The following is a 141929-nucleotide window of genomic DNA, read 5'->3' on the forward strand; positions in this document are numbered from 1 at the left end:
CAGAGATGGACAAATGGACAGGGCAGAGAGGGGAGCTGAAGAAGTCAGCAGATGGCAGAGTTGTTTTAGCATCTGCTCTCTACTGTGTCTCTTGCAGGCTCACAGGGGTTTTATGATGGATTTGTTAACAAGACGATGCCCCAAAGCTAGGGCCATTGCAGTCTGGCGTTTGCAAGAGATTCGAGATCGGTTTTGCTGCCTCTGACTGTGTGTGCATCGTCTTGGTTGGGCTCGCAGACCGGGCGTTACTGGAGAGTGTGGCTGCCTGTGGATTTACACTCGAGCACAGATCCCTGCTGCCCGTAGGAGCTGCCTTCTCCATGGGGATGGTTACTCCCAGGTGGGGGCTGAGGCTTTTCTCCCGAAAGCCCTCAGGGCAGAGCAGTGCTCCTTGTCTGCCTCTCACCCTTTTGGTGGCTCACCCTTGCTGGCTGATCTCTTGCCATTGCCAGCAGCATCACTCTCTTGTGCTCACCTTGGGGCTGTGCATGACCCCAGGGGGATCTCAGTGATAGAATCATAGAATTACAGAATCATTTTGGTTGGAAGAGGCCCTCAAGATCATTGAGTCAAACCATGAACCTAACTCTAGCACTAAACCATGTCCCTAAGAATCTCATCTGTGTGTCTTTTAAACCCCTCCAGCGAGGGTGACTCCACCACTGCCCTGGGCAGCCTGTTCCAATGCCTGACAACCCTGTGTGGGAAGAATTTTTTCCCAATATCTAATCTGCACCTCCACTGGCACAAACTGAGGCCATTTCTTCTTATCCTATCACTTGTTACTTGGGAGAAGAAACCAACAATCATGATGAATGGGCACAGCATCCCAGGGGTTTCAAAGGTCAGCAGAGGGAGAGGGGAGAAATGATAGTGAAGGCTGAAAAGGGATGCAGTGAAGAGCCACAGAGGTGATTCTGTTGAAGAAAGACCTACAGTGACAGCCTTATGGACCTTGCTGTGTGTAAGATCTTGAAACAGATGAGTAACTTGCATTAATATTGCCTTGGTAGGGGGAGTGTGGTTTATTACAGGAGAGAAAGGCAGAAGGTTAAAGTGTTGGCTGCAAAATCAACCCTAGGAGATTGCTCGTCTCTTGATAATTTCCAAACAGGATCCAGATGATTTGTCATAAGATGTGTCAGTTCTGTGCAGCCCCTCAGGGATAACCAGGCACGGCCAGCCTGGGGCTCAGCCAGTGCGAGGGGTCACCACAAACCTTTGGTTATGGAGGTAAAGGCTCTGCAGAACAGCACCTGATCCAGGTTGCATCTCACCCACCTCTCACAACAGAATCTGCCCAAAATCCTTGAGGTTCCACCCATCCCAGCACTGCATGTAGCATCACTTCCTGAACTTTGGCCAAGAGCTGTGAAACCCTCCTTAGAGCACTATGCAAACCCTGACCTCTGGGCATTTCCCACCCATGCAGCCGGGGACCCTGGTGGGTTGGTGGGAGTCGAGGGGTGGGTGGCCCTGCCACAGCAAGGCTGGGTTTGGCCCCGTGCATCCCCGCAGGGTGGGGAGGCATGGCAGTGCCCCCCTTCTCCTCCTGAGGCTTTTGTTTTGTTTATGAGCCCTATGTAGATGCAGAAGATGTGGTCCCAGCTGCCTTTCCGTCCTGCTCCAATGAGGCGGACGGGGGAGGAAGGGAGGATGCAAAGGTGATGCTGGGACCCTCCCCACCCACCCCATTGTACCATGCCGTGGGAGGCAGCCGCTGGCATTGGCAGCCCTGCAGCCTCCCGCGGGTTTTGCTTTTCCCCACTCCTACCCTCTTCTTCCGCAACATGAAAGGGCAGAGTTTCTCTGGGGCATTTAACTGCATCTTTGATGATCACAGGCCCCTGCACCCGGTGTCGGGCAGAGCTGCTTTCAGCACCCAGCCGAGCGCGGGTGGATGCATGGGATGCTACCGCTCCCTTCTGCTGTGACTCAGGCAACAGGGGCTTGTTTGGTAGGACTGGGGCTGTGGGAATCCCTGCACCAAGCTCTATTTTTAGGAAGCTGGGAGAGGTGCAGCCGTCACAGCAAGAAGTTTCTAGTGCAATTTGTGGTTTCACAGCTTCGGCAAGGCTTAGCATCAGCAGTTTAGAGGCTGGGTGCTCTCTGTGGCTCAGCACAGCAAGGCTGGTATTGCTGCCCAGATGTGCAGCCCAGATGTGGCATGAGAGCCACATGCCCCTTGGGGTCTTTCATCCTCTGCAGGGTCACTGGGACTTGTTTCTCTGCCTTTCCCTGCTCTCTACTCACCTCAGTCCCCTTGGGAATTACCAGCTCAGGGTTCATCTGTGGTTGGGGCAGTGAGGATGGATGGAGGCAAGGTGACACAGGGGATGGTGGCCTTTGGAGAAGGGTGGCTCAGAGGGACAGCAGCACCTCAATGCTGTCTCCTGTAGCTCTTTCCCATTGCTCATTGCTGCTCTGCAGGGTGGCAGAGAAGGGACAGTTGTCCACTCACATCTCTGGGGAAAATGCAGCACAGATGAGACTCTAGACCCTGTTCTGATCTACCTGCTGGGAGCCTGGGACAGCTCGTGTTTGCATCTGCTGGAACTTGGAACTTTTGCTGAACGCTGCATGGGTGTCTCCATGGCTGAGGACCACAGTGAGTGTGGGTCTGCAGCCTGCCAGTACCACCATAATGACTACAACCACCTTCTTCTGCACTTTTCATCCACAGAGAGACATGACCACCACAGGTATTGACACCGTCTTTTCCTGAGTCTGCTTCTTGCTACTCTGGACTCCAAGAGCTTTCTCTCATTCATGCCAAGGTAAAAAATTGAATGGAAACTGCAACGCAACCTTTCCTACTCCGGATGCTGGTGATGTTTTCTGTGGTGTTCTGGCTATGTCTGTTCACTCTTCCTCTTTGGTGATGGGGTTGCCTGGAGACACAAGAGCTCAGAAGATGAAGGAGAGGGAAAACAATCCAAAGAAGTGACAAAGCAAATGATGGAAAAGATCAGATTTGCCTTCTGCCCATGGACCCGCGCTGAAGGGACTTAATTTAGTATTCTCTCATAGGTTCCCTTCCACATCCCTCCCACGGCATCAGAGGCAAACTCCTTTTGTGACTCAGAATACAATCTGCTTTTTAAATGTATTGTTCTCAGTACAGCACAGCACCCAGCTTTTGTTAATTGTGAAGAGCATGTGGGGTAAGCAGCACATTTTAAAGAGCTAGTCACAAAAACCGCAACAGACACCTACCCCCCAAAAAAAAATCACTCTCTTCTCATCAGCTTTCACCTTGCTGCGTTCAGAAATGCTCCCAGCCTTTGACAGATCACCCGAGCAGGCAACCGGATATTTTCTCGGTAAACAAAGCTCTGAGCACTGAGTACAAGTGGAGACAATTTGCTGATCAGTGGAAATACCACAACTAGGTCAATAGGAATACAAGCGATGGACCACATTTTCCCATCATCTCACCCGGGCGTTATCTGGCGGAGGAACTGTGCCAGTTTGGTTTCACAAGTAGATGGGTATGATTACGTTCAGAGGGTTTTAGGGGGTGAAAGAAAACGCGGTTGGTTTCTTGGTGATGGGTTCATCACCAGGTAAAGGTGTGACTTCACCTTCCCTGGGGCTATGTCATGCAAGCAGACTCTTCCCTCTGGTATTGGGTCCTCTCTGTTGTCCATCATCCTTCTGGACCAGGCCCCTCTTTCCCAAAGGCCATGTCCTCCTCTACTATGCTCCTCCATACAGCAGCCAAGCAGTCAAGGATGTTCCACCATGATTCTACCTGGCCCTAGCATGGGATAATGTGGGTTTTGAGTCTCCCCCCCATGCCTCCCACCCATGTGAAACAGTGATAGAGCATGTCCAAAGGGGCCAACAGCACCGCACACCCTGCAGCAGCTCTGTCATTCTGGGTTGCCTGCCTCTGAACAGCAACAGTGATGGGATGGCCCAATGGGGCTCTGACTTTTCCAGAGCTCGGTCAGCACCTCCTGGAAGATCTGGCACTACTGGCATCGACTCCCGGTTCAAGCCAGAGAAGCCACAGGACCTGGTGGTGCTGGGCGGAAGAGGCAGCTCCTGAGGCTTGCTCCTCACCAGCCAGGGCAGCAAGGGGTTGGATTGCCAATGTGGAGCAATGGTTTCCTGAAGAGGAACTGCCAGCCTGCCCTCCACGCTGACGAACCTCTGCCAGGATCCCCACTGTCATATTTTCCACACAGTTTCTCCTGTGAGGGTGCTGGTGACTAGTGACTCTCAGTTTCCTAGTTTGCTGCATAATATGTCCAACCGTCCGGTGATGTTTTGTGCTGGGTACCCAAAATCAGAGCCTTTTCCTCCTCGCTGAACCTGGCAGCCCATCCAAGGCTTCCACCAGCTCTGGTCTCCCCAGCAAGGTGCATGCAATGGGACTGGTGATGTGCTTGGGCTTTCTGGCATTTTACTTACAAATTCTTCTCATTTCAGTGAAATAGTGAGGGGTGGCTATCCAGAAACAGCTTTGAAAAGGTTTTGTCTGCCGAGGACAGCCAGGGCTCAGGAATAGCTGTGTAAAACCTCCCTTGTTGCTCTCTGCAATGCTCGTTGCTGTGGTTTCACACATTATCAGCTGCCTCTCAGTCCCGACACTCAGGATTCGGGGAAAGTATTATGTGATGTCTTCTCATGTCGTTTTGCTTCTCATGTAGAGACTTCCCCAAAATGTGAGCGTCAAATTCAGAGAAAACTCCGAAGAGCCCTGGAAAATGCTGGTGAGTGGTATGGGGCTGAGGCACGGGGTGAGGACTTTGGGGAGTGGATGCTGCTTCCTCCTGTGGCCTCATGGCCCTCAGCTGTGTGGGTTCTTCTTGGGCATGTCCACCATGGTATGACCTTTTAGCTGTGGTAAGCTCATAATGACAGGCATGGTGTGTAGGAGCTTGGTGTCAGACCAAAGCCCTGCAAGGGGGCCAGGGCCAGCCTTTTCAAAGATAAAGCAAATTTTAAGACAAAATGACTAAAAGCAGTGGCTTGGCAGTGCCCCCAGGCTGTGTGTGGGATTGGTCCCATGCATAACAGGTCTGAAAGCCCAAGGGATCAGGTCCAAAACCCAGCGATGCTAAGGGGCCCCCCTTTTGCCACCCAACTCCCTGCATCCCCAGCTGCTGCCAGGAGGATGCTCTTGTGGGTGCTGGGAAGCCCCCGTGAGCTGTAGTGCAAGGCAGCCCTTGGGACATGGGCACATAGGGGCAGGAACCCCAGGGACACTTGTTTCTCTAGAAAGCAAAGTGTCACTGGTGGGCTGCCTCTGGAACTGGAAGCCCCATCCTAAAGCTCCCTCAGCTAGGGAAGGTGACAGTTGCCACACGGCAAGGAATTATGTAACTCCAGAGCACCAGCCAGGGCCTTGGCCACAGGCTGTCGTCTGCCCAGCCACTGAATTGCTGCCCATGAAGACCCTGATGCCATCCCACACTTGTGATTTGGATGCTATATTTAGGAACGCAGTGACCTGATAAGGTCAAACGCTAATATGTTTGCAGAGATGCTTGTGCTTTGTTACCAGCTTTTGCATCTGCAGCTCAGAGCACCCTAACCACACAGGACAGGATGCGAGAGTGGTTAGATAGCAAAAGCGAAGGCTGGATTCCATCCTGCAAGGCTCTGAGCAACCCTGGCAAGATGCTGTGTGCCCTCCTCTCCTGGAGCTGCTGGCGAGCAGCGCCCTGCTCAGCAACCTGTGCTTTCAGCAGGATCCAACCCTATATCTGCTGCATGCACATCTGATAAGAGCATCGCCTTTAGAATGCTGCTTTCAAAACAACTTTACATGATGGCTTGGTGGCTGCCTTCAAACCAGTGTCCTGGCCCTCCTCACAGTACAGCCTCACAGCCCTCCTCCTCTGCACCCCAACAGAAACACAGATCTATCCTCTTTCCATGGAGAAAAGGAAGCCTGGCTGCTTGTAAGCAGTGAGGACCCCTCTGCATTTACCCTCAATTATTTTATCGGTGGTGCATGGCCACACAAATGTCAGATACCTGAAGAACTTGGGGGCAGGGCCTTGCCTCCCTGCTGCTGGCTTGAGAGGTGTGGGGGCATACAGGGGGCACGGGATGCCCAAAGTTGCATGAAGGTGATGTTGGGAGGTCAGCAGCTGGCAGGAGTGCCCAGCAACCCCAACAGCTCTTGTCATGCCCAAATATATAGATGTAGGTAACATGGCTAAGTTGGGGACAGGGTCTGAGATGACTTGTCCCCTTGGGTACAGGGTGAGTACCTCAGCAGAATACCAAGAAAGCTGCTTAAAACTTGTCTCTCCAAAGTGATGACCAAGCACCAAGACCAAAAATCCCACTGTCTGTTGAGGAGCGTGAAAGATGTGCCCACACTAGGGCTGCAGTGCCCACAGAGCTGGTCCTTTCTCCAGCGTCATCCAGCCTCCCCAGGCAGAGACCTTACTTATGGGGAGCACAAGGGAACGCCAGAAACCAGCATAGCCCACTTGCCTCAGCCAAGTATCTTCACTGCAAAATGATCCTTCTCGTGAAGGAAGCAGAGGGACCAAAAGCCTTTCTTCCCCTTTCAAGAAACAATCAACTTTCCGAGTGCTTCCTTGCCCCTGGCAGCCCACAGTGCTTTTCAGCATCTCTGTCTGTGTATTCGTGGTCTTCATTTCTTTGAAGACAATTTGCCATTGAAACTTTCATTCGCAGCAGGAAAAACCACCAGGGCATAGTTTGGAGTGTTTCAGGGGCAAATATGAATATATGGAATAAGAACCTTTCTCTGCTTCTGGTAGAACAGTAGGAAAAAGCATGGAAGTGCACTAGAGAAGAAAGTCTAAGCAACCTTTTTTTGTTGTGGGACATGGTAGTGAACAAACCTACCCACTACGAAGAGCTTTTTCCAGGAAGTGTAGGTTGCTGCAACCTGTATCCCTTGAGCAGCGGTTGCTCACACAACAGTTCTCATGCTACTTGCAAGCAGCGCATTTGGAGGAACCTCAGCAACGAGCACAGAGGATGAACGAAACTTACAGCCCTGCAACACCTCGACCCATCAGCGGCACCTCACCCGGCACCATGAAAATGTTCATGGGCTTCCTCGCTGTATTTATGGTGGCACAGACAATTGGGACTGTACTCTTCTGTTTGTATCTTCACATGAAGATGGATAAGGTAAGCGCAGAAATAGGGTTGTCTCTGCTGGATTGCTAAAGCGATTTACTTTCAGCCGTGATGAGATGTGCTCAGCAAAAGGATGAACATGATAGGTGATGCTGGCCACTGGATGGATGCGGGAGTGGCATTTATTAAACCCACATTCTAGTTTCTGCTTTAATTTGCCACTGAGATGTGTACTGAGGAAGAGATCTGTTCCTTTCATTAGCAAAATGAGAAAGGATCAATCAATAAGAGCTGCTAATGGCTGATGGCCAGTTTGGGAAGAAGATAGTGTGGCTTAAACACACAAACGGCTATTTTAGGCTTTTTGGTGGTTTTTCTGGTGCCATAACATTTGGCAGCGCTGCGACATTAATGGTGAGGACAAGGGGGTCTAGAAATGAAATTTTTTTTAGTGTTTGCATTATGAATTTTACCAACATCCCACTTCAGATGCTCTCTTTCTGTTTAGGGAAGAAAAGAGTGGATCTTAGTTCTTTGTCTTTTTTTCTGAAGCTACACAATATTGAAGTCCTGTCCCATAGACAGGACAATATTTACTAACAAAATCCAAAACCGAAAAGCTGGTTTTGAGGTTGCCATGACTGCAGTCTCACCGCTCGATGCTTAAAATCTCCGACCTAAAGTTACTTTCCTCCAAACTAGCAAAGACTACCAGCAAAAGAAATGAAATACATCTAAAACTCCAAATGACTTCTTATCAGATACAAAGATAAGATCATCGCTGATTTTTAAACGTGTTGTCTCAACTTAAATAGAAATGTAAGCGGGCGACTGCTGATCTTCAAGGGTTGGAGAGCAATCCTGAGCTAGAGGGGCTTAAAAGTCAGGGGGACAGAGAGGACTTCGCTGCATGGCGATTGCAGCCTGAGGCAAAGTGGAGAGTAGTGGATCCCCAGCACATCGAAACGTGACTGCACAGGGCTGTGGCAGATGGTACGGGGCAGCTGAAGCACAGTCATGGGTGGCAGAAGGATTTCAGCTGCCTCAGAGCTCACGAAAGGGCTTCAAACCCATCCCAGCGCTGCCTGCACCAAGCACTCTGCCAGGCTGTGTGTCCTCATGTCCGTCTGCACTTCTCTTTACTGTTTAGCTTTTTTTAAAAAAAAAAACCAGGTGCCATTTAAAAAATAAATCTGTATATATATGTGTGTATATGTATATATATAAATTATTCTTTTTTTCAACTTTCTAAATTCTTATCCCTCTCTTTTTTTTTAACCCGAAGCTCTTGGCAGAATTCAGCCCCAACTGACCAATCATTCTGATCTCTTGGCATCTCTTTTAGTCACTAAGCCAGCTGAAAAAACGCGAAAAGCCAGCCAGCATGGTCAGAGCATTGTGGGGCTGAGTGGGCATCCCAGCTGCCCGCTGGGGCCACTCGCTAAGATTTCTGCGCTGCTGTCTGTAAATGCAGACGGAGGGGATTTTTGCCACCTGCCTTCTGGGAAAAGTAGAGTGGGAAATTTAAATTCATTATCAAGGTGATAGAAAATAGGAATGGGATTAGGAGCAATCCTCCTCCCATCCAGCGCTGCCGACCAGGTTCAGCCTTGCGGATGCCGTTCCCGGCGGATGCAGGTGCAGATTCTGTGGGAGCACTGGGTACCCGGAGTGTGTCTGCTTGGCTCATCCTGATGCTGAGCAACCAACACTGAGTTTTCCAGGCTCCGATTTATTGCTGGCAGGGATAGAGCAGGGCTCTGGTACGGGCTGGTGCATGTTTCCCACTAACATCCCTTTCGTCCTCTCTTCTCTCCCCTGCCGGCAGATGGAAGAGGTGCTGAGCCTAAATGAAGATTACATCTTCCTGAGGAAAGTACAGAAATGTCAGACAGCAGAAGGTCAGAAGTCGACATTATTGGACTGTGAAAAGATTTTAAAGGGTTTCCAGGACCTCCAGTGCAAGGTACATCGCTGTTAGGCAGATAAAGACCCTGCTGAAGGTGGAGGGGGGCTCCCAAGCACACACGGAGCTTCACCTCAAGCTTTATTTTAAAACCATGGGTGCCCTTTATCTTGAGGCTGCCTAACATATGCCTCTTTTTACACTGTATTCTTTTTAGCACTATATATTTACATTATATTGACATCACTGGGAAATCTCATCCATTATTTTCTCTAAACGGCCTTGGTCAGAGCACATCCAGCTGCAGCATGCCAAGGGATGCTCAGGGCTTGTGGTGGGAAGGATGGAGCTGCACCCACCCTGGCTCTGGGTTCAATCTCAGTCTGAAAAATGCTGATTTTCTGCTGTCTGGTACTTTGCTCTGACCCCGCCCCAGGTGGCTGTGAGGACGCTTCTGGCTACCGGCTGCTGGGAGCACTTTCATGGCCACTTTTCCCAGGTGTCAATGATGGTGTAGGGTTTGGGCCAGGTGACAGGGCTCCCAGCAGCTGGAGCAGGAGGATGCTGTGCAGATGCCACCCCAGGGGCTCAAGAATGGCATCTCCAGACAATGCAGCAGCTCCTCATGTTTGGGTGCAAAGGAGCCAACCTGCACTGCAATGTCCTCCTGGAGTGGGTGAGGGCTGCCCAGCCAGGGACGAGGTATTCTCAGCCTGCTCAGCCCCTTGAATTTGCTGTTTAGGAGGGGCTGTGCTGGCCAGAGGGACCTTTCTGCCTTGCTGTCAGTGCCTGATGGCATCAAAATTCTCAGCTAAACCTTCAGGTTTCCGACAGTAGAAAATCGTATTTGTAATGGGCCCTGCTCAGCAGTCCTAAAAATCCCCCTCTTGTAGGGCCAGGGATGCGCCTACCTTACTGGGTGGCATCTACAGCATGGTGCCTTTGATACGGCTTTAAATTAAAAATAGGGGGGGCTTTGTTTGTGTCTTTTAATTTTTTTCAAATAACTTTCCCTATTACATCATTTTAATTACATAAAATTTAAGTTCATGAACCCTACAAACCACCTGCTGCATACAGCTGGTAAACCCATGGCCATATAGGATGCTGGGGAAAGTAATGGGGAGGGACTCTGTGGCTTTGGGTACCCCCTGCCAAGAGCTGGCAGGGGTGTTGGGGCCAAACAGCACCAACCTGAGCAGTGACCAGAGCATTCTTTACACAGACGCTTTCAAAATAATTGATTTGTACATGTTAAAACAAACAAACAAACAAACAAACCCATATATTTTTGCTATTGTTTCAGGACGGAGGGGCCAGCAAGGGGCCACCCAAGTTTGAAATGCAGAGAGGTGAGTCTCCTGGTGCCACCAGTGCACCTGTGGCTTGTTGGGGGCAGGAGGAGTAGGTTGGCCTGGGAAGGGGTTTCCTTCACCCTATACCAGACTGCTGATGCCCCAGGGCACGGCACAGGGACAGGGGATGGGATCAGGGTTTGAAACATGCCCATGGGGGTAGGACTGTGCATGGCATGCGGATGGCAGATGAGAGCACTGGGCATGGCTGTCTCACCAGGGCAGGTGGCTCTGGCTGCCACATTGCCTGACGGTGATGGAAATGAATCCAAAATTAAGTCTGTGGCCTTTTTGCATTGCAGGCCATGAGCACCGTGAGCATCCCCATCCAACGCAAAAGAATGTGACATCTGTGGCAGGTAAGGGACAGGCACATCCAAGTCCTGCTCCCACGGCAGGCAAGGTGGCACAGACTCCTCCACAGGCTTTATCTCTCAGAAGCTCCATCCTGAAGGCAACTGAGGATCTTTGCTGAGATCCTGCTTCACTCAAAGCTAGGGAAACTCTGGAGACTGTGTCTCCGAGCTGGATTTGGCCCATAGAAGGGGTGGGAGGCGCCGCGGTCCCTGCAGAGGAGCTGTGCCAGGGAGGGACAGCGGGTGCCAAGGCATCGATAACACTGGCCTTTCCAAATTACAGTGGAGAAGAGGCAGCCGATCGCAGCCCACTTGGCAATTCAGGAGAACAAGAAGACAGTCTCAGGTAAGACAGACCCCCTGGGCACTGCTTTGGCCAGGGAGCCAGTGTGCATCCCCCGGACGGACCGTGTAGTCCTGCCCCATGGCTCTGTAAGGACAGGGACACGACAATACAACTCCAGCATAAAAGCGTGTCCCCAAGGCACAGCAAACCTCCCAGTGGTCACGTCACCATGTGCACCTGTGCCACATGCTTCCCATGCTGGCCATCCTCAGTAGCCTTATACTTGCATTCCTGGATATGCATCACAATGGCTTCATCTTGAAAGTGTTTTTTGTGAGCAGAAAACTCTCTTCATATTTAAGGGAACCAACCTCTCACTTTTCTTTTGGATTCAAAGTGTAATGCTTTGGCTCTCCTGGGCATGTCTCGCTGGGGTGACTGCTGCAGTAGGGCTCTGGTGGAATATTCTGTCTGCTGATCTAATCATCTTCTCACCTGTAGTGGTTCTGGTAGCAATATGGGCTGACTGATGACTTTACAGTCACAACATAGATAGCTCCAAACCGATTTAGGCAAGCTGCACCTCTTCACAGCCGTGACCATGTTAGGTTTGAGAAACACACATGAGTCCATTTGCATTTGTGCATCCCTCTGCACAGGTGGTGATTGCTCTCTCAGCTCTGTCCCCCAGCACAGCCTTAGTTCAGGGACATCCTGCAAAAGCAATCCTGCTGAAACGAGTAAGAGCTTGCAAAGTGAATCTCTCAGTCTGTCAAGGATTTCACAATCTGACCACTTTTGATTTAATTCTGGAGTAACTGCCAGTAATCAGCAACTGCTCTTTCCATCTCTGACGCAGCATTTCACCCAGAGCTCAGTCTACTTGTGGAAAGCTTAGTGTTAGATAAGATCAAAGGAGTAAGAAACTCACTGCATTTTAAACCTCTTTCCTTAAGTGCTTGTTGAGCCTTTAGAGCAAGTTGAAATTGCCCAGAGAGGGGAAACTGCCTGGAGCTCAGCCCTGTGCCTTGGCAGTTGGGCACAGAGGAAATGTCCCCATGGGATGCATGGGCAGGGACCACAGGCTCCCGGGCGCCCCTAGGACCGCCTGTGCCACCCCATTATGGAAACTGGCACTCTAGGCTGGGACAGTCAAACCAGTTATTCCCCACGGAGTCGCATTGCTCACCCCGATGTTCTTGCAAATGTCTGTAGGCTGGGGAAGGCAGAGGTCCAAAATCCCTTCCAGAGGTCGTGGCTGAGCTCAGTTCCCACGACCATGGTGTCCTGGTGTTGTATTGACTTACCTGTGCTGGCTTCAGTGGGAGCGTGTGTTCATGAGCAACTCTGATGACACCAACAGTGTCCCAAAAGCCATGCCTAGGGCAGGTCTGCATGGGCAGAGGTCATGGTAGGGGGAGGCAGCACGTGCCATGCAAAACTCTTCCAACACTCGACCCTGCCAGGGACCAATACTCTGGGACAATGATTTTTGCGCTTTCTTGGCAAAGTCTCTCCTCTAGAAGCCAAGTGGAAGAGGCACTTTGGAGGAAATGCAGCGCCAAGTCTGGAAAAGCTGGGATGGGAGAGGAGCTGCAGTGTGATTTGGCAGTGCTCTGATGGCTCAGAAGGCCATGGAGATAGCAACCCTACAGGGGTGGACATGGGGGTGTCTGGCCTGTGGTGAAAATGGTGTGCATTCCTCCACCATTTCCACCTGCTTAGATGAAGGAAGCAAAATGCTCCTCCCCTCACATAATCAATTCAAGAGTGTCAAGGCCAGGGACCAGAAACATGGGTTAAACATGTCCTGGCCTCATGAAAGGGGACCCTGCTTCCCTGGGCTGGGGATGGTGCCCTGGGGTGGGTAGGACTCATTCCCGCACTCTGCAGCAGACAGAGGCTGTGACGCCACATGTCTGTGGGGTGTCCCCCCAAAATCAATCTGCCAAACTGCATGTCTTCTCCCAGCTCATCTGCCATGGTTTTCCCCTGCAGTGCTAGAATGGAAGACAACGATGTACGGCCCCATGAACAACAACTCGATATCCTATCAGGAGGGGAAACTGAAGGTGAAGGAAGCAGGGCTATATTACGTCTACTCCCAAGTCAGCTTCTGCACCAAGTCAGTGACTCCAGCACCCTTCACCCTCTATATTTATTTGTATCTCCCCATGGAAGAGGATCGGCTCTTGCTGAAGGGACTAGACACACACAGCACCTCCAAGGCTCACTGTGACCTCCAGTCCATCCGGGTAGGAGGCATCTTCGAGCTCCGGGAAGGCGACATGGTCTTTGTCAATGTGACAGACTCAACACGAGTGAACTACAACCATGGCGGCAACTACTTCGGCATCTTCAAGCTGTAGCGAGGAGGAGGCTGCCCCAAGCTGGGGATCCAGCCTGACTTTGTTGAGCAAAGTGGCTTTCCCTGTTTCCCGTATTTATGTTCCTCTGCCTCTTTGGCTTTCATGTTTCTTAATTTGTATATTTTGTTATTTATTAATGAAGGCCAAGGGGCCTTGAGAATACAAATGGAAAAAAGTTTGAAGCTATTGTTGTTTGCACTTTGCTTTTTTCTTTAATTGCCAACAGTTTGGTACATGCTGCTGTTGTGTGTCTGGGTCCGCCATGCCTGGCATGCCTGGCAGGGTGCATGTCCCCGTTATGTCACAGGAGCTTTATTTAGCAAACTGTATGTTCAACGTCTCTTTCCTAACAACGTAGGACGGCTCAGGATGCTCCAGCCAAGCTAGGTTCATACATATCTCCCATACCAATCTGCTTACAAAACACCAATGGAAAAACATTAAAAGGCTTAGGAACGTCTCCTCTAAACGAATCAATCAGCCAAGTGCTGACCTTACGTGCTAGCTGCTGGTGATGCATCATTGCCACCATAACTGTCTGTTTGATCTTGAGAACTCCCTTTTTTCCACCCATGCCTATCTACAAAGCTCAACCAGCCTTCTTGCTTAGGGTGACACGGCCTTGGCTGAGTTTCACACCCAGTTATGATCACCCTGCATCAGAGGGGCGATCAGTGGCTGAGGAGGGACTGCTGATTTCAAGCCAGAATACGGGTAAGTCATCAGCAGTGCTCCGCTCTTGGTGTTCCAAATCCTCTTGCTGGATTGTCCTCCTCCCACCACTGCAGGTGTACAAACCTCTGCCTGTGGACCATTTCACTCCTCTGTGGAAAGGGCACTGGCCACCACCACCAAGTCTGGACCTGCCTCCTCTCCTGAGACCACTCCTGCCCTGGGAGAAGGACCAGGAAAGCATGAGGGTGGTGGAACCAACTGCTTCTTCCCAAGCCCTCCAAGGTGCTTGTACAGAGCATCTTCTGGCTGTCCTCAATGAGGATGCACCCACAGCAGTACTTTTCCTGGAGCTCCAGGACAGCAGGCCTGTGCAGATGGGCAGGACCCCCTTTTGGGCATGACACTGCACACTGAGATCTCTCCAACCCTCTTCTGCAGCTTGGCCTGCAGTGGGGGTGAGCTGAGCAACAGCAGGGCACAAGGATGTTGATGCAGCATATTTTAAAAGCATCTAAAGATGCTGAAGGTGGCAAGCCTGGAGCATTTGCTTATATAGGTCACAGCTGTCAGAGTGCAAAAGTTTGGAAGCCAACAGGTTTGCAAGTGGAAGAGCTTTCAGATTTGCACAAATCCTTACAGCTTGCTTGGCTGGAGGCTGCAGGTCTGGTCCTAATACAGTGACCGAGTGGATGGACAGATCAGCCTTTGCACAGCTCATCGCAGTGCTGGGCGCCTGGAATGGCTCCCCTCGCAAACGCAGTAGAGGAGAGCTCAGAGCAAGTCTGGTTTTACTATAATTTAATATGTAATTGTTGGCTGTTCTCCAAGACAGCCTAACTTCGACCACTTTTGCCTGACACCATATATAAAAACAATTTATTTAACTAAAACCATCTTACATTTAAGAGAGGGGCTGCGTGCCAAGGGACTGTGCATGGCTGTAGCTGTGTTTTGCTACATATTTCAAAGTTCGTGGTTCCCCCTTCCTGGGTGTGAGGTTTAATCCACTGTCACTGTACAACTAATACAATTTATGAATTAAGAGGCATAACGCTTTGTAGGCTTTGAACGCTGCTCACTCTTTTCAGCCCTGGGTTGGGATTTCCCAGTGTCCCACTTGGGGTCCAGGTAGTGAGAGGGCAGTGGGGTGGCACTGGGGGACACAGTGGGTATAGCCAGTCTCAAAAGCCTCTGGGGGCAGCCATCCCACCCCACTCCTTGGGGCATGTTGGGGTGCCAGAGGCAGGCAGTGCTGGGGGCATTCTGGCTGGAAGAGGGAACAGAGCCACCCCCTGTCCTGGAAAGGCAGCAAGGCACCAGGGCTGGAGCACCCAGCGCAGCTGTGGAGCAGAGGGGTGGGGCTAATTTAAGGGGATTCAGGACAGCTGGCTGGGAGAGGACTATTCCTGACTGCCCTGAGGACATAGAACCTGCAGCGACATCTTGACTCTGGAGTAGAGGAATGGATACTGCACAAGGTAGGATCTTGTGACTGCTGTGGGTGGGGTGGTATGGGCTGGGTGGTTGCTACTTCCTGTGGGTCCCTGCAAAAACCCGACCAGACCCCATGGGCTGGGCTTGTGAAGGGAGAGCTGGTGTGGTGGGACAGCCCCAAACCTCTGCAGGGGACATGGGAGGTGCCTGGTAGAAGTGCAGGTGGGAGCCACAGAAGAAACTAAAGACTGTGCAAACCAGCATGGTCTGAGAAAACGGAAAAAGGTGCCTGGGAGTGTGCAGATAGAGAGGAGAGCATGTGGCCATTCTCAGGTGCCCCAAACCTTCAGGAGCAGAAATGCTGTTTGTCACAAGTGAAGGGAAATCACAACCAGTGCACAGTCTTGAAATGCCCTGCAGCCCCCTAGCTTTGGAGGCCAGGAGCTGGAGGGCTTGGGCTGGGCTGCAATCCCTGGCCCAAATCACTGAGAGAAGATCCAAGAGCTGCAAATCATATGGAGAGATAGATTTTCATGTGTGGTTGGGCAAAGTAATTAAAGAGAAAAAAAAAAAAAGGCGTAAACCAGCTTAATAATTTCTGCAGCAAGAGCAGCAGATGCCAACTGCTGCCTCGCCCAGTCCCTACCCGTGCTGCTGCCTTTCCTGGGGCTTTTGTTTCTTGCCTCTGTTTCTTTGCTTGCCAAAAATAGCCCGTGGGATTCAGATGTGAGGTGGTGTGTGGGAGGGGAGGAGATGTGGCTGCTATCATCCAGCTGTGGCCTTCTCCCGAGCGGCTTTGTTCTCCTCCCTGGCCCCTGCCCGCTGCCGTGGCGGGCGCAGGTTTCCTCTCCCCGTGGAAAGTTTGAAGGTCGTCAATACATTGATTTTTCCCTTGACGTGGGGCCTAGAGCTGTGGATTTTATGGTTTCTGAACCGATTTTTGTTGTTCTTTCTGAGTAGAGAAGGGAGAAGGGGACAACAGGGTTGCAAGTATGTAGGGAACACCGGCAGGACAGGTATGATGGGCAGCGGCAGGAGCAAGCAGCAGCATGGTCATCTGCATGACTCAAGGCACACTGAGCTCACTGAGAAATATATATATATATATATATTAATTATTATTTTGTTTTTTCCCCCTCAAAAATAATTGGGATACAAGTTTTCAAGTGGGATTTTTCCAGCTCATGCCACTGAGCTCAGTGCTGACGGGCAGCAGGGTCTGGAGGATGGCTGTCCGTGTGCTGCGTGGCTGTACACGGTGGCCACTCGGGTGACAAGCCTGTCCCGTGCACTACTTTCTTTTTATCATCCCCTTCCCAGTTAGGCACTGTGTGCCTTGGTGCCAGCCTCACCACAGCACCCCTTGCTTGGTGACAGCCCTTTCCCCTGGTCAGGGCAGGGCCTCCATCTGTTCTAGGAGGCTAAACCCATTGCACACACCCATCTGGGGGCCAGGGAGACTTCTCCCCTCATTTTGGTTTGGGGGTTCTCATGCTGTGGAGCGGTGTCACGCTGGAGTGGTTGGTGGGATCAGCCCACCATGAATGGGCACATCCAGGGCATCCCCAGCTGCAGCAATGGTTTGGGCTGCACAGGTTAAGCTGCTGGTTTAGTGTTCTGTTGGTTTTGCGATTTGTTTGTGTGGGGGTTTTGTTTGTTTGTCTCGTGTATGGTTTTTTTGGTGTGTGTGTGTTTGTGTTGGTTGGTTGTTTTTTTTCCCCATTGATACACATTGATGGTCATCTGTACCCAAACTCCATTGCTTGGAGGATGCTGGCGGTGCCTGCTTTGGAGTTGGGTCACACACAGGTGATTTGGGAGCTGGTGTAAGAGAGGGAGACAAAAAGACCCCATACTTGGCAGAAGAGCAGGATGGAGGGTCTGTGGTTAAGGTGTGGACCTGGGAGTGGAGATGGTCCCTCCAAAATGAGCCTGGGATGCCTCCTTCTTGCTCTTCTGCCCAGCGCAGGCTCTGGGTGCTCAAGCCTGGGTACAGCCCTTCAGTGTTTTTCCACAACGCACCCCAGGACAGTGTTTCTCTTTCACTTATTTTTTTCCCCACTCCAACTGCTGTGTTTGGGGAGGGAGAGCAGGGTCTGTCCCTCCTACCCTCGATCGTCCCACTGTGGCTGCATGGCGAGAGCGCAGTGTGTCTCTACCGAAGAGTTAAAAATACCAGCATGCAGGAGAGGTCTTGTCCAAGCGGTAGACCAAAGGAAATCCTGTCACCACACCTAATCTCCAGGAAAAAAAAGTAAAATAGAAAAAAAAAAAAAATTTAAGCTTGAAGTGACAGGAAGTCACTTATCTGCAGCAACCTGCCGGTGCAGGGGAGAGCAGCTTGTTCTCCATAAAGCACCCTTGTTACCAGAGTGCAAGTGGGGTTTGAGGGACAGAAATGCTTCTCTTTCCCTTGGGACCAGGTGCCCTTCCTTGCTGCAGGTCTGGGTGATGGTGGGAGCAACAACGCAAGTGCCAGCATCACCATTCACACCAGTATCCCTACCAGCATCCAGTACATCAGAGGGTGGACAAGGCAGCCACAGGCATTTTGAGCAAATGGGAGATGCCCAGTGCAGGCACTGGCTTTGCTTTTGTGGTGGTGGGAACAAAGGAAGCAGAACCGAGAGCTAAGAAACAATCTTTTTTTTTTTTTTTTAATCCTTCTTTATTTGTTGAAAATGTCAATTAAAAAACTGTCCAAAATAAAAACATGTTAGAAAAGTTGAACTTGCATAAGTAGTTACAGTAAATAAACCTACATGACAAAGATAAATTGGAAGGCAGCTGACACAACATCCATCTAAAGACAGACTCACTGGAACCTATTTACAAAGCACTGTAAACAAAGTAAATATGGAAACATTGCTGTCCATCCGGCATGGCTTCTTTTCCTTTTTATTTTATTTTCTTGTCTTTTTTTTGGCTTCTAGCTCTTGACAAATCCAAGAAGTCCCAGTGTGTCCTCCATCACACTACATCTTATGAACATGCATATGTACACAGCATGGGTTTCAACTAAACCAGAGGGACAGGGAGGAAACATTTCAGCCCCCTCCTTGGTGTGTAAATGGCCCTTGGTTTGCTTCCTTGCACTGGCTGCACGTTACTAGCCTGGTCCCCAGCCCAGCTTCAGGCAGGCAGCAGGACCAGACGGTGATGGGGTGTCTGGGCACAGTGTTCCCAGAACAGCAGCAAAGGTCGTTATCCTGGAAAACAATTAGCCAGCACAGTATGGCTTGACTCGTGCCCAAACTGCTCAGCTCTGTGCCTGGGTGGAGATGTGGAGAGCTGCTGTCTGGCTGGGATGCTCTGGGGATGGTAAACATAGCCGGAGCGAAAAAAAGACTTGCTTTGTCCTAGAAACAACTCAGATTTAAGGAAGGTTTCTTCTTAGACTCCTTGTGTTTGGGAGTCTAGCTCTCCCCAAACACCATTTGCTATGCTCTGGCTAAATTTTAATTGCAAGGAGAGAGTTGTAATTATTGCCTCTATGATGTCCTTCATGACCAACGTAATGGTGTGACTGTAACAAGCTGTGGTGTGTCTGCACACCCTGGGACCACGCTGCCCTGTGATATACGTCAGACTTATTTACTTTAACAGAAGGCTAGTTTTATAATGCTGCTAAGGAAGGAAGGAAAAAACATCAGTTCTAAACTAGGGTGTAACACCAAATAAGATGAAGATAGCCGATACATATGCATGTTGCCTGTGTGCTGTGGTCGAGGAGCTGTGCAGGGATCTGGAAGGGTGTTGCACATCCTTGCCCCAGGAACATTTCAGCTCTTGTCAAAGTTCCTTTCTCCTATCAGAAAGCCCCTTTGGGTGATAGGGGGAGAAGTGGCCATTGGCTACGTTCCCAGCCTTTGGGAAGGAGCAACAGAGACCCTAACATTGGTAGAAGGAGCAGGGAACCAGAACATTTGGGGGTTCTTTTGTTGTCAAGCAGCGTTTACATTTCATACAGAGAAACAGCATGTCCTGCAAGGGGAAGCACAGCAAAACTATAAACTCATAGGATATGTGGACAACTCAAGGTGAAAACAAAGCTGGGGTAGGAGTTATAGGTCATGCATAAGAAAAGGGATGGAGGGGCAGAGCAGTCACCTGTTGCACTAATCGTGAGCTGTACTGGGCTACAGACCTTCCCATGTGCTCTGACAGGTGCTCCGGATCTGATCTCACTTCCCCAAGGAGTTCAAATGTCTTCATGGTAATTGCACGTTTTAATCAGTATCAAGGCCACACGGGAACCACAGTATTGCTGGGCTCTAGTTCGCTACAGTCAACTAATGGGGTGGGGGGGGGAAAAGAAGGTAGATGGGAAAAGCTTCCCCAGTTGTGATTATCTGAAAAGAGGAGCATGGTGCTTTTTTTTGGTTTCTGCTCAATGCCACCTCAATAATGTTTTCATTCAATAAATAGGTACCGGTGCTTTTGAAAAGAATGAAAGCATTAAAAAGTGCTTAAGCTTCCTCTAGGAAACTGCTGCCAAACTCTTTGTGAGCGGCAATCATTAGCAGAGTTTGTATTTGCTCCCGGTAGCAGGTACGATGAGGTATTAGTTGCTGCAGATGAATTGTGAATCATGGACCGCTTGCTTACTGGTTTAGCTGTGATTGTTTCTGCTTTATTTCCTTATTGGATGGAAGAAAAACTATTTTTTTCTCTATGACCTTTTTTTTTTTTGGTAACAAAATCTCCAAAACCAACAAAACAAGGAGCAAGAAGAGGCAAAGGATCCAGTTCCGCTTCCCAAAAAAACACCTGAGGTCACACACCACCACCAGCAGCTTCTTCCCAAATTCAGGCAATCAGGGATGACTTGCGCCCTGTGTCCTCCCGGCCACACTCGTCTGTCTGCTTCAGCAGCCTTCTAACCAGCTTCTCCAAGTCCTTCCTAGATTTAAGCTCTTCCTCCAAACACTGTTTCATCCTTTTGTTCTCCTGCAAGGTGAAAAATAAAGGAATAAAGATGCAGTTAGTGCACTTTAGGCAATGCAGTACTTCTACCCACCTGGCTGCCTGCTGGCTCAGAGGTGATGAAATACCAGGGGGGCTGAACATGCCAGCTTGCAAGGATAAACATGGGTTACCTGTGGTCTGATCTGCTCAAGTAGACTCCTATTCCCTTACAAATCTCCATGAAAGTCCCAGTGACTTTGAGCAGGAAGAATCGTCCTCCTGGAAAACTGATTTTAGGGTTGGAGGACCCTGTTCTCCTGGGGTGGTCTCTCCCACCTCCAGGTTTGGGGCTGGCAGGAGGATGACCTATTTCCTCTGAGTCTACAAGAATTAGTATCCCCAGACCCCTATAAAATGAACAGTCAAGTTGAAAGAGCTTTTAGAGTAGAGGAAAAGTTTCATGCTACCACACAGACCAACTGCTCCTGTTGGCCCTGAAGCTCAAGGGACTGTGTGGTGAGCTGAGTCAGGGAGCTAAATCAGAAGAAAACTAACGCTGAGTCAGGGAGCTGCAGGATTGGACCAGCATCGGTGAGACTTCCTGTGCACTGACCAAAGACAACGACTCTGTACAGCCTGGCTCCCCCCAAAAACAATCCTACTTAAATTACCTGCTTCAGTTCTTTGACTTCATCTTTCAGTGCGTAAACCGTGTCAACAAGGCTCCTGCAAAAAGAAATGCAGAAAAATAAATTTAAAGAAAAGAGCTGGAGTGCAGCAGAACAGCAATAGCAGGGGAGCTCTTTTGACTGAGGCACTGATGGGGAAGGCGCTTCCAGCTTCTGCTTTGCAAGCATTGGGCTGCTGCTGTCACTGCTGGCTGTGAGGGACCTCTGGAAACACAGCCCAGGAGCATTTATAGGCCACTGGTCCAAGATTCAGGCGTCTTTTCTTAAAAACTCAAGAAAAACAATTGTTCTGCTATCATTAAGTTATCAAAGGTCTGTGGCTTTGGCTTCCTTGTTTATGGTACTGCAATAAATAACAATGACTTTAAAACTGGAAATGCCTGAGCATCTTTTGTAAAATGGCCTTGATTCCTTGCGGTTATGCTGAAAGAAACAAAAACCAAAAAAAAAAGAAAGAAACAAAAAACCAAGCATGAAAGGAATGTGCTGTCTGGGTTAGAAAAGGAGGAGTGGATCAATGTGGTCATCCAGACACTGAAGCTACGCAACAGGCTGGGAGCACTCACAGCCAGGGTGCCAGACAGGCTCCCAAGGGGTAACAGTGGCCCTGACCCCATTAGCTCCATCTGGGTAAGCTCTGGGACTCAAACTTGCTCTTAGGACCCAGCACACAGAGTCCCAGAGGGCTATGGCCACATCAGAGCAGCTGGGAAGGCAAATGTTCTTCAAAAGGGACAAAACAGCAACTGAAGTAGCCCAGTGGTTCTCACCAGGACTAAGGCAGCAGTCGGTGACACCAGCCTTGCTCCTCTGCAGAGGGAAAGTGCATTAATTTTTAATATCCTTCCAAAAAGCAACAAGGGAACCTGCAAGTGGGGAGCAGCCACACTTACTTTTCCTCCATGACGGTCTGGCCGTTGCTTCGTGTTTCCTCTATGATGATTTTCTCTTCCTCAGGAAGAAGGACTTGGGGGATGGAGTCTTTGCGGGAGCCTGTGTACAAGAATTACTCATCAGGAAGAAAAAGGGAAACTTTCTCTGATGCCTACGCTGCTCCAGAGACAGCAGCCCTCAATCTCCCTGCTCCTCCAGAGCCTGGGGCAGGCTGGGGACAAGAGGACTCCAGCAGCCACCAGCTCGCTGCCACAGCTACACGTGGCCTTATACGGACCACTGCCCTGGGGCTAAAGCGGCAAGTGGAAAGTTTTCAAGAGTGCTCATTGCACCTAAAGCTACATCATGACCTATAAACAAAATAATTTGATCAGGGTCAAGAGCTCTCAGAAGAAACATGCCCTCCATTTTTTAAGTGTACTATTATTTGATAGTTCAGTAATTTAATTTGACATCTCATGAGCAATGATAGTTATATTTTCAGAGTTGAAGATGTTAGATAGGTTCTTATGAAGCAGCTTGTTCTTAAACACGCAGCTGATTGAGAGATAATATTCATGCTTCCTTTCTAAAGCTACATGCAACCTGAGATTACCATCAGGTTTTCAGTGCTGACAGCCACAGGCACTGACAAGGTTTGCTTAATTCCTAACAAGTGCTGGTGAAGTAGCTGTGTCTCATCTGCCCTCCTACCTGCTTCATTCTCTGTGTTTAGAAGAAAAACAATGGCAACTAAACCACCGGGTAAATGAAGCTCCCTTATCTTGAAGACTGTACACCACACAGTTTCCTAGCATGAGTCTCATTGCTGTATGATGCAACCATCTGTTTTGTTTTTTCCCAGAGGGGTTATCAGCTTTGCAGGCAGAGTAAGAACTAAATAACCTGGTTGTGTGCCCACCTGAGCTGAGAGCTTGCTGGAAGCCTGCCCCGGTACAGTATGCCTCGATCACCTTCAGGATCTGAGCGTCTTCTTCCAGCGCAGCAGTACCTGTAAAACATTGCAGGCGAGGGCTATCATAAAAAGCAAAGTGCTCTGGCTTAAGCTCTCCCTACCTTTCCTCCCAAGTCCCCTAAGAGAAAAGCATGTTTTTTCCTCGACTGACGCCATCTCTGAGACTCTGCCTAATTCCTTTTTTGAGGTCCTTTATATTTTCTGGGCTTTGCAACATCCTTTGCCATTGCGCATTGTGTTTACACAATATGAAAACGCACTTCTAGCCGCTCATCTCAGCAAAACTCGGAGGGTCATGCCTGACTTTAGATGCAGGTATACCCAAGAGCTGGGTTGGCAAAGCAGCCCCTGGTACAGCCACATCAGAGCAGGACTTGCAAATGTGAAGGGTCCATTTCCAACCTTATCTCAGCGCTATCTTCTTGAGCGAGACAACCGACCTTCAGGCTGTACACAGCAGCAGCCTTTCTTATAAAACACCCAAGAAACGTCCCCCCCAAGAAACAGCTCCCCCACTTCAGGGAGCTGTCAGGACACTGCTCTTTGCAGGTAAACACTCCTGCAGGGACATGGACGTTTTGTTCCCTGGTACTGCCATAGAAACCATTCCAGAACCTGGTGGCACGGCCAGGTAAGGGTTTGTCCCACCTCTTAGCCACATTTTGATGACCATTGATAAGCAGTTTTAATGCAGCTTTTAAATACTTGGAAGTAGCTCCGTGGCTTCGTAACCAGAACAAGACCACTCACAACCCGTGATCTTGTGCTTGCCATCACAAGGAGGGTGGTGGCATTGCCGGCAGTCATAACTGGGAGGGGACACCTCAGAGGCTGGGGACCGCTGCGCCTCCAGAAGCCTCTTGTGCTCAGCACCATGTGCGCTTGCTGACAATGTGCATCCTGCACTGCAAGAAAGGCTGTTCTCAACGTGCCCTGGAGGTGACTGAGCGCACAGAAACCTCCGAAAATAAGAGAAAAATACACCACTTACTTTTCCGAATAACAAACTCTTCATCAGATGGCTTTCTCTCAGTTTTCCTTTTTGGAAGAAACTTCTTCATTGTTTTTGGACTTTTGCTGGAATCCTATAAAGAAACACACTCTTGTGTTTAACCAGAACCAAACGCAGTTCTAACAGCCGAGCAGCACAGCTGGACACAGCTATCCATGTCACACACAATACATTAAAGAACTACAAAGCAGACAATGACAAAGTTGGGAAAAATGATGCTTTTTGCCATTCCCATATGCTAGTTGTGGCCCAGTGCTCCCTGGAACAGCAGTGGGAATTGCACCTGCAGGTCTGGGCCAGGACAAGCTCCTTTAGCGAATTCAACTCTCAGCTAAAATCCTTTAGCCAAAGAATTCAAACACATTCACAGCACTTTTAGTACTGTTTAAAAAAAACCCCAAACTATAATGTTGTTTACTTCCTTTACTCAATTTCATTTCTAATATAAAACAGCAAATGACATTGTTTCCAAATGATTTAAGAGCATAAATTCTGCCCCCCCATACACAGAGAACAAACGCACACAAAGTTAGTGTTTGCTATAACGCCATAAGTGAGGAACACAAGCTTTAATCTCCTTCAGAGAGTCTCAAGTCTTGCTGATTTGTAAAGAATTAGTGTATTAGTAGGTTATATCCAATAAGGAATTTAAGCAGAAGAGGCATGCCAGGAAGTTCAAGTACCATAATACTAAATCCTTCTTGAGAGTTACCTCAGAATGTATTTGCCAGTTGCCATTTGCTCTCACGATAACTTACTGATAGAGCCAGGCAATTAGGGTCATGCAAGCACAAGAAGCATGAACGGAACAAGCATTATTTGCCACAGTAAGCCAAAGAGATGTATCTACCCTTACCTTTAAGATATAAGACATCCTCTACAATGAATATGCAAAGAAAGAGAAGATGATTGTGAGAGATTGATGATTTTATTGACCAAGTCCATTAAATCCACAATTCTAAAACACATTTAAATGTTAGTCTTGTGATTAATGTGGCATACCCTCTGTACTGGTTTTAGAGCACTACCAACATGCAAAGGAGCACAGTGTCATGCAAAACTGAAAAAATTACATGTGAAACGCATGGTAAGTGGGCATTAATACACTCTAAACGCATCAAAATAGAGAACATGCCTCCTCGGTTAGCAATAGGTTTCTGTAGATGTTGGTTGTCTAAGAGCAGCACCCCTTGGTGACAGCCAACGCTCCCGTCCGAGCCCCAGGGAGCAGCTCGCGGTCTGGCCCTGTGCCCAAAACTGGTCCTGTGCTCTTCAACCCGGCCCAGCCAGGATAATGGGAAGATGCTCTGCCCACCCTGGTGACAATCTCCCAGGACTGTGTCTTCTCAAAGGGGACCCTCCTGGAGGGGACCTGCCATCCTCACTGGAGACCTGATAGCGTCAGGCATCAGCATCTCCCTGCTCCACCAGCAAAACCCATGAGGTGTCTCACTTCGGTGATGCTCGGTACAGGGAGATGCACCGCTTAGGAGAAATCATATGTAAATCTTTTTCACTTTGGTAACCTGAATTTGGACACATCGCTTTACTCACAGCACCTGTTCTGTCATTTCAAATGATTACTGGAAACAGAACAGGAAAAATGACCCAATTTCAATGGAAATAACAAGAGTGCTGGGCGGTACGCAAGCAGGTTCTGGGGTTTCCTGAGCACGGCTGGGTATGAGGAAATGCACACGACTGTGCCATCCCGTCCTACACTACTCGGAGCCAGTTAAAGTAACCCTGGATGTCTGAAATTCTTTAATCTTTTAATCGAACTCCCCCACTCCTTTCCCTGCAAATAACCTTTGAAATGTGTATTTCTTCATTATATCTTGATTATAGGAAGGTGATTTGCACCAAGCTGTTAGCATAGTTTATTTTGTGCCCTACTTTAAATTTAAAAAATAAAAAAAAAAAATACAGTGAAATAGGAGTTCTGCTTAGTGACTGAGCACCCCGGAGGGAGGGACGAGGCAGATGCAGATCTGCTTGGGCCAACAACTGAACTTATTTCACTTTTGTCATCACAGGTTCATGTCCACGAGTCTTTGGGCTTCCACCAATGTGGGCAGCACAGCCCATTCCTGTGTGACCCACAGTTCTGGTTTTTGCGCACTCCCATCCCGCCCGCAGCAGCATCCCACCCCTCAGGGCTCCCTCATGCTCGGACTCTGTGACAAAAACCTCTCACCAGGTTTCTATGCAGAGTTTAACTCCTGATGTGTGCAGCAGGGGACAACCAAGAAACTGCAAAGGACTGTGGTGTTAATGACATCACTCAGCCTCTGGTTTTGGCCTGCCTTATAAACACATATCAGCCTTGCACTCTCATGCAGAAAAATCTCTCCTCTAATTCAAGCTTCTTTCTATATTTTAATTCACCACGCAAGTAAGAAACGGTTTAATCTGCGTTAGGGATTTGGACCACGCAAAGTTTAAGGGTTGTCTGCAGTCTGTTTGGCTGGGTTTTGAATAGTTTAATTCCCAAACTGAAATGCGTTGTTTGACAAATTTTAAGAAATAAAGGTAACAAAATACCATGAGGTTACCTAAAGTCTCTACCTGGAGTAGTGGATCCACAGCCCCCCTGCTGCCGTGTTCTCCATCCCTGAGTGCTGGGGGCCTGGGGGGCTGCGAGCCCCCTCGCTGTCCCTGTCCCTGCTGGGAGCCCGGGCAGTGATGCTCCCGGAGCTGCTGCATCAAAACCAGCAGCTGACTCAGAACCAGAGTGCTCACTCAGTGAGAGGAACGTTACCCAAGTTACTGGTGAGTAATCCCAAAAGTTTAACGTGAGGTAGGGAAGGAGAGCACTGTAGCCACAGCAGGGGGTGGGAATTGGAGCTGAGCTGTATTTTGGGTTTCCCCCACGCCACCTCCTACCCCCCAGGCTCGGGGTTTCTGTGGGGGAAGCGATTCCTTTGGGCTGCTGCATCCCAGCAGGGAACAGGTGTGTAAAACACTCAGGTGGGCAGTGAATGGGGGTCGAGCTCCACGGCTGCTGCAGGGAGCTCAGCTCCAGCCACCGGAACACAGGGCGGAAGACACGAGAAGTATCAATGGGCCTTTTTCTTCTTCCTCTTGGTGCAGCATCGCTGCTTCATCCTGCAATGAGCTGCTGCTGCGGCTCCTCTCAGAATAGAATCGCAGAATCATTCTGGTTGGAAGAGACCCTCAAGATCGAGTCCAACCATAACCCAACTCCAGCACTAAACCATGTCCCTGAGAACCTCATCTATGTGTCTTTTAAACTCCTCCAGGGACGGTGACTTCATCACTGCCCTGGGCAGCCTGTTCCAATGCCTGACAACCCCTTCTGGGAAGAAATTCTTCCTAATATCCAATCTGAACCTTCCCTGGCACAGCTTGAGACCATTTCCTCTTGCCCCATCACTTGCTACTTGGGAGAAGAGACCAACCCCCTCCATGCTACAACCTCCTTTCAGGTAGTTGTAGACAGTGATAAAGTCTCCCCTCTCCTCTCTGGGCAGCATATCCCAGGGGGCAGCCCAGCTCCCACCCACGGCTCAGACCAAGGCAGGAGGAGGAGGAGAGGCAGCTCCACTACAGCACTGATGGGACACGCAAGGCTGTGGGACATTGCACTGTAGGACCAGTGACATCCAGTAGCTGAGGGTGCTGGCTAGGGCAGCCAACAGCAAACATGGGGACTGGGGCTGAGCCTGCAAACACATGTGCTAGTGCTTCATCTGCAGCACAAAACCAGCCCGAGCCACAAGCATCCATCACAGGACTGGGGTGAAACTTTGCAGGAAGATGTGCCAGGGGAGGTTCAGGCTGGACATTAGGAAAAGGTTCTTCACCAGAGGGTGCTGGAGCACTGGAACAGGCTCCGCAGGGAGGTGTTACGGCCCCAAGCCTGACAGTGTTCAAGAAGCGAATGGACAACACCCTCAGACACATGGTGTGAATTTTGGGGTTGTACTGTGCACGGACAGGAGTTGGACTCAGTGATTCCCTTACGGCTCAGGACATTCTGTGATTCAGAGTAATTTCCTCTCAACATCCCCATTAACCCGAGCTTCTGTGCCCTCGCTATTAGGATAAGAAACCTGGACACAAGCACTAGGGATTGCCATGAAACCACACTCCTCTGCAGGCCCACAGGACAATTACCTCTTTGTAACTCAGTGCTGCTGACGGTCTGAGTGGAGGAGCAGGACGAAGGCAGCTCAGGCTCCAGGGCTTGAGGATTTTGGGAGGTTCCAGAGGCCCACGGATCTGTGTGGCTGAACTAAATGTCTGAGAGAATAGATGAGAAGCAAATACAGACTGTTAGCAAACAAACAAGAGAAGAAGAGAAGCAGCAGCAGAGGGGGATGGAGAAGAGTTCACTGTGACCTCCTTTGAGACATCTGCATCATGTAACAAAAACAGGGCAAGATACAGGTAAAATGGTACAAGGATGACACGGTTACAAGCAAAACTGCAGGATGTGTCTTCTAGCTGTACATGTTACCTCAGGATCAGGCTGTATTGCCTAAACAGAGAGCTCAGGCAGTGCTGCGGAACCCCAGGCAGCAGAGAGCCTGGGGAGGTGGGACACTCACCGAATGAGCACCCCAGGACTGCGTTTTGGACACGGTGTTGCACGTCCCCTTGGTCAGCCTTTGCAAGTGGTCCAGCCATTCATGCAAGTCCTGGCTGGTGCTGCAGGACACAGTGATCCGCTCCGTCATGTTCCCTGCGGGAGAGGGTTAAATAACCATCTTTAGCAAGCGGTAGAGACCCAAGAGGAAACACAGGGTGAGATCAGTTTGGCACAGCAGTAAACGGCTCCTCAGCTTGCCAAGTCCAGTGGCTGCAAAAGGCCAATGCAAAGATGTGACTGCCCATTGAGGTCTGGGCACCCATGGCCAGCCAGTGTGAGAGCAGTACAGAAATCTAAGGGAACTGGTGAGATGAATGTGTGAGGAATTATTTAATGGTAAAAGTAAGCAAACGCAACATTTCCATGTATAACAGGACCCTGAAACCAAATACCATCAGCACAAACAGCCGCACTGCAGCCAAGTCACTGAGCATGACAACCATGTATAGCTACAGGTAATGAGATAAATTGAAATGGAAAAGTTGGAGGAACATTCGGAAAGCTACCTGATGAGCAGGGCCACTATTCTGTGCTCACAGCTGTGTGGGATGGACCCCGGATCTAGACAGAGCAGGCGTTGCACAGAGAAGTGCTGCTGGGGCCACAAACAGCCCTGGCAGGAGATTTGTGCCATACAGAACACTACGGTCTCCAAAAGCAGCCAAAGACAGAGCTCAAGGGCACTGGATGAAGGTTGCCTCAACCAGGAGGGAGATGGTCAGGAACTCAGACAACACGTGGTCAAAAGGCAAAAAGAAGAGTGCGGTGCAATGGGTGGGGGGAGGAGGAGGACCAGTACCTCCAGCGGCAGGTGCTCTTTGGACTGGGAGGATGTCCCCAGGCAGGGGCCACACTGACCTGCAATTTCAAACATGTGCTCGTTCCCTTCTGCATCTTCCAGCTTTGTCAGCGTCATTCCCGTCAAAGGCAGCCTTCCCTAGGAGAATTGAGGAGGAGTCAGTCAATGTCTGCATCTGCTTCCCAGCAGGCGCTGCTCTGCCCGTTTCTGCTGATTCCTTTCTCTTTGGGAAACGTCATTAAAAACTAATTTGTGAAGGCTTCAGACTGCAGAAAGAGTCTCCTTTAATGTATGGATCTAGATTTCCCTGCACAAGTAGGTCAAACCCCTGAGAAGAGGCTCCCCTGACAACTGAGTCATCCCCGGCTCATTGCCGCCCTTTCCCTTCACTCGGTGCAAACCCTTTTTACAACCAACTCAGCAGGATGAACTTCCCCTGGTTTTTCTGAAAGGCTTCCCTGTCCCCATTTTGCAATCTGAACTGCCTGCTCACCTTAATCCTGCTGGTGGGTAAAATCTAAAAGCTGATCCAAATCCTTCCCAAATCTTTCCCATCTCCCCCATCGTGCATGTAGGACACATCAACAGGAGAATATCCGACTGCTTCGGGCAGCTGGAGAAAAGCCGAGCTCCCAGCAGCCTGATTGCAGCCATTCAAATGGTAAAACACAAGAAATACAGTGTTTTGAGGTGCCTCATAGAGTGGAAATTTTGGGCTCTTTACAGTGGGCTTTATAGTAGTGAAGTATTTTCCAGAGATGGCACAACCATGAGACTCAGCTGGCTGGTTGTGTGGGACAAAACCCTACAGTTGGGTCACGACACCTTACACACACACAGACAAAATTCCTCAGAACAGCATGTAGGACAACAGGCTACAGGTGTTTTTCAGATGCTTTTTTTTTTTCCTAATTTCGCAGCATTCACACTTACCAAATGCTGTTTAACCAGCTGGCAGGACAAAGACACTGTCCTGGCAGGCACAGTAAAACCAAGCCCTGGTTTCCAGCCTGGGGCACTTGCATCACAACAGAGAGGTTTAAGGAAACAGAGGACTTGAATTTGATAAGAGCTATCTGATTTCCTTTTTCACATCTAACGCCTTGCAACCTCAAATTAAGCATGCCTACCTGATAGATGAACCCACTCATCCGTGGGCTCGCAGACAGCATCAGCAAAACGTTTGAAAACAACAAGAAATATCGCTCTTCTTTCTCCTGTGGGGATAAGAATTTAGGTTAGTCCAGCTCGTGATGTATCACAAGCACTTTCCTCCAGCAAACCGAACCTGTTGCAGCTGGAATCACAGCCTGTGACAGATCACCCCCAAACCAATTATTTTGGCTTCTTTCCTTTACAGCATCTCTCCTCTGTACTAGTTTTTACCACACACATTTTGTCTGCATCCTACTAATCCTCTTCCAGTCATTTCAGAGTGCCTCGGAAGACCAAAACCTTATGTTCCCCAGCATCTCACATCCCAAACAAGACTGGGACTTGACTCTACAGAGCTTTGTTTTACAGGTCTTCCCTTCCCAAGGAAAAGTTGTTAGAGCAAGCAAGCAATTCAGTGATGACAAGAACTTTCTCACATCAAGAATGCAGTATGTGTGCCTTTAACGCCACTGGTGTGATGCTTTAGGACCAGTACCACAGGAATCCCTCCAGTTATTTCCAAAGCACAGTCAGCTCTGGAGTGGGACGTCACAGCATCTGCCGTGCTGTGCACAGGACGTGGCAAAATGGTTTTGCTAATGCACACTTTCAAGTCACTCTCATTTCTCACAGTAAGTCACAGGGGGGAAAAGAGGGAAATCAATGTGCTCTATGACACTGAGATACTTCTTTTGCTTGAAAAGTGTGTCACCAAAGACCTGAAGCCAAGCCCCCGGGGCGCCTGACTCCAAAGACCTGCAAAGTCCCATTGCACAGCGCCTCTCCAGGTAAAATGATTTATCAGCTTTATTTGTCAGCACATTGCTGGTCTGGAGTGGGAGAAGCTGCCACCTTGCGCCGCTGATCCCGTGAGCAAGGGGGTATTTGGACACGATGTCTTTAGGCAGCAGAATGACCACTGCACTCACCTCACTTCCCCCGCACTGCACCATAACCTGGGACATGTAGATGATGTTTCCCATCGTTTTGATGTCCTCTCCTTCCCAGCGCTGGATGGATTCGGAAAGGATCTGCAGTTCGAGTTGTTTCCTCTTCCTCAGCTCCTGGCATTGTGACTGGGAATCACAGTGGGGTGCTGCGTTAGCCCAAGGGCAGGCGCAAACACAAACCATCCCAATGCAGATGGTTTCACCAGCAAGGCTCCCACAGACACGTGGGCTCAGGGCTGGTCACATCAAGAGATCAGGAAAGCCTGCTTTGGCTCGATTACATAAAGTTGGTTAAAAAAGAAAATAAAAATCACACCCTAGCGATTTATGAAATAATGAATACGTTAAAATGTCAAATAAATTGCTAACTGTACTGAGCAAACTTTTCTTTCCAAACCAGTCCTACCGCTGAGAGTACAGGGTCATATTTTCCAAACCAAGATAGCGCAGAGTGAAATGCCTCTAATTCTGCTGATGCTCGGAGACATTCTGCCCGTTTTGCCCAAACAGCAGAGAGAGTTATACTTGCAGCAATGCAAAGCCCCCACAAATCAGATGGGTGGATATTTTCTAACCAAAACTTGCAAACCCAAAAGCAGGGCTTGGCGCAATATTTCAGTGGTGCAGTACAGTAGCACAAAAAGAAGCTGTTGAAGGTGCTGTAATTGAAAAGACTGCACTGATGCTCAGCAGGTGGGGACTGGTAGAGCCCCACAGAACAGCCAGTCTTTCAGCAGCTTTCAACAAGGACAATGCTGACTGAGCAATGACAGACCTGCGAGTCCAAGCAAAACTTGCCTTAACTGACCCCTCTGCCAACAGGGAAAATTGCTGCAAAGCCAGACCTGGGTTCGGTTTTCACCAACTGCTTGTTTTTTTCCAAACCCCTGTTTCTGACAGAGATTTTCCTCCTTTCCAACTCAGTTTCATACAAACTCTTTGACTATTTGGATCTTCAAAGAGAGAGGCTGTGCTGGGTTTAGTCTGAAAATGAACAATTTTGAACCACACTGTGGGTGCTTCCTTTGATTTTACAACTGTCTTGTGCTTTGACGGCTCCATGGGTGCCCAAATCCATCATTCCCAGGAATGCAAATCCCTATAAAACCCACAGCAATCCATCGTAGCCTGAGCAGATGCAATGTGGCTCTGTGATCCCTGTCCTGCTGTCGCTCAGGAGCATCCCTGGTCCCACCATGGAACAACATGTCTGTCACAAGGGGCATTTCTGCCTGTTTAACCTCAAATCCGCACTGAACCTTTGTAGTCATAACGTAATTAAATTAAATGCTCAGTGCCCAAGCACACATTTCAAGTAAATGTAACATGATCACCCTTTCCTGTTTTCTATGAACTTTCTCCTCCCCATCTTTTTATCTGCACTGCTGAGCACCGAAAACTTGCATCTGCTGTGCTAAGGAAGGAAGCTGGACCACATCTGGAGTGGTTCTAGTGAAAGGTATTCAGTGGCTACGAAACGAGAGAGACTAAAGCTCTTTTAATAATCGAAAAAAGCTTTGCCAGGTAAAACCTTTGTGCACGTGGATGGCTTTTCCCCCCTCTTTTTCGTATCTTCGCAGTAGGACTTAGAGGGTTGGAGGTAACACAGCTCACAGAAGTAGGATTGTTATCTCTGACTCATTCCCTGCTCTGTTCCCCGCTGGTGGCTACAGCACCACAAATTACCTGCAATTCAGTCAAAACCTCCTGATACCCAAGGAGCAAACCTCAACAAAACCAAGAGTCACTCAACATGCTCAGAGGGGTTGAGTCAGATGCCCTCATTCACCTTTCAGAGCTCATCTGAATGAGCAAGGGTGGGCTAGTTTCAGGTGGCAGGTGATCAGGGCATGGAGGCAAAAGGAAATGAAAGGAACCCTGTCACCACCACTACCCACACGTGGCTTTCTGCAGTGGAGGAGAAAGCTGGAGATCCTCCGTTTCTGCTGCTGGGACCACGGAGCCAGCATGTAACCGCTGAAACACATGGGCAGAGGGGCAGCTCTAGGCTCAAAACTTGAAATTAAGATTCTTCATAACCGATCTTTTCCATTCCAAAAGACCTTTTTTTCTAATGTCAGGCTTGACTCATTCTTCATGAAACACAGCCCTGAAACGGAGCACTCTATTTTAAGAATTGCCACCTACCACAAGGGACTTGAAGGATGTGATGGCTTTCAAAACATCTTCGTGATCTGCATGCGCCTCCTAGTGAAAAGAAAAAGTGAAAAGGCTCTAGCAGCCGCCCTGGGCAGCACCCACCACCCCAGCACAGCACCCAGGGCTGCAGAGCTCGCAGGGTGCTGGGGATGTGGGGCTCCAACAGCACGGGCTGCAGGAGGGGGACAAAATCCCCCAAGTATCTTCCTCACCACCCTGTTCAATGTGACATGGTTTAAAGCAACTATGCAATTCATTGATACCAATTTAATGAGTGCAAAGTGGCAAAAGCAGATAGGGTTTTACTTTGAGCAAACTCAGCTGGCAACAACAAAAAAAATCAATCAAAACAGGTGGAGATGCAAGGTGGATTTCTGGTTTCACCTTCGGGAAGGAAGCTTCCACTGGCATGCAAGGCTGTTCCAGCCATTTCCCGACCAAGGGTGCAGTTTCCAGGAGCATCACCTCTGGGTTTAAGAGAGGGCACATCTGCAGGGAGAGCTCTTGGGCCAGGGAGGGGAAAGCAGGATGCTGCCCCTTATCTCTGACTGCAGCTGCCTTCTGGTACTCTTCCGGCACCTCCTCCTGGGCATCTCAGGCCCTACATCATAAGCTCTTCACCATCCAGACCTCATGCCAAGCAAATCCAAAGGTGTTCAGGCTGTGATGGAGCCATTCCTGCAGCTGTGAGAGCCTGCCTTGGATGGCTCGCCTCCAAAGCTGGGACAAGGGCTGCCCTGGACAGACCTGCACAGTCTCCAGTTGTGCAGCAGTGCAGGGAATGCTGTGGTATACAGCCACAATGTATACATCTATATTGCCTACATCCATACACTTCCCACAGCTTCACAGCTTAAACCTCAGGTCTACTGATTCATGCAACCAAACCCCCACACTTGGCTTAGAAACTAAGAGAAACAGGTTAATGTGTGTGTCCCTAAATCCACTGCTGACCCCACCCAGCATCCTGGAAACAGCATGCGTGTCTCTGTAAGGGCATGGTGGCTGCAGCCAAGCTCAGCTCAGTCCCTGCAGCTCAGCTAAGCCAGGCGAGAGCATGATAGGCCAGGCCTGTAGTGTGCCCACAGTGCAGGCTTATGCCCTCTCCTGTGCAGAAAAAATCCTGCCTCAAGCACAGAGGTTTTAATCCTCTTGCTGGGATCTGGATTTGAATGATCATGGCTAAGCATGCTGAGTAATTAACTAGGAGTTAATATTGGAAGAGGGGGAAAAAGCAAACTGGGTTAAAAATAAACTGTTACTTTGGTATTCTTCACCCCCTTGTACCACCCCCAAGGTTTGCATCCCTGCAGCTGGAGTGCACGAGCAGGTGAATGAGTAGCAGAGCTCCAGTGGCAGAGGGATGGACATCTCTACAGCCTCCCAGAAGGGAGAAACATCCTAAAGTAGATCTGCCACCTGCCAAGGAAGTCTCTGTCCCCCTCACTGTTCCCCCTCCTCTCAGGCACTCGCTCCTCCAGCTCCACATCTACACCAGCTGCCAGCTGGATGTCTGTCTCCATGTCTGTCCCTGTGCCTCTGCCTCTACCCTAGAGCACCAGCTTTGGGCAAGAGGTAGGGATGTGCCTGTGAGCTGAAGGAGTGAGCAGCAAGGGATAGGAATCTCATCAAACGATAATAAAAACAGTGATTTATTACCCACTGTGAAAATAAATACCAGCTGTAGCCTGACCCTGAATTCTGCTTTTACTTGTGCTGGAAACAGCCCATCTTTGAGGAAGGGCTGGGGCAAAGAGCAGGCAATGCCTTCCCACAACTCTCCCCAGCCTCCTCCACCACTCCTAATCTGAAAGGTGTCACGCAGACGTGGAACATGTCCTTGGGGGATGGTAAGTACTTTTGTCAATGTGGTGGTCAAATACCAATGGGCAGAGGTACCTCTTGCAGCTTGTGGGGTGCAGCTCTTGTAGCACCAAGGGGCACAGCCTGCCCAGCAGCCCCACATCCCACCTACCTCCATGTGCCGCTCCAGCTCCTGCAGCAGCGTCACGTATTTATCCAGCCTTAGGAAGGGTTTGCTGAGGCTGGTGGTTAAGATGAGAATGCCTGGGTTGGCCGCACCCTGGCTCTCCATGAACTTCTCCAGCTCATCGCTATAAATAGAAACAACAACAAGGAGAAGGGCTCACTGAGGGCTGTGTTTTGCTGCCTCCCACGCTCTTCAGCTGGCCGGGGCTGTGCTCTGAGTTGTGCTGTTCTAAAAGCAGCCCAGCATCCCCTTTTGCAAACCCAGCAGGGTGGGCAGGGAGCTGCGAGCTTCCAGCTGCAGCCCAGAAGGTCAATCATATCTTGGGCTGCACCAAAAGCAGCGTGACCAACAGCTCAAGGGAGGTGATTCTGCCCCTCTGCTCTGCTCTGATGAGACCCCACCTGAAGTCCTGTGTCCAGCTCTGGTTCCTCAGCACAGGACAGAAATGGACCTGTTGGAGGGGGGCCAGAGGAGCCACAGGAACGATCCGAGGCTGGAACAGCTCTGCTGGGAGGACAGGCTGAGAGAGTTGGGGTGTTCAGCCTGGAGAACAGAAGGCTCCAGGGAGACCTTATTGTGGCCTTTCTGTACTTAAAAGGGGTCGGTAAGAAAGATGGGGACAGACTTTTTAGCTGTGCCTGTTGCGATAGGACAAGGAGTAATGGTTTTAAACTAAAGGAGAGGAGATTCAGGCTAGATATAAGGAAGAATTTTTTTACAATGAGGGTGGTGAAACACTGGCCCAGGTTGCCCAGAGAGATGGTGGATGCCCCATCCCTGGAGACATCCCAGGCCAGGCTGGACGGGGCTTTGAGCAACCTGAGATGGGTGAAGATGTCCCTGCTCATGGCAGGGGTTGGACTGGATGAGCTTTGAAGGTCCCTTCCAACCCAAACTATTCTGTGATTCTATGAAGACCCCGCTACCAGGGGATGCAGGGGAGGATGCATCTGACCCCCCGGCACAGCGAGGTGGCACAGGGCCAGGCGTCTGGTGGGCAGCGTGGGCTGCAGAGGCTGGTGCTGCGCTGGAAGATGCCACAGCAACACGCTGGATCCCTGCTGGGAGCCGTGACGCAGGTGTGAGCGCGTACATCACTCCAGAAAACGTGGCTTGAATGTGCCAGCGCATTTGCTAAAGCTGATTCTTTGACTGATTTAAGAAAAGGGGTCAGACTGAGGAACCACATGAATGAGTCATTTACAGGAGCCAGGCTTTTCATTAGGCTGAATTAAAGCTGGATTTCAGCAGAGAAGTAAATATATTGTGAATTGCCACTACAGAAAGGGAAGACTTAAACAGCATGGCCAGGCTCCTGGCTGTGCCATTACTGCAGACAGGACAGCTAAACTGCAGCAGGGATGACACAGTTGCAGCCCTTCGGCTTGGCATGCACTTTAGCATGATCTTACACAAATTCAGGTGTCTACTCAAATTAGACATGTTGAAGGAAGATGTTATTACTGGGATCTACCTACAAGCTGGCAAATTAACCATATGGTTGAAGAGCAGCTGAATTATTAAATTGGGTAACTCTGACTTGATGACCACCTTCCTTTTGCAACGGTGTGCCCCACACCATAGTGTCACAGGGGAAGATATTCCCACCTGCCGGTGTGTGAGCACCGGCAGCAGGTCTGAACCAAGCATCTTTCAGCAAGTAACAATCATGGGAGATGCTACAGCAAGGCCTGAAATTGACTGTTTCACCCAAGGGAAGAGTCCTGTGAGACCAGCTCAGAAGACAAGCAGCATGAGCTGTCGTCATGCTGGAGCTGAGAGGTTACGTTGAAGAGCTCAAAGCCCCAGCAGTTTTCCCAACAGCAGAATCTCTTTGCTCTATTGCCAAAATACAGGTCAAAAGCCACGCCAGGCCAAGTATTAATAATAAAAGTAACTTTTAAAAGGCGGGATTTCACTGCATCTCCTCTTCCATCACTCACCTGTGTTGTGTGAGGACGTTGACAGCAGATGGGTGGTTAGCACAGTACGTCAGGTACAGGGAGCGGAACTGAGGCATCAGGTTCATGAAACAGCCTCCCACGCGCTGCTGGTTCTCGGGGAGCCTACGGACACCAACACACCAGCCACAACATTAAGCTTCTTGATCTGCACCCTACAGCTATGGCACTCTCAGGGATCTGCCCAGGAACCACCTGCTGCGTGGGGACATTCCCAGGTCACCGTGTAACTGCAGCGCTGAGCTTGGGGAGGAGGATGAGGATCCTCAGATGGGACTGGGTATCACAACCTGTTACCAGCCTGGGACAAGGTGTGACCCAGCACGTCCTGTCCCACCAGCAGAGCTGCAGCTGGGATGCTGTAGCCCACTGTAGCTGATGAGGATGTGCTGGAAAGCACTAGGTGCTGTGGAGGTGGATGTTGCACCATCTGGGTTGCCCATGAATATGAGAGGAGATACAGCGAGAAAGGGAAGCCACGGACTGAATACATTTCCAATGTTCAATCTTTTCCCCATCTCTTTCTAGCCCTTCCAAAGGAGAGGCTGGGCTAAGGCTGAACACGTGTGCCAGCCTCCCCATGGGAAATCATTACCTCTAATAATTTGCTGTTTGCTCCCTGGCAATCTCCATCTTCATGCCTGCCAGACCTCCCACCCTGCATGTGTCTGCATCTTTGGTCTAGTGACACCTTCATGTCAGGTCTAGTGACACTCTCATTCAGCAGATGCCATAACAGTAGAAATGTCAGCTTCTTCTAACTTCCCTCCTGTCAAAGCACTACCTGCTACCTTTCCTTAATCCTGCTGTTTTCTTCTATATTTAACAAGTCTAAGACATCAGCCAGGAGGAACATTAATGAACGTGTCTTTCTATTATCTTTAGCTGGAGTTTAATAGCTTAACACCCTTGGCACTAGGGCGTGAGCTTACTTTGCAACTTCTTCCAAGGCTTGGTTCAGTGTTTGCTGAAATGCAGAAATTTCTTCCACGTTTCCCAGCAATGATGCGATGTCCACGGCACTGAGCCTAGAAGAGTCAAATCGCCAATTAGCATCAAAGAGATGTTGCTCTCAGGAGTTCCCCCATGGTATCTGTAAGCAGTCCTTCCAAAAAGACCCAAGAATTTCTCTTTCCCCAGATACACCATCAGACATGGGAAAACACAAAATCCACAATCTGTGAGCTGCATACCACAGCCTCCCAGAAAAGATGTCTGCTATCAAGGATTATCTTACTTGGATTTTAATCACTTAATCACACTCATCTTCTTAGATATTTAGCTGTCTAATAGCCATAGACAGACGGGATTTCAGCCAGGGGTGGGAAAGGAGGTGTGTGCACAGACAAAGCTTTGTCTTCAGGGATTCATGCTGTGGGCTTCCCTATGGGAAGAGGGTCCTACAGAGCAGCCCCTCAGGTAGGAGTTGCTTTGTTCCTTGAGCGAAGCTGGATTTTTCCCAGCCAAAACTAATGTGTCTGCTTCTGTCATTCTCAGAGCAACCCTCAGAGTCACTCTTGTCCCACCCTCATTTAAGCCATTTGCTTAATGCCAAGGCTGAGAACACAAGAAGATTTCACAGCTGAATATATCCCCCATGGAAACACAGGGAAGGAAGGAGAGATTTAAATACAAAAGGCCTTAAGACACTGCTCTCCCACCCCTCCAGACTGGACAATGTCTAAATATCTGCCCTTTGCTCATGATGCCCCAGGACTGCCCCATGTTCTTGTTGCCTGCTCAGGCAGAGGGACCCTGGCCCCAAACACAGCCGCGTGGATGGGGTGACTGAGCCGGCACCATTAGGAAGAGACGACTGCAAAGCTGAAGCAATAAGCAGGAGGTGAAGGTCTTTTCTGCAGGGTGAAATTATTGACAGCAATCCGCTGCGTACCAGTACACTCCCTGGGTAAGGACAGGACGGTGTGTGCTGCCCCTGCACCAAGGTGCCCAGCACGGATGGAAAACACACAGGTTCATTTCCTCAGGTAAAGCCCTGACGAAGTCCCCCAGTCACCCCGGTGTCGCTCAGGCCGCGAGGGATAGCAGCACAGAGGTTCTAACAGCCGATGGCTGCACAGATGGGGAGACAGGGGAGTCACTTCTCGCTCAGCAGCAGGTTGGATTCAGCAAGAGGCAATCTAACTGCAGAGAACATGTGTCGTCGCGCACGAAATGAAGAGATGACAAGGAAATGCCGCTTGGGGCTGAAAAGTCACAACAAGGCAAATCACAAGGGAAGAAGCCATGCAAGGCATGCCGCTGGGAAACACGCATGCCGGGACAGCCAGGCACCAGCTTGCAGATGGGGTGGAGCAGCCAGCCCTCTACCAGATGGAAATGCCCATTTCTAACACAGCCCAATGCCTGGGGAATAGGAAAGAGCAGAAGCCTGTACAATGTGGGGTTTTTTCCTGGTTCACAGAAGCTGCAAGGCTTTACAAGAAGAGCAGTAACAGTCCCTAACAAACATTCAAAAGCAGCAAAGTGATGAACTATGGTCAATGTTACAGGGTTCTCTCCACCTCAGATGCCCTTATATCTTACTTATCGTAAGACTGGAGGGGTCTTAAGTAAGTTCCCAGAAGTGACTGTAGTTCCTTCGCATAATCTCGTTCTGTTTCCAGAATATTTTGCAACACCTAGGGTGAGAGACAGAGCACTGAGAAGATCCTAGAACTAGTGACCAGTCAAAGGAACATGACATCAGCTTCCAAGGGTGGAAAAGCATGGAAGTGTATTTTAAGTCCATAAATTACATTTGTTAATGCAGAACCCAGAACACTCAGAAAAGTCACGAGGGTCCAGTTTTGGGATTTTACTTTGCAAACTGGGCGAGTCCTGGCAAGCAGGAGTTAAGGGCTGCTTCTTCTTCTCTGGTAAAGCATGAAGACAATGTCAGTTTGGACCTGAGTTTAGTATTTGACCCCTGGGAGGCTCATGCCTAACCCTGCATGCATAACCGGCTGCCAAGGTATGCAAGCGAATGGTTTGTGCATGCATCCTGGGAGCTGCGTTTGCAGGAGGGCAGGCGACAATTTAACTGCAACAGTGGCCAGACCAAGGGCGGCTCCTGCAGCAGCTCCAGCCAGGGTACAGCTCACTTGCCACTTCAAGGACATGCTGAGTTGGGTTTGGTCTTGCTAATCCATCTCAGCAGCCAATTTGTCTCCAGCAGCAGGGTGGGCAAACCTGCACGCTGCCAGTTAGCACTGAAGTTCCTCAGCATAGAAGAGCTTTGGAGAGAGTGGAGGTGGTTCCCAACTCTCTGGACGTATTGTTTCTGCTTTGCTTTACTTGAAATACATTTAGATATGCTGATGAGCACGTTTCACCTCTGGCCCTGAGAGCCAGGGATATTCGCGTGCAGAGATTTTAACTCTTACACCGCAGGGGTCCCTCGTGCCTTATTCCCTATCACTGATCTCAAAGCTGCTGCCTTTGCTATGTTATATCTCAGTTGCCTACTCTGAGTCTCTCCTTTTGACATCTTGCAGCAACTTCCATTTGCGGTTATTGCCTCGACAGCCCCGAATCAAGGAAATGGCAACAGCTGCATTTAAATACGGAGTCACATGCCCAATTGTTACAAATCGCTTCTATTGGTTTCTAAGGGAAAGAGCCGGTTCAGAAGATTAATAGTATGCTACTTATTAAAATGTATGATCAGCACTTTAAAACTTACCACAGGGTAATAATTCTTTGTCAGCTGAGTGCCTTCAAGTCCTTTTAATGCTTTGGGAGAGAGTGGTTTATCTGTAGGAAAAAAAATACATCAATAAATTACAGTGCACAGCTCTCATTTTTCCAGCAGGAAAAGCCACTGCGTCCAACAAACGTAACTTCACCTCTGCGAATACAACTTTGATTGCAGGGTTTGTCTGCCTGCTTCAGAAAGCACAGGAGCAAACCGAAGGCGCGCACAACACCAAAGGCAGCCGAGCAAGTCGCACCAGAAGCACCACACAGCCTCTGCCAAGTAACTTACAGGTTTGCCCCCAAAACCGTGGCAGCAGCCCAGTGTCTGGCACTGTTTGGAACTACAGTTTGGCTTCACCCGGCCCACAAAATTTGGGCTTTAAAACTGGGCATCTATCAGAAATGCAGGATACAGCGATATGTTCCAGGTGATTCACAAAGCACTTGAAGCCAACAACAACCAAGATGCTGAACCTCGAGCCCCGCAGTCATTTGTGATGCAAAATCCTTCTCCAAACTAAAGTAGATTTGAATGAAAAAATCTCACACGAACCTGGAAGTCAATTCCCATCTTCTTCTACCTTTGTTAATCCCTGTGGATGCCTCCAGCATCATGCACACGCACACATCTGCAAGTCTCCGCTCCGATTTCCCTTCCCTCCAGAAGCCCGTTCCCACCAGCACCCCGGCTTTGCCAGCTCTCCCGGCACGGCAGTGGCACCGTTGTCCCTCTGTACCCAAACACCGCGGTGCCCTGCGGAGCAGCCGCTGTCTCCTCGCTCCCCGCAATCACTCACAGAAGGCAATTCCTTCCACACCAGTAGCAGGGGAAAAGCTTCAAATTGATAAATTCAGCCCCTGGAAACCTCAGCTTGATGTATCATCTAATTATTGCCCTTGTCAACTTTCCTGTCACTTCCAGCCGGGAGCTCAGTGCCTCATTTAAAGGCTCAGAGGAGCTTTGCTCCACACAGCTAGATATTTCCATCCAAAGAGCACACTTAGGACACGGTAGAAGCACAGACACTGCTGAAAAACAAGTAACGCAATTTGGAGGGACACGTCTCGCACATTGGAGGTGATGGAAAGCGGCTTCTGCGGGTTTCCAGCCAGGGATCCCCCAGGCTGCAGCCCTGGCTGTGGTCCCTGCAGCCGTCATTTGCCACACGGCCACGTGTCCTCGGCAAGCAGGGGCTGGGGGAATGAACCCCCCTCCCAAGTGAAATGGGTGCTGGAGAGTGATCTAGACGGAAAATGTCTGTGGATTTTTTAAAAACAAAAAATCAGATGGGCTCCTACAGGAGCATCAATGAGACTTGCCCTTTGCTTCAGTGAGGTGTTGTTTTTTTCATGCAGCTCCCATCTGGTTTTCCCATGGGACTGAAGTTTGTTGTCCTTTTATCAAAAAAACCCAACGTTGCTCTTCTCCACTCGCTGACTTAATTAGCGATTGCGGGGTTGTGCCAGACAAGCCTTCAATCTCTGCTGCGATGTCCTGCTCCAGCTCAGACACCATTTCCCAGAGGAAGATAGTGGGAGATGAGATATCCTAACAACGATGTTTTCATTTAGAATTAAATAAAAGCTGGCCTGATTCTGAACTCACTAATTTTATTCTTCCTTCCTTTGCATTTGTTATTCTTCCCTCCTTTGCTTTTTCGTTTGCAAGTGTGGGATCAAGAATGTCTAACAGGGGCTGTGCACTCTGCAGACCTCTCACAGCATTTAAGGCCAGGGCTGATCCTGAGGCATAAAACCAGCACTGAACACACAACAGGTCTCTGTCTAAGTCAAGCCCCCAAGGTGCATTAAGGAATTAAAGCTGGATTTTGTAAGAAAAAAAACAAGTTTACTGTCACACAACGGCCTCGGAAGCACAACAGGGTGAGCTGATTGAATGGGTATGTAGCGGTACAGGGCAGTTAGCCAGGAGCATGCTTCACATCATCACCACCCCACATCTGGTTAAAATCACAGGGCAGAAAATGTTAAGGACACTCAAGACAAAGCTCAATAAAGGCAGCTGGATCATTCCCTCCCTCTTCCTTTCTCAATATCGCCTGTAGCTTTGCAGCAGAAGATGCATCTGGGGGAAAATGTACTGTGTGAAATCAGCCATCACTATGGACAAACCAGGGGACCGTTCCCTGCGGTCATACAGTTTTTGTTGGTTTCCTCGCTGAGACCATGAGCACCCACCACTGCCAGGATCAAATGCAAATTCAATGCCTGACTAAGATCTCTGACAAAAAGCCACAGAAACGCACGATGCTCTGGGGAAGAGGGCAAAGCAGCTCTCAAACAACTCATGTGAAAGACTAGGATTTATCCTTCTGGCCTCATTCATCCTTCCATTAGCCCTGCTGCTTTACGGACACAAATGGCCATTAATAAATAGCAGCAATTTCCCGAAGGCACAAGGAACTACACTGCATTATACCGCTGTCATTCAATCAGTCCTTGAAAGCAATTTGCTTACCGGTGGATTTGATTTCTCTGACGTAGTTACTTGGGAACCAGCCTGTTTTTCCATTCAAGGTCCCTTCCCACCAGCCCCCTTCTTCAACCCGGGTGACATAAATAATGTCTCCTTTGTTAACAGAGAGTTCATCTTCATTGGTCTGCTTAAAATTGAACCTGGCCTTTACCACCAGCTGATGACTGCCATTCTCGGTCATCTCCTAAGGAAAGAAACATGGGAAAACATCAGTAAATAGTCCAAAAAAGCAGAAGCCACTAGGACAAGCTATTGTTCTTCTTTGTTGTGACAGCTGTTTTTTCAGTATTGCTCTTTATAACAGCAATAACGTCTTGCTTTTGTGTAAGCACTCCTGCCAGAGGACTGTGAGGTCCCCAAGCATTAATTTAGTATCACAAGGCAACAGAGCGCAGATAAGAATCGCTCTTCTCATGTCACAGAGAGGAGCACTGCGAGTTGGAGAAGCCACCAGACTCTCTCCAGCCAGGGCAGCAAAGCTGTGATGGAGATCAGGGCAGGGCAAGCCCCTCTGGCATGCTCAACCCAGAGGTACCACTCATACCCCCCTACCCCCACCATCAAACCCTTGGTGACATGTTAAATAAAGGATACCACAGGCTTGGACTGCCTCCTCAACACCCTCGCTGACTGGGAAGCTGCACCGTTGGAGTCAGCGTGGGGACCTTCAGCCGCAGAGCTAAGAGACGATAGATGTGAACATGGCCCTTTTGACGGTTGATCTGGTGAGGCAAAAACAACGTCTGAGTTCTACCCAGCTGTCCCCCATCCCTCTGCATCACAGTAAAACAAAGGCTAAAGCCTGTAAAGTAAACAAGAGCGGCGCAAAACAGTTGAAGGAGCATCTCTCGGTGCAGAATAGCAAGTACACTGGATCTCCAGTGCGGGTACTCCCAGTCAACGATGAGGATGGTTTTGCTGGGCTCGGTCAATGCTAGACATGAGGAAGAAATTTTTTTACAATGAGGGTGGTGAAACACTGGCCCAGGTTGCCCAGAGAGGTGGTGGATGAACCATCCCTGGAGACATCCCAGGCCAGGCTGGATGGGGCTCTGAGCAACCTGAGCTGGTGAAGATGTCCCTGCTCATGGCAGGGGTGGCACTGGATGAGCTTTGAAGGTCCCTTCCAACCCAAACTATTCTATAATTCTATAAATGCTTCCATGATGGAAGAAGTTGAATTGCATCCCAATGCACTCTGAGGTTATGCCAGCTCTGCAGCCACACATCTGATCATAGTATGTTGGTGAAATCCCCCTTAAAACTGTAGAAAAATAGAATAACAGCCCAATGCCACCCAACTGGGAACGTTTCTGGGATCTGAGTAAGCACCACTGAAGGTGTTTCAAAGTTAAGCTCATATGTGAGTGCGCTTAGGTCACCTCTGCAGCTGCAGCGTGGGCTTCCATGCTGAGCGGAGAAGAACGCTGAACAGCTGGTCAACACAATTGCTCCTCTATTTAGATAAGTCCTTCTGGGTTCATTATACAGCTGCAAGAGGCTAGGCACATTTTGATCACTGTTTGTGGATTGTTGCCATCACCATATGATAGAGGGATTCAGCCCGCGCTGCGGAAGGACGGGAGTGTCACCCCAGGAGACTGGCAGCCCACGGAAAGGCTCAGACTGTCCCAGGAGCTCTGGGAGTTGCCTCCTTCACACGCTCCTGTCACCACCTGCCCGATGCTGGAAATAATGCTGCTGCTCTGACACATACCTATTTTTCATGATTAGTGATTTGTTTCTACATTGATACCAAAAAACCTGTCAGAAGGTAAAAGGTTTCCTGGTCACAACCGCCCTGTGCTGAGGCTGAGTCAGTGGCCTCATCACCAAGAGCAGTCCTGGCTCCTGCAGGACCGGGCAGCACCCAGCCCTGCTTGGACGCTGCAGAGAGGTAAAAACACGGGATTCAAGCCACCGGGTAATTCCCAGTTCGTCTCTGCTACTGCACCTCATACCACAGCGTGGGACAACGTGCAGATCACCTCCTTTCTATGTGCCATGGTGCTCAAATGAAGCACCATCAGACGTTATCATTTCAGAAAAATGTGAGGTACTTTTGAGATTTGCCTTGTAGTTTCTTTTTAGAGTTAAGGACATTTCTGTATCCCAGAGCTGTTGTTTTCCACCTGCACTGTGGACCCGGCATGCTCACAGACCAAGCTCAAAAGGAGGACAGAGAAGAACAGTCTGCAGGAATCTCTGTGCTGGGGATGTAAGTCCTCTGGAAAATGTCTGGAGGTCCTATTTGAAAACGCTGCAAGAGGAGAGGGTGATCAAGCCACCAAGCATCAGCAGGAATCAGAAAACACAAACTCTAAGACTGTTTTGCCCCCCTTCTCATCCAGTCTGAATGGCAAGACGGAAAAATCATTCCAAAGGGGAAGTTTGGTGGGAGTTACAGGAACTCAGCTGGGCTTTTATTCTCCCCGGAGGATTTTTGTTTCAATAGGAAAACAACCTCATCCTTAAATTGGATCTGGAGCAACGCAAACTGTGAGCTCTTGGAGAACGGACTTGCTTTGTCTTTCCCCAGCGCCACGTACAATGGGGACCAGCTCTGTGATTATGACTTCCAGGCGCTGCTGCCTTACAAGCCCCCGGCCACACACACCATCCTGCCTGGTCCACATCCCCGTTACATCTCGTGTGCTGTCAGGCACTTTTCCCTCTTGCCCTGGTCGTTACACAACTGCCGAACGACCGCACGGTGAATTCCAAGCTCCCTGGGCTGCAACAACAGCAAAACCCCTCCACATGGAAAACCCACTTTGCAACACAGAGTGGTTTTTGGCTATTTTTTCTTTCTCTGAAGCATCCTGATATTTGAGCAGGAGCAGTTTCGGCTGCTCCCGGCGACTCACGGGCCAGGAGGGGTGGCCGGCTGCCAGCGTGAGATGCTCTTCCTCTGATTCCTTCTAAAAAGGGAGGGCGTAAACTGCGAGTCCAGACTTCTTGGCTTATTCAAGCCACCAGCATCAGTCCCACGGAAATGACTCGGTTACTTTAGATTTTATGCTTCTCCTTGCCCCTCCCAGTCTTCCAAAGCTTTTATAAATATCTGCAGCAACCTAGAAACAAATGTAAAACTGACTTTGACAGTTTGGCAGGGAAGTGTATCATTTATATTGCATCATGACAGCGTCCTATTTTATGCCTGGTCCAGCATGTAACACTGCTGCCATATGTTGCTTAAACTACGGTTAAAATAGCTGGGTTTTCTGCTCACATTCCTACACTATTTTTGGCAGATGAGCTTTGCCTGATCCAGCACAGCTGGTTTTCCTCCCCTGCCCTCTCTTTCAGATGAAAGCATCAAGCTCTGTATTGCTGTTACTGCTGAGCTGCTGAACTCTGAGTTTATCCACTACACATGATGCCTCTAGTTTTTTTGCATAACAAGATCCATGAAGACACCGGGATTTGGACTTCAAATGGATGCTCAGGAACCACATTTCCACAGTGTTACTTGAGCTGTCACCTACATCCCTCTGCTCCGACAACAGTGTCAGGATGCGCAGGGATGCCAGAGCCCTGGCCATGGCAGGAACCGGTACCAGCCTTGTCCTGAGGCTCCACTGAGCCCTCAGCCTCTGGCGAGATGGACAAGCCGGGCCATCTGTGGTGGCGGTTTGTAGGACATAGGCTCCTGCTTCTCAGGAACTTGGCCAAGCCACCAAAAAGCAAATATTTTAGACATGTATTTATTTTACCCTGTACTTTTCCCAAGGGTGCTCTCTGCCTTGAGCAGTTAATTATATCGCAGGCATTGCGCTTTTTAACATTTAAACAGAGAAAGCATATGTTCAAACAGATGTTTACCACGAAACCAAGCTTCCCTATAGCCCTGTTGGTAAAGTGTGATAGAAACTATTCCCCAGCAAAGCTCGGTCGGTGATTGCACGGGTGAGCTGGGACATGGGTGGCTGCAAGAACGAGTTGGGGCTGTAAATAAGGGGATGCTGCGACAACGGCGCACACCCCATCACACCCCTCCAGCCCAGTAATGGGTTAGCACAGAGCCAGGAAAGTTTCCCACTCTTTTTGCTTTCAGAATAATGAAGGTAATGTCAATCATAATGACAGCATTTGCAAAGGCAACCTGCCTTTTATAACCCACATCATATTGAACTGCAAGAGCTTTCCACGTGGGGTCACCGGGTGCTGTCATTGAGTGGAACGGTGAGAGGCCGTAAGATGCGTGGATCCTGAATTACCATCACTGACTTCTAGGGAGCTGAGTGCTGGCTGCAGAAAGGCAGAGCAGCATTTATATACTATTATTGTTATACATTGTTATTATTGGTGTTGTTATTATTAAGTTCTAGATATTGTTTGCATAAGATATACATAACACAATATACAATAGTTTATATAATGTATCTATATTTCTATGATTTTATAAAGCCTTACATCAGAAGAGAGGAAACAGGCAGGGTCCAGTCCCAGCAATGAGGTTGTTTCACTGAACACCCGAGCAGCTTTTGTACTAGCGGAAGAGAACCCAAAAGCAAAAACTCAGTTGAAAGAGAAATAAAACAACTGAGAAAACCACCGCAAACTGAATCTAGGCAAAGCACAGTAAGTCAAAAGAAAAACCTTCCCATTAAAGGAAAATCATGTGGTTGCATTTTTATTTTTTCCCCCTTCTAATCGCCTAAAACGTGATCTGCAACAGGGAAATCAAACTCTCCTCCTGGTGCTGGACTTTGGTGGGTGTGCATGACCCCCTGTACAAATCCACTTGCATGACGGGGCAATAAACACTTTCCCCCCTGCAATCTCTTTCCAGCTCAGCACAGCCCTGCTCCTCAGCCCCTCTGCAAAGAGACCCTGGTTCTCTCACCCCTCCCCATTCCATAACCATCCTCCCCATGGAATTTCTCCTCTCACAGCCTATGTGACTGAACACCAGTTTAAAGCAGCCCGTAGGGAACACCTGTGTATGCGGGATGGAAACAAGAGGAGCTCATTTGCTCTGCTTCAGCAGCCGCTCCTGCGCCTGGGGAGGCAGCACAAGCCATCAGCTCGATTCCCAAATCCGGGAGCCTACGCCATGGACCCAGGGAAAGGAGGGAGAGACACATCAATACAATTGACTGAGCATCTGGCAACAACGTTTGTTTTGACATTCAGCAAAGATATTATGCAGATGGATCTGTTTTTCTCTTCGGCTTTAAAACACGCTCGTTAAAATCTGACATTTGCATTTTGGGAGGTGCATGCTCATTTACATCAAGGCGCCTTTGCAATGACCTAATTTGAGGTCCCTTAGTACTGTCACAACCAAGCCAAGGTTTCTTAGTGTAAAGCAATAACCAAGCGCTGCAAAGCGCATATAGCAACTCCAAAATGCCACAACTAAACCCAGAGTCAATAGAAGCATGAAACATCGATTCCACTGTCCAGCAGCAGGCATTGGCGCTGGCAGCACAATTTTCCAAGCATGCAGAAATCATCATAATCTAAGAATTACCAAAAAAACCCTGAACCCACTGCAGCACACTTGCGAGACAGTATTTTAAAAGATGACAGGAAAAAAGGATATATTTTTACTTACCTTCAGTAGCTTTATTTACAGCTGTTAATGTACTCAGGACCTTAGAGAACTGTTCCCCGGTGTACAAATCATGTGGATCAAACACCTGCGAAAGAGGATCTTGGTCAGCTGAGCCCAAAGCACCTCGCTCCGGCCATCCGAGCAGCCCATGGCACTGGAGGGGCACAGCAAGGACGAAGCAGCCCGTACATCTCCGCGAGGGCTGCGTGTTTATTTAGGGCTGACCAGTCCCTTTTCCCTTATAGTGAGTGAATTCCTGGGGCACCAGCGGCGTAGGAAGGTCAGGGGGACCCGGTAGCATTTGGAGCGTAATGCTGGGGACAGGGAAGGAACCGATGATGTCTGCAGGGAAAGGACTCCTCTGGCAGCCATGGAGAGGGTCACTGCCTGCCTTGAGGGCAGGAAAGATTTGCTGCTATTTTTGTTTTTGAAAGCTGAAGAGGTTGATGCTGTACATATGTATATATCCGCACACAAGTTTTTTCACAGCAGAAGAAACAAACACACAGAATTTTCTGCTGTTGCAATATGTCATACAAAATATATTTACATTTTTTGTACAGGAAGCCAAACCCTGTTATTTATGTGAAAAAATTCTGAAGAATTTTGTATTACTAAGCCTCAACGGCAAAACAGATATACACAGTTAGCAAGGGCTTATTTTCTCTGACCGATAACCTGTACGTTGTACACCCAGCCCTTCAGAAACCGGCCCAGCACAATGAGGGGCAATTTGAGTTTCCAAAACACTACAGTCCCCTCTAACACCTGAGAAATGCCCTCGAGCTCATACAGACTGCCCAAATCCTACCATTAATGAAGCAAAGATAAGCGATACAAAAAGCCTCCGTTATTGGTACCACCAAGGCACCATCTGCTAATCCCCGAATACACGTTGTCTTGCAGATGGAGACAACAGATCTGCAAGCCCAATGAACAGGAAAGATGATTTTAAAGCTCTCCTGGCAGACACCATCTACTTACAAAAACACTTCCAATGCACTGAGGAGCATATCCTGCTAAATAAGTACACAAGCCTTAATTACCTCTAGGGTAGTACTGCCCTTTAAAATGGCCTTTTCTTGCTTTCCACATATAGCTCCTTGAGTACATTTGGCATGTTTCAAATAGGAAGGGGACCAGACTCTTACACAGCCCTGGATGCTCGTGGCACCTCTTCCTCTTGACAGACACATCAGTGCAGCAATAAAGTACATCACGGGCACTACAAAGGCTGCTCTTTGTTGAGAATATATTTAAAAATGTACTCAGCCACTTAATACTGGGAGAAAGGCTTTACCCTAAAGAAATTTAATCCACGCTCTGAGGGGCAACAACCTGCCATCATTACAAATACTAAAATCAGTAGCCCTGCAGCTCCAATCGCACCTACCACTCTGCACATTTTGGGGACATCCTCACCTACCTTGGGCCGTTTCTGAGCTGATCTATCACCTGCACTCGCTTGGGTGTGCTCCTTCGGACCACATGGACCCCATCCCCTCTGCCAACTGGTGCGTGAACTAGTTTTCCTGCCTCGCAATTGCAGCCGGTGCTATCTGAGCATCGCCTCCAGCCCGAGCGGCGTCTCCGTGGAAAGGGAGACGGTAACAGAGAGGCCGGGCGTGCGCTGACCCTGTTGGCAGCCGCTGGAGGGTGAAATGTTACAGTAACGCACCTTCCCCCTCCGGCCAAGCAGAAGAGGAAAGCAAACAGCGAAGCTGAGATGTTTGCGTGCATCTCTCTCTGGTGTGTCATTTTCTCAGTCAAACCCTTCTTCCTCCACTTCAGTAAGTCCAGAAAAACAAGTCCTGCCCTGAATGAATGGAATCTTTTTTTTTTTTAAAAAAAGGACCAAAGTGGTAAAATACATCCCTGACCTTTCAATGCACAGAATAATGCTGTGAGCTCAGAGTCATCAGCCTGACAAAGTCCAGAGGAAAATGGTGGCAGGAAGAATATGAAAAACATTCTAGCACATAAGCAAGCAATAACTGTTAGGACTTCTCTTCATGGAGAAATTGCCTGGAATAGCTACCATGGAACAATGGCTGTGTAGAAAACTTTCTGGATCAGCTACTGTAATGTAAATGTACTCTGCAGCTTGTTCCAAAATAAATTAATTAGACAGAAAAGTCCTAATTTATGAGCTAAAAATTACTCTTCTCAGTACAACCCATACATAATTCTATTCTTGATTAAAACACAAGCTGCAAACTAGAAGCAAAATAGTGAGGGGAGAGGTTTTTTTGCTCTTAGCTCAGAAGATCTGGTGGATGTAAATAAAACTCAAATCTATGGCTGTCATCTAATGAACTCCATTGAAATGCTTTTCCGACTTTCATAATCCCAGACTGCAGCTCCCTTAGGTGAAACACTCCTGCTGCTCCACCAGGCATCACACTGGGAGAGAACAAACCCTGCACTGCTGCACGGCCAGTCCGACAGACAGACAGACAGCGAGGCGGTGAGGAGGGACCAGTGCTCGCAGGGTAGCGATCAGAAGAGCACCCAGCTTTCAGGAAGGACGAAAAATCAAACCCAGGTGCACCCAGCAAGTTACCGGCACCCAAAATCCCAGTACCGCGATGGGAGCTGCAGAAAAGTTAGGGGAAGCCAGGTTGTGTTTCGAGCCCGAGCTGTTCAATCTGCACAAACTATTTCCACAGTTCGACAAAACCCCGGCAAATCCCAAGCTTGGTGCAAAGCCCAGAGCTCGGCGCGACCGCCACCCTTCATCCCACCCCGCGGACGAGCGCTGGAGCCGGACGGTCCCACGGCGCTCGCTGCCCCCGGCCCCGCCGCTGCCTTCCCCGGGAGCGGCGGTGCGGCCGGACCCCGCCGGCTCTGCGAAAACCGCCCAGACGGAGCCAGGCGGGCGGCTGGGAGCGCGTCTCCCCGCCGCAGCCCAGCCCGCAGCCCCGGACTCGGTGCCGCCGGGTTTCACACCCCGCGGCCAGCCCCCGGAGCCGGTTTGCTTTCTGCGCTCCGGCAAGCTCAGCGTGGGAACTGCCCGGTGGGGGCAACATCCCCGAGGACCTGCTAGGGACACCCGCGGTGGGTCACCCGGTGACACCGGCGGGGCTGCCGGAGGATGGGGACGGCGGCGAGGCCGGGCCGGACACAGCGGCGGAGCTCGCCCGGTGCCCGCGGCGCGGTCGGTACTCACGGCGACGGGCGGGCGGGCGCGCAGCCCCGGGGCATGGCGGCGGGCGGTGCTGCGGACCGCGGGGCCGCCGCTGCGGCTCTGACCCGGAGCCGGATCGCGGCGCGGGGAAGGGAAGCGAAAGGGGAAAGGGAAGTGACAGGCGGCGCCGCCGCCCCGCTCCGCCCCGCCGCTCGCTGCGGGACGCGGGCGGTGCGGCCGCAGCTCCCTCCGCCGGCCGCGGGCGGGAGGCGCGGAGCAGCCCGGGGGGGCGAGGAGGGAGAGAGAGGGATGGGAAAGCAGATGGGGGAGGGAAGAAAAGCCAGGGGAAGGGAAAAGGGGAGAGGGAAAGGGGAAAAGTAAATCAGGAAAGATGGGGAAAGGGAAAAGAGAAAGGAAAGGAAAGGAAAGGAAAGGAAAGGAAAGGAAAGGAAAGGAAAGGAAAGGAAAGGAAAGGAAAGGAAAGGAGGGAAAAAGGGGAAAGAAAGGGAAAAGGAAAGAGGGAAAGGAAAAAGGACATGGTGAATGAGGGGGAAAGGGTAGGAAAATAAAGTAAAATCCAGGCTTCTGAAATGGTAATAGCAGCCTTTTTGCACCACTGAGGAGAAACACTGCAGAAGGGCCTGCAAACAGGCACAGGTCGTGGAGGCAGTGAATTCTCAGAGACAGCGTGTCCTCACCGCGGTGAGCGTGGTGCCTGTGCTGCATGTGCCCGGCTGTGTGGGAAACCCTGTCCTGCAGGGAGCGTGAAAACCCCCGGACACTTCAGTGCAACGGCCGGCTGCGGCGTGGAAAGGGAAGCACAGTACTGACATCCAGGGTGCAGCCCGGCTGTAGGACCCAACCCCACACAGGGACACAGGGACACAGGTGTGAGAGTCAACCCACACACCTGCAAACCAGAGGTCTCTGGGTCACTCTGAGTTCAGACGTACCCGTTTCCTAGTGCTTGCACTGATCCGTGCTGGGCTGGAGCTTTTGCTTTTGACATTACACAGCTAGAAAACCAGGAGGGAAGCCAAAGCAGAGCAGGTTTGGGGAGAATGTGGATGGGGAGCCAAGAGGGTGATGATTTTTCATCCGCCTTCCCAAGGCCTCTGTTCAAGTACAAACAGCTGGGTGAAGGTTGCAAGTACCTCCAGCTGCAGAAATAGCTTCAGTTTCTGCCCACAATGGCAGCGATGCACTGCAAGCTCTGTGATCGTTCCGGACAGTTAGGTTTAATCCAGCTATTGATTTACTTTGCAGATACAGTTCTTAGTTCACAAAACTGAGCCCCTTGCCAGAAGTTTTGTGGTCATATTAGCAATAAAATGCTGCTGCTGAATGAAGAGCTTATGCTTCTTCAGCAGTAAAGGATGCTCAGCTATTGAGCTGCTGTTATTATATGCACAGTGGTGTCAACAGCAAAGACTAACAGTTCCCATTTGTGCCCTCAGGAACAAGCTAGGCCAGGAGCTTTCTAACTGATTTTTCTCTTTCCTCATAATCTCTTCCCTGTATCTTCTAAACTAGACTCCACCTGGCTACCATGCCTGGGCCTCTCACTTTCCTTTTTCCACCTCAACCCACTTGCATTCAGCAGTCACTGCCTTAGCAGTACTCACTGGGCCCGATCTTGGGTCATATACAGAGCTTAGAGGTTGAAGCCACAGTGTAAATGAAGCATCACTAGGTTATCTGTGCTGTTCCTCAGTCCAAACCACCAAAGAATCCTCTAAGGACAGTTGAGCTCCAAAGAGGTACCCACATCCTCTGCCCAGTCCTGTCTCAGCAGAGCTGGGCTGATAGACATTCTTATGACTTGGATCAAATTCCAGCACTGAAAAGCAGTCAGGAAATGTTTGGCAGTCTCATTGTTTCACCTAATTACAGCACTCATCTAGTTAGAAGAAGGTGTTGATTCCCTGGCTTGCCTTCTTTTTCAGGACTAACACATTTGAAGCAGCAAATCTTTGCAGGCTTCAGTCCAGGGCTGAAGCTAAGGAAGAGTTTGGTTGTTTATACCCTGCAATGAGATGGACTCTTCCAGCTCACACCACCAGCCTATAGAGCTGCTGCGACTCAATGGAGCCATCTCAAAGCAGGAAAGTCACAGAGCATCCTTCTCCCTCCTTCCACTGTGTCCAAATCTTTCACTGTTCCTGTGAAACAGGAGAAGGTGCTGTTTGCCTTGCTGTGTCTTTCTTCCACTTCCTAAGATTGAGTTACCAGGACAACAAAAAAGAAGGGTGGGAGGGAAGAGCGTAAGTGTAGCTCTGCAGGAGTAACCCCATCTCATGCCCTCACACTGGAAGGGACTGGCAAGCAGTATCTGTTTGGTGGAAGGTGGGACTCGGGTCTCAACCGAATGCTGATGGAAGCCAGACCTCCCACACTGATCACCTTCCTGCATGCTAGTCATGCTCAGTGAAGGGATGTATTCAGCTCCAAATGGCAGCTCTAGAAACATTTATGACAAAACCAAATTTAAGGCATAGTATGAAGGCAGTTGCTGCTTTGGCAAAGTACAACGAAGCCATGGGATGCTGATGTCATGTATGAAATTTGTCATGCTTAAGATTCCCCAGGATGAGGCCCTTTTGTACAAGTCAGAATCCAGAGCAGAAGAGTGAGCTCTGAAGTTCCTCAGAACATCCTCTTTTGCTCACATCTGCAACAGGAACAGAATCTCTGACCTCAGCACACACTTGTCAGTCTCCAGACAAGAGAAGTGGCTCAGATTCGGTCCCAGACTACTTCTTCATATATAGGGAACGAGAGGTCTCTGTGGCACTTGGAGAAGGGCAGAATTTGCAGAACCATTAGGGTTTTATTGTCAAACCCAAGGTCTGGGTAAGCAGCAGGATGGCAGTCAGGCAATTCAAACCTATTAAGCCAAGAGCTTTCCTGATGTTACTCCTTTCTCCAGCTGGGTTACTGGAGCAGAACAGGTTTTCTATCCTATGCTCGTCTTCCTTAGACATAACACCAGATCACTGCAACTTCCTTGCTGAGAGAACTAGAATGTTCCCTGCCTGTTCTGATGATCCAAACATGTTTTCAGAGTGAATGTGCTGCAGAGAAACACTCTCTGAAGGGCACTGGTCCTTCCCAAGGCAAACTAAGCATCAGACGTGAGGCAGGACCACCTGTAGGTATGCTGCTTAGTCTCTTTGCCAAGAGGGTCCAAACAGAGCGGCATTTAGGAGGAAAAGATGGCAGAGGGTTTTCATGTCTCCTCTGGCTTTGCCTTCAGAGAACTCAGCAAAGCTGGCAATATGGGAGAGGCCAAAGGGAAGCATGAGCGCTCTGACTTGTGCCATGTCTTGCCCACCATCTCGGGTGTCCTGCCTTGAGCCTCTGCCTGAGGCTACACAGGAGCCAGCAAGAAGCAAAATTCCTCTCTTCACCAGGCATTCAAATATGACTTAGTATTTTGGGGAAAAAAGCATCATTTTTCCTGCAAAATTTAAACTTGTGCTTGAGAGATTTGAGCTTTGATTCAGCTTTCAAGCTCTCCTTTCGCAGCAACCAGCACAAGGGTAACCACATGAACACAAGAGACCTGACTGAAGGCCAGAATATTACAAAGGTTTAAGTGGGTTACAAATCAGAAGAAAAAAAGAAGTCAGAAACCTTTTCTTAAATTGAAACCAAGGAAGAAAAGGCACTGAGAGGATCAGAGCAATGCCGAGTGCTGGACACACGTGTTGCTAATTCCTAGTATCCAAAAATCAGGGAGTGTGACTGCAAGTTTGCAGAACTGGCTTTCAAAACTATGGGATGTTAAAGCGTAACAGTTGAGGATTGTTCCCTTGTCCTCTCTTTTAGCTAAGACTCCTATTCTTAAACATTTTCCACCACAAGCGTTATGATTAGTTTTCAAATAGAAATGTAAACTTTCTGAAAAATGGAGGAAATCACATGGTCAGTACCAGAAGACTGACAACAACTGATTTCTGATGTGATAGGCCTTCTTCAGTGATTCTGTATCTATCTGCTCTCAAAACAGCAGGCTCTGAGAAATGCATTACTGGGAAACAACAGTTCTGGAATGAGCACATTTCCATGCTGGTTGGCTGGAAAGCTCTGAAGAGAAGCAAAGCTCTTTGCGTGTTCAGACCTTCAAAGGACAAGCGCAGGAGCAGAGCTACCACGGGCTGGGCTTTTGTCCCTGTGGTGCGTGAGGATTCTGTGCAATGCCCAAGGATGCTGTCCCTGCTTCTGCCAGAATTTGTCTTCAGAATATAGTTTTTTCCACAGTGTTGAGCGTATTTCAAATGAGGCAGTGACTGCTCTTAGTTACAGATTTCATTTTTACTGCAGGAATTTCGGTGCGATACAAAAGTCTTTACATTTTAAATCCATATGCACTTAGTAAAAAATTTGATGGTGAAATTACCTGAACTCTTAAGTGATCCATATAGACTCTCATCTTGCAAATATGAGCTATGCTTAAGCATAAGAATCTGCATATATATAGGACCAGGAATAGCCACTGAAAAGATGTCTTTTGCCTTCTTTAGGATTATTTTTCTCTGTAAGGATCAATTTAATATTTCATGTTTAGCAGAATCTCAGGCAACAGTTGCAAGGGGATGAAAAATACTGCAATATTAAGAATATTTCACCTTCGTATTAAAGCAAGGCTAAAACCTGCAATCACTTCTCTCCAATAATTAAAAAAAGAAGTAAGCATGTCCACACTGCTTAACCCTGTTTAGACAGAGCTCCTGTTATTGCTGCACTTATTTCTCCCTGACCATTTAGGTTTGTCTCAAGAGATGAGAAGGAACCCGTTAAGCTCACAGTGAATACACTGCTTCCAAATTCTCCAGCCAGAATAGTAAATTACCCATGCTCTAATTTATGTTATTAATACAAAAGATGAAGAATGACTATGGTTTTCATCCCTTTGGCATCCTTTCAGAAGGCTGATTAAAGCAGCATGTTAGACAATAAAATAAAAGATCCAAGTGGACTTACCTCTACTTTAAGGAGCGCACAGCCTTTCAAGAACTCTTGAATATTATTGATGCAGTCAGCTTCATTTCTAGGCTCTGGGCAATACTAAAGAAAGAAAATCCACTGAGATTGTTGCATTACCTTCCGTATAGTCGCTCTTCAGAAGGCCTGCATGAATATTGACATGTGCGTTTTATACTGAATTAGGGAAGCTTCCTCAGGGGGCGGATGGGGGTGGCAGGCAAGCTGTCGAAGCAGGAAGAAAGAGCCACTGGAGGAAGTGATGCATAGATTGAAATGGTCGGCATCTTGTTTTGAATGTCAACATATGACAGTGCCCAAAGTGACAGTGGGAAATCGATGACCTTTAAGAACACGCTGACCCCAACCACCACATATAAGCAAAAGATAAGGAGCCAGCAAAACTGATTGTTGCATAATAAATGAAGGTTCCTGTTGTACAGGGTGGAGAACCTGGGGGTTTTCTGTGTGTCTGTGTGAGTTCTATTTCTTTTTTTAAAATTAAACAGCCTCTCTACAGTGTTGCCATTTCCTATCTCATTGGAGTCCTTCCCATTTTTTCTCCTGCAGTTACTTATCGCACTTTTGGACTCTCTGAATATATGCTTTGTGAAACTGAAAGGAGATAATGTGACTTAAAGTACCGACAGATTTGCAGGTCTTTGGACAGTTCAAAATAGCATAGATGCAACGTTTATTATTTATCCCTAACCTAATCTGTTTCTCCAATATATTTCCTGACTAGCAAAGTATTTTACAGTAAGAGTTCTGAAAGAGTGAATATATTTACAATTGTAATTAATGATATTTACATAAGTACAGACAAACTGCGTGTCCTTGTATTCAAACCCAAGGTATTTTGATCTCTGGCAGGCCCGGTGTTTCCTGCTGCTGAATGAACACACGTAACTTGGCCAAATGCAACCTTTTCTTTTCTGGATGTAGAGACAAAAGCAAAGAACTAAACCTACAGTCATACTTTGCCCTCAACTAGCTACGACTAGTAACTGACATGTAAAAGCTTAATCTCTCCAATTCACCTTGCTCATCTCGCTTTCCAAGGAAAACTACACCTGGGAATGACCAGGCCAGTGTTTTCCTGAGCCGTGCTCTGTTTCAGGGTAGCAAAACACATCTTAAAGCGTTACCTTTTCTGCAGATCCCGGAAGAAGCCGATTAATGAGTTTACAAAGCACAGTTCCATCTTTCAGAGTTGTTTTCAGGAACTCCTCTGGATCATCAACTATTTTCTTAGGGGAATTTAAAACTCCTAACGAAATGAGCCACGTTACAATTTGTTCCTCCGGATTCATCGCGGGGAGTTCTGCTGGCAGCGCCGTTCTGTGCAGCAGCTGCTGGAACCCACATCCGTGATTGCATCTTCCTGCCTCTGCTGCTGCTTGCACAGCTCAAGGGAGAAACTGCTTTTTCTCAGCACAGAAACTCAACGAATCTTAAGAACCAAAAGTACTGTTAACTCTAAGAAACTGTTTTTCAAAAAGAAAAGTTTCTAGCACTGTTGCTTTAAAGAAAGTCAGCAAAGCAGGCCTTCAACTACACATCTGCAAGATTACTGAAAACCCAAGTATTTGATGTGGATCGTTATTCCACCAAAAAGATCTTACCCAGTGGCTTCCTCCTTGTGGCAGATGGCATCTTGTCATCTGTGAACTTGGTCTTGACTTGTGGCTATTGCCCAAATAAGTCAATTTGTCTTTAATACTGTAAATTATGAGGTATTTACATTATTAAAATTGAACTTCACACTAAAGATGATCGGGAGGAACATCACACTACCTTTAAACATTTTTCAACTTTATGCAGCAAACCCAATTATCAAAATTACCTCCTGTAATAGTTTTCTACTTTCAAGATCTGATTTTTGAAAATGATCATGTATTTAACATAGAAGGAATTACTTTTTCAATATGCAAGAAGTGCACATATAATCAAAACTGGATTTTTGGAAGACAATAAACTCTGAAAACAAACATCCTGGATGACTTTGAAAAGTTCGTAAATTTACATCAGCCAAAGCCAAGAATGAAACTTTCCACCTACTTGTCCTACTAAAATGTTCCTTTCCACCAGCTCTTCAGGATCTGTTGTATGAAGACAGACTAGTGTCTGTTTTTCACCCTGCTCTGGGACAGTATTAACCATTGCTATTAGTCATATTAATTTAGAAGAGTCCAGTCATCTTGCAATTTTCTTATCTTAATTCTCCTCTCACCAGAACAGACGGAAAACAAAGCAATTTTCTCAGTTCGTGATGCCAAGAAGTGAACTAGAGCATCACCGACTGAAGCAACAGGAACAAATTACCCTAGAGACCAGAATTTCTCAGTAAAAATATTCTGAGTCAATTCCTAAGCCTGGTACTTGAAGCAACTGTTTTTAAGGCATCAGTGCTCTCACCCTGCTCAGGCCAGGAATTTGAAGGGTAGAGAGAAACAGAACAGCAGGAGGATAAATTACATACAATAAATACGCATGGGTTTGTGTCTGCACTTTCCAGGTCTTATGACTGGTAAGTGGGGCCTACGCAAAGATCATTTTTAACGGACACCAGCGTGAAGTCAGAATTGTCCTTTTAGGGTTACACAGACTTTTGACCTTTACGAGGACATGGGGATGAGTTCCAGTTCTCTGTTGTGTGGAAGCCCCGGTAATACCGAGCTGCAGCCAGCATCAACAAGCAAGCTGGCTAAAGCTAAATCACAAAACTCACTGCCATCTGGTGAAGTACATCCACAACTATCCATATGTGTGCAAAACATTGCAAATTTATGACTAATTGCAAGAACTTCTGTGGTTTTTTTTTTTCCATTTCTCATGAGCACTAGTTTGTATAAGTGAGTACTTGCACAGCTTGCTTTTCCTTTTTCCAAATTTGTAGCAGGCAAGACAACTGTTTATGTTCATTCATCTACTGGGGACGAGCATTTATTTTATGCAGAGGACATGCACTTCAGTCATCTAACCAGAACATACCAGTTTCTGATGTAAAGAGCAAGAGAAATATTTCAATGCAGGTAAAATTACACACCTGCTTCATTAAACTCAAGTGTTACAAACCTGAACACAATGGACCACTTCACCCACTCCCTCCTCTAAAGCAAACCTTGTTTTGTGTAGAAAGGCAGGTTTAGTTTCACGACTATTTCATACGCAGTTGTTGCACCCAAGTAGATGTTACTGGTTGCAACTACAATTAAATGAAAACTTTGCTCCCATCTTGAACACTTAGCAACATCTTGGAAGCCTGGAGACATATGTATATTCAGAAAGCCCCAAAATTTAAGATATTTCTGATTAGCCACCTCAAAGCCAACCTTACATCTTTCAAAAAGGACCCATGAATGTTCCAGCTCATTCACCCACCCAACACTAAAATTAGTTGTGGCAAACCCAGGCTATGAAGGTATAGCTACCATGAGAGGAACCGTTTCTGGTCTTTGGCACGGACTTCAACTTTGGTTATTTGTTGACAGGGACAAATCAAATGAATCATTGATCATCTCTTGCAGAGTCAAGCTCCACCCCCAATTACAAATACACTTTTATTTGCAGCTTGTTTTACACCACTGATGACTGTATACTTGAAATCATTTAAAGGGAGGTGGCAGGTGGTCTATACCCAATCATCAAAGGACTGATGGCACCACCATCACTAACAGCATGGTAACATGAGCAAGTTAAGAATAACATTCAGATGTTCAGAAAACATTCTGGAGTGATTCTCCTCACCTGTATGTAACTTTGTTTTCAGCAGAGGGAAAACAGCCATTACAAAGGAAAACACTGGAATATTTTTCTGCTGCAGAATCTACTGATGCCTTTAACTAGTGACTTCAACGATAGTCTGAGTCAGTGCAGGAGCTAATTTACATTGGTAAACTCTCATTATTTAGCATTTTAGGCAGGTGATTTTTTTTCATATGTTAGCTTACATGTTCACATTAGATTTTAGTTAGGACTATCTGTTTTATCCCAAAGAGGAGCACCCACGCTGTAAGCTACTGCTGAAGGAGTCTCTTAATATTACAGCACATTATTCTTTCTTGCAAAAGAAACACCGAGACCACTCTGTAACAATAAACCTCCACCAATATGTAACACTAGCAATCTTTTCTACCCTCTAAGTGTTGCTGAGCAACACGTATTTTATTTTAGTTAAAGAAAACCCAACATCCATAATGCTTTTGTTCAAGAGTAAGTTTATTAGCCCTGCATAATACTGCAATTCTACCCATGTGCTACATACAGGCAGATTCACTGCTAGAATCTGCAGTCCATAACTAAAGTTTAAAGTGGTATTGTTATCCCGAACCCCAAAGGCAGTTTTAAATCCCTGGAATAGGTATGCACGCTTTTTCTTCTTTAGCTACTTGTTTAAATGAGATCAGTTTGCCTACCATGGAAGAAGTCAATATAAACTTTATCAGCCACGACTGTTCAGGTATTTCATTCCGTCTGAAGTTTTATCTTCTGTATTAAATACTGGTGGAGGATTCCTCTCTCATACATTGGTGCATCAATATTTATGTAAGATAAAAATGCATCAAAACCAAGGCAGTTTTGAAGAAAGTATCTTGTTGCAAGAGATGCAACGCTGTCTGGAATTTTCCAAGAAGCCAGTACATACAAAAACACTAATTATTCTGGGGATTTATCACTAGTATCATCTCAGCATCTCAACACTTTCTCTCATCCAGAAGGCCTGGACAATTATAAAGCTGTTAATGCAAGAATATAGTAAAACTTTTCATGGTTTCTTGGTGAAGAAGAATTTGTAACAATTTAGTCCTCTGTATTTTAGAGGATTAAAACTCACTTTTATAGAACTTGCTCTTTTTTTCAGCATGAATAGAAAGTACCCCATGTAAAGGGCAACCTGGAGTATTTTTCTGCTGCGGAATCTACTGATGCATGTATACTGACTGACTTGTAAAAAGGCTACTCCTGACTCTTGGAAGATATTAGCTGTGGCAGACAGCAACTGACTTCCACCTGAGAGTTCTTTTTATATCCAAGAGATTAGCAGCGCTACTTTCAAAGGCAATTCCTGAATGATAACACATGCCTCTAAAACAAATACTGGGTAACACCTCACTGAAAAGCCAAGCTTTAACAGTTGCATTTTGTTATCCTTTGATTTTGCAATGCACATCCACTGCTTCACTGCTGCATTCTAGTCACCAGAACTGAAAAAAAAGAAATTCAAGTTAGTACACTCAGAAACCAAGAGATGGACAAAAAAGCTAAACCATTTTCGAGCCGATTTTTGTACACACTATGTATACGTTTGATTATATTCAATTTGTCCCAACAGTATGAAAATACATCAATAGCTAACTAAAATAACCAAAATTATTTGAGGACTACTTGTATTAGTGCCCACTTCTTGTACAACGCTGTCTGCAGAGCAAGCACTAAGTAAAGCCTCTAATTCCTTTGCACATCCGCTTTAGACTCTTGTCTACCAAAAAATCCTAGTAGCTCTTGACCATCTCAGGATGGTACTCAGGAGTCCTATAATAAACCGGTATACACACTGGTGCTAATCTCTAAATAATGGTGTGCTATAGATTACATAAAAGTTGTGATCAAGAGAAGGTGAACGGCTTGCTGAATTAGTACAATTACATCCGTATTTTTTACAAAGTTAGTATTAACTTTCCTGCCATGGAATCAGTTAAATTCTATTTACTGCTCCCTAACTAACATTGTCACCATGCTCGTTAAGTAATTTGGAAATGTTTATGAGCTGCAGAGCAGGTAGAGAAAGTGTGCTTTCATCTCTCTTAATTGCAACATGGCCCACTACCACCAAGTGATAAAACACACCTAGTAAACTGAGGAAAAAAGCACTCAATTTTTCCAAAAGAGAAACTTTTTCACTTGCTTCAAGTAATTAATTAACCTTCGACATCCCAGCTAATACAGAGAATTGAAGCTAACACGGCACATGAATATAAAAAAGTTGGTAACACTTTGATACAACCTATGTGATGATCTAGCAAACCTTTTAAGATGACTTAGGATGCTGCACATTAAAGACAGTATTTCATCACTTTACTAGAGGATTCACCATCTGGATCAGCTTCAAACTGTAAACTTAAAAACTGACTCCTGCTAAGTTTTTCGCAGGTTGGTGGGGGAGCAAGAAAGAGCTTACATTTAGACTTGTGTCCCTAACGCACTTGGTGCCGTACTACTGAGATCAGTGATTTTTGACTGAAAAAATGTTAGGTTTTTTAACCTTTAAAAAGATACCCAGAATTCAAGTGGCATCCTTTCCAGTAGGATTTGTGATTTAAATATTTTAACAGTTACGCTTAAGAAAAATGTGAAGGAAAGCATCACTTTTTGTTGGCTGAAATTTTACGAAGTCACAGAAAAATAAAAAGTTGGTCATGTAGCAGCTTTCACTTAACCATATGCTTCGCCTCAGAACAGAAAATAACCATGTTTTATAACTGATGTGACATATAATCCAATATTCTTTAATAAAAACTTATTTTTTCTTATCAAAATAATAGTATCAATTTATCAGGCGTGTTTACAAAATACTACTGGTATATTCTGACAAAAACATTGCACAGGTATTTAGTTGAAGTTGCTGTGACAACCTGTAAGGCAGCTGAGATTACAAACGTTACGCAGTATGCAACAGAACCCATCCTTCACACAAAATGTAACCCCCCTGAAATCAGTGACTGGCAGATGAGCAACACTGTACCAACTACCGCTTTTTCTTGTTACCATTTCAAAGTCGGGTTCCAAAAGCAGTATTTCCATTTACAGAGTACTTTGAAAACTGATTAAAAAAATACATTAAAAGTACATACACTTCTTACATAAATACTCTCCTTGGGAAAGAGTTTGTCCTTATCCTTCACTCTATACTAGACTTTACAGATTTTGCACTTTTGCTTTAATAACAATTATTTAGTAGAAAAGTTTTCTGAAAAGCCGTATTGGCATGACAGCCACTCCCACTTTTCCTGTTGAGTTATGAAAAAACCAGCACTCTTGCACATGAAGTCTGAAGACAGTTGCTCCTGCATCTACTTGAAAAATAAGTTTAACAGGGCAGGCTTCAAAATCATGAAATGCAGCTGACCTACAAAGTTTTAAACCATTCTGTAGATGCCTATGCAATTTGACTTAAGGACTTCTGCAAAGATTAATTCCTTATTAAAGATTATATTCAGTATAATAATTCAGCATTCCACACATTTAGCAAGACTGATTAAATGTCTGTACTAATGTTTATTATTCCAATTCACTTTTTTTATGGTCTGGTCTCACGAATGTTCTTCTTCCTCATGAGGGTGGTGAGGCACTGGAACAGGCTGCCCAGAGAAGCTGTGAATGCCCCATCTCTGGAAGTGTCCAAGGCCAGGCTAGATGGGACTTTGAACAAGCTGCTCTGGTGGAAGGTGTCCCTGCCCATGGCAGGGGGGTTGGAACTAAATGATCTTTTAAGATGCCTTTCAACCCAAACCATTCTATAATTCTACGATTCCTAGACAAAGTACTCTCTGCAGCACACTTTAAGGTACATTTGTAATCCTATTTCGTGTTCAGCAATACCCAAATTTGACCAATTTCTGCAGATAAGCGAACTCTCGCTGTCATTCCTAACTTCATAGGCTTAAAAAGCCTACTGAAACCTATGCATCCAAAATTTAAACAGGAAACTGAAAATATAGTTCAGCCACCAAGAATGTCCCTTCAAATCCATAAGCACAGAATCACCAGAAAGCTTCCTTACAGCTATTACAGCAATATAATATTTACCTTATGTATTGGTAGAGGCACCACTCACGTCTGCCATCAGCACAGATGAACCAGCATTACTTCAGCAGTATCTTCTAGAAGTTATGACCCTGCAATCAAGAAAAGATAAAACAAATTCAGGGAAGTATATTTTACAGCACAAGTCAACCTATAGTGCTTCCCCCCATTTCAACAGTCACAAGCTTGGGTTTGCAGATTATTCTCTTGCAAGTTTACTATGTCTCAAGTGGAAGATTTCACTGGCTTGGAATGAACTGGAATGGCTTAGTGACAGGTTGCATGGCTTATGGATTCTCACTTCTGTTCAATGGTGCACTGCCATGTCAAATCCATAAGTTGAACGACAAAATTTACTGAGGACTAAACAGTAGTACAAAGCTTTTGGGTTTGTGGTTTGTTTTTAGTTGGAGGTCTTCTCATCTACTATATTCAAGAGCATCTTTTGAACTTCATGGCTTTACCTGAGTCATAACAATTTGCCACAGGTTCTACCACAGGTACTAGATATCCCTGTAATGCAGTGTCAAAACTAAACAGGCATCCAACTAAACAAGTTTGCAATGGCTTGCTTCAAAATCCCAATAGCCGAGTGGATACTTGTCAATCTAAACCAATTCCTGGTTTCACGAGGCTTTAATTTCCTTTAATACAGCATGTGCAGCCTCTTTAAGCACCTTCACTGGAAGATACTGGGCACAAAATACCCCCTCCCAACCCTACTTGGCAATATTCTGTCTACAGTGAGCTGCATTATCTCTATAGTTTCAGAATTTGTGCCATAAATACTTTTTTCAAGAAGCAATGTTGAATTTGGAGAACTTCTAATGTATTGAAGTATTTCTTTTCCTTTTTTTTAATCTACAGAGCACTTCCATTGCCATAACGTGCAGCTTGTCTTACTGTACTAGAGGAAGCTAACTTGGTTCAATTTTTGACTTAGACTGAAAAACTAGTTTGCTTTGCTTACCATCTTTGCTGTTTCAGAGGCATTTGATGCTTTAAATCAGCTGTGGAATGCTGAAAGATTCACTTGTTTTTATGAAGCCATAAGCCTTTGAGAAGTTGGAGAGAAAGACTTCTTTGCTTATCTTATTTTCTCCTTTGGAATCAAAGATGCTCCTTTAAAAGTGAAACACTACAGAGTTGCAAAAATTTGAAACAGTATGAGTAAGCATCGTTTTGCAGCTTCTTTGATGGAATTGGTCATTTTTTTTATTTTTTTTTTTTTTTTTTACAGTATTTTGTAGTTGACTTACATGTACATGATTTGGAGGGGAGATCTTTTCAAACTCCCCATGAAACAGTAGGAATGCAGAAAATAGTATTATCCACTTGTTTTTCAAGGTTAAGTGAATGATATCCTGTATTTTTCTTTACACAAGGATCTGAAGGCATTTTGTACCAGGAACACTGTGACTTCAAATTCTAGGCAAAACTGCGCTTTGTGCGGAATATCCCCACCACCCTCCAAATCACAAGCAATACTTTCTTTAAGAATGAGATGCTGAACATGTAGAACAATCCATCTCCATGTCAGATGGTTGGATGTTGTGAGGAAGATCTTAAGAACTGCTTGTTCCATTCATGAGGAAAATCAGATGGGAAGTGTGGCATTTCAGGGAAACTTTACTTTGAAAATTACAACACTTGTACACAGCTCAGGTTTCATACATTTAACATCTGCTTTTTGAAAGAAATGTTAACAATTTTGAAATGAAATTAAACATTGGTTTAACTTTTCCTCACAAAAGCATGAAAGTTATGGAGGGGAAAACTTAACAGGCAACAATAGAAAAAGGTAAAAACAACTTTTTCTTTTAGTAGTCCTCCGGTAGTAAAGATAAAACAACTTCCACTTTTCGTTGTTTTGAGAAGTAATGTATCTTGGTCCAAAAGTTTAAGAGTGTTTTTAATATCTGCTTCTGCCTCCACCTCTATCGGATCTGCTTCCACCACGGCCACCACCTCTGGGTGCTCCGCGGCTCGAACTACTGTAAGAATCACGAGGAGGTGGATAGCCCCTTTCCATGGATGGGGGAAGACCCCTGTCTTGTCTTCCAACACGGTCACGGCCACTTGAGTAGACATCACTTCTGCTGCTTGAGTAACTTTCTCGGCTTCCATATCCATCTCGTGTGCTGCCGTAATCATCATATCGACTGCTTCCACCATAAGATGGCGGGGGCCCTCGTGCAGGTGGAGCACTACGTGAGTTACCTGCAGGGTCAACGGTCAGGTAATATGGCAACACCACAAGTTATATATAACAATTTCAATCTGAACTTACAGAACTGCTGTATTAAATGTTTACTGCTACTCTTTTGGATGTATTGAGATGTTCTTAATATTATCTGCCATGTTAATGGTATTTAAAGTGGGGATTGCATATCAGGCAGTGAGTGGATTTAAAGACTCTGAAGGAATGATGATGGTGTTTATTCAGGTAGGCTCTTAAACGGGTATTCCAGAACAGGTTGTTATTTTAGAGAAGAAACTCAGCCATATTTTCCAGAGATAGTTGCAATTTTGAACTGTAGACTTTGCTTCTTTAGCTTATAGTTTACTTTAAAAGATGCTCAAATGATAACCAACACCTGCACTTTCACTGTAAGGGGGAAAAAAGTGTGACACTTCCCCCTAAAACAAAAGCAACCCAGTAAAACCCAGGTTTTATGACACCTGTAACAAATTACTACATGATCCTCAAAATGAATTCTTACCATAACTCTCATATGAATCTCTGTAAGAGCCTCCACTTGGATGATCTGAGTAGTCTCTGTCACGTCCACCACCGTATCCATCACGATCACTATAGGAGGAAAGACTACTAAGACTTAGTACAAATCAGTGGGATCACAGCAAGAACAAAATGACAGGAAGAAAAATCAAACAGTAGGTACCTATATCCCCTAGAGGGGTATTCGTCACGTGAACTGGAATGACCATAATCACGATACGCGTAGTCTCGTGGAGGTGGCGCATAGTCCCGCGTATCCCTGGAACTAGGATAATCTCTGCTTGAATAACTACGAAGAACAAAAATGGGGATGTTAGCTGCATGTCATACCTTGAAAGATAAAGGATCAAAATCCTTCTCTGGACAACAACAACAATAAAAAAGGCCAAACTAAATTAGTAAAACAATTTACCCATCTTTAGTGCTGTAGCCATCATCTCTTGGAGACATGTAGACATCTCTTCGTGATGGCATTGGTTCTCTGCGTGGGGGACCGCCATAGCTATCTCTTCCACGTGACACAGGAGCTTAAGAGAAACAGTCCAGATTTTTAAAATTCATTAGCATTAAGCCACACAGAAGACTCCTCAAGGCAGGTTAAACGTTAGCAGACTCTTTATAGCAATTAAAACATCTTCCTGTAGCCTAAATTTGTAGTACTTTACATTTCTGCTTGTACAGTTTATAACCACCATTAGAAGGAACACACTCATCACATCACACCAATTTGTTCCAATCAGCTATGGAATCATATTGGTATGAACTTATAGATTAGAAAAACAAAATACTATCCCACAGCAGCTTTAAAGTTAGAAGAAATAACTGTAAACAGTTCCTCAAGAAAAACTAAGGTACTACAGCTGACTAAACAACAAAATAATTCAGGAAGTTCTTACCTCTTCCTCCCATGCTACTGCTACGCACTGGTCCTGAAGGTGCAGACCTTTTAGGTGGAGGACCTCCACTTCGTGGAGGTGGACCTCTCTTCATGGGAAGTGGCCCTCGAGAAGACCCTACAAGCATATGCCATAAACCAATTTGTTATTTCTGTGATATTCCACTGCATGCCCCTCAAGTCTGAACTACAATAACCTAGGTGCTGTTATTACCACTGCCATCAACAGTAGATCTCTAAAATTAGACCTCAAAACCTTCTCTTGTGTTTTAGTCATTACTATAGATGCTACTGGCAGAAATGAGAGCACACCAAGCTAACCCTTCCATAGTCTAAATTCCTGTCACTAATTGTCTTTTAGAACTTATCCAAAAGCCACAGGCTGTGCCAAGGCAGAAAGACAGCTGATATGTGCAATCAATCACAGTTCAAATGCTCAAAAAGCTACTGTCCTCAGAAGACAAGAGCCACCTGGGAAGATGCACAAGAGAAGATCCTACATAGAGAGGAACAGAGGCACTAAAGAGTCTGTAGAACCTACTACATAGACTCTTCAAGACAGGAGTTTTCACTACCTCCAGGGTTGTTTTTCGTCATTACAGCTTTTACTGTTGTATCTCAGGTGCTGCTTGCTTTTTAAGCGACAGTTTGTTTCGATACTGAGAAGTCTCTGAATAAACAGCTGTATCTAAAGTTAAAGGATATCCAGTATCAAGTAATGTACTATCCTTCCACTTCAGAAAGCTTCAACTCATTGCACTGCTATTTATTAACAACAAACATGGCCTAACTTCCTTAATTCCCATTATGATCTGGAACGACCAGTCCTAGGACTTAGTAAGTTTAGACTTCTTGCCAGTAAGAATGAAAGGCAGTTCCCTTTCCCTGGTGGAAGATAATCGTTTTTTCAACTTGAATACCAGAAAGCTTCCTTTCTCACGTGCAGGGCAGGAGTTTTGTTTTTCTTTCATAACCAAAAGTCAAGTGGAGTGTTAGTTGTAGAAGGGAATCTTCATATTTGAAAGCCTTTTCTTAAGGTGTAATTGCCTAATCAAAAATTTGACTAAACTGCTGAGATCATATTTCATCATTTTAATAACGAACAAGGAGTGCACTATTCATCTGTTTTGACTTTTTTTCCAGTAGGATTTATTGTCATCTTCCAATGGGATTTCCTTGTATGTTGTCCAAGTATATAATGAGAGAGGTAAATACATACCCAAGTGACTCCCTCTTGAAGGTGGTCCTCTCGCGCCACTTCCGCCTCTTCCACCTCTAAGGCCCCTGGGAGGACCCCTGCTTCGTGGAGGGGGTGGCGGCCCACGCCTACCACCACTTTCAAAGGATGGCTTGGTTGCTTGTTCCACTTTAATTGCCTTCCCATCTAATGACTAAAGAAGAAGCTGCTTTACTTACTGCTCAGTCATGTTTGTATTTCTTAAATTAAGCCCCTCTTGCTTCACTATTATGGGGCTTCCATTTTATAAAGTTAGAGCAACTCTAGAACTGATTTCAGTCTTCAGTATTAGTCCCCATGTACTCAGCAGCACGTTGGGCCTAATTTCTATAGTACTTCATTCTTGTGGTATTGATGAAAAAAAACACAGAGCAGCATCAGAAATGACTTTCAGTGAAAACACAAGTGTCCAATGATTACGGCAGCCCCATGTCATTCATTCTGTAAATGAAACATGATTTATGATCTCCAATTTACTTTCAATTGCCATGGACTTTTGTACCAAACTAGGACTGCACCAGTTGTTACAGGATTAAGCTGAAGATATCTTAGCTTCAGTTGGGGTTTCTGGCAATGGGGAGGCCGTTTAGTACATTTTCTTCATGTTCTGATAAACCGGTGATGACTGAAGTACTTAAGTAATTTGAGCATCTACAAAGCAGACTGAGTATGATAATTCACCCTTCTTTTCTACTGTTTCAAGCTGGGTTTTCAAAAAGGTGACTGTCACAATTAACACTATCACTTGCTTTTCCAGAGTGGAGGCGCTTTGTGGTTTTGAGGTGTGGAAGCTTTTTCTGGAATACAGACCTGTGATAACTCTGCAGCCAACTACTATACCGCCAACATCAGCAGATGGTTAAGACATATTGAGTAACTCCATCCAATTGATCAAATTTCTTTACAATCTTTTGGACACCACACATTTGGTAATTATAGCAGAGCCAAGATCGCAAGCTCTACTGAATTTAGGTTACAGCACATCTACCCTGGCAAACATGGTTTATTTGCCTTTTTTAGCAGTAAAATATTAACTCTGCTATAAAGTATACACGTAGGAAGTGTTTATTGCACTTTGCTGCAATAGATGAACAAGAACATGACTGCTAGTAATGTCTTACTCTGAACTGCTGATAGTTTTTTACCGAGGCACTGAATATTTTTTGTTCTCCAATGAAATGCAGCTCTCTCTGAAATAAGCCATTTTACTATCTCGTGTATTCTGCCACCATATGTAGTTGTAGCTACTGTTTGAAAAACCTGTATCTGTAGGTCCAACTTGATCCATTGTGAGATAAAATACTAGTAAAATAATACTGGTCTTGGCTTTGACTTAAAATATTTTACTTATGGAAGGCTCCTCAAAAAGCCTTTTGGCATGACAAGCTGAAACATTCCAGGAATGAGCATTAATACATCTGATCACTGGAACTTCTGTATTCATATCATGCAACATTGCCATCATCATTCACCTGTTTCAATCATCCTTCTCAAAATGGGAAGAGTGGGGCTTGAAGCCTTAAGCTTTGCCACCACAACCACTGCTGTCCTCAACTCCACAGCAGATTCCTGACAGCTTATTTCAAGCTTGGAAACCAACCACCATCCCCTTCTGCTAGCATCAGTTATGAAAACCTGGATGCTAGGTTCAAGTTCTTTCCTTTTTTTATGTAGGAGGTACAGTTTTCCTTATCATTTCTCCTCCTGTTTCCTTCTGCCTTGTGCTTATGCATCTTACTTAGGCAAAAGATCGGTTTCTTTTGAAATTGACTTATGCAAGAAGCATTAAAAAGCTATGCCTAAGTTCCAAAAAGACCTTTCATTAGGTCAAAGAACATTTTTTTTTTGTTTTTGCTAACCAGGAGAAGGTATTTGTCAAGGTTTGTCCTGTTTTAAAGCAGAAGGGACAGCTTCATTTTGTTGGTTCTTATGTCAAGGAAGAAAGGTCTCACCTCACTGAACAGATAAAACGCAGACACACCATCTCAGAATACAGATTATTTTTCAATGAGCCCAAAACACCTGCTGTCGACACAAACCTAAGTTGGTGTTTATAACCTTGATTCAGAGTGTTACAGCAGCATTTTCAGTATAATATAGGCACCATAAAGTACAGTCACCTTGGTGCTAAAACACAGGAAAGCCATTTAAGAGATAAGTCATTTAAGGATAATAATAAATTGGCAATCAAACTCCAACAAATGAAATGAGCTTTGTAAGGTGAGCCAGGGAACCTTAAACAGAATTAAGAGAACTGTCCAGTGAACTGTTTCATGTTCCAACAGAAAAGACTAATGAAATTTGCAGTTTTACGAGTGGGGCAGAAATCAAGTATTCCAAAGAAATTATTACAGAAACTGCATGAAAGTGCAACCTAAGATCACACAGGGCTTTCCTCTCCAATGGATCACTTTCCGTTGATGCTGCAGTGACTCAACCATTTCTGCATATTCCTTGAAGGCGACATCAAGTAGGCTCCCTTTCACCAAATATATTCAAGAACCAAACACGATTTCTTATTCAGCTGCTCTTCTACATGTTGCATTGCTTCTTCATCAAAAGAACTGGGACCGTTTTCTGTTCATTAGCGGAAGAACCTTCTGCAGTGCTGAGTACAGTTTAGACTGTTTGGATTTTCAGTATTTCTTCCAGCCCCTTAACGCAGTCCAGCTGGTTTGGCAGGTCTACACTGGAATTAAGATCTCTGACTTGTCACAGATGTTTCCTCTAAGGCTGTATTCTCTCTTTAGTCGTTCATTTTTTCCTCAGAAGTTAAAATCAAGAGATCACAAGAACAGCACAGAATACTGCACAAAATGCCCACTACAGACCCGGAGTACTCACACTTGTATCCAGATAAGCACATATATTTAATGATAACATTATGTAGACTTGACTACCATGGAATTATGGTTCTTTTGAAGAAGGTTAATCATCTGGGATGATAAAGTATTTCTAACATGTCTTCTGTGCTGCTCAGACATGCTAACATTGATCCAACTCTGCAGAGAAAGTAATTTTAATGAGAAATCTTCATCCCCATTCCAAAACCATTATCTCCTGACCTCTTTATGCAGGACTGAAATTAATCTTCAACAAGCATGCTTAGACTAGCCTATGCTTGTCTCATTCCACAATGAAATATAATTAACTCCCTTCATTCCCCCCACCCAGAAAGGAGCAGAACATTGGACATATGTTTTTCATGAATATTTGCACAGCAGAAGATCAAATCCACATTTATTCTTGCAGAATCTATCCAAGTCAGCCTCTTCTACTGGCTGCAACTTTGAATTCCTTTGGAATGACATAATGTGCAACACGCTGGAGATGCAGAACTCTTCCGCCAGTCAGAGAGGTCAAATAACTCCTTACAGACTGCCTGGACTATTGCTTGCACAGTGCTTCTGCCGCTTCTCAAGTGCCTGAAATTCTCATGAGCACTCCAATCCATCATTTCCAAATGGACAGAAAAACTCCAAGTTTTCATTTATTACAATGATCTCTTCCCACAGCATGCCTCCAACATCACTCCTCAGATCTAGAATGCAGGGTCGTTTTGAGGTACAAGCAGTACTTATTGTTCCAAAGGCTTTCTGAAGATGAGGATGAAGAGACTACCTCATGAACATCTTCCACATTTTTTCATATCCATGGTTGAACCATGCTAGACCAGTACAGAACTGGAACCATACACAGCAGCATCTAAAGATTTGTTAAAAAGCCATTCTAGACAAATCCCAAGGGAGGATGTTCTTTTTGTCTACTATTTGCAGATGAAGGCACTCTTAGATTTGTAGAATTGAAGATGGAAACCATGAGAATGACGATTCACATGGCAGTACTTTCCAGGATTTCTTGACAGTGATGGAGATGGTGCATTCCAGAACATGCAGACATTACCTCAGCCACAAACATTCGATCTCATTTAGCTACTTTACTAAGCATTACTTTCCTGCATGTTTCCACTGTGACCAAACACATGCCACAACCTTCAAGATTTAGAACAGTTGGGGATTATTTTCAGAGGTATTTTCATTTTAAAGCTGCACTCCACAAACACTTAGGATTACTGACTGAACTCCTTCAGTCTGACAAGTAGTTGTTGGTGCTTGACATTACCTTATGGGAGGGTTCAGTGTAATGACTACTTCAGAGGAAATCAGTGTTTAAGAACTGCAGTAAACAAGTCTTCAGAACTGTAGCAAACTACACAATGAAGAAATAAATTCAATAAAAGGAGCATCTTTAAGGATGTTTAGGGTGGTACAGAAAGGACATTATCTGTCTTATCACTCTCTGCCTTGACAGAAATTACTAACTTGTTTAAAAAGCAAGCAACGCTCCAAAGAAATCAAAGCTAATTGTCATGAGGTTGTCCTAAAGCAGCCAGACACTAAGTAGACAGCAGAAAGCCTGCTGTAACACAAAGCAAGGAAATTCTACTATTTGTGTTCACTGTGAACACTACAGCAAGCTCATTTTCTTATTCCTGAAGTGCGAATATTCATTATGCTACACTTACTGACTGCAATGACTGACATTTCTCTTTCACTTCAATGTCTTACACTAACAAGACAAACAGCTGTGGGAAATGTATCTCAGAGATACTGCACAGAAAAAGGCCAGTGCAACATGACCATAATACAACTGTCCAGATCATGCGTGAAAAAACGAGTCAGAAATGGAAGTTACATGAGAAGCCAACTTTCACTGCCTAATGAGACAGCACCTCTGTTGAAGCAGCTCTTGACCATTAAGTTGCAAACTTGGCATCTAGCTTTTCAAACACATGCTGGAACAGACACAGATCACAAGATCCTAAAGTTTCTTCACAAACTATCCTGATCTATCTCAGAATTTTTGCTCCAAATTTTCAGGTTTTTCTTTTTAAAGACATAACATATGCATGAAATATGTACTTCTTTAAGCCATGTAATTACATTGTAGGGTGCAAACAAGCAAATTCATACATGCTAAATAGACTGATAATATAATTCAAAAATGTATGAGGGTATCTACTGATTACCAGATAATGTATCAATGCCATCAACACTCCAGCACAGCAGGGAAGTCACATTAAACCCATGTTAAGGGAAACACTGTTTTTAGTTAAGTCACTTCCCTAAAGTGTAATTGACACAGTACAGCATTCAAATATAATAAAACAAAAACATCATACCAGACATGCAAGAATGAAGAGCTGACTACTAGCCCTCCATCACCAACTGAAAAAAAAAAAAGTGTAACTGACTGACAGCCAGACTTCACTTTTTACTGTCAAATCCAGAATCAGGAGAAAGTAACTCCAGCTTTGTGGAAACAAAAACATTTTGCCAAGTTTGAAGTTATGACTTGTCTCCAGGATCTTCTAACTCTTTGTCCTTCCAACTTTTATTACTAGGCAATTTACCCTGAAGGTAAATATTACTGGTCAGTAACAATGGTGACATATAATTGGTCTTAATTCCTACCTTTCCATTCATATCTCTGGCAGCATCTTGTGCATCTGCTGGACTCTCAAATGTGACAAATGCAAATCCTCTGGACTTGTTGGTTTCACGATCTTTCATCAAAAGAACTGCAGAGATAAAGCTGTGTTAGCTTTTCCTATAATCAGGCAGCAACACTTAACCTTTAGATAACCTTTTAAGCTCAGAACTTCTTAGAGGACATGAAAGCATCATCATTTCAGATGATCAACACTAAAAAAAGTCATCATAGCTATATTGTTGCTTTTTATTTTTTTTACTTTAAATAGCAAGGTTTTTCCTTTTACCTTCCACAATGCGTCCATATTTGCCGAATACAGCCTCAAGGGCTTTTTCATTAGTCTCTGTGTTCAGACCCCCAATGAAGAGTTTCCCAGGACGATCTGCTTCAACCATTTTGATTCTGTAAATGACCTATTAAAAGCAAAAGGTCGTTACTAACAGAACATTAGACTGCCACTGTGACTCCCACAGCACCTCATGGAATACAAGTAACTTCCTCACTTAAAAGCACAAGCAAATTTTCTTGAGCAAGATGGCAATTAAGAGATGTGAGGTATAAAGCACATAGGAAAACAATATTTTTAGACTGAAGCAACTAGTAGTATTGCTTTCAGTTACTTCTTCATATTATATAGTCTACTTCTAAGAGATTAACTAAGAAGTAGAACAAAGCACTGATGAGAATTCTCTTAAGATCAAGCATTATGTGAAAAAACTTTCATGGTTACTATCTTTTTGCCTTCAACGGTAATCCGAGAACTCCCTCCCTCTAAATCCTGCCACAAAAGTTTCTGTAAATATACTTAATATGTTAAAGCCGTACTAAACCAGTAATTTAATGACAGCTTGAGCCAATATTCTAAATTACGATAATTTTTAGAATTATTTAAAATACATTGACACTACGCCAAAGTTCTGGCCTACACGTGAGCCTGAACGGATACCAGAGCATCACTGTAGGTCTGCACATCGAGGCCACGGTTAAGGCAGGGGAGATTGGGGGACTGGAAAAAAAAAATAATAAAAGAAGGCCAAAGACAAAGCAAAACCTTAAGGTGCCTGGCGAAACCGCTTGGCGCCTGCGGCCAAGCACACTGCCCGCATGTCTCCAGCACAATGGCGGGAAAGCCGCAGCGGGGTGCACGGAGGGCCCGGAGCAGCCCCACACGGAGCACAGAGACAAAGCCGCCTCCGGGGAGCGGGAGGCCGGCGGAGTCGGGCCGCCCAGGAGCCCGTGGCGCGACCGCCTCCCTATCCCCATCCCCGCCGCCAAGGCGCGTTCCGGAATGGAGGGGGGGCGTCAGACCCTCCGCGGTCTCCAGGCACCTCCACAAAATGGCGGACACCTTTAGCAGGGGCTCTTCTCCCTCCCGGCGCCAAACGACCGCCTCGGCGCTAACCCGACCGCGCATCTCAATCCCGTTTTAAACTCTCTCCCCGGCGTGGCCGCCGCCCTCCCTTCGTCCTCCTTGGGGATGCGGAGACCCGCGCGGCGGGATCTCCAATAGAATCCCCCGCACCTAAAATGGCGGCCGCCGCGCCCCACGCGTTTGGGACCCCCCCTCACCCCGCCACAGCCGCACTGCTCCCGCCACCCGACGCAGGACCAGGCGGCCGGGGCGGTAGGCCTGGCTCCGCCGCGCCTCACACGAGGCCCGCAACAGCGAGCGTGCAGCACACAGCTCCCTCACCTACGGACCGGACCTTCTGCCGCGGCCCCCACCTTCCGCGGCCCGCAATCGCCCCGCAGAGCCCCGCCTGCCCCTTCCCCAGAGCCCTCGGGCCTGCTGAATTCCCCGGCAGCGCTCACCTCCGCTCCGACCGACCTGCAACTGCGCAATGAGGGGTGAACAAAGGCGCTGGAGGCCTTTATACCGCTGACGTCACCAGCCGGCCGGGACCCCGGATGCAGGCGGCGGCGCGGCCGGCAGGGGGTGCGGCGCGGGAGGGAACGAGCCCCTGGGCGCTGCGGAGCTGGGGCGGCCCGTCCTGCCGGCAGAGCGGGGCGGGGGCCGTGAGTCGCGATAAATGAGCGCGGCTGGAGCCCCCCCAGCTGGGCAAGGTGGGCAGCCGCTGGCCTCTCTTTGTTTGCCGGCCGCTCTGCTGACAGGGGCGGCAGCGCCTCGTCCCGCTTCTGAGCAGGATGCCCAAAGGAGCGATGGCTTCGCAACTTCAGAAGCAAAATTACTCACAAGAGGGTCGGTTTAACTTTGGGGTGTATCTGTGCGGGAGGTCAGCCCTGTTCAGCTGAACTAGTCTCAAAACGTTTTGACATAATATATGGGCAAATCAATACTTCCTCAGATACTTAAACTGAAATAAGTGTAGTTTGAAACGAAATAATGTTGATAACACAAAGTTTTGCATTGGTTCAACTAACTCATTTTTTAAAATTATATCTGAGGTTCAATTGAGGTATTTTGCCGACTAAACCTCATAGCTGAAAAATTAGGAGGGAGTCTATACATACAAACCTAAGTTTTCATAATTTGAATTGGTAGGTTATATGAACTGGTATTAATCAGTCATCAAGATCTGTTTTCTTAGAGTCTCTTAATCTAATTACTGCTCGGTCTTTTAACTCAAAAATGGATTTTTATTACCTTCTTAAAACTGGTAAAAGGTAAGTTGCCTTATTATGTATTATTATGTATTCTGTGTGTTTTTTAAAAAGGGTTTTTGTAAGTCTGTCTGTCTCTGTTGTCCTTTTATAAGAATTCCAGAGGCACGGTGAATATGGCTACTGAAAACTGGTAGCCAGGACCTGTAAGTGTCACGCATTCCTACTCCTTGAAGAAGGACCCTTAGGCTTGATTTCTACACGATGCAAAAGTTAAGGCATTGCGGGTTCCGTGATCGTTTTAGGATTTCCTATATCTCCTGGCTCATCCTTGCGCACACTGCCAAGATGTATCGCAGGTAAATTATTTATTACATGTGGTTCCCGTGCTGAAATCCCACTGGGATTAAGTGGAGAATTTAAAACCTCAGGGGAAGCCTCTGATCCCAGGACAGAGTTAACAGGATGCAAGCAGCCTGTTCTGTGTGTTCCTGGGGACTTGCAGTGCTCAGAGATGTCTCAGGTCAGAGGAGCCCCTCTCCAGAGCCACCCCATCTTCCTGCATCTGCGGTGGCAGCACACTGGGTGGTTTTTCCCAAGACTTTTCTAAGAGTATCCATGCTGTATGGTCGTCAGTGGTGCCTTGCACGTATTCAGGCTCTGGCTTGTACATACCAAGATCCCTTTCCCTTCAGATAGCATAGCGTGTCCTCACCGAGAAGTCCCTGGGGCTGGCAGGGCTCCACAATGAACCTGCTGGGAGTTAAAAGGAAAAAAAAAAAGCCACTTTTCCCATCTGGGTCTACTGTCTTCCCATTACCTGTGCTGGTGGCATGGAGGAGGAGGAGGAGGAGACGGATGGGGCTGAAACAATCAGAAATATGGTGGTGTAGTTTCCTCAGCTGTGTTGTCTTTAAGAGTCACAGGAGACAAGGTTCTCCACCAGCATGTCACCTTCTCCGCTTTCTCAACTCCTCTGCGACTTTTGTTCTCCCTTGTGGTATTTTACAGAGTTTTATTTCTGAGAGGTAGCTCAGAGTCTATAGGCTCTATCTTGGTACTGCTCAGCACTGTTACAGGTATAGAGCTGCATAATTGTCGCACCCTGATAAGAGAACATCAGACTGTACTTTCATGTTCAGTTTTTCAGCCTCTGCTCAGATACTGTTATTTAACTGCTCTTTGCGTTAGAGAAAGCAGAAAGCAACATTGCTTAGTAGATTTGTGGAGAGTACAAAAGAAGGCAGCTCTCAAACACTTCTCCAGCCTGCAGTACATACTTAAAGAGTATCACCTTTCAAGCATAGATGCTGAGAGCTTCTGGATGCTGTTACTGTGCATGGGAAAAGGGAAAAATGACCTTGGGTAATGAAGTGGGAGGGCACTGCACATGATAACAATGCAGTTGCTGAAGAATGGCATAGCTAGATACTCATCCAATTATCATATGAAAAAGAGGTTTGAATTCTAGTTTCAATACAGAACAATTTAAACCTCAGAGCCTCCCTGTAATGGATAGCGAAAACTAAAGCCAATTGTTAGTCTGGTAAGAAATGTTCTAAAAATAGTCGCCATCTACATGCGAAATCTCTGTGTGCTTCTGTGACCTACAGCAGTGTATTTGCTGACTCTCTCCCAGGTAATTGGAAAGCTAAGCAGATGCAAACTAAACTCTCTTCTCTTCCTCTGATTAAAAGAGTAAAATACTTCATTGGTCACTCCAGGCTTCATTTTATTAACATTCTGTTAACATGTACTGTACATGTAGGTAGATGTGGTTAGCACTGAAATAATTTACATTGGCAACAGCATTTGAACATAACTTGTATTATTTGAACATAAATTGTATTGGGGCCAAATTCTTCTATCCTTTGTCCTAAAAGATATCTTCACCAGGCTTCTCATAAAAATCTTAGTTCCACCTACATTGCAAACTAGAACAGTATTTTAGTATATTCAACTACATAGTTTGTATATGGTCTTGCTCCAAGTTCAGTAAGACAGATTTCTTTTTTTCTTAGAGGACTAGAGGATATATAATTCTTCTAATTCTTTCTCCTCCTTTTTTTTTTTTAAGTTTGAATTTTTGTAAAAAAATGACAGAAACCTTCAGGGAACAAACTGTAGTCTGAATGCAGACTAATCCTTCTTATTCTGTGTTCAGTAAGAAGTTCAAGGCTGAAGAGCCAGGACAGTTTCTTTTGCAAATGATCTCTCAACTTTGAGTTTTCTGGTAGGAAATTAAGATAGTAATAAGAGGTCCTAATATTGCCCCCTGCAGAATAGGGAACAGACTTACATGGGATGGCAGTACTTTGGATCTCCCTTGTACTATGCTGCACATTTTCATCAAACATATTGACCTTTTTCCAAGTTCATCATACTTGGAGTTTTAACTGGATAAAGGGTTCAGGAGAGCTGGGGAATGAGGACTAATATGTAAATAATCTGATCACATAGAACTCATTCAGAATAAATAAAAAAGGAATGGAATTCCCTCTAGGTAGGTAGTAAAAAAACCCAACCCTAGTAATGGGAAAGATCAGTTTAATACTTTCATGACAAAAAGCAATTTTCAAGGCAGCTGTCAGTTGATAGGTATTTATAGAAATTCAGCAATTTTTTGTTTGTAAAACAAAGTCTAGAATGGATGACAACAGCAGAAAATAATTGTTTCTGGCACTGATTTTGTCAACCATTTCTAAGCTGGAACTCGATAATGTGCTTCTCCCAAATCACCTGCTGGGGATCTAATTGTGCCCCCTTTCAGTTTAGCAGTACAAGGTAGATCGAGTCCCCAACATGTAGCTGGAGCTGTCTGAAATGACCATTCAAATCTTCCAGGCTCAGCTGAAAAGACACAAGATAATTGCTTATCATGAACTCTTTATTCGTTCTCCTTTTGCCTTGTGCTGTCCTGTGCTAAGGGCGACTCACTACTGATAGATGATCTGAGTAAAATTGTTGGACGTGGAGTTTTTGCAGGGGCAATGCAAATGCAATGTCACAGGTTGGAAACGAGAGTGACAACAGCTTGCCTAAATGGAGACAGAGGAAGATGGAGGTGTTGTCTACCTGGTATTGACAGCAATGCATTCAGCCTAATGTTTTAGTGAACAGTGAGTATCTGTCTTGTCATGGTAGCACAGAGCTGGGCTTGCAGCCACGGCTTGTACTTACTGTGCTTCTCAGAAAGGTTTTTGCAGTCCCTGAGCGCTGCTTGTGCCTCTGCTACCTGAACAAGTGAGCCTGGAGCTCAGCATCGTGCTCATGGCAGCGCTGGGGACACCATGGTGCAAGGAGCCACGAGGCACCACGAACTGGTGCATGTCCCGCTGCTATCGGCTGCAAATATCACAAGCTGTTGTGCTAGACATCAAAGCATCATCAAATATAATTCTTAAAAGTCACAAGAAATCTTGACTTTCCCACCCATAATTTCTCAGCTGGTAAAATCCAGTTTAAGTCTCTCTGCTATGCTGGGTGCTAAAACCTGAAAAAGAGGTTCTGGTACAAGTCACCACAAAGGGCTTTGAGGAGAAAGGACTGAGGTGAGAGTGGAAGGCAAGAAGAAAGGAAACCACCTCCCCAGCGAGAGGGAGGCGACAGCCCGCCCAGAGCTCCGGCGGCCTCCGTGAGGAGAAAAGCCGCCGCGCCCCCGTGTGCCCTCCCTCAAGATGGCGCCCAGCGCCTCACCCCCTCACCGCGCAGCCGCCGTGCCCTCAACGCGGTCGTGACGCCGCCGCTACCGGGCTCGGCTGAGGCGGCCTCCGCCAGGCGCTGGCCGTGGCAGTCGGGGGTGCCGCCTCGGCTCATGGTGCCTTTGCGTCTTCAGGCTGGAAGATGAGGCTGCTGGCAGCCGGTCTTTTGCTGGTGGCACCTCTCTGTGCCGCTTTCTACCTGCCCGGCTTGGCGCCTGTCAGCTTCTGTGAGAAGGGGGAGGAGACCGAAGGCTGCAAGGTGAGAGCCTCCACGGGAGGGCCCGACACAGGGGTCCCCCCCTGAGCGGTGCAGGCGAGGCGGGGAACCGCCGTGTATCCCCGGACCCGCTGCGTGCCGGCCCCGGGCAGTCTCCCTCAGGCGGCAGCCTTCACTCCGGGAAGTCAACCACCCGTCCTTTGGGTGCACCCGCTGTGTTTTTAGGGTGAAAACCTCCCCTTTTCCCGTTGAACTTTTCAGTTAGCGCCGGAAGGGTCTCTCCCCGGTGCTTCATTCCTTGTTTTAGCCCCAGCGGTGCTGCGGGGGGAGCGCGGCAGAGGCGCGGCCCAGCCCGGGGCCTGTCAGGAGCTGTAACTCCGCTTTGGGACAGCGAGCTCCGAGACGTGTAACGGTTCCTGCCAGCTGCCCATGCGGTTCGTGTCGGCTGCACATCTGTTCCTCCAAGTCTGTATTTTCATGTTTTTTTCTCCCTCTGTCCATCCCTGTTTCAGTCACTGATCGAGCTCTTCGTAAACAGACTGGACTCGGTTGAATCGGTTCTGCCCTATGAGTACGATGCGTAAGTACATCACAGCAGCCCCGCAGAAGTGTTTGGAAAGCCTGTTTTCTGGTCTTAGCTCAGGGATGCAGTGCCTGGTACAGCACGTGTGTTTTGGGTGTAGGGGTGGAAGAGTAAATCCAGCATTTAGCGGCAGGAATGAAGTTCAAGAGGGCGGGAAGGATGAAGGTCATACCTGTGCGTCCTAACCATCCTCAGTTACTGAAACATGCGAGGCTGCTAGGTTTCTAGTGGGTGTGCTTTTTTTGAGCTGAGTACTGGGTTTAGTGTTGATTGTTTGCTATGTCTGAAAATTCTTCCTTTTGGTCAAATATGAGAAGACAGGAGCTTTGTGTTTCTTGTTTCTGGAAAATAAAAGGAATTGGAAGAAGGGTCATTTTTCCTTTTACCACGAAAGCTCTGTATGTAGTCTTTGTTTGGTTGTGTTTTGTTGTTTGGGTTTGTTCTTTTTTTGATTGTTGCCTGTGAAACCTATTACCTGTTTTGCAGATATTTATAGGTATAGATACACAGTATGACTTATTGTCTTGCTCTTGGGCTTACAGAGTAGAGTAACTTGCTGGTGTTGTAGATCATATCCTGTGTAGTGAAACAGTAACAGCAAGAGCAGTGACAATCTTAAGAAGTCCGCAGTGTTTCTATTTGCATTAAACTTTATGGAAGCCAGTTAATTTAGGAGCACTTATTGAGGAAACGTACTTGTTTGTCAAAGATAAGTGATTTTTTTTTTCCCTGCAACCCTGTTTAACAAAAATCCAGGATGGTTATGTTCTCTTTCCCATATTCAACTGTTTCAGACTCTGTATAGTTGAAAAGAATTGGTGAATGACATTTGGCAGTGTGACACATTTAATATTAAAAACACTTCCCTTCTTTGAAGCATGTTACACATGAAATACTATTTGTAAAGACTCCTTAAAGGAAGGAGTGTAGTTACTTTTCTGAAACTTTTGCAAGAGAGACGGACAGTCTGTAGTAGTCTTTTTTTTTTCCCCTTAATATGAAATATTCTATTCTTTTAAATTGCCATTTGAAAAGGGTTCTTGGACTAAGCATTGTTCATTTTGTTAAAGGTACTTCAGCTGTAATATATCTTGATTGAAATGGATATCAAAATACCACTATTTTTATATACTATATGCCAAATTTATTTGCAAAGGCACTCACAATTCTTACTAACACTGGCTGATCCACCAAAGAGAAGCATGAAAGCTGCCATATTAAGGACATATCTTAAGGAATTGTGTTAGCTTGATATTTACATTTATATGTCAATTAAAAATTAAAGCTAATATTTTCCACTTTTTTTCCAGTTTTGACTTCTGTCAAGATACGGAAGAGAAAAGACCATCAGAAAATCTTGGACAAGTGCTGTTTGGGGAAAGAATAGCATCATCTCCATATAAGGTTATTTTGTCCCTTGAAGTTGATCCTGTTTAAATACGATAGCTGTCTTTCTGATGGCTGTAATCCATAGACATAGCTGAAAATGTCATGGTTGTGCAGTTATCTTTAGTATAAACTTTATACTGTTTATGTAATAAAAACAACCCCCCACCACCATGAAGACATCTTAGGGTGGTTAATTAAAGTTGGGAAGCTGAGCCAGTAATAATTTGTCTTTCTTGTTTGTCTATATTAGAGAGAAATCCAGAAGCTGTATCTTAAAGATGTGTAGAGTGTTAGATGATCTGAAATCATTAGTTAAATGTAATATTGGAGGCTGTAAACTGGTGGTTCAGGAGCTGTTTCAGATACTTGGTTGTACTGTTGGGCAATTTCCAGAGTGGGAAAGAGAGGCCAAGTTGGAGCTCACTTCCAGCTTTTCCCTGCTTTAACACTTTAAGATCTGTTGTCTAAAATGAAATTTTACATTGTTGATGCATGTCGCTTGGAGTCTTCTGTAAAATAAATGTATGGAAGTATTTTGTATATTAGGTATGTAATATTTTTTCTGTCTTGTTCCCTGCATTAGCAATGATCAAATGTAAAGGCTCTAAAATGCTGTCCAATCAACTTGGGGAGATTATTGGCAGTGAAGGACATATAGTCAAACACTGGCTCTTAATGCTTGAAAGGTGTATGCTGTTCAAGTGTAGCTTCCAAACTGGAATTTATTGGTGAAACTGAAAACTGGGCTCTGTTTATGTGTGAGGGTTGCTAGATAATCCAAAATCCTGTGAGAAAAAGAGGGAGCAGAGTTTCTGAGTCTGCTGCTATGCAGTCTATAGGGACTTAGTCACATCTTTTCACAGGACTGTGAAGGAGGTGATGCCTACTCCCTTGGGTAAACTTCTAAAAGTCCCTCTGATTCTCTGAGCTAATGTATATTGATGCTGGCCACAATAAGATTTGAAATATGTAGCATGATAGTTCATTTGGACTGGATACCCATTGAGTAGATTAAGTATTATAACAATTACTTGTGTGAAATGGCTGTACATTACAGTGATTAGAAAATACTGTTGTTATTTAGCACTTCAGCATTGATAAGGTTACAATTTTCAGTCATGTTTTAGATATGTTGGCTCACTAACAGGTAAACCTCAACTGGGTTAGAAAAGAAATTCGATACACAAATGTGAGCATGTTTTTGTTAGGTGGTGTCCGCACTCGAAGTGTAGATGCTGTGCAACTTGTGTTTTTGGCAGCCTTGTCTCATAACTTAGCCATGATGGGGAAATGCAGCTAATGTTACATGAAACATTTGAAAAGGGTGTAGTTAAATTCTGGTTTAGCAGATGATGAGATTGCTAAAAATCTGTAGCCCAGATAAACTACCTCCAGATAGACCTTCAGATTGAAAATTAGCAGAAAAGGTGTTGCCAAAATAAAACAAACTGGTAAAAGAAAAAAGAAATGTGAAAGGGGATTGTTGATGCTGGCTATACATCTGACATTTAAGTTAAAGCTGTATGGGAAATTCTGGCTGTAGGAAATTTGATAGCAAGGAGGTGAAAAATCTCAAAAAGGTCAGCTTTACATGAAAAAGGAACTCTACAAGATTTTTGAAGCAAAGCTGAAATGACTTTGTGTGGGTTTTTTTTTAACAGTTCACTTTTAAAGAGCAACAAACATGCCAGAAGGTTTGTACAAGATCATATGACCCAGAAAACAGTGCTGATAAAAGCAAACTGGCTTTTTTGAAGAAAGGAATGCAACTGAATTATCAGCATCACTGGTAAGATGAGATGTGTCCTTGAGGCTGGGATTTTTTTTTTTTCCTGGCTTTTTTTTTACATTGTTATCTGTGTTCTAAGTGGTTGTCTTCTTCCTCCTATGTGATAGTTTTCATCTACGGTGCATCTTGTGAGCACTGTTGAAAACTGTGTGCATTATGTGAATATTAAATGTCAATGTGAAATAAAGTGCATCCATTTCTGAGGTTGTGTTCTTTGATTTCTGTCTAGGATTATCGATAACATGCCTGTAACGTGGTGCTACGATGTGGAAGATGGACAAAAATACTGTAATCCAGGATTTCCAATAGGATGTTTTGTTACTCCAGATGGTAGAGTTAAAGATGCTTGTGTTATAAATGTAAGTTGTGTAACTTTTTAAATTAGTATAGCAGATGTAATTTCATTTACAGTTTTATTTTTAAACTTTCCTGAGAAAGAACAGATACCCTTGTAAACATGGTTAATGTTCAGAATGTGGACATTGACAAATCTACTTCTGTATGCAGTTCTTACTGATACAATTATCTAAAAAAATATGTTCATACAGATCTTTTGACCAATATAGATAAAACAACTGCGTTGGTGTCTAAAAGCCTTAGAAAAGGGAGTTTTTGTTTTGAAATGTCATGTGTATTTATCCTTGTACCTATTAATTCTTTGTCCGTGGTGTATTTGTGTGCAAGACCTTCTTTTATCAATGTCAGATAGGAGCTTTCTAGTGAAGACCTAGAAATGGGTGCTGTGTTCTAGTTGCAAAAGTTATGTCTAGCACAGTTTACAAGTTAAATGTGTCAAGATTTTCCCAGATGGCTGGAAGATAACTAACACAGCTGTGACAGAGAAAGAACTAAATTGATAACAGTTTGAAATGCGTCAGTCATCCTAGAGAGTTCTATGGTGAATTAGTACAGTTAAAGATAATAGTGTTACAGTTTTATCTCTCCTGCGGTGAGGGACCGTGGCTCCTCTCAGTGAGGAGAGAGCTTTCTGCTCTGGTGCATGACTTGCTGCTTGTATGCAGTGCAGTAAATTTACGTGTATTCAGCTGGTGTGATGCTTCTTGCAGGTGATGCCTTTGTCACGCATGTTCAGTTTACTTGGTCAACAGTCACCTTCCAACTCCTCAGGTTCCCTAAACCATTGAAAATGGTCTGTGAATTGAATAACCTATTCTAGTTAGGTGTTCAACTATATTTGTATGTGAGTTTGTTTGTTTTTTATTTTAAGTTGATGCTGGTGTCTGTGGAGTTGGGAGCTGTCTGGTACACAGAAAATGGTTGTAGCAAAATCAGCAACTTGAATGTAAAGTTGTTTGTTTTTTGGGAAGGTGGAGCTTCATACATAGGCAGCAGTGGTTGAATTTCCTAATGAGTACTTAGGGAGCTTGTACTGTGTATCCATGAAGTGCTCTGCAAATCTTATGTGCTAGCTGTGCTGTGGATGCTTTGCCAGTGTATCTGCTATACCCAATGTCAGTTTTAGTCTGTAGATTCTAAATGGGATGAGAATGTTGCATGGTATAGTGCTGGAGGGGTGATTGTTACATGGGCAAATTAAAAAGTAGCCCCGTGGATATGAGTGTAATCTCTGGGCTGAATTGCGGAATGTCATCCTCTTTTAGGAGTATACCCAAATGCCCATCCCAGCAGACATAATTATCTCTTCAAAAATGGGGCCTGGAAAGGGATTGTTATAATGCAGTGGCACAGCTACAGTTCGTCCTTGTATTTATGCAGCTGATGAGCTACTTTATCGCATCAACTGCTACTTTGGAAATGGAGGAGACGAGTATCTAAAGATGAGGTTATAGTATGGCACAGGTATGATTCTAGTCTTCTCCTGATGGGAATCTTGATCACAGTGAAAGAAGAGGAATCCAGATAAATTTAATGCAAGATACCTTCATATTTTCCAGTGACGGGACAGGGTACAGAAGTTGTGTTGCAATTGAAATACACATGGCGAATAAAGGTGTATGTTTTTTTTTTCCTTGGAAATTCAACTAGCAGTCTGTCATCCTGCTCCCCTAAATAAAATTAAAGCTTTTTAAACAATGACAGTGTTGAGGAGAACAGAATATCCAAGTCCACTTTTATTTGACTCTGGTATCATCTGAGCTTTATGCAGTTCTTTGTAATTCTGAATTCTGAAAGGACAGGGATGAGAAATCAGAATAGCTACTGAAGGTGAAGGTAGTATTTTGAAACAGAACTTGGTTTGTAAGCTTTGATAGCTGGAGTGTCTACCAGGAGGAGTGTGGGGTGAAGATACATGATGAATCTGAATTACTTGTACATTGAATAAACACATCTTTGAACTTGTTTTGGTAGCTTTTTGTTGCAAATGCAAAAATGGTGTCAAATACATTTAAATTTTACTAGTAACACAGATATGATACTTTAATATGTTGGTTTGTATTTCTGTAATACAACAGAATATATAGAAAATATATGAATATTTTATACAGGTATATTAAAAAGAGTGAATGTTCACATATTTCCCCTTTTTCTTGTTCCTTCATTGGACAGTAATCTCATTTTTAAAGTTCTTGGCTGCTTGCGCCCCCTCCTGTTGGAGAGGTTTCTCAATCTCTTGATGATATTTTGTAGTCAGAGTTTAACAAGAAGAACACTTTCTACCTCTTCAACCACGTTGACATAACAATCATGTACCATAGTGGGAAGGATGAAAACTGGCCCGGTGCGAGACTGGTGATGGCAAGGCTGAGACCACAAAGGTAACTGTCCATTAGGGCAGCAAATTCTAGTACTAGGGAGTCCTGACAGTAGTTGCAAACTTAGAAATGATACCTGGTGTCAGTAAGTTCTGAGGGATGGGTTATTCTGAATTCTGATAAAACTTTTAGTATAGTGGTTCAAAACTGGAACTAGCATAATAACGAGTAGTTCCACAACTGTAAATGTCATTTAACTTTGCTTTAGAAAGGTGCCCCAAAGTTTCTCCTGATGGAAAAACTGCTTATGCAGACTTTCAGAACCTGACACAAACAATAAAAGCTTTCTCATGTGTTTATTGATGTTCCTCTGGGTGTGCATTACCTTGTTTCAAAAGACATGTTTTCAGATGCACTGAGAAACATCCTTTAACTGAGTGACAGTTTCCCGTGTCATCTCTATTATTGTTGCTGTGTTGCCTCCCAAATCTACTTTGTATGAAGGTACAGTATTTTTACTGGTGTACTTTTCCCTGTGTTAGTTTGGATACTGAGGTATAGGCAGAATATCAAGTTAATACTGGTATTCAGAACAGCAGAAGACGATGACTAATTTTCTAAAACTAACTTGTTTTCTTAAACAGTGGTTTCTTAATTTATGTATTTCTGTTGACCAGAGAGGAGATGCAGCAATTCAGAGGTCAGAAACAGACAGAAGGGATTACTATGGCCTCTTATCAGTCTGTTCATGCACAGTTAATACTTACTATATTGAAAAGCACAACCTGTTTTTAGAATTTCAAAGTAAGATGCTGCTTTATTTTTTAGCTAAACTCTTCCCTATTTTCTACAGAGACTAAGTACATTCTTAAATTACACTACCAGTTTCTCAAGTCATACAGACATGTATGATATAACATGCCTTGGATATACTTGCTTTTTCTGTTGCCATGGTATAGTGTGTTTTTAGTGAGTTATACTTGCTGTGCAGGTTTATTCCTTCCATTTACCTCTGCTCTGATATGGTGACAAGAAGATTCTACCAGCCTTCTCCAATCTTTAAATTAACGCTTTCTCAGTTGCATCCTGACTGTTTGAAAAGTGAGAATTTATCTTTTCGCCAGTAATGCGGACCACAAGGGGGCATGGTTAGGTTACACATAACCTTAATTTTGTTCTTCTCTGACCTGATGTTTTCCTTGGGGCTTTGCTTCAACCTTGAAGCTCTCCCGAGAACTAGTGTTCAGTTCTGTTGTGGTTTTAAGGCTGTTACAGAAATTCTGAATACTTATGCCTAATTATAGACATGATTTTATTTTTCTCATATTATCTCTAGCCACAAACATAAGTATTCATAAAAATATACATTGAGATCTTCACTCTTTGGTAGAAGAACAGAAAAGCAGGTTCTCAAAGAAGTTGAATAACTGGTACAAAGTAATATACACAGCTCTCTTTGTGGTGTGTTTCATTTGGTTTTTATTAAATAACAAATTCCTTTTACTTAGAAAAGAATTTGAGAAAATTCATCCTTTAGAGCATGTGCAATTTTATTTAACTTTCTTTGTTTCCCCTTAGCTACAAACATACAGATGAGAACAACTTAAGCTGTGAAGGTCCGCCTATGGAGATTCCTGGAGAATTCACCAATAAACTGAATTTGATCTACACTTACTCTGTGACATTTGAAGTAAGTATTGAATCTGTTACATGAATATGTAATTCTCCAAAAGAATATCCAGTTGTTTTGATGTCAATTTGCTGATAGCCATAAGTGGATTTAAGCAGTGTAAATTCCTTATGGTCATGTGAAGCAGTTTCCCCCAAACCTATTACTTTTCCATTACTGTAGTTTAAGTGGCAATTGGAATGTATGAAGACCTTTTTGTTTGTCTTATTTTAATGTTAATAGGTAGTAGGCTGAATAAATGCAAGAGTTGTCTTCCTTGAGATATGCTCTATGTTTTCAGAGTTCAGCCATGGTACTGAGAATCTGATGTTGAATACATGTTTATATTATATTTAAAGATGCTTTTGTGTTAAATATTGATTTTTAGCATATTGTAAAGCTGTTTTTTTTCTAGTGAAGTTGTAGGTTTTGTCTCGTTTCTATTGCTTTAATTTATTCACTAGCTTTTTTTTTTTTTGACTAGATGGCCATTTATCTTTTTAGAGTTAGTACTCTGATGCTTTATTCAGCCTGTTTGACTTAGACAGGAGGAAATGAGACTTTCTTGCGAGCCTTTACCCCAGTGTGGAGAGTGAGTCTCTTGGGGGGTTAGTGTAATTTGGTTCAAGCTCCTTCAAACCTTGGTACCAGTCTGTCCCAAAACATGGTTATTTTTCTGGCATAAGACATCAGTCTTGCAGGATTTGGCCTGAGACCACCAGTTTTGTATAGGCAGTCAAGCAGTCATCGTATGGCAACAGCTTTTGTTCTACCAAATGGAATTTGAGTGAGCCAGGGACCTCATGGTGCCCAGCTCTGTATTATGTTCGCCTCCCTTGAGGCACCTGCTCTTCCTTAGACCCTCGCGTTTCACTATATGAATGAGCCTCCTGTCTATTAACATCTGTGCTGAAATCTAGGTGATAAATTGCAATTTAGAATTGCAGTGGGAGCTTTGGCCGGTTATTGGCATCATGTGTCTGGCTGGTGGGCTGCCCGCAGGTGGGCGTGGCTGGTGGGCGTGGCAGCGGCAGGTTCCGGCGCGTCCAGCAGGTGGCGCTCGGCGCGTCTCAGTCTCCCTCAAAACTGTCGGTTTTGTGTTCTCCCTTAGCTTTGGTTTGAAATACTGCCGATACCTCTTATTTTTTTTTTATCAATGGTTTCAAAATAACTTTAAAAGGGGAGTATTTATCAGTGAGAAGTATTTTTAAATACTAGGAAAGTATTTTTAATATATTTATGTATGGGGAAAATAATTTTATATATATTTTAAGGACTAAGGAAGTGATCGTCTCTCTGTACTGGGCACTAGTGAGGCCACACCTTGAATCCTGTGTTCAGTTTTGGGCCCCTTCCTACAAGAAAGGCATTGAGGTGCTGGAGAGAGTTCAGAGGAGGGTGATGAAGCTGGTGAGGGGCCTGGAGCACAAGTGTGACGAGGAGCAGCTGAGGGAACTGGGGCTGTTTAGCCTGGATAAAAGGAGGCTGAGGGGAAACCTTATCATTGTCTACAACTGCCTGAAAGGAGGTTGTTGCATGGAGGGGGTTGGTCTCTTCTCCCAAATAACAAGTGATAGGACAAGAAGAAATGGCCTCCAGTTGTGCCAGGGAAGGTTTAGGTTTGGTACTAGGAAAAATTTCTTACCAGGAAGGGCTGTCAGGCATTGAACAGGCTGCCCAGGGCAGTGGTGGAGTTACCTTCCTGGAGGGGTTTAAAAGGCTTTTAGACGAGGTTCCTAGGGACATGGCTTAGTGCCAGAGTTAGGGTAGTGGTTGGACTTGATGATCTTGAGGGTCCCTTCCAAACAAAATGATTCTATGATTCCATAAATAGGAGAATATCAGTTTCACTAAACCTGAATACATAAACCAGTAAAATGTGTAACTGTTTTATGGTCCTAATATGACAGCTGACTTCTGATGAGAAAGCAATTGTATCCGCTTTAATTCATTGAAGCGAACAAGGTATTTAGCTCTGTGTATATGAAAAATATGCACCATCGTGCCTGTGATGTTTAATACATAAGTGTACAAAAATCTAAGTATGTGGGCAGTTTAGCACTCAAGTAACAAACTTTAGAACCACACTTCTGAAACTCTCTCACAACTAGCTGTAAACTACTGATCAGCTGCTGATTAGGCCAATAAAATGCAACTTACAGCGATTTCAGCCACCTTGTTGTGTTATGTGTTCTTGATCCAGAACATAGAGTCAGAACTTAAAAATTCTGGGCTGCAGACATAGTCTAAATTTTGAGAATAAACTGTACAAATTTATCACGTGGTGAATAAATGAAGTTTTGCTGAACTTCATGCCAGCCGGGAGTCCGAATTTGATAACAGGACAGCAAACGTACATCCCATGAGACAAGCTGTAGAGGACAAGGCTTGTGGTCAGAATCGTCGCTTGTACAGCTGTGGTATGAAATGTTTAGAGGAGGAGACAGAAAAGAATGGAAGCATCTTTCAAAGGTGAAAGTGCTGAATGATTTCTTAAATCCTGCACAGGCATATCTGGAAAGGAAAGTTGCCAGGAATCAGAGTGGAAAACAGCCTGTATCAGACATCGTTACAGCAGGGAGTAAGGAAGCCTGTGCTAAATACATTAAACATGATGAGAGAGAAAAATTCTAGGAGAAACTACAAACATACTCATAAAGTATGTTTAACAAAATTAAAGTTTCAAGATCAGTGTGTTGTGTGGGTGTAACTTGTGGTGATGTGGCGTGATTGGTTTTGAGTGTACATATGGGAGCTGCAGGCAGCTACATACCAAATCATGGAAGGATGAGGCTTAGTGAAGCCTCATTTGAGGGCAGATGTAGATAGGAGATTTCAATAAACAAGATATTCTTTGACAGGATGGAGAGATATGAAGAATTAATGCAAGAGGAAGGTGTAACATCCAGGGTTGATACCAAGCTTAGATATTAATGCTGAATGGGGGAGGTTTCTGGAAGTTATTTTATATATTTATTCTTTCTCACAGACTGCAATAAATTTGTACTTATTTGTATTAATTGCTATTTAATTTTTTTAATAGGAAAAGAATAGTATTAAGTGGGCTTCCAGATGGGACTATATTTTGGAGTCTATGCCACATACAAACATCCAGTGGTTTAGGTAAGATTTACATTGATTCAGTGAATAACCTTGCAGGGGGAGCACAAAGATTTTGAATTTGTGCTTCTAGGGATATATAACTTCTGCTGCAGTAGAAAGAAAGTCTGTTAGCTTTCCTGCAAGAAAACTTCCTTGTTTTCATATGCGAAATAACTTTTATCTGTCTTCCACCTCTTGGGAGTAACTGTAGTATTGCATTTGTCCGAAGGAACGCACCATTAATAACCGAAAAGCAGCTGCCATCATTTTAGTTTTGTCATCTCCATTCTGTAGAACTTCTGAGACGTTGTTGCTCTGCAGTGTTCTTATTGTTACTGTCTGGCTTTCTCTAACTGCCAAGTGAGAGGTACATAAGTGTACTGCATGGTTTGGGCTCAGCAGCTGCTTACAGTAAAAAGAAGGGCTTTTTTATAAGTAAAAGATGTATATGAAAAGCTCTTCCTTATTTCCTTCTGTACCATGCAAATGATACCAAGTAAGTATATAATTTATGTTGAAATGTTAATGTTTTGCAGTGTAAAGTGTTTGAAAAGACTAATCTGATTAAATATATGGTATGAATTGGAGTGCATGTCCTGAAACCTGAATAAATGGATTGAAAGCTTGACTTTTTCTTTATCTACAGTATAATGAATTCCCTTGTAATCGTTCTCTTCTTATCTGGCATGGTGGCTATGATCATTCTGAGGACTCTTCATAAAGACATTGCAAGATACAACCAGATTGACTCTTCTGTGAGTAAGATTAACAGCTCTTATGTGGGCACATTTTTTGTCTATCAGTTTTCAATTACAATCTAAAGAGATGTGTAACTACCAAGAATTTAATACAATGTAATAGATAAGTGTTCTGACACTGGTTGACTATCAAGATGTGGGAATTCCTCCTGAATCTTGTGGTTACATTATGAAGTCAATCTGGACACGTAGCTTGTGGTGACACTGACCTAAGCAGCCAGTGTGTTATTTATGGGATCTCCATCCTTGGAGATATTCAGAAGCCATCTGGACATGGTTCTGGGTCACCTGCTTTAGGTGGCCTGGCTTGAGCAGGGGGATTGGACAGGATGACCTCCAGAGGTCCCTTCCAGCATCAACCATTCAGTAATTCCGTGACTATGGCAACCTGGGATTACTTAAAATACCTTGGCAGTGCAGCCCTGTTTAAAGTCACATTATGTGGCCTTAGCGGAGGACCTGCGCTGTATCTGTTGCACAGACATCTGTAGCACAGAAGCAAAGACTTTGCTACCCACTTTGGTCTATTTTTCTCTCTAAAAATGCGTTTTGTAGTCTGAACAACTAAGCTTGTGAAGAGAACAGTTATTTTTGTTGATAACTGTCTTCTCCCCTCTTTAAGAGATCAGGCTTAAAATGACTGCAGCCAGGTATTGTCCCTATTGCAATGATGCTGCATTAGGAAGCTCAATTGCTGTAATTTTTCCAGTTCCGAGGTGGTATTTCTTTATAGGAGTTTGTGGGGTAGTTTGTCCAGACAGGAAGTGTGCTAGCTTGTGACTTGTGAAGTTTGGAAAGTTTGTGGTCTGAATTTCATGAGAAATATGCTACGGAACTTCATACAGCAAAGTGTATTTTTTTTTAAACCCTACATCGGATGATTATTGCAAAGAGGATCAAAAATTAAACCAACAGCTAGTAATGGAGTGAAAGTAGTGTGAGAATCAGTAGTTGTCACACTAAATATTATGAAAGAGATTCTGATTAACATAGGCTAATACAAATTGATTTTGCTTTTTGTCTACAGTTAGGAGATTGTAATATTGCAGTTCTTGTGCAACACACTTCTGATGTCTAATTGCATTAGAACAAATTGGTGTGTGTATTTATTTTTTTTTTTAATTTTATTTTAATATAATTCTCCTGGTGATCACTGTGTCAAGCTGAGCCTGGCTTGTCTGAATTAGCATAGAGACTGGAGCTTGTTGCCATCCAACTGAACCTATTGCAAGTTCTTTTGAAACATATACTCCTTAAAATAGCGAAGGGGCAGGTCCCTGTAGTGACTTGCTGCCTTGGTGGAAAAAATTACGACTGATAGTGAGTTTAAAAGACTTGACCAGTTCACTGTGAGTGGAAGGCTGAGTAAAAATTACCCTTTCTCACTAGTACAAGTGGTATCTGCAAGCCAAAGATGAGAAATGATGTCAGATACTACAAAGGTTTGAATTTTCACTGTTGTTGCTGGCTATCCAGATAAAGAAATACTTTAAAATGCACAAAAATGTTTCATATTGGAACTAAAATATTTGAAAGTACTTTTATTCTTCTTTGTGTTTTTGATATTTAATATCTTTTGTTAATGCAAATCCAGAGAGTAATTAAAGTGGAAGAATTTCTCCACATCCTTTAACTGATTGTTTTTGTGAAGCTTCTGTTTGATCTCTCAATTAAATTACGTTCAGTATGTTATACTGTGTTATCTTTATTAGTTGGTCATTCTTAATGCGATAAAGAGCAAGATTTGTAGAAGCTTGATTAGTTTTCATGGCTAACAGTAGGGATAGGTGTGGATTTAAAAAAATCGCACTTTATTTTCTCGCCAGTTCTAAGAGTCTTAAAGAACTGTTGCAGTTCAAGGAGCTGATTTTAAAAAGTTGTGAAGTAATTGTTCAAAAGAGGACCTGGGCTGAGGAAGCTGCGGTGAAACAAATTAGTATCTCACAGTTAGGAAATGCTGGTGATTCTACCTGCAAAGAGATGCACAAACCAGTGATCGTGGTCTTAGTATGTTCATTTAACATTCAGCTAATACCAACTGGCCTTCACTGTGATGTAGATTGAGTGAGAAATACATTAACTAAGTGTTTAGAAATCATTAGATTAGTTTTAGGGTCTTATGGCTAAGAGAAGATTCCTGAACTGAATTTAAGGCAATTCATGTCAATATCTTTTCAACAGTGAGAGGCAGAACTCCTGTCCTCTTTTTTTAAATCTCTTTAATCTGTCTTAAGATGCTGTATATCACTCGCTGATTTGGTCTGTAATCTTTGTTACCCTGTTTCTTGTGTGCTGTAATTCTAGTGGTAAGCAGTCCCTTCAACTAAACTCAGTACTCCTAGGTGGAATGAAACCTGTAGCTTGGTGAGGAAGAGAGTGGTCTTCTTGAGCCATTGGTTATTTGTGGCCTTGTCTGGTTTTGTTTGTTTGTTTTATGAGGTGTTTGTTTTGAGTGACTTTACTGAAAAGTTTTATTCTTCAGCAGTGGTTCCTTAGAACCGCTGGACTGAGGATCCCCCCACCCAGTGCCATCCATCCATCCATCCCTGACAGTGAGACAAAGAGTGTTGGTATTTGCCCCCAGTGACTCTAGGGAGCAGACGTTCTTCCAGGGTACAGGGACCATTTCATTCTCTTCCAATGTTGTCATTGAGACTGATAAGCTTTGTAATGGAAGCAAAAAGAAAGATGAATGCTTGAACTAGATTGAAATGCTGTAATCCAAGATAAATTAAATGGAATGCTTTGTTTTAGTTTTAAATTTAGAATGATGTTATATGGTGTGGCTAATTACATTTCATTTTTACTTTTTCTTGCTTTAAGAGATGAGGGTTTTCTTGATAAATTCTGCCTTTTTCTTTTCACTGAACCATTAGGGGGTTATAAAATCAATGAATGATGAATCAAATGCAATTAGTGTGCCTTTGGATCTAAACTGGAAGTTAATCAAACTTTAAATATGTATTTTTCATCTTGTTTGTGTTAATTCACTACTGCATTATGCATCTTTGCTAAAGACATTGTTGATTTTATACAGGAAGATGCCCAAGAGGAATTTGGCTGGAAGCTGGTTCATGGAGATGTGTTTAGACCTCCAAGGAAAGGAATGTTACTGTCTGTCTTTCTGGGCCAAGGAACGCAAATTTTCATTATGACATTTATTACTTTATGTAAGTAACTTCACTAAGGTGGTGTGTTTGTAGTGTAATACGGTAAGAAAGATACAATCTTATTAAACAAATGATAGAGGCTTGCTTTTGGAAACAAAGTCCTTCCTTTAGCAAAATAAAATACTAATACTGTTTCATAACGATAATCTGGATCACTTCAGTAATGCTGTTGTAAGTGGTGTCATTCAAAATATTGTGGTATCTGGGCTAATTCAGATTCTTCATGATTGCAGAAACTGAGCTTCCTGGTTACAAGTTTCTTTTTGAAAAACAAAAACAGTTTGTCATGCTGTAAATTATCCAAAGATCCAGTAGTGCAAGTTCAAAGACATCTAATCGAAGCTTTAATGTCCTCAGAACGCTTTCTATCTAATACGTTTGACACAACAGCCTGCAGCCACGCAGAAATAAGAGCGAGAATGTGTGCCAATGAAATAATACTGACACAACATTGAGATAATGAGAGCCTACCATAAATAGCTATATATGCATGTGATGATGTAGACTCTCACAAGTTGGTGTTTTATTATACGTTACCTATAAATTATATCACCATTTACTTTCTTACTCCCGAGTGGAACTGGAAAGTATACTGATGATTGTTACAAAAGCAGAATTTTTCAAATCCTGATTTCTAGGTTTTATTCAGATTTTTTTTGTCTTTCATACAGGAGCTGCCTTTTTTTTTTTTTTCCTATTGATTACATGATACTATAAGATAAATAGAATTTTCTTGACAGGCTTGTCTTTCAGTGTTGGTCACAGTTCTTTGTATCTTGCTTGACTGTAGTAGTTTCCTGTGCAACCAGTATAGTATAGAAAGAAACTGAGGGAATGAAAAAACATCCTTTTTCTGTTCAAAACCAAAACTTCCTGCTGGAGGTCACTGACAAGTCCTGAGAGTATCTCTGGGTTGGCCTCTACGATTGGTTCAGACACAGGGAGCCTTGAGTAAATGTGACTCATAAGGTTGTCTGTCTTCGCACTTATTTCTACCTTAAAAAAACAAAACCACCCGCCTTCCCTGCTAAAATAAAATAAAAACCAACCAAACAAAAAAACCCAACCCCCCAAAACAAACCCTAAAAAAATCCCCAAAAAATCCCCAACCTTCCCCCAATTAAAAAAACCCTTAGCTCTGTCAAAGGTTTTTCTGTTTTATTTTTCAGTCTTCTGGCTACAAGAGACTCTTTAAAAGATGTGGTAGAAATAATGCTTTTATTATGAATTAAACAGTGTCATTTGGGGTATGGTCATGTGATGGGAACATATGAGAGTTTATGCACATGGTCTTCATTTAAATATCTGATAGTCAAAGGAAACAGTGTTATATGTGTTCCAAGGAAATTTTGACATGTATCCACAGGTGACTAAATCTTTTTGTCTCTTTAGTCCTAGCTTGCCTTGGTTTTCTTTCTCCTGCCAACCGTGGTGCTTTGATGACCTGTGCAGTTGTCTTGTGGGTCTTACTGGGAACTCCAGCTGGTTATGTGTCTGCTAGAATGTACAAGAGTAAGTACATGTGTTTGTTTGATGGGACGCAGCAGGTTAAATTCATAATTGCTGGGCTTAATATAAATGTTGGACTGGAGCTGGTGTCTCAGACAACAAATCTGCTTCTTGCTGCCATACTGCAAAATAGTTGGAAAAAGTTCTGAACTTGAAATTGTTTTTACTTTTTCCCTCAGCGTTTAGAGGCGAGAAGTGGAAGACAAATGTTTTGCTTACAGCTCTGCTTTGCCCTGGGTTAGTATAATTTCCCCTCATTCTTTCCTTTATTTTTAAGTATAAATGAATCTATGGCGGGAAGCAGTGGGGGAAAAAACTGATTTGTTATGATGCTTATTTGTGTGTTTATTTTCTATATTGTTCTCCAAGTTGCTGTTCCTTTTGTATGTGGCCTATCTGTGAATATAATGAAAACTGAATTCTGAGGAACTGGAGCACAGTACTCTAGAACAGTCTTATTAGCATCTCGGTTTGTAATCATCTGTGGGGCAGGAGGAATGACGTGACTCTCTTGCATGATAGTGTCACAGCTTTTGAGAATCACCACACCAGAACATCAGGAATAGTGATGGAGTAATTCCAGTTTGGTACCACAGCACTTGGTGTGGTCCAGGTAATCCTGTTGTAACTGGTAATGGCGGCGGCCACTTTGTTGCAAGTAGGTGGTTTTTGGGGCAACTTTGTAGTGTGCTTCTGTAAATAGGGAGAAACTGCACTTTAGGGAGAATCTCTATTACCTTTTAGTACCAGTGTTTTATTGTAACTATGTTACTGAAAAAGATACAAGAAGTTATGACTTTTTAAAGTAAATAGTTATATACTGTTATACCATACAGTAGAAGTTAAGCGTGCTTCCGGGTGAGAATAATGCAGAGATCCTCTTAAACTGGTTATAATCATCTTATATAAATGTAGGTAGTGTCCATTTTTGGATATGGCTGCAGGGTGTATCATACTGAGCCCAATACTGTTGTGCCTGGGAAGAGCAATAGCTTTCCTCCCTTTCGTTTTCTCATAGCTCTCAAGACATCTAATGAGAATTAGATCAGTGAAGAAAGGGAGCAGAGACTAATTTTTTCTGCAAGTTTTCCATATTTCTTAGTTGCAACTTTGGGTACGTGAAGCTATCCCTTGACAAATGTCCTTGGCAAAAGTTGAGGAAAAGGTTATAAATAATTTCTTAAGGTAGTTCTTCCCTCCAAAAAAGCCAAGAATGAATAAAACATGACTTGGTTTTGAGTATAGTAGAATTTCATCAAATGAAATGTAATGCATTCGATAACTACCGAGTGTAGTATTTCTATGAGGGAATCTTATTTCTAAACAAAATGTGCATCAGTCTCCCTGCTGTCATTTAGATATTATCTTGAGAGAGAAGAAAATATTTATTGGTGGAAGAAATATCATGCTGATCATTTAAACTCCCAAATAAATTAAGCTTCACAGAGGAAGTAAAATGATTGGGGATGGTAAAATAGGAACAGATGTCTTGATTATGCTATGCTAGTTCAGTGAATTTGCATAATATCATAAACAGCCTAAGGCCATATAGTCTCAATAGACTGATGGGAGTTCATATTTGCAGGGTTTTTTTTTCTAACTTTGGAGGGGGTAAGTAGGGTCTGCATTACGAGTTAGAGCAGATGATGAAGATTAGCAAGACTTCTAAAATGGATTTGATTTTTGTATTTTGTTCAACAAGATACTTACACCAGAGGTTGCTTGGTTGTGCTTATTTAACAAGTCTATTCCCCCAAACAGCTTTAGCAAGTGTAAGGCCTCTCCTAGGGAAAAAGGAGCCTGCCCAGTGCTCTGATCCTTCCTTCTTCCTTTTTAAATTAAATACAGTGGAGGATTCATATTTGCTTTAGGGCAGTGTAAATTCTGCCTCAGGACCACTTTTTTTAACAAAACCCAGATAATGGTGCACTTTGCAGGGGCCCTTCCTGAGGATGAGTTTTCTGTGATACATCTCTGAATCCATGAATAATGGAAATTCAAGCAGGCTTTTTTATGAGGTTCCTTTGCAGTACTTTTTGCCTCGTTTTCAGAACGAGATGTTTGAAATCTTCATCATGTATCTTGAAGTTCTTTTCTAGTGTTTTCCCAGGATGTTTAGAAAACGAGGCAGATGCATTTAACTGGGGAGGGAAGAACAGGTCTGGAGACATGTCATGACTGATGCAGCCTTTATTTAAATTCTCCAAAGGTGCGGGCTGCTTAACTGTGTTAATACAAAGATTTTTGTTGTAGGGAAGAGCCCTGTTTAATCCACCCTTCTGCTACCCTATTGCTGTGACACACACTGTGGCAGGGTATACATTTGTTGTGAGCGATGTGCGGGTTCCTAAATATGAGATGTTACTATCACTGTGTTTTTTCAGAGGGGATTTACTGATTGTAAAGGACCTATAAAGGTAGTAGTAGGAAAGGTGATTCACATATGAAAGTGCAAACCCTGTCCTGGGGTGCATCAAACACAGCACGACGAGCTGGTCAAGAAGGGTGATTGTCCAACTGTATTCAGCGTTGGTGTACCTTGCGTGTGGGTCTGGGCTCCACAATTTAAGAAGGATGTGAAGGTCCTTGACTGTGTCCAGAAGAGGGCAACAAAGCTGGTGACATGGCTGGAGGGAATGTCCTAGGAGAAACAGCTGGGGATTTGGGGCTTGTCTGATTTGGAGAAGGGGAGGCTGAGGGGTGATCCTCGTGGCTCCCTCCAGCTTCTCGAGGAGGGGATGTGCTGAGCTCTCCTCCCTGGGATCCAGTGATGAGACACGTGAGAATGGCTCAAAGCTGTGCCGAGGGAAGGTTTAGACTGGACATTACGATGCATTTCCCTACTGAGAGGGTGGTCGAACACTGGAACGGGCTTCCTATAGAGGTGGTCAGTGCACCACGCCTGTTAGCGCTTAACAGGCATTTGGCCAATGCTTAATAATGTGCTTTAACTTTTGGTCAGGCAGTTGGACTAGATGAGGATTGTAGGTCCTTTCCAACTGAAATAGTCTATTCTATTATTTATTTTATCTTTTAGCACTTTGTATAGATTTTTACAATGGTGTGTTTCTGTTACTTTTTGGTTTTATGTGCGGAGTCTTTGTTTAAATAGCGGCTTTGCCACTGGAACTGTTGGATTTTGCAAGCATTTTTATGTTAACTGCACTATTGCAGAAAGTAACTGGAACTGTTAGGGAATGAAAGATTGCAAGAAGCTACATTTTTTTTCTGATGCAGACTTTTGACTGGTTTGTGTGGTGTTGGTTGTGTGGTGTTGTTTTGGTGGTTGTTTCTGTTGGTTTGGTTGCTTTGGTGTGTGTGTGGGGGTGGGTGGGAAGGGTGGTTGGTTGGTTTGTTTTAATACTAACTGGCATTTATTCTTTCCTGAATATTTTAATACGTATTATGATTTTTCTTTTTTCAGGATTGTTTTTGCTGATTTCTTCATTATGAATCTCATTCTGTGGGTGAAAGGATCCTCAGCTGCCATCCCTTTTGGCACTTTGGTTGCTATCCTAGCTATGTGGTTTGGAATTTCAGTCCCACTAACCTTTGTTGGTGCATATTTTGGCTTCAAAGAGAAGGTAGGGCTCTGTGAATACAGATCAGAAATACATCTGTCCTCCGTAGTTGATCCACTGAATCCCTAAGCATACAAGAGCCGGTTGCATTGAAACATCTATGGCCCTGTGATTGTAAAGTGATGTTTCACTTGGATTTTGAAACTGAGTATATGCTTGTAATGTCACGCTAAACTTTTTTGCTTGTGTACATTCACTAGAATCAGAATTTAATAGTGCTCTTGGAGGTCTTCGTTGTCTCTTCTACTTCAATAATACCTCAGCACTTTTATTTTTGAGGTAGCATTTCAGTTTGTACTTCACTAGTTTGAGATAGTGCCAGACAACTAAGAAAAAGGTTGTGGTGTTTTGTTGTGGTTTTGTTTTTTTTAATGACTGAGCAGATTCTTTCCTTCATGCTTTGACTTGCTTACTTGACCAATAGTTGGAATGTCTAAGGCGTATGTGTTTTTTTTCCTAATGATAGATATCAAGTTTGTAGGTTTTTTGTTTAGTAACGTGTGATGGTTTCTGAATGAAAATAATGTTATGTTTCTTGAAATTTTTAGATGCTAATATTAGGGAAAAGTAGTAATCTTATTTATGATGTAACAACTTGTATTTAATCATATTGATTTATTTTGTAGCCTATTGAACATCCAGTTCGTACAAACCAGATTCCTCGCCAAATTCCAGAACAATCCTTTTTCACAAAGCCGTTGCCTGGTATCATAATGGGTGGTATCTTGCCATTTGGCTGTATTTTTATTCAACTTTTTTTCATTCTGAATAGCATTTGGTGAGTATCACTCTTGTTGTTCTAGTTATGCTGGTTTGAACATCCCAAACCAATTAATATAATAAATAAACCAATTTTTATATATTTTCTTTTAATCTTCTTGCAGACTTTTGTCTGCATATGTATTCCTGTGCTTAGAATTTATAAAACTAGTTCTTATTGACAACTGCAAAGTGTGAAATTAGAGTCCTGTTGCCTTGTTTTATCTTTCTGGCTCTGAACAGCACAAACATGGTTTCATACTGTTGTGGTTAGGTGGACCCTAATCTGGTGTGTAACTATATTATGATTTAGGAAACTAATATGATCAGCTATTAAATCAGAATCAGGTCATGATCTTGGGATCTGATGTTCTGCAAAACAAAGATTCCAGTCCCTGTGAAACATTGGCACCACTCCTAAATCTTGTAAAAATCTAATCAAGCAGGTGCATGGAAAATTAAACCAGTGCAGTCTTTCATAACTTTCACAGTGTAAATACAAAATGTTTAATATATTGTTGTTCAGTTGAGAATATTAACCTGAAGGTGCCCTCTGTTTATGTTAAGATTTCTTACAGAACGGTTTTAAAATCAGTTCTTAAACACAAATGTATGTTAGCCTTTTATATTAGTCCTCAACAAAAGTAGAAACTGTGTAATATAGCTGTGCTGGAAAATGCGTTCAGGGTACACTCTGGCTTTTTGGAGTTGGAATTACTCAATTCCCAAATTGTTGCTCGTTATTTCTCCTACAGAAGGGAAGAATGGAGGGAACGTGCACTTTCCACTCCCTCTGTCAAATCTTGCACTGCAGTAATTGTCATCATCACTCAATAGAGTTGATTTGGTTACTTCCCTTAGCTGAAAGACACCAGGTTAAAAATAAACAAGCATGTTTCCCTTGAATTTATTTCTGTGAGTGTTTTTGTGTTTAGTTTGCCCTTGGATGGGAGTCAGACATGGTCTGGGGATAGTCTGGAAGTGGAGGAGTGTCTGGTTGGGTTCAGTGAGGAGGTGCAGAGACACCTGGAAAGCTGAGCTGCTTGAGGAGGAACGAGTGGGTCTTGTAACTAGGGAAGAGTACAGGTGATGCAAGAGTCAGGGAAGTGAAAAGTCCTCTGAGAGACCCCAAGTGATAAACATCTCTGGTGGAAACTGTCCCTAACTGTCTCTATGAAAGTTTATAGATGGTAATTGCAGGGGAAGTGTAACTGAAGCCTTTGCGTGTTACTCTGTAAAGCAGTGGTTGTATTACTGCTAGTTTAAATGAGTGTATATTTACAAAGTACATTCAGGTAAAGAAAACTTTTTATGAATCAGCCAATAGCAGTATAGACAAAGTTATCCCAGTGGTGTGTGTGTGTTTTTGGTTTTTGGTTTTTTTTAGCTTAGCATCTGGTAATATAACACTGTAAATTTCCTCAGACCTTTAGCCAAAAATGAGACTCGTGCTTTTTTTATTTTAGGTCTCATCAGATGTACTACATGTTTGGATTCCTGTTCCTAGTTTTTATAATTCTTCTAATTACGTGTTCTGAGGCTACAGTTTTGCTGTGCTACTTCCATCTGTGTGCAGAGGTAACAAGTACAGTTTTGATGTAGATCATACTTTTAGCTGGAAGCTGTTAGAAATAGAGTTGAGGTATTCACAGATACTGCCGTGTGCTGGACTCTGAATGGATTGTATTGTCAGCCTTTGACATGTCTAACTATTCTGAAATGCATATCTTGCTTCAAAATTCACTGTTTGCAGCAGATAAGCAAAAATAAACAGCCTTGATCTTTAATATTTTCATGTTTGCCATGGAAGGAATACAGCTGACTTTGAGAAAGGGAAAAAAAGTAGCTATGTGCAATGTTGGATTTTTTTTTTTTAGATAGATTTTGAAGAATTCAATGTATTTCATAAGACAATGTTTTTTTAACCAGTTTATTTATATTCTGTTTTCTATGTGATGTCTCTTAGTGAATGGTTGTTTCTTTCAGGATTATCATTGGTGGTGGCGATCGTTCTTGACGAGCAGCTTTACAGCAGTTTATCTCTTTATCTATGCAGTTCATTACTTCTTCTCAAAACTCCAGATAACAGGAACCGCTAGCACCATTTTATACTTTGGTTACACAATGATCATGGTCTTGATTTTTTTCCTTTTCACAGGTAAGTACAGTGCTCAAACTAAAATGAATGTGGGGGGGGAGGTCCTCTTTTTTAAATGAGAAACATTAGGTGAAATTGAGATTATCTGAAACATTTAATACAATTCATGACTCTTTAGACAGTGTTACTTCTCTGGTTTGTGACAAGACACATAAGATACTTTTCAAGTTATTTTTTCTAACTTGAAGCTACATTTATTTATAGTGTAATTAATTTTCCTTTATTGAATATTGTATTAGCAGTGAGTTCAAACCATTACATTTTCAAAGTGCTGTTCTTGTTCACTTTGATATCAAGATTAACTTAATTCTAGAATTCACAATTGGTTCTAGAAGCTCTTTAGAGGTACAGCACTCTGTATATGGAGAATAAAAGATGTTTTCAGTGAGTGACCCAGGTTTGTGCTGGGGAAAGGAGTGAATGCTGCCATTAGAGAACTCTGAACTGTTAGGGATGGTCTTAACCTGCTCATTAAGCACCACTTCTTAGTGGCAGGAATGTACCTTAACAGGAGGAACCTATTTGAATACCTCTCTTCATTTTTGGTAGTCTGTCTTTTCTTGTGCAGACTAAGTGTCTTCTGTAGAATTACTCTAATGTTCATAATCACTTGGCTCAAACTCTAATTTTGAGGTTCATTTGATGTGAAATCTGTGCCAGATTTACCATGTGTTAGATGAAATTAGAAGCTCTTTGAAGGGTACTGGCCCTTAAAAATAGCCAGGAGCATTTTGTATCCCTGTTCATCATACTGCTGCTGTTGTATATGTGGTTTTAACACATGAAGTCGGATCTTTTCTGTATCGCTGTGCTTAGTGTCATGATGTACTGCAGTGACAGAACTAGAGAAAATGCTAGTTCATATATAATGGGTTGTTCCATAAACCAACCTTTATATTCATTGCTAAGATTTGTAATATGGGATCTCTTTGTGGATGATGTGATGGTTCGAATTGTTACTTCTTAACATCTTCTACCTCATTATTAAAACCTGCTGTAATTACTTTGTGTTTGCTTTATGCGGTGTATCGCTTGACTCCCGTGATGTGGTTAAAAGTGGCTAAAATAATTAATGAAAGTAAGTCTTAGCATCAGATTTCCAAGTTTGTCAGTTCGGCAGTGAGAAGGACCTCTTTCATCTTTATTGCTTCTGATACTGGTCGAGCATGAGGCAAAATAGCACTATTTATAGTAAAACACAAAAGAAAACTACTGTATGTGTTTGTACAGAGCAGGTACTCTCTAGAAATTATATTAAATAACATTAACAGGCACTTAGTGTTAGATTTTTATTGCTGTTTGTTATTTAGACCTGTCTGTCTTCCAAAGAAAGTTTAAAAAGAAGTGGGCAAAAAAGGGAGGATTTAATTTTTGTAATTATTAGAAGGCAATCCTAGAAGTTGACATGCTGACAGTTAAAACCCTGCTTAAATCCTGGCAAAACAGACAAGTTCCAGATATCCTCTGTTTTATAAATATGTGTGTGTATATATATATATATATATATATGAAAAAAACCAAACAAACTATAGTGTAAAATGTTTTAATTACTTTTAAACTAAAGCAATATGCTAATGTGTGCCTGGGTTTTAGCATAGGTTAGTTGCTGTTCTGCCAATTTCAATTTCACTTACAAGATGCAAATTGGTAGAATTAAAAATATCCCTTTCATATATAAAACGATAATTGAAATTGTCATGGCAGCTGCTGAAATGGTATTAAAAGCTTCAGATGTGCTGATCCTGGAGTTCTTGATGTGGAGGCCAGTGAGGCCCCAAAAGTACAATAATAAACTGTGCAGTGTTTTGGTTTTTTATGTTAATAAAAACACGCTAGCAGTGGCTGTGCTGTATTTGGAGTTTATGAAGAAAGCTGCTAACTATGTGGTCCTTTTTTTTTTAAGTTGGATAGAATAGCTAGTCACTAGAAAGGCAGAAAGTATATGGAGTGTGTAATAAATCCTTTTTAACACAAAATGTTGTCATAAATTTATTTCCTATTATTAGTTTGATAATTACCTTTTTTGGGCTGAAACGTAAGCTGTTATAGATCGATGACTCAAGCAAAGTTACATGTAAAAAATATTCCTTAATAACATTTGCTTTGGAAAATAAAGGTTCAGCCCTTCACAAGTTTATGGAGATGAGGGAATTTATTTAACGTAGCTTTTACATGTTATGTGCAGTACTAGTGTTCTTCCTGTATGTGTGTTCCCAAAAGGGGACCTTGGTCTGTTCCACTGAAGTTAGTACTAGGTATTTTGGTTTTCTCTATTTTTGCATATTAGGTCTCAGCAACTGCGACAGAAATATAAAGGGCAGTTTTAATACCTCCTATGTGGTGGGTGTTGTGTCACTTTGGACGTAACAAGAGATCACAATGAATAAGTAAACTGGAGCTGAATGCTTGTGTGGCAACAACAACAGTAACATAATCTGACTGGTGAAGTCTAATAATTAATGTACGCACCCAAACAAGGCAATTTTATTTTAACGTACCAAGTGTGGCTAATCTTTCAAGAAATAATACGTGTGGTCGAATGGGGATAGCTATGTGATTACATGCGGTTTATGCTAGGAGGTGAAAAAATGCTGAACATAGTCAAAGCATGTTGCTTTACAGTGACCTCTATTTTTGAACATCATTTTCACTTGTGAATTAATGCCGTTTTCAAAATTGAGTTTTGATCTTCTGGGCAGATTGTGTTTAGAATCCAAGATTCTGAAGCACCCACCACTGTGCGGTGATTGAAACCAGTATGATACAGAGAGCTTTTAAGGTACATAAGAAGTATCAGCCAAGTGCAGAGTCATTTTCTATTTACTTTCTTACAATCTGTTCGTGCTTTGAATTCTTTTTTCTTCATTAAACAATAAAGCTAGGAGAAATGAATAGAGCAGAACAGTCTGCTTAATGTATTTTGGCATTATTCTGTGCAATAATCCTTGTTTTAATTTTGAATTTAAACTAGTTTACTAATAACTTTCCCTTGTCCAGTTCGATGCTAGCTTGTGATCTTCTTTCTGTGTATAAGAAAACTGTTGCTGAGTGGTAGTATATATTGCAGACCAGAGTATCCTACAGTATAGAAACTGTAGGACAAAAAGATAAAACAACTGAAGCATCCATGTCTCCCTAGTAAGTATGAATGGATGTATTTGACATATTTTGCATCTTGGTTAGAGAAATTATTTGAGACATCTTCACAACTGGGTTTTTGAATTTTAAATAGTCCCCACAAAAATGGTATTTTAGCTGTAGCCCCCCAGGGTGATCTGTGATGTCCAGTGAGCTGCAGGATGGCATCAGTTCTGTAGACTGGTAGGGGTTATTTAGGAAGGCAGGATCTTAAAATATGAAGGGCATCCACTTGGGAAAAAATAAAGGTCTACCCATCATGCATTTCTGTGTGTCTTGAGATCAGCTTTACTCCAAGTAGTTAAAAAGGAAATCTGAGAACCTGTTATACTCAGCACTGGCCTAAAGATCCAGTGTGTTGATGCTTTTCTGTGTAAAGTGCTGAAGTTTTTAGCAAATGGCAAACTTGTGAAATAGAATAAAATGTAGAAAACATATTCTAACTAGATTTTTCAAACAAGCCAAACTAGTTTAGAGTTGTTCTTCCCCAGTCATTGTTCATTTGCAGATCCCTTTCTGATTTGGATATTTACTCCTATATAGACAATTGGAAACATTTTGACTGAATTACCTTTTGCAGACCTCTTAGTAGTTCATGGAGTCACAAGCACCCCCAGGTCTGAAGTGGAAAAAACACTGAATTTCATGGGAACCAGGCACCGTACTGCTTACCTTCTAAAAAAAAAGTTAAGCCTTTTTGCTGCAGTACCATAAGAAATCCTGTAGGTAAAGCAGTGGTACAACTTAAAGCAGCGTATGAGTAGTGTTTACTTAGCTTACATTCATTTCTGTCAATGCTGTTTTTTGTTATATCAACACAAGTCTGTGCAGACCTGAGCTTTTGGAAGTTCCTGGTCTGTGTGGTTGGCCCATGTTACTGCAAAACACCAAAAAAAGTACTAAAAACACCTAGTTGATTTACTGCGATTAATTCTCCCTTCTAAATCTGCAGTTGGATTTTTGAGGTAGATTTTCAACCTAGTTGTGATTTTGCCGACACCTTTAAACCGTTCCGATCTTTGAGCATCAAGTATACTGTTTAGGAGAGGTACTTTTGGGGTCCTTAGTTTGATGCTCATCTTAAAGTTTCTGGTCCATAGAGCTGTCTGCATCTGGAATTTGTAGGATACCTTTGTTCATGGGAGGGAAGAAGAAATTACGATGCTAGTAAGCTTGAAATATTGTTGTGGAGGTAACAACAGAAGGAAACTGCTCCCAGGGAAGGTACTGACTACATAAAGCTGTGTTTTGGTGATCAGTCCAGTCTCTTATACATTCGTGGTTCAAATCTGGTGTCCGACAAACGTTACCACTTACAGCTCATGTTAGGAAACACAGTCATAGTCTGATTCCGCTACATTGGAACAGTTTCTGATTAAAAAAAACAAGTACCCCCTGCTCCTTTTTTAAACTTTATTTGCTAAACAGACTTTTTTTTTAGGAGGGAAGTTGAAAATCAATGTTACTGAAACCTGTGAGAATCTGTTTATAGATGAAATGGTTGTTCACAGTATGAAGTCTTCAGATTCTGCTACCAATGAGGCCGTGTTTTCTAGAAAGCTGGTATATCGGCAAGATTCAGAGTGACAAGGATCGGAGGAAAATACTGTGGATTTGGAGTGTATTCCCATATTAAGTTATGTCATGCTCAGAAAACTGTAGAAAATCTCATTCTTGTGTTAGTTATAAATTTTTATGATATTACAATTTTGTTCTAGAACAGCAGATAGATTTTTAAGATATCTGTTAAGCATTTAGAAGAAACATCGCTTTCAAAGCTGTAAAAGGCTCAAATTGGGCTATATTATAAAAACAGCTAGAAAGCAAACGCTGAGAACCATTATTAGGAAAAAAACATGAGAGTAAGGCTTAGAGTAACAATGCTGATATTGGAGTATTTGACACAGTAGGAAGGAGGGAGAATTGACCATAAACTGCAAAGACTTAGTGATGTCAAGCCTACAAAGGAATTAAATTCTTTCTGTGGTTGGTGTGTGATCTCCTATCAACAGCGGTAAATCTGCCGTCTCCTACTGTTTGAGAGGATGATAACAGCAAACTTGGAGGGAAAGGGTAATCTGTGGCATATAATAGTAGGCTGTCAAAAAGCCTTTAACTGCAAATATACATGGTAGCATGATGAACACAAGAATTGGCATATAGATAATAAGCATCCACACACAGGTTCCTCACTTATCAAATGCGTAGATGTGGTTTGAAAGACAGAAATGTAATGAATGTAGAAAAGGCAAGTGCTTAATAGAGAACCTTCTAGTTGATAAACCAGTCACAATGAAGTAGTGAGAGAAGTTGGTGCTGATGTGAAATGTGGGCTGTACAAACAAAAAGGGATGAATGTAAAACTGGAGGAGCAGAGTGCCTGCTCTTGCAAGTGCCTGTAGTATAGCTGGTGAGGAGTGTCACAGGGCTGCTGTGTTGCTGTGTCTTTGAGTGAATTCAGCTGAAACTGAGACCTTCCTTTTTTTTTTTTTAAACTGGTAAGGCAGTTTACCCCTAAAAAGCATGAGGAACAATGCATCACTTCTCTTAGAGGCTTAAGACTTAAATAATTGTGTGGTGCTCAATGTCTTCTTGTATATGAAGGTCTTAAAGTAATTTGAAAATAAACATGATGGACAATGTCTTTGCAGTTGCCACATAATAGTGACTGTGGGATGAAAACCACAGACTTGTTCTTCGGCCTAAAACCAGAAAATTGGTATAGACTAATCTCATTCAGCGTTATCTCCTCTCCCCACCATCTTACTCCGTATTGTACTAACTTGAGCCACATGTGGCCCAGAGTCACTCCAGAAGGTAATTTGAGTTGGATGACTGAAGAACTGGATTGGTAAGCAATGAAGGAAGGCTCTACCAAACCAGCCCACAGGGGTGCTGCCCAGGCACCCCCACAGCAGGACTCCCAGGAAAGGGTGTGGGAACAGGGCAAGCCTGAACTGGTACTTTCTCCCAGCCTCCCATCAGGCTCAAGGGCTTTTTTAACACTTGAAAGGGCGTCTATGTAATTAATAGCCTTTGGATTTCTGTGTTTGTGAATTTGTTCAGTTGCCCAAACCAGTGTATGGTTTTTATTACCTATAGTGACCTGTGGCAAGAAAATCCGCAGCTGGAATACGCGTTACACAAAATTACATGTTTTGGTTTGTGTCACTGCTAGTTTCTTCTGATGCTTACTCCCAGCTGCTGTAGCATTCAGAGCATTGCTTTAGCAAAAGAAAGTAACAGGATATACAGATTGAGTAGTTTCCTGGTTTTGAGCATAAATAGAGCACTATGAACAGAAAACTGATCCAGTTAACTTTCCCCAAGGCCTTGTTTTGTGGTGTAATTCATTGGTGCCTGTGAACTATTGTAGAGCTAAAAAAACCAGGTAGGTGTTGACTTTGTTGGTATAAAAGTCAGTTTCTTAAATGGCGCTTGTGTGCTGGCTGGTGGTGATGGTGGCATCACTGTCAGTGGTTTAAATGCAGGCATCAAGCCGCCTGCTCCTGAAAGTCATGGTTGATCTAAATCAATAACTTAGCCTAGGGATGAATGTGTGTTGTTACATTTAACAATTGCTGTTATTCTGGATAGTTAGCTGGATTACAATGTTATATTCTGTCCTGCTGGGAGGTATTTGTTAGATTTTTCTCTGGAAGATAAACTAACCATTTTCACTTTCTCATTTTAGGGACTATTGGATTTTTTGCCTGCTTCTGGTTTGTAAGTAAGATTTACAGTGTTGTGAAAGTGGACTGAAGAGCTTCAAAGTGTCTTTTGAACATATCTCCCTTGCTGTTTGATAATTTTTACCATGTATTGAAAAACATCCTGTGTAATTATTCTAATTTGTAAAAGCCGAAGAGCAGACTACAGCATAATGGTGTTTTAATGGAAGGAAATGGCACCATTGAAAAAATGTTTACATAAGTATGCTCATTGAACATGTTAATTCTAATAATTCTAAAAATTATACCCAAAATTTGACTTAGGACAAATAAAAATTCTGGGAACTAGTTTATTTGAAAAAAATGAGTGCATTACACAGTCCTCCAGCTGAAATTCCTTGTGTGTGTTCGGTTTTTTCTTTTGTTGTTGTTACCTCTTTTGGTTACCATTTATATACCATGAAAGCATAGAACTGTCAAGCCAATCTATGTAAAATGTGAATTTTTTTAACTTAACTATGATTGTACATATTATCCTGCACCTTCTTTACAACTAGATATCTTCTTACAAATGTACATGCATTTAGTGTAATGTAGACTTTATTAAAAATACCGACACTGGTTTTTGTTCAAATAAAACTGCACAGCTCCAGCTGACTTGCTTCCTTTCTTGTTAATTAGGCCTTCACTACTTGGACACCGATCACATCAGTTTGACTGGAGTTTTGTATTGTTTCTAAGCAGTTTGGCTGCAGATTGTCCAGGCAGAAGGACCGGTAGGTCGCTTCAATCCATGGCTGTAGGATGGGCCAAAGCTCCTGAAGCTGCTGTCGTTACCTGCGCTTTCCTGACTTTCCCCCAAATATTTTTTTGTTGGGCAAACTATTACTTCGTCAAAGAGTGAAAACCCTTTCCCTTCTTTTAGCCCTCTGAAACACACATCTCAGTTCTTCATCCTGTGAAGGCTGTGTAAAGCTTGTTCAGGGTGTTTAGCCATAAATCTAGTGGGTTTTGGAATGAACGATTCTTAAAGATGAAGCCTTTCTTCCTGCTCTGCAGAGCTTGTGCTTAAGCGCTGGGTTACATGAGATGGAGTATCTTAATAGCCTCTTCAGTTCTAAGATTGCAGGCATTCTTCTCTTGGGAATGACAAGGCTTTATAGAGGCTCCCCAAAATCCTGAATTGCACTTGAAGCTGAGCAGAGAGTCACTGCAGCCACATAATTGAAACGGCCATGTTACTGACCTGGCTGGAGATGAATAAGGGGATGTTCACTCAGATTAATGGGTGAAATACTCAAAGCTTATTAACTGGCATATGGAAACAGTCATCGCTGGAAGCTGCTTTTCCATGTCTAAGCCTGCAGTTTAACAAGACCCAAAATGACTCCATATCTTTTTGTAGTCATACAAATACCAGATAATTGTAGTTAATGTTTAATATCCTTTCCAAAATGTAATCTTAGGTATGAGGATTTCCAGTCTCACCTCTGTGTGTAGTTGTTCCTTCCAGGTTACTGAAGCGTGGGACAGATCACCTGGCTAAGCTGGGATAAGTACCAGGCTGCATCCTTCAAACAGTGCCTGTGACATACAAATGGGGCTTTAAACAACTTAATGGAAAGAGCCAAACGTTAGCACAGCAGGAGGAACTGGCTACAATAAAGGTTGTTCCGAGTGAGGTTCAGGTGCTCTCGATGGCAACTCGACCTCACAGATGTTTTCCTCTCCTGCCACCAAAATCTCCATTTCCATTCTGTTCCCTCCCAGAGGTGGAAAACTACAGAGTTGCCATTAGAGAAATTGGCTTGTGGTTGTCTGCTGGTTCAAGAGCACCATTTGCTCTATTAAAAATGTCATGCTCATATTGAAATCAGTGCTGCTCTGTTTAAAAAGGTCCTTCCTATTAAATCTTATATTTAAAGAATTTTTTTTTATGGGATACTTCAGAATTGTTGGCTGAAGCTGCTTTTGAATTTTACATGTTCAAAGGGAAATGAATTCATGAGAGAATTTGGAGCTGCAATTGGCATGAAACCTCAGCAGGAAATTTTGCCAAATTAATAAATATGCATTTCACAAAAAGCAAAGTAAAATGAGTTATAGAATTGTGTCTGTGGTGCTTTCTCTACTTTTGCTGTGACTACTAGTGAGCTAAAACATAGAAACCGGGTTAAGGCAGTTTCTGAAGCTTGCCAGCAGTCTAGAGCCAAAGCCGTAAAAGTAAAATCAGTCATTCTCATGTAGTTACCATGAGAGCACTTGGTTTGCTTTTCGTAATAGGCCCCATTCCTGCAAATCTGTCATAATTCTTAATTCTACAGTCTTTGTGGTGGAGGCAATGTTGCAGAGCAATGGAGTGTATCTGAAACAGAGAGAGTCTTGAGTTTTGGTCTCATTTCTTCAAAATAGATGGATATTGATGTGGCGAAGGCAATTATCATGCTGTAATGGTCTGACGTGGGCTGTACGTTTGAGTACTAAGTAAATTTTAGGGATACTCTTTATGTACATGCTACGGGGCTGAGCCAGGGCAGACAGTATCCTGACCAACTGAGAGCTGAGTGGTGCCGTGTTTGAAAATAGTGCCCGTTTTCTCCTCCATGGGCACTTGTGAGATTTGCTGCTGCTGCTGCCCTCTCCCTGCCCAAGAGACAACAACCCCGCTCATCTCCCGATGTCTCTCTACATCTAAACACTTTTGCTGGCCCCAGATCTAAGATTTGTGCTGCTTGCAGGGAATTTGAAGATAAGCCCTTAGAATTTTCTGGTATCTTTTTTTTTATTGAGGTAAATCTGCAGGCTGTCTTTTGGCTTTGCACTTACAGAGCAAGTCACCAGGCTGTAAGTTCTCTAGGAATTGTCCTGAGCATGTATCAACGTAAAGGTGGTGTAAGTCCTAACCAGAAAGTAGTGGATAAACTTCATAATTTTAATTTCATTGTGCACAGAATGGGCTGTAATCATGTGGGTTTCCAGCGACTCTCAGTGTTCTTTGGGATTTTTTGAAGCTATGGGTGAAGATCTTGTCCACTCTTGTGTTGAATCAGCCGTGGGGTTTGAAGAAGAAATGGTCAGTATGGGGACACAGATGTTTTAAGTACTTTGATTACCAGTAACTGGTGTCTCTAACCCATTTTATATTAACTTATGAATAATAGCTGTTAAGTGGAAATAACTATTATTAATCTACTCTCATTACAACAATGGGATCAGAAAAGCATTTCTGTTGCAGATACTCGAGTCTTCCTGCCCACTTTAAAAAAGATTAGGTTAAGTTCTAGAAGTCTACATTGCACTTTTGTGATGCTCCCAGTAATGACTCGCAGCAGACAAAGTAAAGCATCTCCTGTGTAAGAATCTTCTTGTAACAACCACCCCAATCCAGCAGACTTTGTATAATGTCGTTTTTGTCATATTTTAAGTAAAACTTGACAAGTTACAACAGAACCTCAAAGGAAGGAGGGATTTCAGTGCTGATGTTTTACATTTCTTTCCACTTGCTTGAACAGTGTTGAACAGACACAGCCTCATCTTCATTCCTGAATGTAAATGCCAGAACAAGGCCACGCTGACGTACAGCTGGGTGCAATATGTATAGGGAATTCCTGCCCAGACCTATGTAAACTTCTTTGAGGACTATAACTGGTGCTGTAAAGATCATGCATAAAAGAAGGATTATTAGACATTTTGCATCGTAAGAATTGGAGACAGGGTAAATGGCTGCTGAAGTGATGGAGAAAAGTTAGGTCGTGCTGGTCAGAAATTGTAAGATAAAGGATGTTTCCCTGATGGAAATCTGTCCTTCATAGTCTTACACCAGATGTTCTCATGTCCACTTCCATACCCATGAGCTGTATCGCTGAAGATAATGGAAATAAAGTTCAGCACAGGTGTCACTGTCTCTCTGACCAGTCTGATATTACTTTGTGTTTTCACTTGGCAGCAGGAATGAAGTCACGTTTCTACAGAACAGCTGCTGGTGCTTCCAGGCTTAAGAATAAAAATGTGAAGCTGCTGTGCTCTTCCCTTGCAAGTATGACTTGTTTAATTTAAGTAAACTTAGATCTGAGTATTAAAAACTGTCTGCTAAACTCGTGTAATAGAATTATTTTAATATTCCTATTTTTATTAAATACAAATTGCGTGCACTAACCATTCCTTATTTTTAGAAAAGACACTGAGGGCTGTGCAGGTGGCTTTGGGTTACGTGGCCTTCATTTTCCCTTTCTCTTTCACATCTGTGGACGCCGTTTTGCCCTGAGCAGAGCCTTTCGTGCCAGAAAGTGTGAAAAAGTGTGTCTGACCTCATTTCCCAGAGCTTTCCAGTGCATTCCTGCAGTGACCGAGCCCAGGAGGGGGTCCGGGGGGGTACGTACATGTGAAGAGATCGAACTGTTTAAACCTCTTCATTAAGGCCAAGGTCATGACTTGGTTACAGTGTAATTTGCTTGTGGAGAAGGGACTTTTATGGCAAATGGTGGGAGGGAAAGGTCTTTCCCCTAGGATAAGATCCAGCAATGCAACTCTCCTGGAGACAGGGTGCATCCTTCTTACTACGGTTTCTTCACACGCGGGTGGGATGTCTTTGACTGTGCTGGGATAAAAGCAGGATGGAAGCCTTTCATGTTCTGTTGAGATGCTGCAAGCCTGTGCCCAAAACTTCAGGTCAGGGTCACTGTCTGTTTTGGTATCCAAAGCAACTGCAGTTAGCAAGTTCACAATACAGTACTTTATCTTCCCAATTTAGATGCCTTTTAGTTGCAGGCTGCACACACTGATTAGCTTTGCTCATACAAACCAGGAAGCCCTTAGAATTTCTGTGAAGCTATTTAGCACCAGGATTTTTATAGGTAACGTTAATGTCTGCAGAGTTTACCCAAGGTAATTTACATTCTATTTGCAACTCACAAAAAGCTCTTATATGTTTGGCATCATAAAACAATAAAACCAGGAGAGTTACTGCAGGGGCAGAGAGAATGGGGCCCTTGAGCTCCTTGGTTTATCACAGAAAGGTTAATCAGATGTGCATATGTGCCTCCCGTATTTTTTTTCTTTCATTTCCCTCCTGTGCTGCTCCTTGATGGGCTCTGCAGTAGATGAAAAGGCATGGGAGCCCTGGAAGAAGTCCTTTGGACTCCACAGGTGAGGATTGTGTTCGTACATCCAGAGGATGTTAATAGGGAAGAGACATACACAACCGAACTCTCGATGGGGCTGTAAGTTCTGGAGAACGGCAGTATAGAAAATCCCGGTAGCATGGTTGGTGGGTGGATCAAGAGCCATCGCTCCCAGACTGCGCTGGAGCTACCGGTGCAATGTCAGCACCTCAAAAACACCCACCCCAAGGGATGATGGCTGCAGGCAGAAAGAGAGACAGTAAAGAAACCTCACAAGCAAGAGCAGCCACGCAAAGAAAGCTGGAGCTTGCTGGCTCATGCCAGACCCCAGCAGCTGGGAGCATTTTGGGCATCGTGGCCAGACCTCACGGTAGCTTGTGCCGGCAGGCTGGGCTGTGGCCACTGCATCAGCCTTGGTAGCCCGGCCAGCAGAGCGGGGCTGGGGAGGGCAGCCTGTGGCCAGGTGTCCTGGCTGTCTTAGTTGGCTTCATAAGAGACTCCCTCTGCCTAAAGAGCTTCTTCTATCACTGTCCTGAGACCACCACAGCTGCAATCGCCTTCCCTCTTCCTCATGGGGGTTTCTGCAACACCGATGTGAGTAATATCTGTGTGTTTTGGGCGAGGTGTGCAGGGCACTGCTGTCACCTTGGAAGTGCTGTGACCAGCAGAGAGAAAGTGGTTTCCCCAAACTGCACAGAAGCTGTGGCTGCATTTGGCTCAGCAAATCCGGCAGATGCTGCTTGTGCCTTTACATTCACAGGTGTCCACGTTGCATGGCCTGATCACACACTCGGGCCTAAACTTAATCCAGATTAAGAGACAATCCATCAGATTGGCAGGGGATGATGTGTAGTTTCCCTGCAGGTTGTTAGGGGCTACTTTTTCCAACAAATTTGCTACTGATGCCAGCACTGAGCATCTCAGGATGATCCCCATCCTGCCTGCTATAGCTACTCTGGTCTTTCTGGACTGATCTTCTGTTTGCCATGGACATGTGGGATGCATTGAGTATATGTTCTCTGAAGATCACAGGCAGCAATAGGGGACACTTTTCAGGTTTCTCACTGGTGTTGGTCTGGAGCAGAAAGAGAAGCGGTGTTAGTGTTGGGTGGATGTTCAAACAAGGTGAAATGGCTGCGTGGGGCTGGCATCCCTTTGGGAGGAGTGCAGATGAGCCAGCCGGGGGGGATCCCAGCCAGGCTGTGGGAAGTGGGGTCATGCAGGTGGCTTTAAGTCCTCAGGGTCCACACAGGCTCATTTGGCTTCCAGCTTTCTCTTCTCTCCAAACACCTCCTTTGGAGTTTGCACCAGCAGGGAAGCTTTGCTTAAGAGGAAGAAAGGAAAAAAGGAAAAAGGCAGATACTTATCTGAATCAACAGCCTTCATGCATTCCAGGGTGAGCTCGTGCTGCAGGAAGAAGTCCTATGGGAATTAGGGAAACAGAGGAAAAGCAGGTAAAATGGTTGAGGACATGTCTTGGGGGGGCTGCATGAACAGCTTCATGTAGGGCAGACTGGGGCAATTGAGCTGTATCAAAAAGGGAAAACAGTTGAACTGGTGTTAATTGTGCAGCTGAGGGTTGTTAAGCAGCAAAGCCCATAAGACCTGTGACTTTTTGAAGGTGTTAGGGCTTTCAGCTGTGGTTGGGAGAGGAGCTGGAGAAGGACGTGAGTACTGGGCTGTTGGCTGTAGCTTCTGTTGGTCCTTCCTGTGCCTCAAGCAACAGAGCAAGATGTGAGTTAGACAAACTGCATTTCTTGAACTTTCTCTCTCTGGAGGGGGTGGAGGAAAAGGGGGTGTTTGTGACAGTAACTGCAGTGATATTACCTCGGGATGGGGCTTTCCTGGGCAGAAGTGGGGTGGGTGGTCTGTTGGGAGGTAGGACCTGGTTTCCGAGGCTCCTTGGAGCAGGGAGTGTCACTGGGCAGGAGAGTGTCTTTGCTATGGTGTGTCCTGGCTGTGTGTCCCCAGGCTGCAATGCCACTGTTACAGCAAGCTTGGAAACCCCCTGGTGAGGTACCTCCCCAGGAGCTGGAAAACAGCAGGACCTTGGTGCTGCAGGACCTTGAGGTGGGGAAAAGATTGTTCTGGGCTTAGCTGAGACTAAATGGCTTCATGGTGAAGTATTCAAATGGGGAAAGTTAAAGCAGGGAATGAGACCATGCAAGCTCAGTTTGTCAGCTGGGGTGTTTCTGTGCTTTGGGTGTAAAACCAAAAGAATGATACTTGACTCGCAGTGGCAATGGGAGAAGGTGCTTGGCCATCAGAGTTGGCAGCACAGACGTGTTACTGCCATGGGTGGTGAGATGTTACATGTGGAACCAGCTTTTTGTTGTACAGGAGAGGCCCTCAGGGCATGTGTCATGTTCATCTCCCATCCCACTGGGCTGTGGTCTATGTTATGGCTAGTGGAGATCTGTCTATAGCATGTTTAGGGCTTATACTCCATGAAAGGGTTGACTGCAGTGATTGTGGGCATGGAGAACACCTGCAGACCTTTAGGACAATGCTGTGTTAGATGATGTAGGGAGGAGGATGCCTTTTACCTCCCAGACTTCTGATTCAACCCCAAACCAGCCTGAAAGAAGATCCCTTTGAGGCCCCGGCAGGCCTGCAGATCAAATCCAGTGATTGGCTGTTGTCTCCAGCTCCCTCTTTGCAGCGAGTGCTTTGCAGGAGCAACCAGGCTTTCCTGGCCCCACGCAGGTATCCCTGGGGAGCGCAGGATGCCTCCCCACACAGCGCATCACTAATACCTTTAAACCCCCGTTCCTGCATCCTATATGTAATTTTCTTACTGACCAGAGGTGTCCAGGCTTCAGAAATGCGCTCACTGTGTGTATGAAATCACACACTGGCAGGGATCTAATTAGCTGGCTCCTCGGGATCTTGCCACAGGGCACGTGGGACCAGGCCTCTTTATTTCCCTCTTCTTCCAGCTCTGAATGACTCCCAGGTTTCCTCCTGCTCTTTCCTTTAATGAGTTGTGCTGCGCTGGGACAGACGTCTTGGCTGAAAGAGTCTAATTGCTGGAGTAAGGATGAAATAGCCATTAGCGTGTTTGCTGCTAATTAATTATTGCTTGTCACTGCTCAGAAGTGGAAGGGTTCAATTGCAGCGTAACAGGCTTACCAGTGCTAAATAACTCCTGTTTACAGCTACAGGGAAGTGAAGGCTGGTGGTTACTTGCTACTTGTAGTGCTGGTCTTTTGGTGACGCGGGAAGAGCCGAGACCTTGTCTGTGTCACACCTTTTCTTCGGCAAAATCTAGTGCCTTCTTGCTCAACCTGCGTGTATTGGGTTCATCTAAAATGGATTGTGTCCGCCTTACCAATCAAACATTGCGCTCTAGGAAGTATCAAAAAACTAATTAACCTTTCAGGCTGCTTAACGACGTTACAAAAAGGTTTCTTGTAACTAAATCCAGGACATATCTGCTGTCTACTGTGCTCATTTTTAATTTAGAAAAGGTGGAAAGCTGGTGGGGAGAAGAGGAGAAATCTGTGCATCCAACTGGAGGACTGATGGTTGACAACCAAGCAGTGGTGATTTATGGCTGGGTAATTTTCCAGCTGCCATAGTTTGTGTTAGTGCAAATGAGAATTGATGGCAGTTTGAGTTAATAACTGATGCAATGAGGAGCTGGCACATATTGGCTTAGATTTCCTCTGCCCTGGGAGCAGCCACTTCTCGAAGCATTCAGGCTCATCTGCTGAAATGCTGGGGAAAGGTGGGAACGGATCCAGGCAAGACCTGGAAAGGGCTGGAGTGGGGCAGTACTGGGGAGCAGAGCCCAGTGTGTGCCCAGCATCGCTAGGAGGAAATTTGGATTTTTCTATCTGCTCCCACTTTCCAATGCCTTGCTGCTTTGCTGTCCAGAGCACCTCAAGCCCTGTCTGGGCTGTGCCCTTCCTTAAGCACCTCACGCTGGTCCTCCAAGCACTGATAAAGTGATAGAACCTGAGAGAATGGCAGGAAGATGTGCCAGAGGAGGTTTAGGTTGGACATCAGGAGAAGGTTCTTCACCCAGAGGGTGCTGGACACTGGAACAGGCTTCCCGGGGAGGTGTCATGGCCCCAAGCCTGACAGCATTCAAGAAGAGACTGGACAACATCCTCAAACACGGTGTGAATTTTGGGATTGTCCTGTGCAGGGACAGGAGTTGAACTCAATGATCCTTGTGGGTCCCTTCCAACTCAGGACATTCTGTGATTCTGTGAAAACAGCCAAGGACAGTACTCGTCTACCACGGCACGATGCCACCAGGCATCACAATGATGCTGAGACTACTGGACAAGGAGCCGGGGTGTTTGAGCATGATTAAAAATAATGGAAAGTTTTTCTTCCTCTCCCTTGCTAATGCCCGGGGGATATTTGGGAACCCTCTACCCAGCCCAATTGCCATCGTCCCCCACCCCAGAGGGATGCAGAAGCTGTGGCAGGAGCATCGTGTCTGTGGAGCGGAGCAGGACCAGAGCATGGAGCCAATGTCAGGGTGGGGGCAGGACCAGTGTTGGCACTGTAGTGGTGCCCATGTTGCGTGCACAGGGCTCACCTGACCTCAGGGAAATGCCAGTGGCCACTGGAGCAATGGAGATGGGTATAGTGGAGCAGTAATGAAGCGCGAGGAGTGTTCATCAAACACGAAGGCCCTTGGAGTGTCCCTATGCCGGAGCATCTTGTGGTGGCAGCCCATCCCCCAACTTGTGCAAACCCATCGGTGTGTGGACCCCAAAGCAGGAGTTACACTCTCTAAAGGCATTTTTAATTTTTCACTGAATGCTTTTTCTTAGATGTAGTGGTGATAGAGACTTTTATTCCAATGTGGTTTATTTTCAATAATTAAGGGGAGATAATAAGACAATTGCTGGCAAAGTACACTGCTTATAGCATAAATAGTCTTTGTTTTAAGTTTTTTCCCCAATGTTAAAGTTCTTCAGTGGCTCTCATTAGGAAATCCAACACACACCAGGCTTTGACAAGCGGCAGAGAAAGGAGCGTAGCCTAGCGGGAAGAGTCTAAAATATTTAAATATAAATGATTTACCTCCAAAGTTGACTCTCTGAATGTTTCTTACCACTGTACCTGACTAATTATCATGTTATCAAAGGGGTGTGCAAACCTGTAAGCCTCAGTATTTGGAGTGGTTTGACAGATCAGTCTTCCTGATGGAAATAGATGTTACTTCGCTATCATCAGCCTGGTTTGCTTTTGAATTGCCTTTTTTTTGTTTAAAAAAAAAAAAGCTAATAGTCTGTTTTATGTAAACCGCTCAGAGATTAGGAGTTGATTTCAAAGATCATCCTCCATAAAGTCTCTTGATCATATTTTACGGTTCCTGTGACTCATGGGTGTAATCTTGTATCCCTGGGATATTCATGACATGTTCGCCTAATTCCCCACGGTAGCTAATCTCACTTCTGTACCTTAAAAAAATATTAAAATATCTTTAAAGCAGGTCTGGTAGAAAGGCAACTTTTACAGCCAATCTTCAGCTCCAATTGCTCCTGCTGGGGAAGTCATAATGATGAATTTGTGACATAATTTCTGCGGCAACATGCTGGGATTTCATAAATGGGGATGGTGATTATAGAGCAGGATCAGGTGAAGCTGGATTGTGATGGAAAAAGCCCCGATTCAAATGCAAATTGTTCAATAATGGCATAGGGGATACCAGAAATTACTGGCAATTTATTTTATTTGGGTTAAGCTCCTCATTCAGTCGTCTCCAGTTGGAAAGTCACTCTTTTAAGGAAGCAAGCAAAAGAAATGGCTGGAAAACATATCTTTCTCCTCTCAAGAGAACAAAACTGTCCTAATTTAATAATAATTAATCAGTGTAATTAATAACAATGTTCCATATTTCCGTGATTCCTCCCATTCAAGACTCTCCACATGCTTCACAAACCCTAATGGATTCCACCTTACCACTCCCTGTAGCAGGACCACATCATTTACCCTATTTTCTGGAGATGGGGAGCTGTGTGAGCCAAGCAAATAATTTTGACCAGGTTAAATGATCTGCCCAAGGTCAGAGAGGGAGCCGAAGTCAGGATAGATCTACATTTTGAAGATCAGCCTGTACCCAGTTGGGTTTTGGCTGTGGGACAGCATGTGCCACCATTGCATGGCCACCCAGTTGCCACCTCAGAATAAATCTGGCAGTTTTCTGGTGTCCAGCATGCGGAGTTGGGAATAGGAACAAACTCCATGAGCATGTATCGGTGCTGAAACCAGTAGAAGTATCCGTTCATTAGTTATTCTCACTGAAACTGGAAACGAGTTGGTTTGGATTTTGGGTTTTTCTTTTCTTTTCTTTTTTTTTTTTCCTTCCACTCAAATCACTTGGAATTTAAACTGTTTAGCTGAGGATTAAACTAATTGCTTCTGTAAAATGCTGTTTCCCACACCATCTAGTGTACATCTGTTAACTGGAAAGGGATAACTGAACCAGTTGCCAGATGGTCTCTTGGATTTGGGTGGCTGGGAGCCAAGGAGCTGCCAGTTGGTGGTTTGTGGGGTTCTAGCAAAGAAGTCACGCTACGTGCACATTCCCCTCGGTTACTCTTCTCTGCCTTAATGAAGATACTGCCTAATGCAATAAAGCAGTCACTAGCCCCCTCCCTGCACTCCCCCTTCCCCAAAAGCAGTGAGTTTATAAGTCTGATTTGTCTGACTGAAGCAGGCTTTTCCAGGAGCTCGGGTTCTCTGCACGCTATGTGTGCAAAGGCACTTTCTTGATTGTGCGAGTTATTCAGTCCTGTGCCCACCGGTTGCCTCTTACTGCGCTGTAGTGGAAAAATGCAACAAAACTGCTATTTGGGACTGGTTTTTTACCTTTATAGCTAGCAACTCAAAAACTTCACTGCTTAGCCTTGATTGTTGAATGACAAGTCTGTAATGTGTATTGGCTCACGTGGTACTGTACCACTTTAAAAACTCCAGCCTGAGGGTTAGATGTTCTGCTTTGTATAAAAAGCATGCAATATTTACCTGTGGTTGGAGGAGGATGCAGCCCTACTCTGCTGGAGAGGAGTATTAGGTCAGACTCCAAAGAGACTGTGCATAGTGGGGTGATGCAGGTGTCCTTGACCAAAACTCAGAGCATCTTCTGGGCCAGTGCTTGAGATCCTCAGAGGTGGCAACTCAGTGGTTTGTTTTGCACTGAAATGCAGATAAGGAACAGCTATGGCATCCAGAACCCAGCCTAGACATGAACCTGGCTCTGTTTCTGACCATGCAGTGCTCGGCAGGGATTGCATCTGGTGGGTGGTGGAGTCTCTCCCAGGTGTGGGACAGCCACAGCCTGGGGTGGGAAGGGGCTCCCCATGGCACAGGTATGGTGCAGAGGAGGCAGAGAGTGCTACCTGAGCTGGTGGCCGACTGAGACTGCATTGCCCCTTAGAGGTTTCCTCTTCAGGGTGCACACCTTTCACAGCCATGAAAATCCAAAGCTGCCTGCTGGGGCAGGAAAGGACAGAGCTAGGAGCAAATTCAGTTTTACAGCAATGTTTTCTTTTTGGTAGAGAGTGCATTTATTGAGAAATATTAGTCTTACATGACTTACATTGAATGTTCAGCTGCATCCCCCACAATGTAAGTACTTCCTAAACCATGATGCCATTACTCTCCTATCTGGGCTGGAGCTTGCATGTGTCTGTCCAGGTGAAGCACTGCTCAGTAAAAATAACTAATAAAAGCAATGGAGGTGATGATAAAACCAAATCTTCACAGCCAGAGCCTCATCCAGAGCATGCTGTAGTCTGTGGGAAGGCTCCCACTGAAGCAGGTGGAAACTTCCTACATCTGTGGGGTTTATCTGCACACCTCAGCACAGGCTGTGGTGCCTGCTTCCATTTGTTTCTGGAAATTTTTTTGTTAGTTGTTAGAGTTAAAAACTACTTCTCACTGTCAATGACTGCCAGCTTACTGAATTTGTCTGGTGTACAGCACGAAGCAAAAAACACAAAGGCTAATGAGTCTTGCTGTCTGCAATATCATGTGCACTCCTATGCTCAGGGCAGACTGAACCATTTGGCTCTATTAACAATGGTGTTAAATAGACTGTTTAGCAATTGCTGTTGCTTTGAAAGGCGAATTTATTTTCTCTTAAATAAGGGCTTAGCAAGGGGCAGAAGTGGTGTGTGCCATTAGTGCTGGGTTCACACAGCTTGCTGACCTTCCTCGGGTGGGTTGAGCTGGTGAGTGAACCACCTGATGTTGCAAAGCAGCAGCTGTTTCCAGATGTGGTATGTGCTGATAGAGAGATCTGAGACCCTGTCTGTGGGGAGCTGGGAGCTACCTTGGGCATGGGGAGGTCAAAAAGCCCTTTGCTCTGTGCCTGGAGAGATGCTTGGTCAAGTCAGGCCCACCCTTTGGTGAGGCAATGCCTGTGCAGAGCCTCTCTCGGAACGTGGTATCACTTGGTGAATGTTTGCATGGCTCCTGGTGCAAGCAGGTTGATGATCTGCAAGGCATCCTGTGTAGGGATGGGAAACAACCCTGTCCCCATGTAGCTTTCTCCTAGTTTGCTGTGGTGCCCTGTGGCATATTCCCAGTGAGCCCCTGACTGTGCCTCTTGTGCAGCACATGAGCTTGGGTCGGGCAGGGACTGTGTGGGGATGAGAATAGCACACAGCTATATATGGAGATGTCTGTGCCGCCCTTCATCCCGTGTCTTTTTGTTCCTCCTCTGGAGGAATGAGATGTTTCCTGCCAAAGCGCCATTCTCTGGAGGAATGATGCACTGTCCTGGGGGCCCTGTGTCAGGAGCAGGCAGCTGCCTGTGCTGTTGCCCTGCCAGGCAGAGCCCCAGGAGACAGGGGGCACCTATGCCTGTTCCATTTGTTGCAGCTTTAGTGTGAAAAGTCTTCTAGAAAAATATGCCCGAAACACTTGGTGTTCGGGCAGGAGCAGGGGAGGGAGGAGAGGGGTCTCTGAGTATTTGTTCTCATCTGGGGATGTTCCTGCTTCCTTCAAGCTCCTTCATTTGCTCCAACCTGGCAGTGCCACAGAGCTGGCTTACTGATGCAACCACCCCTGTGTCCATGTGTTACACACTTCCCTCCCCAGCAGCCCCACACAGTGCTGGGTCTTGATCTCTTGACAGTTCATGGCTTATGTGAGCAATGATGCATCTTGATGGTGGGGAAACAGAGTTAACAAAAGAGGCATTTTTGCTCCTTACAGTGCTGTTGAAAGGCTGGGGATACCTTGACACCCTCTTTGCAAAGCCTACGTTTCCAGGGGTGTTGGGCAGGGAACAGAAGGGTCCCACAGAAGGAGTGAGTAGTGGTGGGGGCTGGATGCAGTGGAGATGTTGGAACTGGGGCCATTTCAGCTGGACCTTTTTGACTTCCCAGCGAGGAAAAGAGTGTTGAGCGGGTGTGTGATGGTGTAGGGAGCAAATGATTTGATTTACTTCCTCGCTGGCTGCAAGGCTCTGGTGGTGGGTTGGGGCTGGCATGGGGCAGGAGCTGCTGGATTACATTCATCACTGCATGGCAGCTCTGCTGGGACTACACTGTGCCAGCCCAGCTACAGCCCTCCTGCTGAGCCCTACGTTGCTTCTTTGTCTTGTTTCTGCTCAGCTTCTCCTGTTCCTGCCTGCTGCTCGTGCACGTGCAGTGCCAAGGGAAGACAAAATGTGCATGTGGTGCTGGAGGAAGGTAGGGGTGAATGGCGATTTGAGATCTGAAAGGAGTTCTGTCTGTTGTCTACAGTCATGGATGTGATTGAGGCCTTGGCTGAAATTCCCAAGGAACATAAAGTAGAAAATAGCACGCTCTTTTGGGAGTGGAGAAAACAAAGCAAAACATCCTGAACGGGACTCATCGAGAGCACAATGGTTGGATATCCAAAGTGCAGGCCCAAAAGGCTGCCCTTGGAGCAATATTAGATATATCACCAAGTTGAGATACACGGATGTACAAACTCCATCAGTGCAGTGGCACTTTGCCCTGCCCATCCCCAAGATGGGAGCTGGTGCATCCCTGTCCTTGGAAGGCACTTCAGAGAAATATGAAGGATGCCTTTATGGCGGTTTTTAAGGATGAATCAAAGAGATGAAGGCAAACTGAGATGCTGAGAAGGTGCACATATGGAAGAAGCTCCTTTCTTGAAATTACAGGCACACAAATCCAGAAAAGCCTCGTGGGTTGGGTCTAAGAAGCTTACCAAAATCAGCACCTAATCACCATGATCCCTCCTTGCCCGGGCTACAGGGAAACTGACCTTCAGAACCTTGGGTCTGGGATGAGCATGGCAATCCCCGAGGCTGCACGGTGGCACGTGAGGGGCCCCAGCTCTGCAGGGCTGTGACACAGGGCAGAAGAGTGAAGGAAGTGGTCAAGGGCTGAGACAACACTGAGATGCTCAGAGAAGCCTCCTTTGGAAATGACTGGTGGTGAAACATTAGCTGTAGTTTCTGTACCCGTCCATTGCATTTTTAAGAGAGTTGCTTTTCACCTGGTCCAGAAACTCTGATTTATCGTATCCCTCATGCAGAGAAGATTCTTGGAGGCTGCAAAAGCCATGGGCAGCTTGGAAACACCAGCCTGGCTTTGGGATGGTGCGTGGCTTTACATGGAGGCATCCCGCTGCGCAGAGCAGTGTCACTCCTTTGCACGTCCAAGTCATTAACGTGCAAGGAAATTTGGGAAGATCATCATTCAAAGCTCCGTGTCTTCCACATAATGTCCTCGATTTCTCCAGGCTCATTTGGAACGTGTTTGGGGGTCGGATGAGAAATGAAGCGGGATCAGTCAGCCTGAGGGAAGCTCCAATTTACGTGCATTTCTCTCTTTCTGAAAAGAGGTCTCCAGTGTACGCGTGTGTAGCAGAAAGTGATCTGGGCAAAGAACGCGCCCTCAAAGCTATTCCAGTTCTGTCTTGGGGATGTGCCTTGCGTTTCACATAAACTGAACTCGGTCCAACATGCTCTGCATGTTTGATTATGGCTTCATGAGCACGTTCAAATGTGACACTAGTATTAGTAGGCACTCACGCTTCAATTTATGCTAAAAGCCAACAGATGGGGAAAGTAAATGCCAGGAAACCAGGCCCTGATCAGGTGGCTTGAGCTGTGCTCATACTGTATTTAGACAATAGGCTGTATTGCATATTTGGAGGCTGATCTTGTGAAAATGAAGCCCTGCTGGTGCTAACCCACAGAGGCTTTGCACACTGGGAAAATGGCCAGATTCCTCTGGAAAATGGTGAACCTCCAGCTGGGGGAATTAATGAAAATTCACTTTTGCCAAAAAGCAGAATTTAATCTTTTTGCATGACAAAGATTGGCTCTCGTTGATGGAGATTCCCTCTCTCCTGCCACCCCATCTTGCACACATGCAGGAGGAAACATGTGGCAGTCAAATACCCAAAACTGCTGTGGAGGGTAAGAGTTATTTGTTCCCTGTATCTGCTAGAGCTAAGGCAAGAGGTCAGGGCTTTACGTTGCAGTACAAATAAGTAGACTTCATGCCCAGAAACGCTTTCTAGATGTGAGGAGCCACCAGGGGTGGGGTCATCCAGGGCATCTCTGGCATTGGAGAGTTTGAGAGCAGCATGGTAAGTATTTTTGCAGAGATGTGGGCTTATACAAGAAGTCTCGAGTTGCGGGTTGGGACTAGGGCATCTCTTCTAGCTGCATTTCTAATGTGAAAGGAAACAAAACGATCTGGGATCACTGATCCCATATCTATCCTGGAGGACCTACAACACGTTGCGTTTAAGGAAATCTGCTGAGCTTAAACAATATTTGGGCCTAAACTTTTAATCCTCTAGAACAATATTGCTGTGCTCCCTAAAAAACAACCTGCAGAAGGATTTCCCTCCATTTGGGAAAGGTGAAGAGCCACTCTTTTTCTTGCAATGAATGTGCTGTTCTAGCCAGGGATAAAGGAGTTTATTGCTTTTAGGGCAGGTGTGTAGCCATTGCCCACTTCTTGTATGGCTCCAACAGGTGAGTTTGCCCAGCTACATGGTTTTTTTTGGTCACTGTGATATGATTTTGTGTGCTCATCTTAAAAGCCAAAGGCTGGGGACTTCTGACACATGACAGAAAGGATTTTGTGGAGCCTGGTGTCATTGGCACAGAGAAATGGAGGGTGGGTGCAGTGTTCATGGGGTGGCCAGGTGGGATCTCTCCTTGCATGGAAGAGGCTTCCCTGCTGCTGACTGGGTGGCCTGTATCGGTGTACATCACCTCGCACCGGGGGTCCCTTGCAGGTCCCTGGTCACCGATGGCTTTGCTGGGGTCACTGGCTCCCGCAGCCTGCTCCCCAGGGCCTGGCATTCCGCAGTGCTCCCCTCGGGACCTGCCTGGCTGCATTTAACAAATATGGGCTGTAGGGAGAAATGAGAACATCTTTAACCACCCAGGAGAGATTTGGGTCGTGCTTATGACTCAAATGTTTACTTGATGAAGAGTGAATTGATGCAGTCTCCCCCCTGCCCCCTCACAGCCCTTGGGAACCACTTGTGAAATGAATAGCAATTGTTCTCTGCTCAATTAGTCATATATAAGTGAATGCCTCGTGGTGGCTGTCCCCAGAATGGTGTGTAATTGATGCATTTCACCGACGGTTACACCAGAAGGATCTCACTTTCTTTGCATGGCAAAGGATGGGGAAAAGATACAATGATGGTGGAGTTGTCCTGGCCTCTGGAGGGGAAGCGTGCCATTGCTGTATGGGATGTTATTGAGCCGAGCCCGGTGCTCTCCAAACATATTGAGCTTATTAGAAGAGCATGTTGACTCTGGGACTTCGGTCTTACTGCGTGGCGAAACAGTTAGGCCAACGAATGTGTGATAATGTTTTTTATAAATGTGATAATTAGATAAAAGAAGGGGGAGTTGGAGTTTAGACTCGAAGACACTAATTAAATTCACATTGACAAATCAACATATTGGTCTCATATGGATTAAAGCAGCCCTGAAATGCTTCTTTTGTTTAGATTACGCTAATTAAATTCACACATTTTGCCAATCCACAACAGTTACCTTGAAACACAGAAGGCTGAAGCTAAAGCTTCGAAATGCACGTCGGTGAGCGTGCTGAAGTCAGAGCCTTTTTACAGAGCTAATAGCTGAGAATTTGAAGAAATTTTGGGACTAACATTAGTGAAATTTTTATACCCTCACAACCAAGTGCTGTCAGAATGATGCATGCTTTTACTTAAACGCTGAGTGCTTAACTGCAGTTTTAAATTATGCTCAGTGATGAGGTAATAAAGTATTTCAGTAAATATGTCTCAGAGGAGAACTTGGGAAGGAAAAAAAACATGTCTATTCCCAGTAGCCAGTCTGTTCAGGTCAGTATTTAAAAACCATAGGTCACACGTCAGAGAATTATGGCCTGCTGCTGGCAATATTTTTGGAAGTTAGGACTTCATAAATATATCAACTACTGAATGCAGGGCTGCCCCACAGCAGCCACTGCTGAGCAAAAGCCAGGGGATAGGAGTTTTTAAAAATGAAGCTAATGTTTGTGTCCAGCAGTGGGTTTCTATTGGGTTAGATCTTAACCAACCAACCTCTCCTCCCCCAAAAAAACCAAAAACCAAACCAAAAAAACAAAACTCAAACTCACTTGAGCTCATTGAAGTGTGCATTGCCCAGAAAGGCGGTGTCAAAATGGGAGCACCCTCTGTAGATCTGATGGCTACCCTGTCCCTGCAGGGCAGGCAAGAGCCTTGGGAAGATGCTTTTTGGGGTTGCAGGCTGCTTTTCCAACCTTGTCTGGCTGGAGAGGACCCCAGCAGCATTGTAGAGTTGTGTTTTGTGCTGTACAGTTTGGATAAACTCTATGTCTCATCTCTAAGGACAAGAATTCCGGTGCAAGCGTTACTGTCTCCTATCCAAAGTCTTAGGTGTGAGGCCCCCACAATAATCCTGAGTCATCACCATCTAGTGATTAGTGAATATTCTATTTTCTGTCAGCAAACACAATTTAAGCACTTAGCAGTTAAGCTCCTTAAGATTCATAGCTGATGAGGGAGCAATTAGGACAGGATTTTAATGAATACACACAAACTGGGGGTTCCCGCTGGGAAAGGAGAGGTTCGAGCTCAGCCTAGAGAAGTGTTCTGACACATGGCAATGTAACATACTTGAATGGGAACTCTTTAATTTGGGGCTAATTATACATATCTTTGCATGTTATCTGTTAAAAATCTGGCTGTCAGGCAGCTGACCCTGCTCCTGCCTGTGGCTGCCCCTGGAGCTGTCACAGTCTGGGGGATTACCACTGCAACTGGTGCTGTGCTACTGCAATAATCTACTATATTTCCTTGAATAGAGGAAATACAGTAATTTTTTTGTCTGTATTTCTCCCAGAAGGTCTGGTAGTTACAGGGTTTGATCGCTAGTACAGGGAGAGATTTGCGGTTTTATTTCAAGACAGGCTGAGCTTTAAATTGAAGAGTTTCCAGCTGCAGGTGGAAGGTGGGTCCGTGCGGGAAAGCAAGGAGGAGCAGAGGGGGCTGTGAAGGGTGGTGGTGCTTTTCACCAGTGGTTTTTCATTTCTACTGTGTTGGTTTTTTATAAGAAAAAGAAAATAATCAAAGCACTGAGATGCTGGTGGATGGCAAGTGCTATATAAATGCAAATTTCATTCACTTCTCTCTGCAGTCAACTGGGGCATAGGTGAATCACCGTTCCCAGGCTCTGGAGTGATGCGGGTGTGTGGGGATAAAAATCAGCATCCTGGGGGATAAAATCAGCACCTCTGGGGCTCTGTTCTCCCTGCTCTGGTTTAAACAGCTGTGGGGGTGGCAGGGCAAGGACTCGTGCCCAGGGATGACACTGGTGCCCTCTCAACCCTAGTGTGGTTCATGCGAAGGACAGGGGACGGTGTGGTGGCTTTCCATTTAGTGACCTTGAAGGTGAAGTCTGACACCTAGCAGCTGCAAATCCTGGTCACCTTCAAACTCCTTTACAGACATGAATTAATTAATCCTGCCTGATTTGGGCTGTTTGTCAGTGACTTGCACTTGGTCTTCAAAAGCCACATTGAGGAGCAGTTGGTTGTTGCTGCATGGGTAAGGTGACAGCCAGCAGCGGTGAGGACTGGTGGCTGGGAATTGTCTGATTGCAGACAGGTTTATTGCAATCACTCATCTTTGCTTAAGGTGGGGTTTCTGGGTTGCTCCTGCCCTGCAGTTGGGACACTCGCATGTGCAGAGGCTTCGGCTCACAGAGTGCATAGTGGGAGGTGGCACTGGGTCCCCAAGTTGGCCTCAGCAGGGGACAGTCCTGTGCATGGCTCTCACTTCTCTGGGGTGGGTGAAAGTTTCTGTTTGAGCACTGAAAGCTCCTTAAAGCCTCCAGCTTTGTCTTGGCTCACTGCGGGGGTTGTGCTGCTGAAGCTGCAGTTCTTGCATAGCTCTGCTGGTGACAGTGTCGTCTGAGTAAAAACCCACGGTAGCTTTTGAGAGATCCAGCTGCTGGCTGTGTCCATGGGATGTGTGTGGCTGTGAACAGACGGATGGTGAGATTGATGGTGCCTGGGCTGTGGGGATAGGAGAGGTTAGGTTGAGATGGGATGAAGCAGGTGAGGAGGGGAGGGATGAAGGGTGAGAGACTCAGCTAAGTTTTAATTGAATATCTAGACACTGGATTTGCTCAAGGTAGCCAAAGTTCAGACAAATACTGGTGTGACTGGTTTAAAAGTGTCAATTACTGTGGCGGGGGCTCAGTTCCCTAGCCGATATCCATGAGGTCCCCTGGGAGCTGGGTTGCTTCAGATCTCTGATTGCAGGGATTTTTGTGGGGTTACACCAGACAAACACCATGAGATAGTCATATGGTCATGTAGAAACTGGAAGTGGCAACTGGCCAAAGCAGCTGCTGGAAGTCTGGAGCCATCCAAGGTCTGGACAGCACGGATGCATTTTTGGGTTTTCTGTTAGACCACCTCAGGTACAGAGCCCTGTACAAAATAAGGCACTCAGAGGAGTCCACACCTTGCCATGCCCACATACCTCAGCTATGCAATTGCATTTTGTGGAGGATCTACCACCTGCCACATCTCCAGCCCATAATGAGTCTGTATGAGATAGCCTGCTACTGGAAACCAACTGTGATTTTTGGCCAGTGGTGACCAGCATCCTTGAGAGGACAAATGCTCAGCCATGTATGAGGTGCATCAGAAAATTGCACAATAAATGAAACCAAGTGGAAACTTTGGTGGGAAGGGATTAGCTGATGAACTAAATAATTGCACACTGCCAGTCTCCCTTCATGTGAGTGTAATGAGTGTATAATTCAGGTAACAAGCAGAAACCAAGGCCCCACCTTCCCTACTGGTGAATTGCAAGAGCAGAGGAGTCCTTGGGACTCAGTCTGACCCTGGTGTAATTCTGATTGTTGGTGTCACTCGGTGCTTCGAGTCCTCTGGAAAATCAGCTACTCCTAATTGTAACATACTCCATCCCATGGCAAGTAACCCTCCTGCTGATTACCTTCTCATTTTAAAAATAAGGAGCACCTACTCTTTGATGTGAGGATGATGGGTGCTCTGGCACCTCCAGCCTCTGCTGCTCTTGGTGAACAGCTCGCACCATGCGGGCATCTCATGTCCATGGTGTCCCCAGGCTGACTGGGTGCCAGTGGTGCCACTTACTGCACAAATCTCTGCTGGTAGAGAGGCGCTGGGTGCGCTTGCATGCAAAACTAATTTTTCCTTGGATTTTTCATCCTCAATATGGTTCTAAAGATAAGTTTTTCCACCCTAAAGGAGCCTGGCAGGTGTCTCAAATGTCTTTTGGGGGTCATAACAACTCTTTTTTTTTTCGGCTTTTTGCTTGCTTCCAATTCCAAAGCTGTCATTTCTTTTTCAGAACAAGCTATTCTCAAAAAAAAAAAAAAAGCAACAGACCAACAGAATAATTTGCTTAAGACTCAGATTCACAGCAGCAAGTAAGATATAATTGCACCCTTTGATCTTCAAAGATCTCATCCAGCGTCTGCTGAAGTCAGTGAAAGCCACTCTGTTTGACTTCAATGAACATCTATAATACACAACTCAGAAATATCCTTCCATTTTATCTATACATGTCTGATACCTCTCTGGTGAGAATAAACTTCCGTGTATAAGTTTGGGCATTTTAACATAATTTTATGCGGCATGAAAGTGTTTCATATTTGAACATGAAAGGAATAAAATTTGTTTGCCTAAAAAAACACAACCGCTATTAAAGAAGAGTGTGGCATCAAACCCAGATCACCTAATAGGAGTTTATGCAACACTTGTAGCTGCATCAGCATTGCTGAAACAGGTACTCGGTTGTTAATGAGCTGTCAGCCAAGCAGTGATGCTGCCATCTGAAAACCTTTCTGGTCCTTGGCATCTGCCTGTAAAAGAGATGTGTGATATATAAGACCAGAAAATCATCTTCACTATGCCAGATTAATTCTGCACATAGTCCAGTGTTTTAGCCTACTGTAAAACTGGAACTATCTCTATGTAAATGTGCTAAATAATTATCTGAGATTTGCCTCTGTGTGGGGGTTTGGCGTTTTCCATTCTCTTCTCCATTCCTATGTACATCCTCAACAGCAAATGTTACAGACTAGTCTGGAGGGGAAGGTTTTAGCAGCATGAGGAATTTGTAATAGAAATCAAATATTAGTACAAGCAAGATGATATCTTGCTCAAATGAGACTTGATTACATTATTAATCTTGATAGTTATACATGATTTTGTGTGCGTGTGATTTGAATACTGCATTAAAAAGCCAGGACATGAGTCACTGAGATGAGTTGGTTTCTTGGGAAATCCAGGCAAAAAGGTGGCTTTACTGATTAGTAAAATCTCTATGGACTGTGGGATAAGTTTGTAGGACTTTAACCTGCTTGGATGCCAAAGGAGGCCTTTCCCTGCAAAAACTTGGCAAGCTAGATCCCAGATATTTCAAAGACCAAATATCTTACACTTGGGATATGTGCAGCTGAGCAGTTTGGACTTGATGCTTATGCATGGTTTTGTGATTGGTGTTTCGGTCATGCTGGTTTCAGAGGAATTATTCTGGATGAGAGATTGAGCTGGGGTCAGAGCAAAGTGAGAGGAGAGGATGGGGAAGCAGATGCAGAGGTGAAAGTGCTCTCCACAATGCTGGAGATGAACATGGCAGTGAGAGGTGCCGGCATGGATGGGGCTAGCTTGCAAAGTTTAGGTGGCAGCACTGGGCGACTTGTGTAAAGCTTCCTGTTGTCACCACTCATGTGGGGCTTCCTTATGATAGGAGAAACCTTAGGAGCCAGATGCAGCCATGATGAGAAATGGACACTATGATGGAGGCTGTGGCTGTTGGTGTCTCTGGTGTTGCACGTTAGGATCAGTTTAAGACACAAATACATAATTCAGCATCACAACTGAAGAGTGTAAATGCCACCATGTTCTCAGGAATGTTTTTGAGCTCCTGCCATTAAGCAATACCTTTTATGTACAGCTGGGATCAACTGGACACAGCTCAATTTTAATGGTGCAAGAGTGACAACCAGTGGCCAGCTTGGCTAATCCAGGATGAGTGCCATCCCTCCAAACCAGGGCTGGGCTTCCTGGGGCTCTCAATCCTGGAGGCAGCTGGGGTCACACTGACACAGCCTTGCCCAAGCAGTGGAGATATCCCACCAGACAGGCTCCTGAGAGCAACAGGCTTTGATGTTTCCTTCTGCAGGGTTGTGATTCCATGCTGCTAACAGGTAAAATGTCAGCTTAGTGTTTTTGGGCTGAATTTCTGGTAGTGGGTACTCAACTGCTGTCACACAGGGGAAAACACTTGATGTAAATAGTCACAGAGGGAAGAGCATGCCCTCTATGCTTCAGGAAGAACTCAAGCGTCTGATGCTTCCAACTTACATTTGGAGATGTACTCACCTGCAAAGCCTTTATTTCCTCACTGTATCCCTGTGTGCTGCAAATGGATGTGACCTCATGGTACATGGTTTGAAAACCTTGTAGAAGACTTTGCTTTGTCTATCTGGGACAGAAGGAGGGAGACAGAAAACGCCTCTTTCCCAAAGGTCTATTTGTAACCCAGCAGCTAAATCCGCCCCCTCCATAAGATTTGGATCCTGTAGATTTATAGGGTGTGTTGGTCCAGATGGTTTCTCCTGGGGCATCTGTTTTTTGGGGAGGTGTGGATCTTTGGGGCAAAGTAGTGTCCTTACTGGGTGGCATAATCAGATCTTGTCCAACACATGACCACCTCTGCTGGCAGAACTCTGGAGGCTGCCATGAGATGTTGGCTCTGTGTTGCCTACTTTGTGCTGCCCCTGCCAGGGTCCATGAGCACTGGGTCATGCCAAGCAATGTATCCAGCGCAGTCTTTGCACTGGGACATCCCAGAGCAAAGCCTTTGTCTCCAAAAGCTTGGTTTTTACTCAAACTTGAGCGGCAGCAGCTCTTTTCTGTTGGTGCAAGCAAGACGGTCTTGTGGCAAAGTGGATGGTATCCTGCCTGCACTGTGGCTTGGAGCAGCATCTCTGCAGCCTCAATTCACTCTTTGTTTGCTCATTTTGTTTTTTCCCTCCCCTCAACCTCAAAGAAGTCATTTAGACCCCAAAGTGTTTGTTTTGCTCTCTGTGTGCAGGGGACATTTACCTAACACCTCTATTCTGGGAAAAGCAGAAATCCCACTGAGTGTCTCCACCTGGTCACTGCTACATCCCGCTTGCAGCATCTCTGAGATCTTGGCACTGCATCTAGCACATCATCTTACTGCAGCCTTTCCCCTCCTGAGAGAAGTTTGGGGCTGTGCAGGAGCTAATGGGGCTCGAGGTTCTCCTGTTCCACATTTGCCATCTGTTTTGGGCAGGTCTTGGTCCCTTTCCCAGGGAGGTGGCAGCATCCCTCTCTGGGGCCACTGCAGGGCGGGTGCGCGGGGGAGGCCAGCCTTTGCTTTTCCCCGGCATGTTTGGCAGTTCAAAGGCTTCTGATCTCCTTGTTGCTGCTCACAAATCTGTAGATGACACAGATGTGCATATCTGGTTATATTGCAAAGGAAACGGCGGTTTTGTGTGTAAGGGTTTGAACAGCTGGAGGCATCTATCCGAGCCATGGGACTGCCAGTAAGTTGCCATTTGCCAGATCTGGATCAATTTTTTATTTCTCTTTAATTTGGGACCAAGGTAAGCCCCTTGTGAGCTGGCATAGGCAGCCCAAGGGTATTGACCTGTCTTGTGCAGTGGTTGGTGCTGGACCAAGCTGCCTTGTGGGTATCAGTGGTGGAACCACTTTGGGTCCTCAGTGGGCAAATTTTGCTGAAATCCAAAAAACTCTGAGGTCTTTCTTGGCCCAAGGTGAACGCATTGTGCGTTCCAGTTCGGGTTTCTCAGGTGAATTGCAGCTTTCAGCGAAGCAGTGCTGACTTCCATCTGCATTGCTGGTCAACTTAACTAGTTTGATTAGAGCTCGTAAGATCTGAAGTTCTCACCCCGTTAGCCATTTTGATGTCTGGGGCCACCCAAAGTAATTCTGGTTTGTGGTTTGGTGTGTTTTGTTTTGTTTGTTTGTTTTAATTTAATAAGTGCTTTAGAAGTTTAAGAGTTTGGGGTCTAAGAGCACCGAGCACACAGCTGAGCTGCTCCTCGGCGCGGAGAGGTCAGGCGGAGCCCGGCCAACATCGCGCTGCGCCCGTGGAGCCGCGACGGAGCCGCTGACCCCGCAGCGCATTGCATCGCCGGCCTCTCCGCCGGGGCGCCCCGGGTTAGGATCCGTTCTCCTCCTGCGCCTTGTTTCCCTGACCAGATTGGGCTAAAAGTAAAAAGTAAAACATAAAACAGGAGGTGAAACCTTTTACTTCTGTTTGTTAATCTTTTTCTTCTATCTTTCTTTCTCCTTTCTTTTTTTCTCCTTTTTTTTTTTTTTTTTATTATTAGCAGGGCTCCTTTTTTCTCTCTCTTTTGCCTCAATGGAAAGAAAAAAAGTTTTGTCAGCACTCCTGTTTCTTTTGTTGTTTTCTTTTTCTCAGAAGTCTTTTCTGCTTTTATCCTAATCCCAGGCATGCATGAGGGAACAGTTGTGCTCTGTTGTTTGTCTGTTCTGCTAGTTTTGAACCAGTAGGGCTCCCGCTTTGTTCTCTTTATTTTCTGAACACAGAAAGGTAAAAGAGTAGGAATAGTGATTGAAACTCTTAAGAAGAGAAACCTTCGATATTTATTTAGATATAATTCATTTTTTTTTTTGCCATGTTGGTAATAATTAAGGGATGATGACAAATAAAAGTAAGAAGGGAGGGAAAAAAAAAGAAAAGTAAAGAAACCTCTTTCCACCTCTCCAAGATCAGAGTTTTGCTACCCAGAACATTTTTCACTTGTACCCCTCAAGATGCTGCATTTTTAACCGTGTTGTCCAATTTACTCACTCTCTGGAACCAGACAATGATTTAAGGTATACTGGGGCTGTAGGGGTTTTTTTGCCCACACGCTGAATTGCTCCTTTATGGAGATGGTTTGATGATTGAAGTGCATGTTTGAAAAGCAGCATGTTGATGTTTTACCTGATGCCTCGTCAGCCTGGTTTTCAAGTCAGGTCTGGGGTTTAAGCCTTATATTTATGGCTTTAAATCCACTCTGATGCTTCTCAGCTTTTTGGGATGCGTGTTGTAGAACTGTCGGTGAAGCTTGTGCAGGTTTTACGATTGTTTTGGCTGTTTCTTTAATAGTTGGGCATACTGGCTGATAAATTGCCTGAAACATTTTAACAAATTAAACTAAAACTGAGCACAGGTCCATCTGTTTCTGTTTCATCCCCGCAAAACAAACCTTTTATGATTTTGGTATCCAACATGTGCTTGTTCCCTGTTGCCATGGAGATGTTGTAGGCCCGAATTTTTTTTTTCACAGGCTCTTACGATGAAGTTTTTTTTGAAAACTGTTTTGATTAATTTTTCCTCCACTTCAACTTCTTTCTCACTTAAACTGTTTTCCCCTTTTGTTTCCCACTTGATTTATGGCAGGTCGCTGTCATTTAAATAGATGCGCGTTTTGAAATTCCTTCTTTCTGTTCCAATGCAAAGAAAAAAAAATAACCCATGCAAGTCATGCTCAAAGACTTGGTTATTGTTGCTTGTTGGATTTCTGCTCTCTGTGGTTGTCGGGCCTAATTCAAAGTAATTCAGGCTACTCAGTGGGGGCAGTGCATAGCTCCACAGGAAATTATGATAGCAAAAGTCTTCCTGTAGAGCTCTACACTTGGCACTACAAAGTGCCTCAGGCTGCAGTTACCTGAATAGGGTTGAATTAGACCAGACAACCGCATCATCCCACTTCTTAATCTATTAGAGCGATATACAAGTGGCAATTGTTGATTGCAAAAATGGGATTAAGAGGCTCTTCAAGTGAATTGATTTTCTTGTGAGAACAAAAAGAGGAAAGAGAAGGCTCGTTTGAATCACGCAGCCAGAACGTTTCGTGAATGGGTTCCACTCCAAATGTTAGAATTAAAGCAATCAGTGTTTCCTCATGGAGCATGCAGGTGAGAGGAATAAACTGCTGAAAAATAGAAAATGATGTCTAAAACTTAAACTTTGTGGTGCTCTTGCTAAATCACCCTTCTCCCAGCCCCCCCCCCCCCCCCCTTCTCCTGCCAGCAACAACAAATCCTTTTTTCAGCCAAAAACTTCGTTGCTCTTCATCAGCCTCTGCTTATTATTCTTTAATCTTTATTTTTAGTGACACGTTTCATTTATTTATTTTGCTTTAACTCGGGGAAGAAAAGGGGAGAAAATCTGCTTAGACTCCTCCTGGTTTCCCTTGAACTTTTCTATTTATTCTTTCCCCCACCAAGATCAAAGCAGTGCTGTGTCCCTCCCAAGGGACCTCCAAAACGCGGTGCCTGCACCGCTCCTGGGGTGATGCCTTGGGGGTTTCCCCCTCGGGGCTACATTTTTTACTCAAACTACAAGTTTTGTGTGGTCAAGCATCAGAATTCTCCCATTAACCTCGGTGTGCCATCCATTGGGAAGAGCTGAGCCTGGCATTTGAGCCTCGCTGGGATGGGTCCTGCTATTTGTATTTGGCTGGCTCGTGGTGATGCTGGACATCATTCTGCTTTGGCTGAAAGTCAAGGCGCCAGGCATACAGGTGGTGGATGTTGAGCTGCACGGGGAAGACAGTGGCAAAGGCACGATCCGTGCTGGGTGTACCGAGGATGGTGCTCGGGCAGTGCAGAGAATAGAAATGAGACTCAGCAGGGAAAAGGAGCTGCTGGGGCAGATGGAGGGAGCCTGGCACTAGTGCTGGGATTAGGACCGGCCGGTGGCAGCTAGTGGGGAAGGTCCCCTCTTGGGCATAGGGATGAGAAAAATTCCTTTCTGACCATAAAAGATTTCACCCCAGGAGCTGGCACTGGGGCAGAGATGCAGGGGATGAACCACATTCAAGTGGCTTCAGAGATTTTGGGGAGGGGAGGAAGCAGTTGAATGAGACCTTCCTCCACAGATTGGAGAGAACATGTCCATCCTGGTAATGTCATCACCAGCGTGGCTGCTCAGGGTTCATCATGAGGTTTGTTTTCCCTTCTTTAAATTTGTCATCTAAGCTTGTTTACTTACCTGGCCCCTGCTTGTTGGGCAGCTCAATGAGAAGCATCTTGGAGCAGAAAGGGCTGGCAAAGTCACTTTTGTGAACTGGGGAGCACACAGCCTCCAGTGAGGCTCTCACCCCGCTGCTTTGGGAAGGGACGGAAGCATTTTTGGAGCAAAACCACCATCTCAATGCTTTCTGTGATTCTTTGTTTCAGCAGATCGTTACATTCTTGCAAAACTTTTCCTATCGGGTAGGTGCTGGTAGGAGAGGGCTGAGATTCAATGGCACCAAAGACCCCTCTTACAGCCAAAACATCCTCTGTGCTTGTTCGCAAGTGCTGCAAATCCAAATGAAACAATAAGACACCATGTTCCTCCCCTTGAAGGTTGTTTTTGTACTTCCCCAAAGCCTTTACCTTGAGCAGCCACCTTAAGTTTCCTATCAGTGCATTCCTGCCCTTCCCGCCTCTCCCTCAACTCTCAACAGTTTTATAGGGTGTAATTTCTAAAGACCCAGTTGCAGAAGTTTCCCCTTTTCATCTCTTCTTCCCCATGGAAGGATTTTTCTCAAAATCTCAGTCATAGGATGCCAGGAGCACCCACCAGGTGCCAGCATCTGCTGGCAGCAAGAAGGTGCAAATCCCCCCTTTGCAACAGCATCGCTTTCTCTAACTGTGACCCATAAATTACTCCATATTTAATTACCCACAATTGCATCAGGTCCACATACCGGATTTGTGTGCGTGCTATCAATTATGTCATAATAAATGAATTTTCTTTTCAGGATTCCCTGCAGCCGATGGCTGGGCTTCTGTTCCTCCTTGACTGTTCTGACTTTGAACAGGTTTATTCAGCTGTTGTCTGCTAAGCCCTACAGAAAAGAACAATAGCTTCTGATCTGCCTTTTATGGGTTATTGGGAACTGGTGGTCCGCACTACAGCTTTGGTCAGTGATTAACCAGAGTGAAAACAAACTACACAAGGCTAAGTTGATGTTGGAGGAGGAATGAACCCACTTCATTAAGGCTTTAAGAGGAAACCTTTTCTTCTTCAATGCTTGTTCACAACTTTTCAGGTCTCTATTTAATCACGTAATTCTCTCTAAGTAGGAAGAGAAGCTTGCCTCACAGCAAGAGGTCTTTTGCCACATGACAACTTAGAGAGATAAATTATATATAAATATCTTCATGGTTTTGTGGAGAGGAAACCAAATTCAATTTTACTGCATGTAGCTAATTTACCAGTTTCTTAGGT

The 141929-nt window shown here is 44.8% G+C and overlaps 4 protein-coding genes and 1 non-coding gene across 8 annotated transcripts; 2 read left to right on the forward strand and 3 right to left on the reverse strand.

The window, feature by feature from the left end:
- Nucleotides 1-6835: 6835 nt before the first annotated feature.
- On the forward strand, nt 6836-13417 carry CD40LG (CD40 ligand). The gene is made up of 6 exons (XM_065846809.2): nt 6836-7131; nt 8909-9046; nt 10293-10338; nt 10644-10700; nt 10981-11043; nt 12982-13417. Exons 1-6 carry the CDS (start codon nt 6976-6978, stop codon nt 13350-13352), a joined length of 831 nt encoding a protein of 276 aa, XP_065702881.1. The 5' UTR covers nt 6836-6975; the 3' UTR covers nt 13353-13417.
- Nucleotides 13418-19812: 6395 nt separating this feature from the next.
- On the reverse strand, nt 19813-58749 carry ARHGEF6 (Rac/Cdc42 guanine nucleotide exchange factor 6). 3 transcript variants are annotated; one of them, XM_065846290.2, is made up of 22 exons: nt 58570-58749; nt 57422-57505; nt 49309-49393; nt 44340-44467; nt 43728-43929; nt 41235-41305; nt 40097-40191; nt 38482-38577; nt 37532-37654; nt 35574-35712; nt 33587-33646; nt 31418-31564; nt 30464-30550; nt 29393-29471; nt 28494-28627; nt 28060-28185; nt 24776-24796; nt 23899-23992; nt 22854-22943; nt 21952-22051; nt 21041-21095; nt 19813-20411 (listed from the first exon to the last, which is right to left on the reverse strand). In XM_065846290.2, exons 1-22 carry the CDS (start codon nt 58732-58734, stop codon nt 20271-20273), a joined length of 2322 nt encoding a protein of 773 aa, XP_065702362.1. In that variant the 5' UTR covers nt 58735-58749; the 3' UTR covers nt 19813-20270. The 3 variants fall into 3 exon arrangements, with proteins under 3 accessions (XP_065702362.1, XP_065702363.1, XP_065702364.1); XM_065846291.2 differs by lacking the exon at nt 24776-24796; XM_065846292.2 differs by lacking the exons at nt 57422-57505; nt 58570-58749 and adding an exon at nt 52478-52614.
- Nucleotides 58750-61624: 2875 nt separating this feature from the next.
- Nucleotides 61625-77545, reverse strand: RBMX (RNA binding motif protein X-linked). Of its 2 annotated transcripts, none has more exons than XM_065846849.2 (11): nt 77405-77545; nt 75879-76005; nt 75574-75680; nt 70082-70253; nt 68864-68980; nt 68380-68494; nt 68131-68256; nt 67951-68039; nt 66198-67447; nt 65231-65319; nt 61625-62628 (listed from the first exon to the last, which is right to left on the reverse strand). In XM_065846849.2, exons 2-9 carry the CDS (start codon nt 75985-75987, stop codon nt 67140-67142), a joined length of 1143 nt encoding a protein of 380 aa, XP_065702921.1. In that variant the 5' UTR covers nt 75988-76005; nt 77405-77545; the 3' UTR covers nt 61625-62628; nt 65231-65319; nt 66198-67139. The 2 variants fall into 2 exon arrangements, with proteins under 2 accessions (XP_065702921.1, XP_065702918.1); XM_065846846.2 differs by having other exon boundaries at nt 67951-68054.
- On the reverse strand, nt 75751-75824 carry LOC136106596 (small nucleolar RNA SNORD61). The gene has a single exon (XR_010652159.1). It is a non-coding gene; the product is annotated as a small nucleolar RNA SNORD61 (small nucleolar RNA).
- A 4308-nt stretch (nt 77546-81853) lies between the features above and the next one.
- On the forward strand, nt 81854-112675 carry LOC136106210 (transmembrane 9 superfamily member 2-like). The gene is made up of 17 exons (XM_065846415.2): nt 81854-82114; nt 82585-82652; nt 83966-84059; nt 85706-85833; nt 86063-86192; nt 88444-88571; nt 90087-90198; nt 93221-93300; nt 93926-94034; nt 97075-97207; nt 98600-98719; nt 98896-98953; nt 102141-102300; nt 102924-103075; nt 104523-104634; nt 105043-105214; nt 112047-112675. Exons 1-17 carry the CDS (start codon nt 81998-82000, stop codon nt 112112-112114), a joined length of 1941 nt encoding a protein of 646 aa, XP_065702487.1. The 5' UTR covers nt 81854-81997; the 3' UTR covers nt 112115-112675.
- The last annotated feature ends 29254 nt before the right edge of the window (nt 112676-141929 follow it).

Source organism: Patagioenas fasciata, chromosome 11 (genome assembly GCF_037038585.1).
Source record: "Patagioenas fasciata isolate bPatFas1 chromosome 11, bPatFas1.hap1, whole genome shotgun sequence".
NCBI classification, from domain to species: Eukaryota; Metazoa; Chordata; class Aves; order Columbiformes; family Columbidae; genus Patagioenas; species Patagioenas fasciata.

What these genes read in the sequence shown, in the direction of transcription:
- CD40LG (XM_065846809.2), top strand. Translation starts at nt 6,976, where the DNA reads ATGAACGAAACTTACAGCCCTGCAACACCTCGACCCATCAGCGGCACC. An exon ending in TCCAGGACCTCCAGTGCAAG is followed by an intron (nt 9,047 to 10,292) that starts GTACATCGCTGT and finishes CTATTGTTTCAG; the next exon opens with GACGGAGGGGCCAGCAAGGG. An exon ending in GAACAAGAAGACAGTCTCAG is followed by an intron (nt 11,044 to 12,981) that starts GTAAGACAGACC and finishes TTTCCCCTGCAG; the next exon opens with TGCTAGAATGGAAGACAACG.
- ARHGEF6 (XM_065846290.2), bottom strand. Translation starts at nt 58,734, where the DNA reads ATGAATCCGGAGGAACAAATTGTAACGTGGCTCATTTCGTTAGGAGTT. An exon ending in AGTCCTGGGGTGCTCATTCG is followed by an intron (nt 28,186 to 28,493) that starts GTGAGTGTCCCA and finishes CTATTCTCTCAG; the next exon opens with ACATTTAGTTCAGCCACACA. An exon ending in GGATGTCTTATATCTTAAAG is followed by an intron (nt 23,993 to 24,775) that starts GTAAGGGTAGAT and finishes GTTTCTTTATAG; the next exon opens with GATTCCAGCAAAAGTCCAAA.
- RBMX (XM_065846846.2), bottom strand. Translation starts at nt 75,987, where the DNA reads ATGGTTGAAGCAGATCGTCCTGGGAAACTCTTCATTGGGGGTCTGAAC. An exon ending in TTCAAGAGGGAGTCACTTGG is followed by an intron (nt 68,981 to 70,081) that starts GTATGTATTTAC and finishes ATATGCTTGTAG; the next exon opens with GGTCTTCTCGAGGGCCACTT. An exon ending in GGCTACAGCACTAAAGATGG is followed by an intron (nt 68,257 to 68,379) that starts GTAAATTGTTTT and finishes TGTTCTTCGTAG; the next exon opens with TTATTCAAGCAGAGATTATC.
- LOC136106210 (XM_065846415.2), top strand. Translation starts at nt 81,998, where the DNA reads ATGAGGCTGCTGGCAGCCGGTCTTTTGCTGGTGGCACCTCTCTGTGCC. An exon ending in TAGCATCATCTCCATATAAG is followed by an intron (nt 84,060 to 85,705) that starts GTTATTTTGTCC and finishes TTTTTTTAACAG; the next exon opens with TTCACTTTTAAAGAGCAACA. An exon ending in ATTTTGGCTTCAAAGAGAAG is followed by an intron (nt 102,301 to 102,923) that starts GTAGGGCTCTGT and finishes TTTATTTTGTAG; the next exon opens with CCTATTGAACATCCAGTTCG.